Source organism: Rhamphochromis longiceps, linkage group LG17 (genome assembly GCF_057381845.1).
Source record: "Rhamphochromis longiceps isolate RC_006_pf linkage group LG17, R_longiceps_female_GT1.1, whole genome shotgun sequence".
NCBI lineage: Eukaryota > Metazoa > Chordata > Actinopteri > Cichliformes > Cichlidae > Rhamphochromis > Rhamphochromis longiceps.
The window spans coordinates 7,041,132-7,181,691 of NC_140573.1; the positions used below are offsets into that span (position 1 = coordinate 7,041,132).

Here is a 140,560-nt window from a genome sequence, read left to right on the forward strand (position 1 = left end):
TGTCCTAATTACAGTCATAAGCGTACCTCTTCATCATTACATGGGGAGAGTTGCTTTTATGTGGCAAGCAAGTGACTGAGTAATGAGAAAGTCTCATTTTGTTAGCATTTAAGTGCCCCTTGCTTTCTAACCAAGCATAAATGTGCATCTTTATCCCCCCAAAAGCTCCATTTAGATGCGATTTTACAAGCTTGCCTTAAAAGTTGTACCTTTGAGCGGGAGACTGTCATTAAATCCTTAAGATTTTAGTGCAGTGTTTATTTGTGTGTTTAAAAAAATCCATATGCTGAAGGGACTCCAAAGCGTTTTAATTTGCTTGCTCGCGCGACTTGAGATGATCACACAGCAGAGATGTTTTCTTGGGGAAACTGGGACTCTGAACTGCACAAAAATATGCTGCAAGTGCATGTCTGCTGTACTAGTTGGCAGAGCGGAGACTGACTGAAATGACCCGAGGGTGCTTGGACACGAGCTCGGTGCTCTAATTCAGAGAGTTTCCCTGGCAGGGAGCAGCAGACAGCTCAGGAGAAAGCGGCACAGCAGAGGAGATACGGTGACAGTGGAAAAGAGATAAAGACAGCTCCATGTAGGAGTGGTGTGAATGAATGCAGACAAACTGATTAGGTTTGTGGGACATGGAGACAGGCAGGCAGACAAGAAATGAGGAGGAAGTGCCCACCTTCTTCAGCTCTCAGCACTGCTGAACTACATCCCTGCTTCCCCAGTGTGCACATCTCCATTTCCACCTCAAGGTTAAACAGCATACCTTGCTGTACTCTATAGCCTTCTCTTAAAATAGACAAAACTACACTACCATTAGATGTATCTGGATTTATGCACTGATTGCTCTTGAAACAGGCAAAGTAAATCTGACTGGACTAACAACACAGCATTGTACTGTTCATGTTTTTTTTTTAGTGTTTTCAGACAGTCCAGACATGAAAAAGTAAGTGAATTCACTTCATTCAGTTTTATTTATATAGCACCAAATCATAACAACTGTCAGCTCAAGGAGGTTTATTATGTAGGCTAAAAATGTCTCAATATTAGAGGAAAAAACACAACAATCAGGTGGCCCCCGATCAGTAAGCACTTGGCAACAGTAGGAAGGAAAAACCCCATTTTAACAGGAAGAAACCTGTGGCAGAACCAGGCTCAGGGAGGGGCGGCCATCTTTCACCATCAGCTGGGGGTGAGGGGAAGGAGACAGAACAAAAGACACACTGTGGAAGTGAGTGGAAGTTTTAAATTAATAAATATTAATTAAATGCAATAGTGTTATATAAAAAAAAGAAGTGAGTGAAAGAAATGTTTAGTGGATCGTCAATCTTTCAACCATTCTGATGTTGACTGACTTTGGTCTTCTGTATCAGTGTCTTGTATTTATCACCCACCCTTCCTAAGCTTCAGGTCGTGGACTACAGCTTTGGTATTCATCTACAAAAAATCTTGATTAAATTCGGAATTCTTTGTTCCCTCAATGACCGGAAAGCTTTTAGGTCTTGATGTAGAAATGCAGCTCCAAACCATGATGCTCCCTCCACCATGCTTCACAGTTGGGATTAGGATTTGGTATTAATGCGGGCAGCCCTTATCGCTCTCATTTTCCTTTAAAGTGAGAAATTTCAATTTTGTCCCCACGTATAAACAGGTGTTTATTAAGCAATATTTTAGCTAGTTATTTTGCACGGCTTTTGCTGTTATTCCAGTGTTCTCTTATGTGCACGTTGTGCTCTCGGTGTAATATTTGCAGGATTTTCTCCGTAGTGAGAACAGAAAAAGTCCAGAATTTTCTCAATTTGTAGATATGTTGTTGGGATTAAAGCATGTTTCATACAATATATTTTTTTCATGAACAGCAGACTTTGTCTGAAATCAGTTTGTGTTCTTTTATTAATAGACAATCAAGAAAGCATTAACAGAGGTCTACAACTTCAAGGTCTCATTAGTTTACCCACAATGTGTTTGTCTAGGATTATTCTTTATTAATTTGGTGACTTTAACCAAAAGTATTTACTAGTGAAAGGAGCATACACACATAATTCCAGTTACATCTACTTACAGTTGCCCAATAATGCAGAGCAAATTTATTAAGAGTGCATATTTTATATTTTAATGTAAAACAAAATCAGTGGTAAACAATGGTGGGTAAAGGAAAGTGGAAATTATTTTGTAAGCAGAAAAGACAGAAAATAAGTTCAAGGACCAATGAGTTGTGATGTGTTGGACATAAATGTTGACTAGTGCTTAAAGCCTTGATTTCTTCATACCGCTCTCCCACTAACCAACCAAAGCAGCTTCGTGTTACATTGTTTTGTTCGAACTCTGTTGCCTCTCCATCTGGGGCTACTTCCCAGATCCCCTGGCAGAAACCACCATATGTATAGAAAGGCCACATAAATAACTGATAGGACCTTCCAGGCAGTACCGCTGTTCTTCTTCCTACAGCCTGTGGCTTGACCTATGACCAGAAGCTTAAAACATATTGAAAAAAAAAAAAAGCCACAATCTGCTTTTTCCTCCGCAGGAGCTAAGTCACCACTTTACTTTGCAACGATCGATTTCTTAATGTGGGGGTCAAGAACTGAAATAAATTAGAGCCGAGGTTCACCAGGATATCAAGAAAATCTTTCGATGGAGCTATATGTGCTGTACCTCTGGATTTGTGAGTGTAAAGGATGATACATTTACTAACTAGGTGATGTTTCTAGAATGTACACAGATTTTCGTTGTTTTATTGTGAGAAATAATTGCCATCTGCAGAGCTATGCAGAACAAATGAATCGATTTTTATTCATTATTTAGACTTCCAACTGGGTGGAGGCTGGCTTTCATCCACCTCCGTCCATGTTGAGCAGTCTCTCCAACTACTGGGCTAGACAACAATGCCAGTTCAGACAGTGCTACGTGTCATTAAAACAGGGCTCTCCAAACAAGGGCAAAAAGCCTCTGAAGAGCAGCTTTTTTGGAGTGCCGGTGTCCTAAATGTGCACGCGTGAACCGGAGAGAATAGCACAGGATGAAAAAGCATCAGACAATATTAGCCTGCTGTCAGAGAGTGTGAATGCTGAGCCAGGTATTGAGACAACGCAGACACACACTCACAAACACACACAAAATCCCCTACATATAATCTCCCTGGCTTACTGAGTGCAGGGTGGTTTGTGGATGACCTGTTCCATGACCTTCTACAGTAAAAAGAAATGGTCCCAGTGGTAATTGAAAAACACAATTAGCACCATTTAGTTCTAAATATCAAAGCTGGGAATTTTTTCTAAGTGCAGCTTTTGTGTTTTGCACTAATTATACTAACTTCTTGCCTTTTAACTGCAAATCAGTTGTCTTTCTTTGCCTTGACAACAATTCTGATGGCAAAAGAACCAAACGGGACAGGCAAAAAAACAGAAAAACAAAAAAAAACTGCAAATCAGTTTCATTTTATTTTATCTAATCTGTTTTAATACTTGGTTATGGACGTCATTGCTTCGTCTCAGGCTGTGCTTATAGATTCATTTCATTGACATTTATCTAAGTAATACTGAACAGCAAACTCCCTTTAGGCCAGATTATGTCATAGCCCTTGATGACTTTGACTCTACAGACTTCACAGTAGCTTCAGTGACGTTATTTCTGACTTCTGTTATTATTTGGCCTTAGTTGCACCGACAGTCTAGTTAATGTGTTTTATCTTTATTGTAAAAGTGATTTGTATCTTAGTGAAACTACCTGATTAAATGCAATTTAATCAGCTTGGGAGGATTGTGCAATATCGGATTATTACATATGAAAGTGTGTCCTTCACAATTTTATTTGACTGCTTGTTTTTTATATTTCATGCTTGACAAAACATGTATTGTGACGTGTTCAGTGTTTTTTTTAGAGCTCTAATAGACTACAACTGTACGGCACCTCTTATTACAAGCTAAAGTCTCTACAATATAAGAAGGAAAAGCCTAACAATCAAAAGATCTCCTCACTTGGCGACAGTGGGGAGGAAGAACACTCCAGCAGAAGCAGGCTCAGGGAAGAGCCTGACTCCAAGATTACTTACGATCTAACTGGATACCAGGTAATGTCATCCAGAAGCATTTCTGGTTAGATGCCATGTTTCTAGGATTTTTAGGGCCAAACAGTAATCTCACTCATTTCTTTGTACTGACTAGGTTCTGTATTTAAATATCAAGTGTCTCGTGTTCAATGCACTGTAATTGTTCAATGACAAAGTAAGACCTGACATCTTTGCTTCATACATTGTTTTCCAGCACCTCTACTCTATGACCACATACACTTCAGCTCAGCATGACTAGCTCTAATCAGTAAGTCAGGGAGAAATTAGCTTCCTCTCCTCATGGCAACATGCAATGTTAGCCATGCAGGAATGGCTTCATCAGTTTAGAGTCAGGGTAAAATGGCTAAACGGTTAGTTTTATGACCAGACCCTTTAAAATCTAAAAGCACAGGTTTACTTAGAAATGACAATAACGACACTTTCATTACAGTTTCCTAAACGATGTCAGCAATTTGTCCCAAAAACTAGGCCACCGAAATCAAATAGAGCCCGTGCTTTTTAATGGTGTCATACACGTCAGAATACCTGCTAAGACAACACTTCTGCACAGCTTTCTGGCTTCACTTCGTGACTTCACCAAACAGTGATGACACAGCAGGTGTTTAAGCAGCTGCTAAATCACTTTCCTTCAGGACTTCAAAAGACTGCACTGTTCTCCCATTCACCATTAGCAACAAAAAAAAAAGAAAAAGCACTAACCCAAGAACAATGATGAGGCAAGTTAAAAGGAGTAAGTATCCGAGCGCTGATTGAAACTGCACCTCCAAGTGAATCCACCATCTTTCTTCCTGTGAATGCCAGCCAGTTGTTTCCTAATAACTTTTATTTGATAGTGCAGTATTGAAGGGTGGATAGGAGGGAGTGGAGAGAGACTTGGAGAGGACATGCCGCTAAGGAACACAGGTTGTTAATGTATATGGTCACCTTCTCAGGGAGTTTCGCAGTGAGGTAAACTGGCGCCCCACTGACTCCTTTTTTGTGTATGTAGGAAATGTTTTTTTGTGTACTTTGTTTATTGTATGTGAGATCTACAGCAATGACCGCTTCTATAATATTTTCCCAGGGGTAGGGAAGATTTCTTAAAGTTGACGTTTGGACTTATTTACTCTGCTTTGTTTCCTCTGTCAATGAGCATTGTAAATAATTTGTCTTTAATTGGAAATATGTGTTGTGATACTGAGGCATGAAGTGCAGGCAGAGTGCCTTTTCCAGGGAACTCCATCAGTTTATTTTCCACTCATCAAAGTCTGTCCCGAGTGGAGAGCTCCTGAGTGAAAGTGCTAAAGGCTACAGTACAAACTCCATCCTCCCATGCCCAGCTTTACAGCAGCAGTGCAACATCTACAACATACAGTACAGCACTTTGTTAACCAGGCTTGCCAGAAATAGGTGATAACTTAATTAGCACTCCACTATATCGTACACTACCTCATGTTATCAAATGCACTTGATTAATTGACCATAAGTGTGAGCAGAAGTTTGCAGTTTTATCTATTATCAACTGTTGAGCACGGTAGTGGTGTTGATTTTGGCTCATTGGCAATCACAGAACGTGCAAATTTGAGACATTTAAGCAAACTATTTACTCATATAAAGAATTCTAGACTGAAATGTGAGCTAACCTGACATCTAAAGCTCGTCTGAAACTGGGTCATGCAACAGGACAATGATACCAAACACAGCAGCAAATCTACAGCGACACGGTTAGAAAAGAAAAGAATCAAGATGTTGCAATGGCCCCGTCAAAGCCTGGACCTCAGTCTGATATAAAGGCGATGGCAGGAGCTGTGTGTAAACTCATTTCAAACTGGGCCATGTGAGAGACTCATAAAATGATTTACTTTCAAGCTGCTGCTGCTAAATGTTGCTGTACAAGCTATTGAATTATGCTTAGTTTTTCGCAGCACTGCATGCTAGTAGTTTTTTTGTAGCTGTACAAAGAGCTGCATGAAATCTAATAAAACGACACAAGTTTGACTGAATGTGGATCTGTGTGCGACAGATGTGCCGCCATTCTCTTTTTTCTGACGAGAAATATCAATCTCATCTTTTCCCCCTTTCTTTTGAACCTCCAGCGAGCAGTGCAGCAGCAGCAGATGCAGTTTCACTCTATTCACCCATTGAAGAGCATCATAAACACTGAGCAGGAATCAGAATGCCACAAAGTGTAGGTGTAAAATGGACTTTATCACATTCACATTGCAATAAATCTCAATTTGATAACTTTATATGATACATGAGGTGGGGGGGGGGGGGGGGGGGGGTGACATACACATGTTCCTTCAGTACATTATTTGCATTTTAGAGTGTTCTGTATATATACTTGTTTACAACAGCTGCTAAATACTGATTAAAACTCTCCTGGAAAATAAGCTTTTAATGGTGCACTCACTTTTCAGGAAAAAAAAACAACCCCCGTTTAAAAGAAAATACTGTTGAGACTGCATTTGTTCTAATAACTGAATTAACGTACCGTAGAGTGGTTTATTTATTTTGGGGGGTGGGGGGGGGAGGACAATTTGGAATATCAGTCAGTGTTTGTGATCTGAATTCCTTGCAGGTGGGTAAATCCGGCGTCATTACGAGCTGGCAAACGTCTCCTGTGATCCTGGTCATGAGCGGGAACCCTAAACACGAACACGCACCGAGACAAAACGGGCACACGGTAATGTGTCAACTCTGTCAGAGCCGTCGAATTATTTAGCACTTGTGCAGATGAAAGTGTAATGGGCTCACACTGAATGTGCAAATGTAAATATTCTCCTCAAGTGTCAAATGCGCCAAAACGACTGTAAATGAATACGGGCGAAAGTCTTAAGTAGCGCGGCGTAAACTCTAACCCACTACAAGGCAGCTGGATCGGTCATTAGTGAGTGACAAGCTGTGTAGTACTGCTGTGACGAACCTACACGAGCGCACGAGAGAGGTTTTCTTTAGCATTTCCAAGACACAAAACACGATAAAACTTTTAAAAACTAGAAGTCTTTTAAACATAAAAAGTGTGTATTAATATCACCAAGTACTGACTTCCATCCAATATGGACCTAAAGAAAAATAAATCTCCCAAAAGAACCCAAACAAAACACATCCGAGGCATCCAAAAAAAATAAAAATGAGACACCATAAACAGAACATATCAACCCAAATATCTGAGCATCATTTGAAGCATACATCATGTCTTAACAACATAAAACGATGGAGTGTACAGGTTATTAATAGCTATTTGTGACTCCGTATTTACACTTCATAGTGAATCTCTGAAGAACAATAAACATTTCGGCACCTGAAAAGGCGGAAGGGAAAAAAAACAAGACACGGATGCCGCACTGACGTGATTCGATCAGCTGAACAAACCCACAAAAGCACAGATCGGGTCATGTGACTCTTCATCTCAATAAAAATAAGTGGATTTCTTGATCAATCATTTTCACCTATAATTCTCTAATACTATGTTGAAAAATAATGCATTCAATGAAAATGCTCCTGGTGGATAGTCATCCTTTCATCTCACACACACACACTCACTCACTCACTCAGTAAAAAATACATTTTTGAGTGGTTAACCACAGAGGAGCCAACTGATGGGGTGTAACCTCTGTAAAACAGCAGCAGCATCTCCTTTTCCCTCTTTGACGAGGAGACTTCCATCTTGGTTATCTTGGGTAGAAATTTAATTCCGTTTTGTATAAAAATCCGCACAACCCTAACAGACACACACCCAGAGCATTAGCTTAGCCTCAAAAGTGAAAGGTTGTGATAAAACAAGAAGCACTCTGTACTGGTTTTTCTTATTCAGGCAGACAGAGTGGACAGCACTCATTCTCTGTGAGGGTCTCTGCTAATCCTCACACACCAAATTCCCAGCAGTGATGAAAGCCAGGGATTGTCTATTCTTCTGTTTTTCTTTTGGTTATGGTTTCTTTTTTATGCGCTGGTGTCGTCCTCGCCCAGTCCCCAGGAGGCTCAAAAAAAGGGCAGCGAATACAGAAGTTCTACCTCTCGAAAACATGACGAGATCACAAAGAGGATGTTTTCCAGCAAGTCTGAACAGGAGCAGATCTCCCTACTGGGAGGCCGCTTTAAGGTACGCCAGAACAAGATGGTGCAATTCAACACAACAGCCCTGCTTTAACACTGATCTTTAAAAAGCTGTAAATATTGGTGATGCTTTCATAAAGAAAATACTTTCATCATAAAAGGTAAGGCTCTAGAGTAAGAAGTGTTTTCCTACTTGTGTACATGAGGGGGGAAATGTCACCTTTGACCTCAGCATGGAGAAACAGAATCAAATGAACAGTGAAATGAAGTGTCATAAAAGTCAAATTTACAGCAGGACTGTTGTGCCTGGACCAGTGTACCTCATGGACTGACCGCTGAGTGCACTTAGAAATGGGGATCCAAAGGAGATTATTCAATTATGCTCCTGCTGAAAGAAAGTAAACAGAACATTTAAAAGAAAATGCAAACGAGCTGCACTGGAATCCCTCGGTCTGGTAAAAAAAGAAATGAGAATAATCCCTGTTATAGTACTGATATTCTTAAAATTCAAAAATAAATTCACAGATATTTTAAGAAAGGAAAAAAAAAAAAAAACAAACAGAAAAATAATGAGTCCCAAAAATTAATGCACTGGTTGCAGGAAGTGGGCCGGTGTGTCTGATGCACCCCGACTGCTGTCATATTTGCACTGCTTTCCTCTCTTGAAAATCTACCTTTAATAAATAGTAGAAAAATAATATTTTCCTCTTTAAAGTGTTTCTTCTTGCGTTTCTGTGAATATTGAAGCCTTTTCTTCCTACTTTGAAGTTCACAAACATTCATGGAAAAGTCCAGATATCGTGCCACACTGCTGTGTGTCAGACCAGCAGCCACTGCTTTGGATAAAGGCAGCTGCTTTTCAGAGAAAACAAAGAAAAAAAGAATAAAACAAACTCCAGAGCTTCTTCATGGAGAGTAAAGTTGAAATAGAGGCTGTTTTAGAATCTCACTAGATCCAGTTCACTTTTCAAAAATGCAGTATTTTCACTCCCCTTCAGAGATGTCCCACAGTTTCCATAAATGTTCCAACCTGTGTGGAGTTCGGGATTTAGCCCTGTTTTAAAAAGGGGTCCGACATGAGTGCTTGTACTGTAAAAATCCACTGGTCCTGGAGAATAATAACAATCTTTGACCTCCCCCAAGAAGGCTTTTAGCTTCCAGTTGTGTCCCGTCCTCAGTGAAAGCCAAAAAATGGGCTCATGCAGCTTTTCTGTTTGCGTCTGAAGGCTGTTACGTGCTCTTAATCTCGAGTCCTTCAGAAAAATAACAGGAAGTCCCACTTGGTTACATCCACTGGCCCAAGTGCGGCCGCGTACACGTGTCCGCTTTTAAGTGTGGTTAAATGAAAGAGGGCTCAAGACTGAGATGATGGCACAATGAGATCTTGAAGCGTCACTAAGTCTACCTGTGGCGTCTCCCTCCAACTGTGTGTGCTCTCTACTTACACACCACTGTCTTTTTTTATGTTTAATAAAAAACAAAAACAAAACAAAAGAACAGTTCCGGTCCTTTCAGGAGGATCAGCACTCTGCGTCCACGCTGTGCACCGTCACCGCTGCTTGCAGGTGATGCGTATGGGTGTGCAGCGGGTGGTGGTGCGCGTGCGAGTGCCGGTAGGGGTGGAACTTGTGGCTGAGCAATGCCGCCGTCTGCGGGGGAGTGTCCAGGTCCAGGTCGTCATCGTGGTTGCCAACGTCAACGCCGGCCGAAAGCGGGTCGTTGTTTCCAGGCGGATTCTCGCTGTCCTCCTGCGGGCTCATGGTGCTGTAGCCTGGACACAAAAAGAAGTGCAGAGGATGGAGTTATTTCACAAACCTTTCCCTCAAAACTACTGGGCAATTTTAAAATCTTAAGCAAAAAATTCTTAAATATATGTTTCAAAGTTTGAAACTAAATGAAGAAGGCAGCGTGGCAAAGCAAAACTAAACAGTCCCTGCACATGTGGACCTGTCGGTAATGACGCCTGCGCTCCGCTTTAATAGAAATGGGAAGGCACCATAAAATGTAACAACTCAGCTAACTAATGACGCTCTCCGATCGTGAATATTCAGCACAGAAACGTTCCCGTGAGCACACGGCAGCTCATAATGTTTCTGAGTGCAGTACAAGCTATTTGACGGCACTATTTGGTGGCATTTGATGGCACATTAACAAGTAAACATTCCCCAGGGGCTTTTTTTTTTTTACTCCTTATGTTTTCAGCTCAGTTTGAAATAATAACAATTAAAAAAAAAACATACATATTTATGATCTCATTCTTACACATCTCGCACACACGTTTAGCCCGAGGAGGCAGAAAAATGGGCCGACATGGCTCCTGGTGCACAATGCTAACTGAACTTAGTAACAGGGAAGTGCAGTCACTGAGAAACCATATGAGAAGTACATGACAGGCCGAAATGCACCGACTCCAGAGGTCACTTGTTGACTGCTTTAAGCTACCATATACTGTAGCTTTGGGTTTATTCATAAAGGGTCGTCACAGCAGGCAGCTCTTCATGTTTGATTGGGCAGATTGTTTAGACCAGTTGCCCCAAAGATGATTTGCGTCTCCTCCCTGGGATCAAACCGGGGACCTTTTGGTTGTTAGGTCAATGTGTAATGATTCTCACAGATTGTGGACTGCAATTATTTGCATCCTGCCCAGCAAAGCTTCTACTTTGGGCAATTTCTATAAAATAAATTCTCTTTAGTAATTATTTCTGATTTTTCACCTAAATGGAAACGTTAGTGCAGATCCCATTTATAATCTAAGTGGATTTCACCACCCTGAAGCCCATAAAAAAGCATCTAAAAACACAGTGTGTGACTAAAAATGCTTTTTTAGAGTCTATGTGAAAATAAATCCACATTCCTTAGTCCTTTATCTCCATCTTTTTCAGCTTCTGAAAAGACACCAGCCGTGCTGCTCTGTGGAACACCAATCTGTTATTACTGTTTGAGTAAATAACCCTGTAAGCCTGAGAGCCTCTATGATTATATTTATAGAAAAATCACTGTCATTTTGGATGATGAAACATTAAACCTCCAGAGACACGCGAACGCATCTGTGGCACGCGGGCTGCAGGCAGTGGGGTTAGAAGTATGTGTGTTTACGGGTCTGGCCCTGCGTTAAATTTATGTCAGAATAACCATTTTCTATCTGAAAAACATCTGACACTTGAACATCTAAACCATCAGAGAGCGATCAGTTTTGCAGGGCTGCTGGGTTCATATTTTCCAGCAGCAATCCAGCTTAATATTTGCTATACCAAAGCCCAGGTCCAAGCCTACAATTACTGCTGCTCACAACAGTAATGGTAACCTACTGATGCTAAAAAGCCCTTCACTCAAAACAATAAACCAGTCATGTTAGAACTCTACTAATGCAGTTTTAAAAAGTTTTTTTCATAATTTAATGTAAACGTTCATATCTTCTTATCATTACATCATTATCATTACAAATAAAGTGAAATATTTCAAGCTGTCTTTTGTTTAATGATTTTGGATTATAGCTCATGAAAACCAGATATCCTGAAATAACACCTGTTATCATTACTATTATAATTATTATATCTTCTTTAAAACAAATTTCAGCATCAATCCAGTGTGGCATTAAGGTGATGTTTCTCATCTTCCTCTTAACAATAACCAACAACTGGTTCAGGTAAGGGAATGACTTGTATGTAAGTTTATTTATACTGTTCTTTTCCTGATCCTCCAAAGATTAGCTGGCCTAAGACAACAGACAAAGAAGTTCCAGACATGGAAGGTGCCAACTTTGTCACAATTTTTCCCAGTTTTCCCAAAAGCAATAACCCAGTGCTTCAGGTAAATCTACCACCAACTGTGCACTGCTGACCATTTACAGCTGCACCAGGTAGAGGATATCAAATCCTACTTAATGTCATGAGATGAAGGGAGGCCGAGCTAAACTACCATGTTATTATGCCTTGAAGATAGAACTGCAATTTTTCCTCTAACAACTTTAAACAGGTGAAAAACTTGGCAAACCTGTTTGCTTTCTTGGTGAGAATTAGACAAACACATTGATACCACTCTCATATGGATGTTAAGAATAAAGCTCTAATAACCAATTAGCTTAGCGTCAATATAGAGTAAAGCAACTAGCCTTCGTGTCGTCCAAAGTTTATAAAAAATAAAAATAAAAAATCCATTATGGCTGTCCTTTTTTGGTCACTGCTTCTTATAAAGCTAGTTGCAAAAATAAAATCAGATTTGTCTTATGGGGAGTTTGGTGCCAGACTTCTGTATGCAGTGATTAGCTAACTTAAGCTAAGCTACTAGCTGCTAGCTATATAATCAAAAGTTAAATTTTAGATCTTAGCTAGAAAGCAAATTCAAAATTTCAAACTATTACAAAACAATACTTTTTAATAGTTTAATCCTTACTTAAAATGCTCTATTATTATTATTATTAATAGTAATGTTAAGTGAAGTGTCTGACCTGTACCAACATTTTAAAACTCATGCCCTTCCCTCTTTCAGTGACCAGGTAAACATGTACTTTTAAACACTGTTCAAAATCATATTTAGTCGTAATTCATTAGTAATTAAGCTTTTTTGTCTTATAATTTATAGGTAGATTATACATAAATATCAATGTAAACAGCCGACAATTATATACGCGATACCTAATACAGGATGGGGCCACTGCCATTCTGTCTTTTCTTAAAGGTTAAACATTCCTATTCTAGTTCTAAAGGTTTGTTGGGTTACATAGCATTCAAATGTTTGAAGTACAAACAGACTGAAAATTGCCAGGTGTGTGGATTAAACTTGGAGATTATATGGCTATATGCAGCACACGTTCCTTAATGGCTGGTTTGAACTGTTGCCTGGAAGCTTATCCTTAAAGCGGACCACACAGCAAACAGAGTTTGTGCGTCATTCAGCAGATTTAATGGTCTGTTTTTGGTGATCTGTATATAGGCTTGTGTGCAAGTCTGAGTGACTGAATAATGGTGGGAAGGAACCTTTGACTGATGAGAGACAAGCAGCAACTTTGAAGCTAATAATGCTTGTGTATGTGTAAAGTTATATTCGCTAATGGACTAACACCCACTCTTTCCATTATTTCTTACTCATCTTCCTCTCTCTTCCTGTCCTCTTGCCCTTGCTTTTTACTTATTTCATCATTTTTGCATCTCCCCATCTCCCCACTTGTTCTCCATGTTTCATTTTACAAACCCTCCCCATCTTCAGCTGCACAAAATATTAAGACTGCTTGTGGTATTAGCCAGTTTACATCATTGCATTACACTCTAATCTTTACGGCAAGAGTATGATAATCAAATGTTGTATCAAATAAATACATCTAATCCTTGAAAAACTGCACGAAAGAGAGGTGGAAGTAGAGAAAAAGAACCACATTCCACTGTTCCTACAATCAATACTGTATGCAGCACACAGCAGACAAGCTCGTTCTGTTACATTTTAGCCCACTCTCCTCTCTTCATATTCATCCCTCTTCTCTCTGGCATCATCAGTTATGCAACATCTAACCGAGACACTCACTGCCAGGAAGTGGAGTGATGCTACATGTAGGTGGTAAGTGCCCATGTGGGTGAAACTGTCCATCCACATTGAGCGTCAGACTTGCGAGTTCTACAAACGTTAACAGTGAACATGAGCAGCTCTTCCAGAGCTAAAGATAAGAGAAAACACGGTTCAGAACTGTGATATAACAAAAAGAACAAGCCAGGAGATGCTCCAAAGCGCAGGAACTGAGAGCTAACTGCAGATCTGTTATGACACCATGTAGTTAAATGAATCATTTTAAGGTTTTATATTCAATAAAGTACAAACTTGATTTCATGTTGCGTCGCTGCTTTTAGCCCAGGCCACTGTGACAGACTTTTAATGGGCAATATTTATCCAACATCTTCAAACTCTTGAGCTTTTTCCAAGTCAGCAGAGATACTGTGATCCTCTGTGACCCTGGGGGTCTTTCTCCTAGACGATTATGTTCAGCAAACCTCCTGATCGTTCCCTTAAACTCTAACCTCCTCCTTTAAGCACAAAGGAGAAGCAGCTTTAGTGGCAGATTACTCTGAAGCAGAGCTTGCATGCAGTCTGCCCTTCACTTCCTGGACAATTCATGCAAATGAATATTTATATGTTATAGCAATATTCAAAATGTACATCTATAGCAATATAAATATAATCTTTGCTGGAGGCAAACTCATGTGAGTAACACTTTATAAAGTACAGTATGGTCCACTTTTGTAACCAGTGGATGATTCATTTTCCGTAAACAACATTCATTTAGGCTGAGTTGTTATACAAGACTTACACAGAATTAAGGCAACTATTACTTAAATTATCAACACCCACTCATTACAGGCTTCCTCAGCCACCATAATGACTTGACTGGGATCGATTTAGGCTTTTTTGCGCCAACCTTCTTGAAACTGCAACTATCAATAAGAATCAGGAACTCTCGAAATAGTTAAATCAGTGGTTTTGTTTTGACACAGCATTGCTGACATTTCAGGTATGACTGACTCAGTTCCGCTTTCCATCAGCACTGACATACAGCGCTGTCACAGCTGCACACAGCTTCATCGTAAATATCCAGGTTTCTGCGTGCCCAAATGGTTCTCTTACCATGGTCACTCTCTGTCCCGGACCGCCCCCAGTACCTCCGTCTCCGCTCGGGAGTGTGAGTGTGTCTCTCGATCACTGCAGCTATGAATCGAGTATTGCTGACTGAAAATAAAAGAGAGCAAATGGGTCAAGAAGATGTGCACCTGTGCTGTCAAAAAGTAAGGTTCTACATAAATGTACAAAATGTTCATGATACAATACAATGTATGTAGCAAAAAGTATTTGCTCATCTGCTTTCACATGCATGTGAACCTCCCATCCCTAATTCATTGGGTTTAATATGATGATGGCCCACCCTTAACAGCTTCAACTCTTCTGGGAAGGCTTTTTACAAGGTTTAGGAATCTTTCTGAGAATTTTGACTATTCTTCCAGAAGCCCATTTGTGAGGTCAGAAAGACAGACGAGAAGGCCTGGCTCAGAGTCTCCCTTTAAATTCAACCCAAAGGTGTTCTGTTGGGTTAAGATCAGGACTTTGTGCAGGCCAGTCAAGTTCTTCCACACCAAACCCGCTCATCCATGTCTTTATGGACCTTGCTTTGTGCACTGGTGCACAGTCATGTGGGCCATCTCCATATTGGGAGCAGAGTTGGGAGCATGAAATTATCCAAAATGTGTTGGCATGTTGAAGCATTAAGAGTTCTTTTCACTAGATAATAATCCCACACCAGACGAAGAAGAGTGATTTGTCACTCCAGAGAACAAATCCTCTGGCAGTCCTGTGGTGGCGTGCTTTATACCATTTCATCTGACACTTTGCATTATGCTTGGTGATGTGAAGCTTGGATGCAGCTCCATCATGGAAGTCCATTCAATGAAGCTCTCTATGAACTAACCTTGAGCTAATCACATGAAGTTTGGAGGTCTGTAGTACCAGACTTTGCAGAAGGTTGGTGACCTCTGTGCACTATGCACCTTAGCATCTGAGGCTCTGTGATTCCACCATTTTGTGGCTGACTGTGGCTGTTGTTCCCAGCTGCTTCCGCTGTGTTATAATACCACTAACAGCTGACTGTGGAATATTTACTAGTGAGGACTGGATTTATCAAACATGTGGCATCCTATCAGTGGCACACTGGAATTCACTGAACTGCTGAGAGCAACCCATTCTTTCACTAATGTTTGTAGAAGCAGTCTGTGTGCCTAGGTGCTTAATTTTATACACCTGTGGCCATGGAAGTGACTGGAACACCTCTATTAGATGATTTGGATGGATGAGTGAATACTTTTGGCAATATAGCGTAGATCAGTACGACATCAGACAACACTCACTGATTCCTCTGTCCTCGTGACTGTCTTCATCCCTCTCATCTCTTTCATTATCAAGGTTGGACATTCTCACCGACATTTCTGAAGCGACGTGGAGAAAAAGAAGAAGAGTAAGAATGATGAAAACAAACACATGAATGTGTGTGCATGTGGGAACTGTAGATATTCAGTAGGCATTAGGCTGCACCCCCAAAAGCTGCAGCTTAAATTGCCATGTATATGTGGTTTGGTGAAAGCACTGACACCTAAGTACACAAAGCTGAGTAACTCTGAATCTATGAGCCAAATGCTCAGACTAATACCCCGTGATAATGTAGCCACACTCTCCACTATTCCAGGTTGTTTACCAAACTTCCAGACTGAAAGTGACTTGGACTGAGGAGCTTTAATGAGGTTGTAATCTTGTTTGATGTTTTTGTCAATATTTCTGTGTAATTACACAAATCATACAGAAGCAGCAGCTGCTGCTGTGCTGATGCTAATGTCAGCTGTTTAGCTCCAGTGGCACTCGCCAGTTGCTGTAGCGCTTGTTAATCACATTCCTTTAAGGCTGTGTTTTTGTCTGTTCTTTTTTTTTTTTTTTTAAAGAAATGACATCATTTAAACTAAAATAAACATAACAAACATTGTAGTTCTTGTAACTTTTTTTCCAGTGTTACAAATACAGGCCAACCAGATGCACTTTCACAGCTCTGAGATTCTCCACAGCTTCACAAAAGGTGTGTGACAAAACAAATATGGGAATTTATGCATTAGTCCTACCCTGCGCAGCTAGCGGAGACATGTGCTGGTGCGAGCGCCTGTGAATCTGGTGTCTGTATGCATACACAGCCAGCACCAGCACCATGATGCATCCCATAATGCCCCCAGCCACTGGACCCACAGGGGCGCTCTTGATCATGTTCAAGGAGGCTACCTCCTCATCTGCAGAAGAGAGAACAGACAGAAGGTTTTCTTTTAAAGAAGTCACAAAGGATTTCAGATGGCTCAAGTAGAGACAATACAACAAGCCAGTATCAAACAGCTCGGGCTCAGATCCTCACTCCTGCTGAGATGCTGGTACATTTTCTCCCTCGCTTCTATTCTCTCGTCAGTGTGAAGTACCACTGAAAAAGCCTTCAACTGCAGGAAGACGGCCAATTCTCTTTCCAAAGAAAATTACCAGGCAACGGAAAAGTTTCAGGGAAAAATATAAATCTAAATAAAACTGTTGTCTTAAGGACCTGAAAGAAATTATTTAACTTTGACTTCTTGTGCTGTTGCTTTTTTCATCACTATGAAGGTGCCCTACAGAGTATTCAATAAAAAGGCCTCATAATGGTTCATAATGGTGGGCTCAATCTACAACTCTAAAACATTTAATAAATATGTTGATGAAGCCAAGGGTCCAAAGAGGACATATATAATAAATTGGAAAAAAAATCTCAATTTCTTTGGGTAAAGAACTCACCCATAAGCCCCAAGCCATCTGCATAGGGACTTTTGGCACCAACAATGCCGCCGAAACACTCCTTCTGCAGGGCACAGTAAGGCTTGTCGAGGTGAGTCTTCCCATCACTGTCCACCATGCACCACTCGCAGTCCAGCACACCGAAACAGTCACTGAGGATGCAGAACGTAGATATCAAGCAGTTGATACATTATATTACAGTTTGGCAATAACATGGAAATAACAGGGACTGACAATAATGAGGTAATAAAGTAATATACACATTAGGCTACCTGATTCTGCAAGCCCTTGTGAATAAGGGAGCAGCTGAAAGTACAGTCGGTACTTGTCTGACTGCGATTCATAAAAAGCATTAATCAGATTCATGATAAGGCTGAAATTTTTTTGCAATAGTGTAGTGCGAGATAAAAAGAAAAAGTAATACTGACGAAAGATACTTCAGTAGCAATGAAGCAAAACTGTTCAGCAATAGTAGAGTAATCGATATGGTAAAACTCAGTGCTTCAGTTGTAATAAGGTTATTTTGGTGCAATAATGTATTTTTTTTTATATATATAACTATTATTACCTAATAACCTGATAGTAGGTTGATTAGACCGTATTATACAACGCAAAAAAACAAAAGAATCAAACTGGTTACTACCTTCAAAATAAGATTTCTCGAAAGGCAAAATAAACAATTACTATATGACAGCCCTCAAAAGCATTCTTCCGGTTGTTTCCAAGTGAAATAAAAACAAAAGTTACAATTTATTAATTTCATCTGTTATCTGGAAAGTCATTTAATCATGTAAAAACCAGGTGCAATACCCGTTACTACTGCAGTTTTTCCATAATGCTCCAAAACAGATGACGACATAAAGTGTCATTACAAATAATTACACATAAACTGCTCACAATTTAAGGAACACTTAAAAACAAAAACAAAACAAAAAAAAACAAAACACATCAGATCTTACTGGGGGGAAGAAAATTATGCAGCAAGCTGGGCCATTTTGCTAAAATGATACTGCAGCAACTCAAAATGATACTCTGTGGTTCGCCTGACCCTTATGTGCTGGTATTCATGCCTGACAATGTAACCAATTACACCGGTGCAGGGTCTGACAATCTAGGGTTTCATTCTGATACCTAATGGCAGTCAGGGTGTCATTGTCTAGCCTGTAGAGGTCTGTGCGTCCCTCCATGGATATGCCTCCTCAGACCATCACTGACCCACCACCAAACTAGTCATGCTGAACGATGTTACAAGCATCACAACGTTCGCTGCAGTTTTTCTTCTTCACAAGTTGCCAGTGGTGGACCTGCCAATTCATGTTTTCTATGACAAACACCAATCTGGCTCCACAGTGCTGGGCAGTGAGCACAGGGCCTTCCACAGGGTTAAAGGTCTTCCACCTCCCTGTCCAGCTCTCCTGGAGTAACTCCCTGTCCAAGTCAGGAGGTTTCCACCTGTAAAACCATTCCTTCTTTTGGGGGTTGTCTCTTGTTGCCACTCTAGTGAATCTTTTGTCTATTGTATCAACACCAAAACAACTGGAACTTATTAACCCCTCTGCTACTTAAAAGTTTAACTGACTTTACGCTGAACTCTTATTAAAAGTGTTCCTTTAATTTTTTGAGCACTATAAATTGCAACCTAATGTCCACTATTACCATGGTTTTTATTTTCCTTTCAGTTGTTCTGATAGCTCCCCAATTAGACTCCTGCTTGATTGCCTTAGCGATGTTAAGTCATGGATGGCTCTAAACTTTTACAATTTTAATGAACGTAAAACGGAAGCAATTCTGTTTGGCCCGAATCGTTCCTCTGATATCCCTGATGTTGACCTTGCTGCTCTGACCCCTCACCTGAAGAGCTCGATTACCAATCTTGGGTTAAAAATCGACTGCACTTATTTTTGAGGGCCACGTGAATGGGGTGGTGAAATCATCATTTGATCAACTCAGGCGTCTGTCGAAGGTTAAGCCGTTTCTTTCAAGGCGTGATTTGGAGACTGTTATCCACGCTTTTATAACCTCACGCTTGGATTATTGCAACTACCTTTTAATAGGGGTTGGAATGGGCACTCTGACACGCCTGCAACTAGTACAGAATGCTGCAGCACGGTTTTTATCTGGTAGAAGGAAATTTGAGCACACTACTCCGGTCCTGGCCTCCCTGCACTGGCTTCCAATTGAATTTAGGATTCATTTTAAAGTTCTTTTATTGGTTTTTAAATCCTTAAATGGTCTGGCACCTGCATATTTGTCTGATTTTCTGAAGCCCTATGTCCCCACTCGTTCACTCCGGTCAGCTCCGGTCTTCACATTAGGCAATCGACATCAGTGCTGGTTTTTGTCAGGTTTTGTATTGTTTATTGTCATTTATGCTTAGAAATATTTAACCATATATGCTTAGAGGTGTATAATCGATTGTGTAGTGATAGGATGTGTGATCCTTAATAGTCTGCAGAGACGTTGTGTGCATTCCACAGTGCTCTGGCATTAAGACCCACACTCTGGGAGCATGGGAGAGGTCGTACCTTCTCTTATTGTTTTATGGTAGGATAAACGTATCTATATCTGTTTTAGTCTAAGTGCCTTTTGTTTAGATGAACTGCTGGACTTCCAGACCAGCAGGTTTAGGGAAGACACACACACACACACACACACACACACACACACACACACACACACACACACACAGGCAAGGTACTCTTTGTTTGTATGTAGACGTCATATGTTAATGAACCTATGTATATTCATGTAACCTCAATAAAAGAGCAGTGTTATGGGGGAGCGGACGAGAGCGACTGGGGTCAAGCGAAGGAACGGCGTTTGTCCGGTTCTCTCCCGTGCACGAGAAACATGAAGAACTTTGCCTACTCGTGTCTTGTTTTGCTGTGTAGCAAATTGTCCTTAACGTTTCAGCGAATAGGTTTACACTACAAACCTATCAGTTTTTAAATCCAGATTGAAAATGCATTTTTATTCGCTGGCTTTGGATTCAGTGGTTAACTGACTTGTATTTACTTATATTTTATTGTTTTTGCTATGTTTATTATTTTTATCGTATTTATTATTCTTATTGTGTCTCTTATATTTCTATTGTTCAGCACTTTGGTCACCCTTGTGTGTGTTTTTCTATGTTGTCTATGTTTGGTTTATTCATTTTAGTAACATTTGACCACAATTAATAAGCATATTAGTGATATTATAAAAGCATGTCATTTTAAAATGCTCTTTATTTATTCATCAGCTCTCTATCACTGTGCTGTTACACCTGTCAAAGTGTACCAAATGTGCAAAGTTGGTGTACGCACCTGCTGGTGTATCTCTGGCTACAGCGGGTGTTGATACACTGGGGCAGTGTGTCGTGCAGGCTGGGATCAATCACATTCAGACTGACAGGCTCTTGATGCACCTCACAGCTGGGATTCCTAAGAAAAATACACCAAAAAAAAGACACATTTTCTTGGTCAAAACACAAATCAATTACATTAACTAGACAACCCGAATCCTACCATTAAATATGATTAAACTGGGGAAAAAAAGATCATAAAAAAATAAAAATCAAAGCACGAGCACACAAAGAAATGTCTTCACCATGTCAATCAGCTCTAAAGAGACACGTCGATGCTGCCAGACAAATACAGAGGGAAAAAAACTGACAGTGAAAAAAATTTAATTGCACGTCTTCCTGAAATAAAGGAGAAATTGGCATTTTAAACATTGACATGCTGTCAAAGACTGCTGATGGCTGATGAAAGGAGGTGAGTGTAATAAGGGAGAGAAATGTGAGGCACTGTGAATGATGGATTGGATGCAGAATGGCTCAAACAGTAAAGGAAAAGACCTGGAACAGACAGAGTGATGCAGCAGGAAAGCAAGAGATATAAAAGTGAGAAACACCCACAAACATTTGCACGGGAAGCTTTCAAAAAGTTTGAAGCGTCACGCGCGCACGTCTGCAAAACACGTTGAGGGAAATATGACAGGAACTCTTAACTTAGAAATGAAGAAAGCAGGTTGCCTTTAAAACACCACATGCAAGCAGGAAGGCTGGAGAAATGAATTTTACAGTCAAGAACCCTTTTGTCCCATTCCTTTAAATCTAAGATCAAAGCAGTGTGATTTTCATCTGGGCTTTTAAAGACCGTTTTGAAGCACTTCTGGCATAAAGGGAACTGAGGGCTATGTCTTACACCAAGCTGCATCACTATTTGACCAAGAAGAAGAACAAAAGAGGCATCATCTGAAAGTTAAGAACCAATAAAAAAAAAACAAGTTCGGCCTCAAGAGTGACTGAACTTAATCCTGATAAGATGTGGGAGGATTTTCTCAACTACCTTGCAAATAGTGTGGCATAGCTCCCTCTAGAATGACTAATGCGCTCTCTGGTGGGTATCTCACTGCTCTGCAGTCACTGGGTAGTTCAGTATGCAAGCCAAGCATGTTTTCCTAATACGGTCATATAAAGGCATCTTGTGTAAACCATTGACTGTTTTCTATGACATTATTTTCAGATTCTGTAAGCGCTGAGGTCAGCTGTAATTTCTTTCTGCTGTCATTTGTAGCTCATCTTCGGTGATTATAACTTGGGACAGTATTATCGCAGATGTATGATATACCTGCAGTAATGCAAACTCGCCGGCTGCTTCATTACGTAGATCCATTGAACTGCAGTATAACACAACTATCTAATCTGCCAGTCATGTGACAGCAATTCAGTGGATTTAGCCATGTAGTCATGGTCACGATGATGGTCAAACTGAGCATCAGGATGGAGAAGAAAGGTGGTTTAAATGACTTTGAATGCAACATGGTTGTTGGTCCCAGACAGGCTAATCTACCATCTCTCTGTTTACAGAGATGATCCGAAATAAAGAGAATATCCAGCGAGTGGCAGTTCTCTGGGAGAAAAAGTCTTGTTGAGGTCAGAGGAGAATGGCCAGAAGACTTCTTCAAGCTTGTAGGAATGGAACAGTTTACTCAAATAAGGACTTGTTACAACCGAGGTATGCAGAAGAGCATCTCTGAGTTGGGCTACAGCAGCAAAAGACCACACTGAGTGCAGCTCCTGTCAGCTAGGAACAGGAAGCTGGGGATGCAATTCACACATGATCACCAAGATTGGGCAACAGAAGGTTGGAAAAATCTTTGGTGGTCTGAGGAGTCTCCATTTCTGCTGCGACATTTATGCTTGATCCATCCTCCACACCCTATCTGAATATTGTTGCTGACCAAATCGCTTTATGACTACAGTCTAAGGATCTTGGAAAACTTGGAAACTACGATAACCTGGATGACTGAGAAGCTTCACAGACATGACTACAGTGTACCAGTCGTCTAATGGCTACTTCTAGCAGGTCAACACAACATGTCACAAAGCTCAAATCATGTTGAACATGACAGTGAGTTTATTGTACACAAATGGCTTCCCAGTCACAAGATTTCAATCTTTCCAAACCCTTTCAGATATGGCCGCACGAGGGATTCACGATTCTGCATCAACCATGTGATACCATCATGTCCAAATGGACCAAAATGTCTGAAAAATATTTCCAGATTTCCAGAATATTTCCAGAACCTTGTTGTGTAGTGGCATGAGCAGTTCTGAAGGCAGAAGGGGTAAAGTGTATGTGCTTTAGACAATGTACCCACCTGTTCTCAGCATTGGTGAGGTTGCCTGTACACTCATTGACCTCCAGAGGGCACTCACAGGGACACTCGCACTCATTCTGCTCCATTCTGAACAGCAAACAGTTAAACAGCAGATCAGTGAGAAACTTGTATTCACAGTTTGATTCAGACTTAATGTTTGCTTAATCTTTAAGCAAATTCCTTGACTGAAAAAGTCACTGTGTGACTCCTGAACCTGTGCAAGCTGCAGCATCACTGCTGCATCAAACTATCAAACTCTGGGTGTTGGATTCGTGCAAAATCAGACCCATTCTTATTTTTCAACAGGAGCATTACTTTATGTTAACAAAGCATTAATGTGTCAGAGAGCTAAACGGTAAAGAGAATTCGGTACTGACCTGTGGCAGTTGAGACACAGCCGGTCTACCGTGCTGCAGGCACAGAACGCCAAGGAGTCGCACGTCTCGTTCACAATGCCGGCAAAGGCGTTGGTGCCGGGGATTCTGGTAAGGCGGTATTTAGAACAATGGCTACCATGGACCAGGTTGGTGAGGTCCCCCTAAAGGAGAAAGAGTTGGAGAGGTCACTCTAACCTCTACATCGCTACACAAATCCATGGAAAATCAATATGCTTTTTAATCTTCTTTAAAAAAAAAAAAAAAAAGGTGAGAGAAACTTCAAAACTGCACACACTAAACAGAAACTTTGAAACAGAAAGAGCTGCAGAAGTTTCTAACACCAGCCTCAAAGTGCTTTTTACCCATGTAAGGATGGGCAAGATGAAGACAGAGACTGTTTCATTTCCAACCACACACAGACTCAACAGTCACAAATAGCAAACAGAAGTTTGCAACAGCACGTATGACCACGAGATGGCAGTGTTACACTACAAGATTTTTCCATATTGCTATGCGGGGCCCAGAGGAGTGTGTCTGTTTTTGCTACTACAGTATGAATGCTATGAAAGTACACATTCATACCTCTAGTTATGCTACATTTTTATGCGACTCACCACAATGCTGGTGTTGAATTTGTAGAAGCGCTGGACTGTGCGGTCACTGAAGCTGTTGCAGAGGTTTTTCTTGACAAAGTTGGGGTGGTTTAGGATGTCATTGGCCACCAGTGGCTCCTACCAAAGGAAAGAAAATAGATTTCATTAGAATTATGACAATATCATACTCCTAAAGGTTTCTATCCATTCCTATTTCCATGTTAACTTGTGTTTGTGCATTTACCTTGTGTGTGATGTGCTGTTGCTCTGCTGGGGCATGACCTTTGGGGTCAATGAGAGTCGGGTGAGCAACCAGGTACCCTCTGTCCTCCATTATGAAGCACCTAAAATAAAAATGAATAAAACTGGCAGTCAGGATCAACTTAATGAATTCATCAATTTAGTCGGTACTTCGTCAGAACATTGCCATTACTGAGGTTTTCATTCAGAACATTTAATTGCTATTTCTATATTGTATTCCTAGTCTATATAACACAGCTCTGTTCTTCTCCCCACTGTCCCTTGTGTGTTTTTCCAAATCATGCCCTCTTGGTTCCAGGGGCTGATCCTGTTTTTTATGACCCATAAACACCAACAGAGTGAGCATGACAGAAGAAGCAAGAGAAAGTGGAGAAAGACAGAACGAAGAAGTGAGGGTTGGTGGGGGAGGCAGGTGTGGAAGAAGATAGATGAAGAAAAGAACAGACATAAAAGCTGGGGAAAGTATGTAGAACAGAGGCAGGAGCAACACTACAACTCCAGCAGGAATGTTGTGATAATCAGCTTATGTCTTCCTCTGGCTTTCTTTATTCTTCACGCACAGCCGGCGAGTTTAATTCTTGCTCAGCCGAACAGAAATTTAGCTCCCTCACACAGAAACTGACACTGAAAAGAGAAAGGAAAAACTTGCATAGAGAAGAGAAAAGAAGGGAGCCGCACAATCCATCCTCTTTTTACCTGATCTTATTGCCTTTGTCCTGGTTGCAGATGGGCACCAGGTCCAGGAGGACCTTGTAGAAGTAGCGAAGGGTGAAGTCTATACCCATCACTGCAACAGCGTAGCCAGGTGCCATTTGAGAGCTACGAATAGACAAAAATACACAGAGAAAAAAGGCATTTAGTGGGGTTTGAAATTCTGTGGAAAGGGAAAACAAAATCTGGAAAAAGTCCGTCTTCAGGATACTTGGCTTCCTACTAAGGATCCCTACTTTTCTATAGACCTTTTAAACACACAAAACAAGAAAAAAACATAACGCACTGCTTGATCTCCTGAAATCAGTGTTTACTGTAGACTGTATATTATGCTTACTGAGGCGAGAGTACAACAGCACTAATCCGGCCTTATCTCGCACACACTGACGAGGAATGTTTGTGTATGCTAAACACTTGCACGGACTGTGGTAAACAGCTCTTTTACTGCTGCAAGCGGCACTGTGGCTATCGCGGTGATTTGCATTTGAAGCTCACTGAACTCGAAACAAATACTTTGAGTTCAACCACCGCTGCAGCCCTTTGAAGTCTCTAAGCCTAGGCCTGATTCTACAAAATATTCTGCAGTCAGTTCTGTGATAACTGGCCAAAGGAAATGGTGGAACACTCGATATATTATTTGGCTTTTCCTTTTTTTGTACCACCGGAAGTTGGTTGCACTATGCTGACTTGGCTGAGGGCACTCTGAAAGAAAAGACACTTGAAGACAATTGTGACTAAGCCCAGACCATTTGGTTACAGGATGTCATCTCGCTTGGAAAACAACCCTATAGCACAGAATGGTCAATGGGCTCCTTAAGTTTCCCTCAGATTACTTCCTGCCTTCAGAGATAGTGCAGTCTGGCTAAGCTGACTTCTGGGCCGAGAGCCTAGCTGCCCACAATGATTGTTCTGACTCATACCAACAGTGAGTCTGCTCTCCAATATCTAATAAAAAGAGCTGGCAATTTTTACTTGACTTTTGCTCTGGTGCAGTAAAATATAACACATTCTGCGTTTAACCCCCCACCCACCCACACCCCTGAAAAAAAACAAACAAACAAACAAAAAAACCCCAAACATAACCAGTGCTCCCACCTGGAGGCATGGATGGTGTGGCTGATTGTGACAACGTATCCGGCCCCGCCCACATCCAGGTACGGCCCCGTGAAGGTGATGAGGCCAGGGTTAGCCACAGCATGCTGGTACCTACGCAAAACAGCACACAGTCATTGGGATACAACATGAAGTGATTCTTTTGCAGTTCCCAACGATAACTCAACTCAACTGTGGCCATTGAAGGAAATGCTACAGGAAACACTGTTCTTATGGGTTCTAAGGGGAAAAGTCATCAACACAAGATCTGCTGCAGTGATTGTGAGATTCAAATAGCTTCAGAATCCCTAAACTTACATCATCTGGGAGCTGGGAGAGACATTTGCAGTCTCTTTGGTCTCTCAGTCAGATGCAAGCAAGTACATTTTGTTTTAGGCCTGTTTTTCACTAATGGAGAACCAATTAACATCACTGTTGACAGGAAATGCACCTTTCTAATAGCAAAACCTAATCTTTCAATGTCCAAACTAACTGAATAAAAAACAAAAAAGGTTAAGACACGAAAAGACAATACTCAAGACTTCAAAAAGAAAATCCAAACAAAAAAAACAAAAAACAAGGACATCAACACAGGGAATGTCCATCTTTTATGTACAGTCTGATACATAAATGGCCTGATTTGGGGAAAAGAAAACACTTGACCTTTTTTTTCATAGATCTTACTTTAATGTTTCAATAATGAAAAAAAACCCTAAAATTCTACATTTTGTAAACGTACTAGGCTTATTAATATTGGAAAACATTATCTGACACACACACACACACACACACACACACACACACACTTCTATCTCATACTTCCTTTCTGCTCCCTAAAAACACATGCACACACATGCCTTCAGCTCTTTTCTCCTCCTCTTCACACCCTCCAAAGTAACCCTCACCATTGTCTGCGGGTTGGGTCGAAGGCTTTGTCCATCAGAGATCCTGGGTAAATCCGGAGCACCCCACTGGGCGTTGCTATGTAACGGCGCACAATGTAGCAGTTGAGGCTACTCATTTCCATTAGTGTCATCCACTCATCCGTAACATGACTAGTTGCCATAACCTCGTTCCTGACAGAGGACTATAGAGAGGAAAGTATAAAGGAAGAGAGAGATGGACAGTGAGGGGCAGGCAAGGAGAGGAGGAAAAAGTGCTGGACTGGTGAAAATTTCATTTGGGTTCGTCTTGAATGCAAAGTGAATAAAAACTCTTGGCAATTTGGATTTCAGTCAGCCCATAAGGAAAACAGAACTACAGCTAATTTTAAAGGCACCCTCCTATGATGTGCCTAAACCTGAAAATATTCATCCCATCTCTGCTCAGGAGTGTTAGAATAGTGGTCACAAGGCCAGAACAAAGCTTAGAAAACCACCATTTAGTGATTAATGCAACTTGATTAGGCCTGAAGCCCTGAAAAATCACATCCCACTTTCAGACAAGCTTCTAAGTTTGAAAGGGGTGATGAGGTCACTGGAGGGGGTCTTTAAGACTAGCCTGGGAATCAGCGTTGGGACTGGGGCCTGGGAGTTCAAACTCAAACTCCCCCCAGGACAGGAATGCACACAGAATGCCAAAATCCATGCGGGAGTTTTGTCCCCTGTTTTAAAGATGCAGCACATCGATTTACATGTTTTAGTTATAGTCCCAGTGTAAGAAGCCTGACAATATGTTTAAGAGTGTGCGTACTGGCAGGTATGGCACTTTGTGAATGCGTGTCACTCGACTGCAAGGCTGGCTGTTTGTAACAGTAAATGACCGACTGAGAACCTTCACAGACACAGCGGTAAATGACATTCAGTCCGTCCTTCAGTATGAACTGTCTGTGTGTTCTCAGGCTTTTTGTCCTCAGGTACCTTGAGGCCTGGGTTGGCTATGAGCCTGGTGTTATCACTCAGGTAGGCAGTGTAGTGCTCCACCATACGCTTTGTTTCTGGCTGACTGAGATGCTCATAGGGTGAAGAAAAACTACCAGCTGCCAACATCACAGTTGGGGACTCTGAGAAAGAAACAGAAAGAGGGACAATCAGAGATGATAATCAGTGTTTTTACTTGAATTATCACATTAGTCCAGCTCTGTGCTCTTCCTACCAACGGTGGCAAGCTGTTTAAAGTGCAGACAGGAGCTGGGCTGACCCAACAGGTCCAAACGATGATAGAGCAGCTTGGAGCTGGGAGCTGTGTTCAGGTTTTTCAGCTGCTTCACTGGAATCTCGGGCTGAATGTACACAATGCACAGGATGAACGACGTGTCCTGAACCTAGAGAACAAGCCAAGGAGAGAAGGGAGCTTAACTTTAAATTAAAAAAAAAACAGATTAAGGCAACAGTATTCCAAATAATTCTTTTAAAATCATATTTTCAAACTTCCCTAAGCTTTCTCTGGCTTTCAGTCCTAAGCTTCTTCATCCCGCCCAAGAATTAAATTGTCATTGTTCCCAAATATGAAGTTTAAAGCAATGCAGTTTTAATAAGTACTAAATAAATAGGAGTAAATAGGAAATGTGTCTGCTACTACTGTCAGCCTTTAATCAAAATTAATACTAACTGGAAGTGCTTATTTTTGTTAAACTGTGCAACAAGTGCTCGCTAATGTGTTGGTAAGAGTGGGCAAAAAAATGAATGCCTGATTGCACTTAAGATGATCCATTCACTGTTGTTTTTCATGGGGCTGAAAGGAAAATCCGGAGTATTTGATGCTCCAAGCTCCAAACAATGCCACAGACTGCAGAGAGAAGGATGTACTCACTGCACTTTCTCGAATCGGACATAATATCCGACGCTCGTCTTTTGCGGCCTCGTGAGCTGACCAAAGGGAATATGGTGTCACATCTTTAATAGACTGAAGTCTAGCAGTGGTTGAGATTCTGACAGCACCCATATATACCAGCTCTGTTTTCTGTGTTTCCCATCAGTTGCCACTGCCAGAGATTTATGGGCAGCACACAAACAAATGCGCCCGCTTTAGCAACCGGCTCTAAAGGAATCCCACACAAGGCTAAGCCTGCTCTCATGATCCCCTCCCCTCCCTCCCAAATAAATGATGCAGCACACTCAAATGTACAGTAGACAGTTTTCAGAACCACCCAGGAGATTTATGATTCAAATTAGAGCAAACATGAATAATGATACAATCCAAAAAGGGGCCCTCGTGGACATATTATTTGCACAGCAAAAAACAGATTGTTTGGAGGGAAGAGACAAAAATAAATATATTAAAAAAATATTTTCTGTTTTCCTTTTTTCTGCCTCTGGAAAGCTCGTTTAGAAAAAAATGGAGACTGCTGCCAAACTCATGGCAAAGGTGACGTGTTGGAGCTCTAATGCCTGAAGAAAAATAAATAAATGTCAAAACCTTTTTAAAAAGCCTAAAGTGAAATGTCTAAAATTAAGTGTGATATTTCTGCTCCTGCCAAAAAAATAATAATAAACAAATTGACATGTCAAAAAGCAAAAAGACTCGCGTGAGGCATGATATTATTGCTGTGCAGTTCCCCATCTGTTCTTTTAACATGACACTTAAGGGCCTTGTGGGAAACGTGGATCCGAGGGGACAAACGAATTTCCCAGAGGAACCCACCCGAGGGATTAATAAAGTTCTATCTAATCTAATCTAATCTAAATAGTTTCTGAGAGCTCTTGGTTTCATTCAGACGAGCTCGTTTAAGGTGGGGCCGGTGGAGGTTTGGTGAAGACATATAGGCTGGGAGCATAATTTCTATGCTGCTTTAACACAATGAGAATGATAAAGAGCTTTGGACCGCAACGGGAGAGATGGGGAGAAAGTAAATGAAATCTTCAGTGCACCAACCATAATAATGGCTCATTGGCCCAGAGCACTGACTGACTGTGTAAGCTTCCCTTTTGGGAGGCACAATCATTTTGCCTACACTCACTCTGTCCTACTGCCATTGCTCTGAAAGTACTATCCTCTTGTTCAATGTTGCATTTACATATTTCTTTCCCCTCTGGCAAGGTTCGAATATACACAGAGAGTAAAATGAAAGGGTCTGAAAAATAACAAGACTTCTTCTATATTTGGATGAAATAGCATTTAAACATAAACACGTCTTTTTTTGGGTGTGTGGTTGCAGATGTAAAAGAGTGAGCTGAAGTTTATTGTGGAAACTAAATGTCACCAGTGACCAGGGGGCATTTGTTTAGCGTTTTTTTACCTTATCCTTTGGGGAACCTACCAGTTTCCAGGCATAGCTGACATTGTACGCATCCTTGCTGTTATCCCTGAGACGGTTGGTGTGCCAGGACAGAGAGGAGTTAAGGGGCACTTCAATGATCTGACTGCCCAAAGGGAGACTGCAAAAACAAAAAGCCACATAGTATAGTGCATATCTATCCACCCATGGCTTTGTTTTGTTTTTAAATTCATGCAATTGTCCTTTCTTACCTGAGGATGTTCTGCCGGACGGCAGGGAACCCTGGGATGTTCTCATAATGGATAATATCTGTGTGCAGAGGAGGCTCTGTCATCAGGTAGGGCCGTGTCAGAGAGGGGTGCATGAGGGTGTAGCCTGAGAAATTAAACAACCAGTTTGCAGTTACATTACACAAAAGCACAGACCAACACAGTAAAGCAGGATCTGAATATATAATTAGAAATAAATACTGCAGCGTTAGTAACGATACTGTTATTACTCAGCGTTAAGTCATACTTTTTGCCAAATTAATGTGCAAATCATAGCCTAGATTTTCTTTCCATTTCACAAAACAATGGATGCTTAGACTTTACAGCAGGGATCAAACCAGGGTTGATTCTAAAGATGCGGCCTTCCTGGAAGTAGCTATGTTAATTTCCTTGACTAATAATTTTTATCACAGATGTCGTCAACAACCAATTTTCTCCTGATGAAAACAAGACGACAGCTAAATAAAAACTCATGCACGAGCACAAAAACGATGACGCAATGGACTGACACGGTCTTCAAGGAATAAAATCTAGATGAAAATGTTCTGGAGCGACGAGATCCAATCAGAATTAATTAAGCTGTGTAAAGAGGCAGGACAGGTTTGGATGCGATCCAATCAGAAGTTATCTCTTTCTGCAGCAAGGTCAGACGCACATAATTTAATCAGATGCTGACAAACGGACTGGGTGAAGGGGACACTCCCATGCTCCCAGTTTCTCATGAAAATGTGACAAAATGTGAACGCTTGAGAGAAAGAGAAAAGTCCACATATGGACACATTTTGCATTTGATGTCAAGGAAAATAAGATGCTTTGCAAACCGTGTGGTACAACTTTCACAGGTAAAAACACGTCAAACCTCAACTAGAATTAAAAGAATTTTGATGTCTAAATTATGACTAAACTAAATGACATTTTAGTCAAAAGTTTGCTGTCAACATTAACACTGGTATTTAGCTGTCAATGCATGAGGGAAACATGATTTATAAAAGGCTATTAAATGCCAGGAAGACTGAAGTCCTCGCCTGTGCCCCTGATATTTATAAACCAGTAAAAATGCTACAGTTTGGGATTCCAGGTGAATCTGGAAACTTGTTTCCATTTATAAAGTAAATACACTCTGAATAAATAAATTATGATATCAAGTAAACTATAGTAAGGCCACCTCCTCCGAGGCTTAATAGAGGAACAATCCAAGACTTTAAAGTTAGGAAAGGATCATTTCTGCTGGTTAGGAGAAGGAGACGTCTTTAGTTACTTGTCACACTTTAAAACTTGAAGCACAGCCTTTACCAACATCTTAAATTTCCCTTGTGCAAAATTACAGCATCTAGCCTTGAAAATTGCCCTAGTGGCAAACAGTACTTTGTGGTACTGTGATAAACGGCTCTTAAGAAGCAGTAATCATTCTGGGAGAGACAATAAGCCGTTTTATATGTGCTGGTGCGAAAGGCCTAAAAAAACAAAATCTTGGAGTTTTGTGTTTGTGAGTATTGTATATTTACTGAAAGAGAGTGCAGTGCGTAATTTTAAGATTCACAATTGTGCACTGCGACAACTACAGTGCATACAGTATATACGCACTTCTATTAAATCCATTTTAGAAGCAGACTTGTATACTGGTAAACACATTCTCCCATATGAGAACGTGTAGCAATATTTTAAATGTACTAATCTGTTTTCAGCTCTGTACTCCTGGAGCTTTTTGTCAGCTGCATGTTTACTTTAAACGTATTTACCTAAACTCTAATTGGCAGCAGATGATTTGAATGCCAGCTAATAACTTTAATGGGACTCATTTGTCAGCGTTTACAGAGTTGGAGCACTAATAACCACGGCACAGTAATAACTTGTAATTTGATGGCATATTTATTACAATAACAGACATTTTAGATGAGGGGGGCAAAAAAGAGACTCACTGAAAAGCACTCAATTCCCAGAACTGCCAAAAAGCTAATTATTGCTAGCTAATTAATAGTAATAGTAAGAAATATGCTGAACATGTTCACATGCTTTCCCTCAGCTCTCTCGAATTATTACTCTGCCTACGACTCACTCTTTTTAAGCTCCTGAAGCAAAAAAACAAACAAAAAAACCACACAAAAAACAACACTTAAGCTATTTTTATTTCTAATAAAAGTGCCTCCACACCCACTTCTATAGGTTAAGAGTTTAGGTTAAATTCAGTTGTACTTGGGCATATTCATGTTATTTATTTATTGCCACCAACATATTTAAAACATATTAAAAACAAATTTTTCTAAAGCCTGATTTTTATTCTTCATGTTTTCAGCTTGTCAGGAAGACAAACTCTTCATCAAATATTCCTTGGTGTAAGTAAAAGGTATCACTTCTAATGCCATTTTGCCATCTAGCAAAACGGTGACTGTTAAATGTCATTTCTGTCCAGGCCCACAGAGCACAACCTAGCCATTTCACAGCACCAGTAATTGAGTCAGAACCCCCTCAGCCGAGGCCAAGACAAACCAAGACCGGACATGAGCGCTATTTGTAATGTGGCGTGGCAATCCACTGAGGCATGGTTCGACAAAGTGAAATGCCAAAGGAATGCCAGTGCTACCTACCAAGACGCCAGCTAGCCTAATAAAGCGTAATGCCTGTGGAGGAAGCTGAGACACAAAATGAAGTGTAATTCCATTTAGAAGCAAATAAACAACAAAGTGTGCTTATTTAAAAAACTGACTAGTTTCCTGATTGATATTTGCTGTGCAGGCGAGGCCAAGCAAAAGTGGCAATGTGACACTTGGATTTGCTCCGCTGCGTTTAGCACCACCTGGGAAAACTGTTATTACTGCACACGAAGAGAAAACGAGTCGAGAAGAGATTTGAGGCGGACCACAACAAAAAAGTCTGGCTGTAGGTAATCCTGCCGATTCTTCTGCGATCATGAAAAGACACGTGTGTGTGTGTGTGTGTGTGTGTGTGTGTGTGTGTGTGTGTGTGTGTGTGTGTGTGTGTGAGAGAGTGAGTGAGTGAGTGAGTGAGTGAGTGAGTGAGAGAGTGACAGAAAGAGACTGGTTTCTGATGAAAAGGTTTGCACTAAGCTGATTACCACCTCTGTGTGACTCACCTTTGTTGTCAATAAGGAAGGTGTATGACGCGAGCGAGTCTTGATAGTATGTAACATCCTCCAAGATGTACGCCAAGTTCACATCCACCCCAACCACTCCCAGGAGCTGGTTACCAAAATAACACGGCCGGCTCACAGTCATAATAAACCCTGTGGAAAGTACAGGCAACTATGTAAGGTTCACTTCAGGTTTAAGCTTGCCACACTAAGCGCTTTTATGAATGGGTGTAAATAGGTGAATGAGGCGTGTTGTATAAAGCACCTATAAAGTCCTCCAGGAGAGCAGAAAAGCTCTGTATAAGAACCAGTCCACTTATCATTTATATAGTGTGTCAAATCACAGCTGCCTCAAGGCGCTTTATATTGTACTTTATATAGTAAATAACATTAAATAATACAGAGCGTACAATAATACAAGATGATCAACGTCTGTAGAGTTTAGCTAGCTGCTCGGCACTGTATTGGCACACGGCACTGAATTGGATAACAACTTAAACTTAGTTATAGCACTTACAGAAAGACATCTACTGCATTTGCATTTTTACCCACTGCTTTTTAATCCATTATTGCACATTTAAATATGCCATATGACAGAACAAAATCTAGAGTGTGATTAAAGTGGTGGCTGGACTGTTTTACATTTTGAGAAGTTGAGGCTAATAAAAGATTAAATGTGGTGTTGATGCCGTCAAAAAGGTCTCAACTGACCTAAATGTGAGGATTTCAAAGCTAATCAGGAATTAGAGTAACTCAACATGATATTACTTCCTCGTGATAAGTATGGTATCACAATGCAGGGATTTTGTAATAATCCGCACAATGCATTTATCTTTTAATTATATTTACTCACTGCACTGTCATATTAATTTTGTTGCAATAGTGTGTGCCCATATAATGACGTGTTCCTTTTTTTGCCTTATTTACTTATTTACCACTACCATGAGGGTTGACAAAGCAATGGCTGCCAGTTGTGGTTCAGCATCAGTTCAGTATGAAGTTTCCTTTGGTGCAGTTCGGGCCACACTACTCACCATCTCCCATCGGGTCGGTGTAGGGTAGGCTGAAGCGAGCCAGGTCAATCATGCGATTGGGCAGATTGATGTAAAAACGCCCCACTGTCGTTTCCAGGTTGCTCAGTTGGTTCAGCACCATCATGCTGCCCTTCACCACCGGCATTACTGAAGCTCCTGCTGACCCAGATGAGCGGTCTCGGTCAGATGTTCGGTCAATGCCGTACTTCAATGAGTTCTGCTCGGCGAGGTCCCTCAGGAAGGCCAGCTCCTTCAGGCCTGTAATTCCCTCTGCAAGAGGAGGGAGCGGTGTAGAATATGAGCGTAAAAAAAAAAAAAGAGTAGACTCGATGACGGAATTTGTTTGATTTAATCAAGCAGGGATATTAGGAACAAATCCATAGCAGATGGTTTGGCTACAGGACTGTTGGACAGGGTAATTGTGCAAATCAAAAGAGCAGGGAGTGGTTGAAGCGGAGCTAAAAAAAGAGTAAATAGTTCTTCACTAAAGAGTGCATGACTCAAATTCCTATTATAAAAAGGCAACCCACTCTTCTTCATGTCCCTACGAGCAACAAGACAATTCCTTGAAGGAGTAGGAGAAGAAGTCACATCCTTTCCACCAAACGGTCAGTTAATTCAAAACAATTTCAAGTTCAATTTTTAGTGCAATGAATCTTCTGGTCATCAGCAATGAGCTTGCGTCATCTGGATCATAACTAACACTGCCATCAAAATTTCAAACTGATTTGCCATCACCAGCGAGCCCCAACTTGTGATCCTGCATCGTGATCTCTATAAGCTTTTACCTGTACAGTCCCATGCATCTGCCAAGCCAGAGCGTTCTCACTCCCGAGGCGTAACATGTCGACGTTTTGTCACGTCCCGCGGCGTTCCTGAGGAACGCGAAAGGAGACCTTCGGCGTTCTTATGGTACGCGGCGGGTTATGGCTGGAATCCAGTGCAATGACGCTCCCGCGGTAATAGACGTTCCAGCCCTGTATTCCAGCCCTAAACCTAACCTTATCCCTAGCCCTGACCATAACCTTATTCCTGACCTTAACCAGGACTTTAATGATGTTAAATAGCGTGTTTCTAAGCGATTTGAAGAAAAAGAGCGAACATGTGTAGGTTCAGTCCAGACGGTTCTCATATTTCCTCTTTTTCCGAGGTCGTCATTTAGGAACGTGGTGGGTAGCCGAAAACGTAATATGGTGACGATTTGTCACCTAGCGTAAAATGTTACGCTTTGGGAGTGAGAACGGGTTGGCCAAGCCCAGCTGTCATCTGTCAAGCTCAGAGATTGTGACATAAATGAATCCCTCATCGCTTTAAAGAAAATATACAATTGAGACCTTAATGCACACTTCAGACCATCTTTCCAAGCCTCATAAGGTCATTTAGACGAGGACGAATAACTGTGGCTGGCCCTGACAGCTGTGACATGGAACATTTGGCATCTGACAACCTATTGGGAAGGATAGAGCAAGTATCCAATCGCTGAATGGATTACAGCAGAATTCCTTTTTAATGCCAGGGCTCTGCTCCTGTGATCATTACACTGGGCCTGACAAGGGAGCCAATGCAGCCACGGGTGGCAGTTTCAACCAGAGTGGATTTTTTATCCACTTGTATCTGTTCACTTTAACCTGTGAGGGAAAAATGTTTGCAATCCATCATTCTTTTCACCTCCTTTGTTTGGTGTGACTGCTATGACCTGACATTAACAAGCTTTTTCATTCAATCTGACACAGGCCTGCACGAGAAAAAAAAATGAAATGGTAGATGTGCACCATATACCAACTTGCAAAATCAATGCTCCTTTATGTTTCTACCACTACCAAGAGTACCTTTAAACAGCCTAATATTAGAAGAAATTGAGTTTACTGCAAGATAATTCTGTGAAATCAACACTAATGTGCAACAGTAATGTCCCCCTCAGTTCCCATTTCTTTATAGCTTGGTTTCTTGTAATAATCCTTTGAAAGTTATCTTGACCAATAGTTCCAGTAGGTTTCCAGGCCAGATTCCCTTGTTTTGTTTTTTTTAAATGCCAAAGATACCACATTTTGACAAGCATAAAATAATACTTTTGAAGAGCAAAGTGACTCCTGACTACAACTCAAGAACTGTCATATCATATGGAAAGCATCTGAATGGGAATGGCTTCATTTTTTTAGTATGACAATGATCCATAACAGCAATAAAAGCATACTGGGATAGAAAAAAAAAGAAAAAAAGAATGGAACCAGTAATAGTAATATCAGTAATCAGTCATGGGTTGGCCTCTCCAGACTCCAAAGAGCAATAAATGTCCTTCAAAAAGCCTGGAGAACTTCTCCTGAAGAGTACTTCTCAGGAATAGAACAATAATAAATGATTATATGATGTATTTTCATGTATGTTTGCACGTGTCAATGAACTGGTTTTCACAGCAAAACAAACAAATGAGGGGTGACTCAAGACTTGCATGGTACTGTACTGTGAACTCACTTGTGGGTCTAAAATCAGGTAATGGCTAAAAATATCTCATATATCAGTGTATTAGTTGGTTAGTAAAGAAGAAAAAGAAGTGTATTCTCTGTTTTGCATGACTAAGGTTTACTTCCCCCCCCGATCAGAAAATATGGCGAGCGGTTTATTTTTAAATAGTGCAACTGTTAGATAGCATCAACATGTCCAGTGGAGATTCGAAACCATATTCTAGCTGACAAGACAGTGTTTTGGTCAGAGTATCAGACATTGTTTTGGTAACAGAGGTGGACAACAGAGACAAACACAGGAGACTGCTGATCTCCTTGAACAATCAGCACTTCACATTTGGCAGGGGATGCAGGAAATCAGACTCCCACAGCAGGCCTTTCAGCTGTGTGCAGCAGCATCAGCAACAATACAAATGTTTTTTCTGAATATGCAATGCTAATAAACTCAGAGGAGGATAGATTTCTGCATCCTTTTCATCATCTCCCTTTAAAGAGCCAAGGTCCTCTGTCAGTCACACAGAGAGTGAGCAGCACGCTCTTTGAAGTCTCACTCTCTCTGCTCTTAGATGTACCTCATTTCCATTTCTCGATGCAAAAATAATTTGTATTAATGGTGGACTAAAGCAAGCGCAGCAGACACGGGTGTACGTGTGATGCAGAGGGAGACGGGAATTAGGAGGCAGATGGAAGGACAAGGACAAATTTAGAGGAAAAGGAAGCGTACTTACTGCACAGGCAGGCACAAACACAGAAAACAAAAAGCCTTTGAGGTTTTAAAAGCACCTCTCTAACCTTCAGTCCCAGCAGAGCCAAAAGGAATGAAGCACCAGATCAAGAAGTGTAGAGAAAAAAAATACACGTCCAGAGGTACGGTAAATAGAAAAACTGAATTTCATTAACTGTGTCGAATAGTTCCTTATAACAGAAAACCTGACTAAATTAAATGTAAACATTCAGGTGAAAAATAATAAAGTTTTCACCCACCATTCATGAGAGCGTACGTGAGGATCATGACAGAGTTGTTGAGGTGCCGGTTCTCCTGCCGGACCACACTGAGCGTGGCTCTCTTCACCAGCTCCGATGATTCTCGAGACGTGACGCCAGATGACAGGTAAATGATCACCATGTCTGTGGCTGATACACAAACGCACGTTTGCTACTATCAAACTCAGTGATGAAAACATGCTAAATCTACATTAGTGTCTTCTTATCTGAGACTTACTGCTCTGTTTGTTGTGACTGGTGGTGTTTCGAAGCAGCTGGAAGGCCTTCTCGAAGCCAGCTGCATGCTGCGTGGCTCCATCAGACGCCTTGACGTTCGACACAAAGGTGCTCATCTTCCTTTTCGTCTCGCTGGTGGCTGGAGACAGCAGACTTTTGTAACACTGGTCTAGAGAGCAGGAGCGAACGGTCTCTGCCACCGAAAGTACGGAGATCTGGGAAGGAGCAAAAGGGCCATCAAACCAAGAATGATAAGAGATGTAAATACAGATGCCTGATAATGAAGAAAAGCGTCCCCTTTCACAAACCTTGTCATGCTCATCTATGGCATTCAGGATAACAAGCGCTGAGTCCTTGGCGATCTGAAGCTGGGTGTCAGTTATGGAGGCTCCGTGGTCGATCATAACCACAATGTGTTTAGACTGTGGACGCACTGCAGAAACGTACACAGGCCTGCGCAGGTACACACACAGATACACAAACGGGATATGGACAGATATATGTTTTAAATTATAAACATACTCTGTTGCCTAGCAGTTTCATAGTTTTAGAGGAAGTCTGGCACCTTCTTCACTCTATGCTGTCATTACAGAGTTGGTAACACTTTATAATACAGTCTGCAACTGTGACATAACTCCCCTGTAATTAAATGAAATTTCAATGAATTTTATTCAAAATTACAATTTAATGATATTCACCTACAAATAGTTAAAGGTAGATACACAGAAATAATAATACTGTAAGTAAATTTAGGCAGTACATAATTAATTGTAAGTAATGTGTAAGTAATTTTACATAGTGCATAACCTCTGGGTGCTTTACAGGAAAAGATACTGCAAGTAATTTTAAGTACTACGTTACTTTTGGGTAATTTTGCAGAAATGCAATAAGACATCCATCATACACATCACAGAATGAATAGTTTATGAAGATGTTAAAAAAATTAATGCCATAATACAGCCTGCAAGCCAAAATGCACATTGTATTAACATGTGAAATGGGATAATATTTATTTTCCTTCAAAATTAGGATGAAATTGCACAGTACTTGTATCATTTCTGTGTCCTTGCCTGTAAAATACCTAAACTTAGGCAACATTCTATATTACTCATGTACTATATGAAATTACTTATACATTACATACAAATTATGAAAACTAATTATAGTATAATTATTTTTTGTTTCTTGCACACACCTGATTCGTTACCCTCTTACTCTAGTGTACATATTTTTAAGTATTTGTAAGTAAATATAATTAATTTGCAATTTAAAATAAAATGCATCGAAAGTCTATTTAAATATAGGTGACTCACACTGTTAGTTGTGGACCATATTATTCAATTTTCAATTTTGTTATTTATATAGCACCAAATCACAACAACAGTTGCCTCAAAGCACTCTATATTGTAAGGGAAAGACCCTTCGATAATACAAAGCAAACAGAGAAAAGCCCAACAATCATGACCCCCTATGAGCAAGCCCTTTGGCAACAGTGGGAAAGAAAAACTCCCTTTTAACAGGAAGAAACCTCCAGCTGAACCAGGCTCAGGGAGGGGCGGCAATCCTCTGCGAGCGGTTGGAGATGAGGGGATTACACAGTGTTACCCAACCTGCAGCTATATAAAAAAGAATCATCCAAAAGTAAGGATGTTTGGTTAATAATGCTTGATTGTGGTTGGGGTTTGAAGAAATATGACAATATTTTGAAATCCAGCAATATGACCTGTCATCAACCTTCTCAAAACAAAAACACTTCATGTTTTTAAACTCAGTGAATAAGGACTAAGAGTCTAAGTCTCAACAAAACAAAACAGGATTTATTGTTTACATCTTACTTCCCCCCCTCTCCACACACCAACTGAATTTGTTTTGGAAAAGTGAGGCTACAGTTGTCTGACGACCTGCAGCATTTGCTATGGAAAATTGCACCTCTAAAGAACAACTACCACCGTGTGTGGCTGTTGTCGAGTAATGACATGTTTCTTTCAGAAGCAACTCAAGCAACATAGCGTGAAAGCATTGGTTTGGTCTTAAAATACTGCTTACTGCAGCTAAGTTTCCTAAAAAGTTGGGATACTGTGTCAAGTAAAGAAAAGAAAAGAAAAAGAAAGAAAAAAAGAACTAAATGTTTAATTAAAAATAGTACAAACACAGTATATCAAATGTTGAAGATTCGGCTGCATACCGCTCATTGATTTGGTGAGACTTGTCATTTGAGGTATCACTGTATGTGTTATGCTTGTATTATAAGCAGGTGGAGCTGCAGAACGGTGCAGACTGTAGGGGGTCAGTGGCTCTTTGTGTGTGGTCTGCTGGACAAAGCGACACTAACACGAGTGATGTACTCACAAAGCCTCATTCATACTTGAAGCAAGCCAAGCAACGTCATTTCTCCCATGGCTGCACGCCAAACTCACTGACTTGAACAGCAATGGGAGAAATAAACAACAACAACTCAAAAGGAATATTAAAAAGAAAACAGAGGCCAATGCGAAATGCACAAGGGAGCATGAGAGAGATGGCTTTCAGCAATGGGGTGGGGTGGGGGGCGGGGAGAAGGAGAAAAAAAACCCATAACATTGGAGGTGTGAAATTCCAGTAGGCTTTAGTGGTAAAGAGCCACATTCCTACCAATGGCATGTGTGGTCGGGGTGTATGAGGGCAGGATGCCATCAACATGCCCTCTAGGCCACCCCACAGCAACTGGCAGAGGAGGAGGGACGGAAGGCGGGGAGGGGGGTGGAAGAGGGTGAGGAAGATGAAGGCAGGAATGAGCTGCCGAAGCATCACACTTGAACAATCTTTTCCATTATTATGTGTGACATTTGCTGACAAAGTGCAAGTTGTACCTATAATCTTATTTATTTACATTGAAAACAGCTGAAGTACAACAACACGTGTTATAAGCGACAGTGGCTGTTCTATACCTGCTGCGGTGCTCGTAGTTTCCTTTACAGTGGAACTTGTGGGCGGGGAAGACTGTGAAAATGCCCTCCTCCGAGCTGAAGTACTGCCACTTTATACCCGGGTTGGACTTCAGGTTGTCTGCCAACACTGCAATAGGGAGAGAGCGAGTGAGAACAAGGAAAAAGAAAAATACATTACTAAAGCTGAATGGGGCAAATGGGAAAATATGTAGTCAGAAAGTTCAGCATACTTGGAAGCTTTTCTTGTTTGGATTTGGCGTGCAAGTTGTGAGAAACACTACATATTTCAGGAGTGAGACTGCAAGTGAGTGACAAAGCATCTACATGAGAGATCAGCCCTAAAGAAATATGCTACATGATATGTTCATGCATCATTGCAGTGATGTTTTACATTTCAATAACACCTCAACGCCTGATGGCGATGATCATAAAGTGTTGCTGGTCATATTGTCCTGTCCATAGTTCATAAGACTGTATAGCTCTTCCAGGCACTGCATTAAAAACTGAGCATTAAAAATACATCTGACCTGATTTGACTTATAGTATCTCGCATGTTTAACACAATGAGACAGACATGTGCAGCTGCTACAACACAGGACAACATATCTAACAATGCCAGCGCTGTACAGGAGGGAGAGTAGACAGGAAATACTCTCCAGAGAACAACCCTGGATAATCTAAACCGCTGTTGCACGCCACTACCTCTCTCTCTCTCTCTCTCTCTCTCTCTCTATTACAGGCCTCATTAGGTATATACATAACAGACAGAGAAATTCATAACAGATCAATAGGCAGGCTTGCTTACATCTTAACATATGACAAGGACAAATACATCTGTTTAGGCCTGGCTATACCATACACAACTGTGCCAGCATAAATTAATGAAGAACAATTTCAAATTGTTAAACTACTGGTTAAATTTCTTGTATTTGAACTCTGGCTTTTGTCTGAAATTAGAACTCTACTTATGTGATACAGTCTGCTAAACATAACCAAGAATCCTGGGACCGGTCACGTCAGATGGCTCCGCCCCTCCCTGAGCCTGGTTCTGCCGGAGGTTTCTTCCTGTTAAAAGGGAGTTTTTCCTTGTCACTGTCGCCAAAGTGCTTGCTCATAGGGGGTCATATGATTGTCGGGTTTTTCTCTGTATGTATTATTGTAGGGTGTACATTACAATATAAAGCACCTTGAGGCGACTGTTGTTGTGATTTGGCGCTGTATAAATAAAACTGATTTGAATTGAATAGAAAAACAGCTAAATTTGCCCCCTTTAGTCACGATTATACTCAATTATACTTACAGGGACAGCTGGAGTCATAATGTTCAAGGAGTCAATCCTGTTATGCTTCTTTTATACTTCTTGGGCACATGTGTACTCGATTCATTGTAATGTAAATTCTCAAAGGACGAGCCCGCGTTGTCAGGCAGACATGTGGACGCCTACAATTCCAATCGCACTCACTGTCGAACAGCAAACATTTATGCCACCCTGACCCAAGCGGAGCCTCACAGGCCTGTAAAGCATAGCTAAGGCTTCAGAGGCACTACTGACCTATTCACCAGCCTACTGTGATAACACTGTGTGAACTGTGATTATATTTTTAATCAGAAGAAATTAATACAAAATACTTTTTTTTTTTAAGAACATGCTAAAATTGGCTATTTGCATCATTACTAACCCACAATAATTATAAGGTTTTGGGGGGTGGGGGTGGGGGAAGTAAAAAGATACACATACTATTTTATATTTTATATATTTTATGTGAGCATATAAATAATATTAGCTGTTATTATACGTTAGCGGATATATTGTTAGCAAAATATTTTACTTCCTTAATGTCCTCACCAACCCTGAGAACTCCAGTATTGGACAGACTCTAGAAATAACAGCCAAATACAACCTCTGCAGAGGCCTGAAGCCTATTTGCTTAAAACTAACAGAGTGATTTTTTTTAAACTGGGTCACAAAGTCAACAGTATCTTCACAGAGACCCCATCACAAAGCCAACAACTTCCTTTCCACTGACTGCAACACAAAACGGCCTTTCACAATGAGGCGTGGGGTGGGGGGTGGGATGAAGCTAGTGAGACACAAATAGAAACTTTGGGTCCTTCGCAAGGCAAAAAACAGAGACAGAGAAGAAATAGACCGTAACCATCAAAGTAGGCTTCATTAAAATAATACAATGCAGCTGTTAAAACAGCCTTTGATTGATTAAAATACAGGAATGCAGACCAGCCGTGGTGAATCCAATCAGCCTCAGTGTGCCAAAGGAACTAACAATACTATTATAAATGAACAGTCCTCCTAGTGTACATCTACATTTGGCAGCAGACTGAAGGAAGTAAGTAACACAAATGGCCATTTTGAACAACTACTTTGGTTTTATTAGCCACGCAAGACTACAATCCTTTTTTTCTTTGTAAAGACTTTAGTCTTACTGGAGTGTTTACTTTTTTAGCAAGAAATAAAAAAAAAATGATTGTGGTTTTGTTAGCAGCTCTACTTTCTCACCAGCCATTTTGCCATTTCGCTGACTAATTCTTGTTATTTGTAAGATTTTTTTCCATTACCTCAAATTGGATTTAAAATTACTTGTTAATTATAGCTACAGTCTTTCCCAGACATGCTAACTACCAGCCATTGCATGTCAGCTGGGTTTCTATGATCCCCAAAATGTGGTTCTTGGCTTGTGATCACATTAAATTAATCACCTGCTAAAGAGAACCTGTTTTGACCTTCTCCAACCTTCCAGATACATTACAAACCACAGTTGTTTTCCCTCCTCTAAGGGTGGGACGGAAAAAAAACCCCAAGCCAAATGTTCAACTAACGCTTAAACAAGTTACAGAAAACAGATAAATCAGAGAGCTGCTGTGAAACTGTCCAAGGGTCAAACATTATAAACTTCAACGCCAGGCTACATTTACTTTGCGAGGAACGTCTTTTTGGAGACATAGCAGGTTTGCCAATCATACAGTGGGGCAAAAAAGTATTTAGTCAGCCACCGATTGTGCAAGTTCCCCCACCTAAAATGATGACAGAGGTCAGTAATTTGCACCAGAGGTACACTTCAACTGTGAGAGACAGAATGTGAAAAAAAATCCATGAATTCACATGGTAGGATTTGTAAAGAATTTATTCTTAAATCAGGGTGGAAAATAAGTATTTGGTCAATAACAAAAATACAACTCAATACTTTGTAACATAACCTTTGTTGGCAATAACAGAGGTCAAACGTTTACTATAGGTCTTTACCAGGTTTGCACACACAGTAGCTGGTATTTTGGCCCATTCCTCCATGCAGATCTTCTCGAGAGCAGTGATGTTTTGGGGCTGTCGCCGAGCAACACGGACTTTCAACTCCCGCCACAGATTTTCTATGGGGTTGAGGTCTGGAGACTGGCTAGGCCACTCCAGGACTTTCAAATGCTTCTTACGGAGCCACTCCTTTGTTGCCCAGGCAGTGTGTTTTGGATCATTGTCATGTTGGAAGACCCAGCCTCGTTTCATCTTCAAAGTTCTCACTGATGGAAGGAGGTTTTGGCTCAAAATCTCACGATACATGGCCCCATTCATTCTGTCCTTAACACGGATCAGTCGTCCTGTCCCCTTGGCAGAAAAACAGCCCCATAGCATGATGTTTCCACCCCCATGCTTCACAGTAGGTATGGTGTTCTTGGGATGCAACTCAGTATTCTTCTTCCTCCAAACACGACGAGTTGAGTTTATACCAAAAAGTTCTACTTTGGTTTCATCTGACCACATGACATTCTCCCAATCCTCTGCTGTATCATCCATGTGCTCTCTGGCAAACTTCAGACGGGCCTGGACATGCACTGGCTTCAGCAGCGGAACACGTCTGGCACTGCGGGATTTGATTCCCTGCCGTTGTAGTGTGTTACTGATGGTGACCTTTGTTACTTTGGTCCCAGCTCTCTGCAGGTCATTCACCAGGTCCCCCCGTGTGGTTCTGGGATCTTTGCTCACCGTTCTCATGATCATTTTGACCCCACGGGATGAGATCTTGCGTGGAGCCCCAGATCGAGGGAGATTATCAGTGGTCTTGTATGTCTTCCATTTTCTGATGATTGCTCCCACAGTTGATTTTTTCACACCAAGCTGCTTGCCTATTGTAGATTCACTCTTCCCAGTCTGGTGCAGGTCTACAATACTTTTCCTGGTGTCCTTCGAAAGCTCTTTGGTCTTGGCCATGGCGGCGTTTGGAGTCTGACTGTTTGAGGCTGTGGACAGGTGTCTTTTATACAGATGATGAGTTCAAACAGGTGCCATTCATACAGGTAACGAGTGGGGGACAGAAAAGCTTCTTACAGAAGACGTTACAGGTCTGTGAGAGCCAGAGATTTTCCTTGTTTGAGGTGACCAAATACTTATTTTCCACCCTAATTTACGAATAAATTCTTTACAAATCCTACCATGTGAATTCATGGATTTTTTTTTCACATTCTGTCTCTCACAGTTGAAGTGTACCTCTGGTGCAAATTACTGACCTCTGTCATCATTTTAAGTGGGGGAACTTGCACAATCGGTGGCTGACTAAATACTTTTTTGCCCCACTGTACATCATCCCTGCCCAGCCACTCCATCCGTCTCTCCGGGCTTCACATAAACAGGAACCACTCAGTTGTGTTGACAGTGGAAGAAGGGTTCTGTATACATCTGTCAGGCTACAGTACTCCATTCTGCCACAAATGTTTAGATCTTCCTATTGAGACAAGCTAAGAAACTGGAACTAAATGAAAGCCATTTCCTCCAATCTTACTACTCTTGACTATCAGCAAATGACCTCACTTACTATGATCCAGATATTACACTTCCAGTGGCACTCTCCAAAGTGTATCCTCATTCTAGCCCCACTTTAATATATTTCTTTTTGAGGAGATTGTAGGAGAACTTTTTAAAATGCTTTCACAGCAGCATTTATTTCCTGTGAATTTCTGTTTTCTTTACTTACTTTTCTACCAAATAACTTTTGTATGTAAGAATGCAAATGTTTGCCTATAGCACACATTAAATGGTCTGTAGCCTGCCAGTTTGAGTCAATGAGGTCTGAGTGCAAAATCAGCTCCAGCTAATCCAGAAGTCAAGTGATTTCACAACTAGTGACTGCTCCTGCTCAGCTTCCTGTGCTTTTCTCAGGCAGCACACTCCCCTTAACCACACAGACACTTTCTCATTATTGTATATACTAGAACGCAAACCATGCAAACTATGGAAAATGTTTAGATTTCTCCTGTTTAGTAAATATTATATGTACTATGTGTTTTGTGTGAGAATTAAAGTATTTCCTAAAGGTGGGAACAATGACATACAACTGCTGCAAGCAGAGGTGGGTAGTAACGAGTTACATTTACTTACGTTTTAGAAGAACATATTGTTTTACCTTCATTGCACCATACTTTTTACTTTTACTTGAGTACATTTGTGAAGAACAAACACTACTTTTACTAAGTTATATTTGACAATATTTGACTTACTACTTTTTAAAAATAATTAATTTCACACATTGGATAATACTACTAATAATGGATCATGCCGCCTGGAGGCTACCTGTAACTCTTTCACCAATCAGACGTAGCCATGCAGTCTCATGACCAGATATAAAAGGCAGGCCGAGCAGCCCAAGCCTTTCAAACTAGTGGACACAGACTGAAGAAACACATCAAGAAATGGCAGAGGCAACTGTCTGCACCAAAACTGAAGAGGATAAACACCCTTGGCCACATATACAAAGCATGTTTCGCTTTAAAGGAGTACAAAAGAACAGCTATATAATGCGATGTCTTCTGTGTGAGCCAAAACAAACAGACATTTCAGCGTACAAAAACTCAACATCTAACCTGAGGAAACATGTCGCGGTAAGTTTGGTCTAAATGTCTTTTTAGCTATGCTTAAGTGGTTAACACATGAATTAAATGGCTAAATTTAATGACCTAATAATTTCATTCTGGTGTGTTGCGGTGAGGACACTGGTCCCCGAGGACTGGAGCTTTGCACCCATGGGTTATAGGATCACAGTCTTAGGCCTTGTCCACATTAAAAATTAAATTTTAAAAATTGTGCATATCCAGAATCACTCCCTTTCTCTCCTAGAAAAACATTAGAATAGTAATTAAGCTGGTTTAATATTTTTCTTTTCTCCACAAGTGACTTTTGTCTTGACTCTTTCTTCAAAGAACTACAGTTATTAAGGTGTAGAAGTTTATAAAGATTATAAAGGTTCTAAACATTTTTTGAAGCAGAATCTATTGACTTGCACTGCTTAGCCTTGCATATGTTCTTATTTTTAACTTAAACTGGAATTATTTTTGTGTGTGTGTGTGTGTGTGTGTGTGTGTGTGTGTGTGTGTGTGTGTGTGTGTGTGTGTGTGGAAACTCACTTAATGTAGGCACGACTTTGGTTTCTCTTCCCTTTCTGTCGTGTTTGGATCAAATCTGACTGATTTACAACTTAAAACACACAAATATTGTGTTTTACATCTGATTGCCTCATGATACCTTCCACACTATGCACTTGAACATATAAAAGTGATGATCACCTCTTTGAATTTTGAGTGTTTTAATGAACATCTGTTAGGACTTCTATTAGCACACGTAGTGTTCCCGTTCAAAAGTGACCAACATAGAAAATGAATGGGAATCCACCCACTGAACTGAATTTGGTGGTGAAAAATGGTTTTTATGCTAGTTGAACTCTCCAGTTTCATTCATCCCCCACCCCTTACTGTAGCACTCCCAGACAAAATTGAGTGGTCTGTTTTAACAGCTCTTAAATTAGCATAACAAACATTTTTCACCACCAAATTCAGTTCAGTGGGTCGTTAGTGGGCCATTCAGTAGGTCGTTCAGTGTGTCTTTCATTTGGTCATTCAGTGGGCCGTTCAGTCAATGGCGGTGGGGAGGTGAACACGACAGGAGGGTTAAAAATATGGGAACATTGTTTTTTAAAAAGTGTATAGAAATTGCTTAGTCACATGTAGTTTCATGGTCTATTTTTTCTGCCAACAGAGGGTTCACGCCACCAAAATGAAGATGTATACAGAATTAATGGACCACCACAGAAAACGAAAGTCGTCCTCTTCCACCGAGCCACCTATGAAGAATGCAAAACTTACAGATTCTTTCACTGGCTCTAGGCGGGTAACACAAGCAACGTTTGACAAGCTTCTGCTTACGTTTGTATGTGAAGCCAACCAACCATTTTCTATAGTTGAGACATCGTCCTTCAAGACTATGATGGAAACCTTGCAAACTCAGTGTACAGTAATGACAAGGAAAACATTGTGCTCAAAAATACAAGAAGCTGCGAAGAACATGAAAAGCATAATCATCAAAAAACTGAGCACTGTGAACTATGTTGCTACCGCAACAGACTGCTGGTCTGCCAGACAGCATAGCTACTTGGGAGTGACTTGTCACTGGATAGATGACATCTCTTTTGAAAGGCATTCTGCTGCACTAGCTTGTAGACCTCTTAAAGGTTTGCATACATTTGATGTTCTTGCTGCAGCATTAGAAGAAATCCATTCAGAGTATCACATCAGAGAAAAAGTGACCAGGACGACAGTGGTTCAAATTTCTTGAAGGCCTTTCAATTATATGGTGAGGAGAAAGAGGAAGAAACAACCAAATGGCAGGAGGATGGTGGGTCTATCCTTGATGATGCAGAAGACAGTGAGTTAGAGGTGGAGTGTCAAGATGTCTTTGCTGTTTTGAATGACAACACAGGTCTGGAGTACCAGCTTCCAAGGCACCAAAAGTGTGCGTGTCATCTACTCAATCTTATATCAACAGTTGATGCCACTGCTGCAGAAGCTACCAATAATACATACAAGAGGCTGTCTCAGAAGAAGCTGAGGAGGCTGGAGTCATCTTGCAAAATGTGTAGACCTCTTGTTGATGCGCTGCGGGACGGGATCCAGAAACGTTTTGGAGAAATAATGAAAGACCCTGAGATGACTGCAGCTGCAATACTTCTACCAAGATTCAGAACATCCTGGTCCACAGAGGGAAGCATCTTAAAAGCTGGTATATTTATCCATTAAATTGTGAGCCACTAGATATTGACTTATAATGACTTTCCTTGTTACTGTAACTTGGGATTATAGTGTTAGTTAGAAACAAACATCTCCGGTGTGATAAAAATCTTTCACCAGTAGCTCGGCAGTCTATACAGCACAGTAATGCACAGACCTAACCATACATCTTTCCACAGGTCTGAACTTTATCAGAAATCAACTAGACACAGAGCTGGATGAGGCCAGCACAAACAGCAGCCTATCTGACGAAGATGTCTTCTTTGGATCCATGGGGTCAGGAAAGCCAGAAGCAGGGGAGCTGGAGAGGTACCTTTCATGTCCATTCACTGGAGTGGATCTATTGCAGAGCTTTCCTCACATCAAGAAGCTGTCAATCAAAGTCAATACAGCTCTTCCTGCATCTGCAGCCTGTGAGAGACTTTTTAGTCAGGCAGGACTCCTGTTCACTGCCAAACAGTCACAGCTTCACAGCAAGAACCTTGAGAGCCAACTGCTGCTGAAGCTTAACCATCATTTCACTGAGTGAAGAAACTATTTATGGGAAAGTGAGCCCTCTTGTATGTACGTCACATCGTGGAAGTTTGTATTTGTCTTTTATAATTGGTTTTAATCTGATTTTAGTGTAGTTTTTATTTGCATCATTTTATTCTGTTTGTATTGCATGTTTTTAGTGTTGTTATATGACATTGTGTTAATCCACTGTGTATATTGAGGTATTTTAGTATACAAAGAACATTTTATAGTTTTGTTAGAATTGCGTTTATCTATTCCTGGTGAATTTTACTGCAGATGTTTGTTTTGTTTCTTGTTTTTAGAATTATTGTTTTATTCCTGCTGTCCACATTGGGGAATAAACTTTTCCTGATTATACCTGTCGCATCTCTGTGCTCTGTGTTTCTGATTCGCTTGCTCCCTCTTTGTATTTAAAAGAACCACCCCTAGTCTGACATTCTTTAGCTTTAGTGTCTACACACATATGTTGAAGTTGCCTCGTTCTAATGTTTTCTGTAGGTACTGGTTAAAAAAGCTTTGTTGTTAAAAACTAATCTGGAAATTAGAATTGTTGTGCCTTATTTTGTTAATGGTTTTACATATATTCTATTTGAAAATACTAAAAATTTGTGCATTTCTTTAAACAAACTAAAAAAAACCAGACATTACAACCAGTTACTCAGTACTTGAGTAGTCTTTTCCGATCCAATCAGCTTTAGATGGCGACTTTTCACTTTTACTTGAGTATCATACTACATGCCATAATTAGTTTAGCTAAAGTCATATGAATGCTGTGTAAGTAGAAGAAAACTGTTATTTGCCAGCTTGTCAAAGATGGCAGATTGCCTCTGGCATGCTAAATATGAGTCAGTATATACAGTGGCACTTAAGTTTAAAGAGAGTTAAAGGTGCTGAAAGAATATCGGTATGTACAAGTGTGCATATACTTCAGATTGATGGATGAATTGTTGTCACATAGCATCTTTAACCTAGACAGTGGCTATAACTTCTTAAAAGACAGCCTACAAAAACACAATTCAGACAAAGGGCCGAAAATGGATTACTCCAACTTGTTGGTACTGATATCTCCAAATCCATCCACCATCTTTCCCTTCAATTCAACAGAAAATGGAAGGTAGGAGGAGAGAGAATGGACAAAATACAATAAACTCTCCAATCAGCCCTCACTCCTCCTTCCTCTAACTTCATTTATCATTCTCTCCCTCTCAATTATCCCTTGCTCTCACCCACACGGGCCCTCCCTCCCCTCTGTGGCTGCTTGTTTAGACTGGGCCGAGACAAATGGAAGGGAATGAATACACTGAGAGTGTGGGGGTCAATGAGGGCTGAATGTGGTGGTGGTGGGGGGGAGGGGTAACATGAACTTGTCGTGACTGACTTGTAAGGAAAATAAAACCCTGACGATGGTGACGTGTTATGAATGGCAGTCATTATGAATGGTTTACAGAAAAAGTACCAGGGTGGGATATTTGGGGAGGGAAAAAGCAATTGGGTGAAGGCAGCAATGAGATGACGGAGATGGGTTATATCCATGGTTTGACTCAGATATGTGGCTAAGTTAGTTAAGAAGTCCTCAGAAAATTTTTGGGATTTTGCAGCAAACATTAGATTAGAAAATATCAATTTGTAGAGCCAAATCTAGGAAGCTTTGAGTAGTAATAATTATTACTCCCAATTCCGCACGATACTGGCTCCACAGAGTTGTTGCTAACACAGTCGCCTAACAAATAAAAGATCTCTGCTTCAGTTAGGGGAGGAGACCCAAAGCCTTTTGGGGTTGTGTCAGGAAGGACTAGCTACTAGGGCAACCCGTGACTAAGGGGCATTATGTGGACATAATAAATGAATGCATTTTTAATTGTTTTTTTTTTTTAAATTGGAAGTTAAATTGATCATTACAACTGGTCAACACAACGTTGGATGGCAATATTTTTAAAATACTTGTAAAAATGTCTCTCACTGATCAGTGAGATTTACCTCTAAGGCCAGCAAAAAATGAAAGTGCAGCTCACTGAATAGCTGGAAGTGATTTTAACAAGTGACTGAGTAAAACTGTAAAGTTAATAGACATCAGGAAACAGGTTCAATATTCTGGAGTCTGTGCATATACTTCTTTTCTGGAAATAGAGAGCGCATGCTAGGGAGCAGAACTGGGGAAAACAAAGCAGCAGGAGGAAAGTTGCCTTTGCCTGCCTTTAGTCAATTTTGTCCATTTTATTCTTAATCAAATACAGAAAGACATGCAGTGCAGACACATATGGGAGTTTTATGTGGTAGTATTCTGCAATGTGCTTATGCAATTTGGAACAAGGCAGGGAGAATGCCATAAAACTACTTTCCATCACTTCTAATAGCTACAAGGGGAGTTTCGAGGTTGCGTACAGCATGTGTGCAATTGCATACAATTGCACCCGATTTATGTGAGCTGATGAAAACAAAACTGAGAAGCCTTTTTTCAACAGGATGATAACACATAAAGTGCGAGTACAACTGCAGATGAGAGATCAAAGTCGAACAGAGTACTTTGGACACAGACAGCTTATTATTTTAATCTGACATCAATTATATATTTTTTAAAAACACTGCAGAGGCAAAGAACACACATTCTTAATTTAAAAACTGGGTGCCATGGCAACTGCTGGCAAATGATTGCCTGCTTCAAATAAAGTCAAAAAATGGCTTTTAAAAGTTTGAATGCTTTAAAAGTTGTGTGTGTCTGTGTGTAATTTGTAGAGATGGCACGATACCACTTTTTTATGTCCGATACCGATACCGATATCATAAATTTGGATATCTGCCGATACCGATATGAATCCGATATAGTGTTTTTTAATCAACAAAACTGTTTTTTTAATATCTTGCTGCATTTTGTATAAGTTCATACTCAAGTTTAAAACAACAACAACTACACTAAAGCTATTCTGTTATACCTATATGCAAAAAAAAAAAATTTCATAGTTCAGCAATACTGATCAATCTAATAAACTTAAACCTGCACCATCCTCCCTATTCTGGTATTTTAAAGAGTACTTAGCGTAAATATTAAGCAACCTAACTAATAGGGTTCCAACTCCCAGCAACAACAAAAATAAATAAATAAAAAATAGGGAACCACCCCTCACGCTCCACCTCATGATGCTTAATCGACGTAATCAACCTTAATTTGATGCAGTGTGAAAAAAAAATGCACAGAAATCAATTATTTTTCAAGAAATATTAAATAGATTCAACATCTTTCTTCAACAAAATTGCAGACTGCACAGATGGTACCTTCCCAACGGAAAAAGTACTATAGCTTACTAGGGTATATATATTAGACTTAATAGTTACTATATACAGTAATTGACTTCTATTCATTTTACATCAAATTAAAACTTTGGGTGTAAGATTCGGATAATTATTTATTAAAAGCTAGACATTTTAAATGAGAATAAGAAAGAAAAGTATGTCTTTGTGCCCCCCTTTCCTTGTTAATGCCCTATCAGCCCCCCTGGCTAAACTTTGCTAGATCCGCCCCTGCACAGTTACCAGCCGTCAGCTACGTAGAAAAAGATCCTCGAGTAGAAAGTAATAATAAATAAATTCTAACAACAGCTTATCAAGCTTAAACGTGCTGCTGTTGTTCAGCCGCTGGTTTCCTCTTTCTGGTGCAAAGTGGGCCAAAAACAAACCAGAGACACGGACTCGCGACAGAAAAGCCGATCAGCTGATCATTAAGCAGTTTCATGATTGAAGTAGCAGCCAGAAGAGGCAGTCGCTCCATATATCGTTTGGTAAGCTTAACGCAGGAATGCTTTACAAACATTCAGAGATGGACTTACACACTTGCTTTACTTCTCTCGGGGATAACTTTGTCGGAGATGAAATGCCGGGTTGCCATCGAAGCTCCACATGCTATCCAGACCACCAACAGGTCCCGCATGCCACAGCCGCTCTATCACGTGATGCATACGGCTCCGACGTGCTAACGTTCTGAGGTGAGTTACGGCGTGTTGCAAGTTTTGTGAGGTGCTTTCGTGATATTTAATGGATCGGATTACATTTTTTATTTTTCTCCAATATCCGATCCAGTAATTTAGGTCAGTATCGGACCGATACCGATACGTAATATCGGATCGGTCCATCTCTAGTAATTTGTTAAAGCAGGCCAGCTCATGGACTACCAAATGATAGTTCCCTCATTGGATCTGTATGTACCGTGTGTGTGTGTGTGTGTGTGTGTGTGTGTGTGTGTGTGTGTGTGTGTGTGTGTGTGTGTGTGTCAACAGACCTGAGTTGAGGTCCCGTCCGGGGTTGAAAGCTCGGTTGTTGACGGTGGGGGAAAGTCTGTCACAGCAGATGGTCTTGGAGACATTGATATTGAAGTTTCCATCAAACCTAAATGCACACAAACAGGCAACATTTGAGAATTTATAGAGCGTGTGTCCAACTCATTTGTTGTTGGAGCTGCTCTGGCTTTTCTCTCAGCACAGATTTACAACTGCTCCACCACTTTACTTCCTATAAAACGAAAACCTGCAGATGTGCACACAGAGCTCATCAGACTTTAGAGAATTGCTTGTCGGCCTGCTAAATATTGATATTTACCAAGATCTACATAAATTGCACAATTAATAAAAGATATATGGCATGTGGAGACATAAGATCAATGAACATGAAACGTCAGCTGAAACTAATAGATTATGCTTTCTTATATTTGAGCTACACTACATCACTAACTGAATCATTTGTTGCTCAGACCTCTAAAGCTGAAGTTTCAGCTAGTGAACAATACTTTTCATGGAAAACTGCTTGATTCCCGCTTTTTCCTCTAACAAAGCTAATGCCCAGTTCCCTGAATACATATGAATGTGATTCTAAGAAGGGCCGTCGGCCTAATTGGATGATTCAAAGCATCTGTTAAAGCGCCCCAACGTCTGCTGTTTGTCTCCATGTCAGACGTTTCATTTTTCCCCTCATTCCCCCCCCCAGTGTCATTTTGAACAAAACACTACAGTGACCACAGTGAAAATGCAGCTTTTCTGTGGTTGTGGAATACACACTTACCAGCCACTTTGTTAGTTACACCTGTTCAACTGCTTGTTACTGCAAACATCTAATTAGCCAATCACACAGCAGCAACTCAACATGTTTAGGCAAGTAGACATGGTCAAGGCGACTTAATGAAGTCCAAATCAACCATCAGAATGGAGAAGAAAGGTGATTTAAGTAACTACAAAAAAAGACATGGTTGTTGGTGCCAGACCCACTGTCCTGGGTATTTTAGAAACTGCTGATCCACTGGGATTTTCCCCACACTGCCACCCTACGGTTTACAGAGAATAATCTGAATAAGAGAAAAAAATCCAGAGTGTGCCAGTTTGCTGAGCGAAAATGCCATGGTGACATCAGAGTAGAATGGTCAGACTACTTTGAGCTGATAGGAAGCCAAAAGCAAGCTACAACTTAAGCTGCACGCTGAACCTTGAAGCAGATGAGCTACGGCTGCAGAAGACCACACAGATTGCTACTCCTGTCAGCTGTTACGAACTTGTATGTCCGTGTGTTTGTTTGTGCAGGTGCTGTGTTTTTGTCTATGTTAATTTAGCTGTGCCAGGGCCCTGTTCCGATTGGTGCGTGGACTTACTGCCCCGGCGTGATTGGATCCAGCTGGAGGACCCGCCCAATAAAAGGAGGCTGGAGTGCTACAGCGGGAGAGGTCCTCGCGTCTCTCCTCATCACCCAGCAGTAGTCCTGTGGTAGCCGCTGGCTGCAGTATACGTGCGAGAATTGTGGAAGTGGAGTGGGTAGGGGTGAGCTGCCGTTTATTTTGATCACCCGTTTTCTCCTGTTTTTGAGTTGGTTAAGGAGGTCAGACTCTGTCTTTATTTTGACTTTATTTTGGTGAGGTCAGGGGTGCGGGATTTGTGTAGGTTTGTTTTGTTTATTGTTTTGGCCTTGGCTCACCCTGAAGTGTTGACACTCCCGTTTTGGTTCTCTTTATTCACCTTGTAAATAAATCACTTCACATCTAACGGATTTGTTGCGTGTGACTGCTTGGGTCTTGGGGAGGGAAGCGAGTGCCTCGCTCATGTTATGGCCTGGCCCTAGACGGGTCGTAACATGAATTGGGGGCTCGTCCTCTGCCTTTTTCTGTGGGTTTTTGCGTGTGTTTGGTCTGTTGGCGGTTTTCTTGGGTGTGGGGGTGGTAGGTGTGTGGAATTATGGAGTTTTCTTTGGATGATTTTGTTACTTCGCCTTCGTGGGATAGAATTGTGAAGTGCAGGAAAGCGGATTTGCTTATCATTGCTAGTTGTTATGACGTTCAAGTGTCCTATGGTGCCCGCAAAGCGGTGGTTAGGGACGCTTTGTGTGCAGAGTTGGTGGAGCGAGGCGTTCTTCCTGCCCCGCAGGCAGCTGTAGAGCAGCCTGATGGCGGGGGTGTGAAGGTGGCTCCGGAGGCTGAGCCGGGGTCGGATGCCAAAGGGCCTGTTAACGTGCTACCAGCCGAGGCGGACTCTGATGCGGCTGAGGCGGGCTCTGACACAGCCGAGGCGGACCCTGATGCTGCTGGGGCGAAGCCTGAAGCAGCTGAGTCTGGTACGGCCGGGGAACCCCTGGCGGGGCGGTCTACGGAAGATCTCCGTTTGACCCTCCGTATTAGGGAGGTGGAAGCCCGTGCTAAAGAGCTTGAGGTACAAGCAATGCACCTCCGTGTCAGAGCTTTGGAGCTGGAGCGAAAGCCCTCCACATCTGCCTCTAGTCATCCTAGTACGTCCACCGCGGTCCCGACAGGTTTTGACATCACCAAACACGTTAAACTGGTTCCCCCGTTTCGTGAGGCCGAAGTGGATTCCTATTTTAACGCTTTTGAGCGTATAGCGGCCGCGTTAAGTTGGCCGAAGGAATTTTGGCCGCTGCTGTTACAATGCAAATTGGTTGGCAAAGCCCAGGAGGTGTGTACCAGTTTATCAATTGAAGATAGCCTGGATTATGACGTCATGAAGAAGACTGTGTTGCAGGCATATGAGCTCGTCCCAGAAGCCTACCGTCAAAAATTTAGGAAGTGTGAAAAAACCGCCAATCAGACATTTGTGGAGTTTGCCCGTGAGAAAAGTCGCCTGTTTGAACGATGGTTGCAGGCCAGTAAAGCACAGGATTTCGAGGGGCTGAAAGAGCTTCTTTTGTTAGAGGAATTCAAAAAATGTTTGCCGGACCAAGTAGTTATTTATCTGAATGAGCAAAAGGTGCCCTCACTTGCTAAAGCGGCAGTGATGGCTGATGAGTTTACTCTCACCCACAAAACTATATTTTCAGCCGCTGTCTCACAGAATATTAGGGTGGGACAGGAAAGGAAGATAAAGTCACCAAAGATAGGACTGAAAGATAGACGGGAGGATGGTGTTAATCGCGACTGTTTTTATTGTCGCGGACCCGGACATCTAATCGCTGCCTGTCCTGCGCTCCGGAGGAAAGAGCAGCGCAAAGGCTCTAGAAATCCAGCGGGCGTAGGTCTCATCAAAGTTGTCCCTTTGCCTAAATCGCATTCCACTCTCACCCGTGATTTGCACCATGTGGATGCAGAAATAGAGCCACGTTTTAAACCGTTCATCACGAAAGGCTTTGTTTCTGTGACGGGAGAAGAGGGGGACAAAGTGCCTGTTACTATTCTTCGGGACACAGGTGCGCATCAGTCGTTTATGTTGGATAGTGTACTACCATTGTCAGATAAAACTGCTTGTGATTCGGATGTGTTGGTTTGGGGAATTAAGATGAGCGTTCTTCGGGCGCCGTTACACAAAGTCCATTTACATTCGCCCGTGAAAACGGGGCATGTCAAAGTTGCGGTGAGCTCCCAGTTGCCGATTAAAGGGGTTTCGTTTATTTTAGGAAATGACTTGGCTGGTGGGACAGTTTTCCCACCGCCTGAAGTGGTGGAAACGCCTATTTCTTCTGTCACTGAGGTTGCCGCCCCTTTGTTAAATGTGTTTCCTGTTTGTGCAATCACTCGTGCGCAGTCACGCAAATTTGATGACGTTATGGATGTTGCTGACACGTTTATGGCGATGCCAGACGAGAGAATATCTCCCAGCCGTGAGAGTGACAGAACAAAAAGCGATGTGATGAAACTTATGCCAGAGCTGGATGAGAAATTGAATAGGGATGCATTGATAACCGCTCAGCAGAATGACTCATCACTGGCTCCCTGTTTTCTATCTGCAGCTAAGAGTGCAGGAAGTGAATCACCCACTTCTTATTTTTTGCGAGATGGAGTTCTTATGAGGAGGTGGTCCTCTGACCGGTGTGGTTTGCCTGGTGCTACGCAGGTGGTGGTGCCGAAGCCACATCGAGGGCAGGTGCTTAGCCTAGCGCATGATGCCAGCATGGCTGGACATCTTGGGGTGAATAAAACATATCATCGGGTGTTGCGCAACTTCTTTTGGCCAGGGTTGAAAGCTGATGTGGTGGCATATTGCCGTACCTGTACCACATGTCAGATGGCGGGGAAACCTAACAGACCCATTCCACCTGCTCCGTTACATCCTATTCCAGTAATAGGTGAGCCGTTTGAAAAAGTAATATTGGATTGTGTGGGTCCCCTGCCAAAAACCAAATCCGGACACCAATACATACTTACAATAATGTGTTCAGCAACAAGGTACCCAGAGGCAATTCCACTACGCACGCTGAAAGCAAAACCGGTGCTAAAAGCACTACTTAAATTTTTCTCTACTTTCGGACTTCCAAAGGTTGTTCAAACAGACCAAGGAACGAATTTCACCTCAAAAATATTTGCACAGGTTGTGAAGGAGTTGCACATAAATCATGTAAAATCCAGTCCATACCACCCGGAAAGTCAAGGTGCTCTGGAAAGATTCCATCAAACCCTCAAAGCTATGCTGCGCAAGTTCTGCGCGGGGTCGGATAGAGAATGGGATGAGGGTCTGCCGTTATTGTTGTTTGCAGTCAGAGAAGTCACTCAGGAATCCTTGGGATTCAGTCCGATGGATCTGGTGTTTGGACACGTGGTCCGCGGTCCCCTCCGCCTTCTGAAGGAGAGGTGGTTGTCAGAAACTTCTGAAACTCAGCATAATGTTCTGGATTATGTTAGCGGACTTCGGGAAAAGCTTCACCTTGCATGTCAGTTAGCTCGAGAGAATCTGTCACATACGCAAGCTAAAATGAAAACTCGCTATGATAAAAAGCTGTTTGCAGAAGTTTTCAGCCGGGAGAGAAAGTGTTGGTGTTGTTGCCTGTGGTAGGGTCCAGCTTATCAGCTCAGTTCGCTGGCCCATATGTGGTGGAACAAAAACCCAGTGACAACAACTATGTGATCCAGACCCCAGACCGCCGGAGAAAGTCTAGGGTTTGTCATATTAATCTGTTAAAATCGTTTCACTCGAGGAGTCCTTCGGGTGCGCCGTCTCCAGTGTGCGCCGCTAGTACGGTTTCTCCCTATGAACCCTCTGATGACGGGCTACTCCAGAAAAGTGAAGCGCTGGGTAGCGGCCGGTTGAAAAATTCGGAGATCTTAAATGATTTAGACACATATTTAGTCCACCTGTCTGAACCCGCTCGAGCTGACATCACTGATCTGATAGAAAAGAACTTATCACTTTTTTCTGATCACCCTCGTCAAACTGCGGTCCTGTGCCACGATATTGATGTGGAAGGACGTAAACCGATTAAGCAACATGCTTACCGAGTGAACCCAGTGAAAAGGGCGATAATGCAGAAGGAAGTTGACTATCTCTTAGAACACGGTTTAGCCTTTCCGAGCGCCAGCGCATGGAGTTCGCCGTGTGTGCTAGTACCAAAATCCGACAACACTCCTCGGTTTTGTAATGATTACAGGAAAGTTAACGCTGTTACCAAACCTGATTCATTTCCTCTTCCTAGAATGGAGGATTGTATTGATAGAGTGGGATCGGCATCGTTTGTAACCAAACTTGATTTGTTAAAAGGTTACTGGCAAGTACCTTTAACTCCCCGAGCCTCTGAAATATCTGCTTTTGTTACACCGGACCATTTTCTCCAGTATACGGTTATGCCGTTTGGGTTGCGTAATGCACCCGCTACATTCCAGCGCCTTATGGCCAAAGTACTGGCGGGCGTGAATAACTGCGATGCCTACCTGGACGATGTTGTCATTTACTCATCCACCTGGTCTGACCACTTACAAACACTCTCTCTTGTTTTCAGCCGTTTTCAGGAGGCCTCGCTTACGTTGAACCTAGCCAAATGTGAATTTGGCAGAGCCACCGTCACATATCTGGGAAAACAGGTGGGTCAGGGACAGATACTGCCGGTGACCGCGAAAATACAGGCGATCGTTGAGTTTCCAGTCCCACAAACGAGAAGGGCGCTGCGCCGATTTCTAGGAATGTGTGGTTATTATAGAGGGTTTTGTAAGAACTTTGCCACTGTCGTCGTTCCTCTCACCGATTTGATCAGTCCGAAGAAGCCTTTTGTGTGGACGCCTGTTTGTCAGACTGCTTTCGAGTCTGCGAAAGCATTACTGTGCAGTTCCCCTGTTCTTACGGCCCCGAATTTCATGTCCCCTTTCAAGCTCGAGGTTGACGCTAGTGCGGTTGGTGCAGGAGCTGTCCTTATGCAGGAAGACCATTGCGGCGTGGATCGCCCAATTTGTTACTTCTCAAAAAAATTCAACAAACATCAGATGAACTACAGTACCATTGAAAAGGAAGCCCTTGCCTTGTTGTTAGCCCTACAACATTTCGAGGTGTATATCGGATCCAGCTCTATCCCTGTTCAAGTGTTCACTGACCATAACCCATTGGTTTTTCTCTCCCAGATGCAGAACTCAAATCAGAGACTTATGCGTTGGTCCCTTCTCTTGCAAGACTTCAACCTGCAGATTAGGCATAAGAAAGGGACGGAAAATGTCATCGCGGATGCCCTGTCGAGAGCAATTTTGTAGTCTAGGATTAAACACTAGAAGGATTGTTTAATTCTTATGGAAGGGGGTGTTACGAACTTGTATGTCCGTGTGTTTGTTTGTGCAGGTGCTGTGTTTTTGTCTATGTTAATTTAGCTGTGCCAGGGCCCTGTTCCGATTGGTGCGTGGACTTACTGCCCCGGCGTGATTGGATCCAGCTGGAGGACCCGCCCAATAAAAGGAGGCTGGAGTGCTACAGCGGGAGAGGTCCTCGCGTCTCTCCTCATCACCCAGCAGTAGTCCTGTGGTAGCCGCTGGCTGCAGTATACGTGCGAGAATTGTGGAAGTGGAGTGGGTAGGGGTGAGCTGCCGTTTATTTTGATCACCCGTTTTCTCCTGTTTTTGAGTTGGTTAAGGAGGTCAGACTCTGTCTTTATTTTGACTTTATTTTGGTGAGGTCAGGGGTGCGGGATTTGTGTAGGTTTGTTTTGTTTATTGTTTTGGCCTTGGCTCACCCTGAAGTGTTGACACTCCCGTTTTGGTTCTCTTTATTCACCTTGTAAATAAATCACTTCACATCTAACGGATTTGTTGCGTGTGACTGCTTGGGTCTTGGGGAGGGAAGCGAGTGCCTCGCTCATGTTATGGCCTGGCCCTAGACGGGTCGTAACACAGCTAAGAACAGGAAACTGACGCTGCAGCTTGCATAAGCTCACAAAAATTGGACACAAAAGTGTGAAAACATTGCCTGTTCGGATGAGTCTCGCTTTCTACTGTGACATTCAGATGGCAGGGTCAGAATTTGACATAAACCACACAAAAACACGAATCTATGCTGCCAGGCTAATGATAGTGGTCGTGTAATTGTGTGGGGGATATTTTCTTGGCACACTTTGAAGCACTGAGCACCAACTGAGCATCATTTAAACACCACATTCTACCTACATATTGTTCCTGACCGTCAAACCCCTTATGAGCACAGTGTACCCATCATCTGATGGTTACTGCACTTAAACATGCCAAGTCAACATCTCAGTCTGGTTTCTTGAACACATGAGCACCGTTGGGATGTGGCATAAAGGGAGATTCACAATATGGATGTGCAGCCAAGAACTCCGCAGCAACTGTGTGATTCTATCGACTCAATATGGATCAAAATCCATGAGGAATGTTTCCAGCATCGTGTGGCATCTGTGTGAAGAAGAAAGGAAGGCAGTTCTGAAAGCAAAAAATGTGTGAATTGGGGGGGGGTGGGGGGGGGGGGGTGTCTAACAGTACTAGCCAGGGGTATCTAATAAAATGTCTATGGGAGCACAGTTGGTAAATTTATGTGCATGTACAATGATAAGGTTGGAGCAAAGTAGAGTTTTTACAGCCTGACAGGGTACAACGTTGACTGCTCAAGCAACATGTTTGTTTAAGTCAAATACTACCTAAGATGAAGTAACACTATGCAGAAATTGAGAAATGAACAGGAATCACTTCTTTTCTTTTTTTTGGCAGAGTTAGTTATCGCTATGCATCAGTGCAGTTTAACAAAAACACAAATATGACACAAATGTGAAAATTCAAATGTAAATAGGCTTTAAACATATATATACACAATTACAATGGGTGCACGCTAACAAAACAGTAACGACAGTCGAGCCAATTAATACCAGTGTCTGACATTCCGAGTTCAGCTTAAGGTTATGCTCAACATGTGAAGAGATTAAAGTGGAAAAGAATGGTGGGTGGGCTCAGAGAAGAAATGCTGACAATAACCGCCTCCATCATTTACATCAACAAAGCAAACTTCCAAACAAACAGAACCGCAGAAATGTTTGGTCACCGTATTGTTCTCAAGCCCTTGTGACACTTTGTGATACATGTCAACATTTAATGAGGCCGCAGATTTGAACTTTCTCCGCCCAAACCAGACCAAGTAGCCGATAAAGAAGGATGCATTGTGTGTAAAAGGGCTATGAAAATAACAATTTATCTTATTTCTTAGGTGTTTTCAACCTCTGCTGCCACGCTGACGGCGTATGCGGCCAAACGGAAGAAGACAGTCTATATTCTTAGCAGCATGCACAGCGTGGTTCAGACTGATAACACCACCAAAAGGAAGCCAAACACTGTCACCCTTTACAACAAAACAAAGTGTGGCGTGGATGTGATGGACCAGATGGTTCGGGAGTACACTGTCCGCAAAGGAACACGGCGCTGGCCAGTCGCCGTGTTTTATAACATGATTGACATGGCAGCACTGAATGCACATGTGCTGTATCAAGCATGCACCGGGACGAAGGAAAGACGGGTGGACTTCCTGGTGGCGCTTGCAACAGAGTTGGCTCACTCTCATGTAGCTGCGAAGAAGGCAAGAAAAGATCAGTTGCTTCGGGCAGAACCCTCCACACCTAGCCCTGGAAAAAGAGCCACGTGTCAGGTCAAACACAAATGCAAGAAAAATCAGGCCACTGTGCGATGTGTTCACTGCAAAAGATACACATGTGGTAAATGCAGACTACAGGTACCATGGCAGTGCCAGGATTGTGAGTGATTGCTGACAATGTTGAATTATTTGTAAATATGTGTACAAATGGTTGGTTTTTTGTACTGTTTTTATCAATAAATGTCAGCAACAAAGGACATACACCCATGTGTGTTGATTTCTCCCCAAGATGGCAAACTGAAACACTCCACTCCCCCACCCCCACTCCCCTCCCTCCAGAATTCCTACTTAACAGCCTAATATACATATGAATGACTAGCCAATTTAGCTTCCACTTCCACCATTTGACTGCTCTCCGGGTTTTATAGGTAGGAATCCCTAAAATGATGGCTCGCGGGGGTTTAAGTGTTAACCAGGAAATGTAAGCAGATATGTGGGCCAGACCATCTTCAGTATTTATAGTGTCTGCTCCTTATCTTTTTTGAGGGCCTTAAAAAAAAGAAAGCGCTCTAGATGGTGGTGGTGAAAACGGAGCAAGGCTTCGGGGTCTGACTGATCTAACACAGTGGAAAAATGAGTGGGAAAAGGGGAAATTTTGGCAAAATTGTGATAAGAGTGCACTAGTGTTCCCAAAATGCAGATTCTTGACTGTTAGCAATCAGGGATAAGACTGATGTCATCAGTCCAAAAAAGGATAAGCAGCATTCTTTTATCTCAAATCACAATGAGCTTTTAAAAAGCCAATTAAAAATAAAAACTCTTGGAATTCATCATTTCCTACACAGCTGCTTGTTTTTTCTTCCTCATTAGGCCTAGCTCTTTAACAAGTCCCCACTGGAACCTGGTGTGATGCGGCTCTACGACGGCACTGTCCTTGAGCGCACAAAAGCCCAAAAGTATTAAAGATGTCAAAAAATGAAACGTCGCACATGACCTATCAGTTCTTTCTCACCTGTTTCAGCGCCCAGCGACAGCCTAAAATGAGCTACATGTACTGTTCACTCTAAATGCTGGTTTCTGCCATACCCACAAAACGGGGGGTGGGGGGTATGCAGAGTAGCAGGCTGTTCTGCACCGCACCAAGCTTTGGTGCTTTGATCCATGCCTCCAAGTGGACCTTGCCAACCCCCCCACCCTCATCTGGGTTAGCAACATACAACCACACGTGTGCACACTTTTTGGCTCCCTCTGCTTGCAGACCTGGCACTGGCCGTTGCTGATTGACGGGTCCTGTGATGTACAGGCTGCATTTGAACTCCGCTCATTTAGAGTCCCACAAGGCCAAAGTCATTACTATTCTCCTTCAACGCACTCTGCATAGAAGGGGTGGGCAGAGACGCTCGGCGAAATGTGTGCCAGATAAAAAATACATTTGCAGCTGCTTTGAATTCCACATCAAAAAACATGCGAAAAAGAGAGAGGGAGAGCTGGGAGGAGAGCTCCGAGTCTGATCAGACATCTTAATGAGGGCAGAGAAATCCGTTTTCCAAAAAGGTCGGACACGCACACACATTTTTTATATTTCATATATATTTTAATATGCATGTATACATATACACACACAAAAACCGACAGTGATAATCTATCAAACTATCACCCAATATTGTTACAAGGCCTCTGCACAATCCTTTACATTATTCTTACATTTAATAAGCTTATTAACAAATGCAGAGGTGTGTTCTACAGTTACAAAATCATCAGTAACAATCACCTTTTTTCTTACTGGGGCCGAGTTTGTACCAAAACCAACCCTCCCATTTCCCTCCTTCACAGACTAAAATGGGCAGACTCTTCTAAATAAGGCAGCACCTGCCGTTTTCCAGCCATTTTTAAAATCTATTATATTAAGTTGCCCCCTGCTGCAAGAGCCACGTATATCCGCAAAGCAGGCAGTCCCAAGCCATTCAAAACGCCCAGTGAGAATAATTACCTTGAAGGGGCTTGCTGTTGCGCGAGCCCCAACGTCAAGAGTAATACCACTCCTAATGTGTTTGCAGTCCCTCGGCGGTAGCAGCGGTAAAGCTGGCAACAAGCTAGCAGGAGAATTGAGAGCGCTTGAAGACACGTTCGTGTATCTGGCTCTCAATGGCAGCTCTACCGAAACGGATTCAAATGAAATATCAATAGACAGAATTGATTTTGGAGGAAAGTGTGGTGTATAGAAACTACTCTACAACAGGGGACACAGCCTGAAGTGAATTTTTGATGCTATGCATTTGCATTGCATAGACTGCACTAAAGCAAGATGTGTCTCTGGTGTCCCCCGTGTATGAAAATGAGTGTGGACAAGTATTACCAACACCTCAAAACACACGTGCCTTTACCAAGAACTTCAAAAATAAAAAAATCCCTAAAGCAATGACAAGAAAAACATGAATCTTTTACTACAAAAACTTTGATTTACTGTAGGGTACTACACTGAACTGTATTAGTCTATACAGCTGTATATGATCAATTCATAATTCGGTACAAAAAACTATGAATGTGGGAGAAATGTTGCTTGCAATAATGCCAAAATAGCAGGTTGCTACTAAGTGTAGGCTTATAAAAAGCAGAGATCACTTTTTCAGTCCAGGGAAATTCTGTGTCCAAATGTGGCCTGTTCAGTAAGTAATAGGGTATGACTCGATGAATCCGTTGCCAGTTTGTAATGATTGTCATGCTCCTCTGCTACGCTGCTCACAAGAGCAACTGCTGAGAAATGTAAGCGCAGGGTTATTGTCAATCAGAGCTACATCAGAATTCACATGTTTACAGTTTGCAGCCACCAAGTGAGTCACATCACATACAGGAAGAACCAAAGAGTGGCAGGGGTAAAAAAATAAATAAAATAAAGTTTCATTTTGCTCATGAATAAGTTAAATACACTCACCAGCTTACAAGCTTATTTTCCAGCGTGTACTGCGGAACAAGTCAGGACAACTGCCAGACTTAGATGTACTAATATTTATCATGTATACAGGGGTGTGTCCCACAGAATACATACGATCAAAATAGGGATGGGCCGAATAACTGGGATACTGGGGTGTTGATTTAGACACACAGAGTTGGATAACTGAATTTGTTGTCAAAGACTTTTCCTTACACTTCACAAGTGCTTCTAGTAAAATCCTCAAAGCCCAAACGCTCTATTCAACATTTAACGGGAGTGTTTTTTAGGCTGACTGCATAGCTGTGCACCTACACGCATAGTAACTGTTTTTTGTTTGTTTGGTGAAGAGAAAAAAATCTAACCACCACGCCTCTAGTTATTTATATGCAGTGATAACAAGGGAAACAGGGTTGTGTCTTTTAGTCATATTAGTTGCCAATTTTCAGTCAACTTGCACGCTAATTGGCTTCAAGGTGGACATGGAAAGCTTTACTAGGCTGTTTGATTTGCTATTGTAAATGAGCTGCTGGCTACAGCTTGGCGCACTACTCCAAAAATGATGTCACATGTGGTCTTTAATAAGCACCAACGTTTAGGAGATTTCACTGCACTACTTTTCAAGTGCTCGGGAATAGCAACACTGACTAAAAACACATTCATATTAGGGATCTAATGGAAAAAGTACTTTAATGATGAAAATATGCACACACACAACACACACAAATTGGGGGGTTCTATTCTAGTTCTTGGATTATTCTTTTGGTTGGGAGACTTGACGAGAAATGTGAGATCTTGGAGAAAAAGAAGAAAATGATTGCATCTAAGTAGTTTGTCCATAACACCTTTTAATGGTTTAAATCAGGTTTGTCAAACATGGGGTCCAGGGGACAGAAATCAGCCAGGCAAAGACTCAAATATGGGCCACTGGACATCTTTGGAAAATGTGAAGGAGTACATAGATTTTAAATTTTAACTGTAGTTTCATGGGTTTTACAGTTTTTATTATCAATAAAGACACAAAACACACACACACACGCGTCAGGTTTTCATATCTTATGGGGACATCTAATTGACATGCTTTCCCTAGCCACTTACCCTAACCATCAAAAATGTATGCCTAACCTTAACCCTTAGCATAAGCCTAACCATAACCAATTGTAACCCTGACACTAAAAATACATTTTGAGTCTCAAAAATGTCTTCAAACTCGTGGGGACCGGGATTTTGGTCCCCACAAATATAGTAAACCCCCCACAAAGATATGAAACCCCCCCATTAACGGGGTGGGGTGGTGGAGATAGAAGAAAGTTATGACAGCGGCCCAGCATTTACACCTGTTAGGGTCACTTAAACAACCCCCTCCTCCTAACCTGCCTGGTGTTTAGCCCTCTCCTTCTCTAACGTGCAAAGAGATATTATGATCTCAGTGAAACCACGAGACTACAAGATAAGCTTGATGTCATGTCCCAGTAGCTGATCACCGGCGCAATGTATCCTCTTGAACTGAACTGTAAATCTGCCGACAGCTCGGATAGTGAGAATTCTCCTTCAGAAAGAGGAGCTCGGTATTAACACCATGCTACCATTGATCCGTATGTTTAATTTATGAGTGCAGGTATTAGAAATTCTGCAGGATCCCCACCCAGCCCCACATGATACGACTACACAGTGTAAAGCTATCCTGCGGAGTGGCCTTAAGAAAGACTTTTGGCATCGTTTTCAGCAATTCTGCAACACAAGAAAAATAAATAATAAATAAATATTAAATAGTAGTGATTCTGCCCTCCAATTTAGACACAATCAGTTGCATATGCCAGTAGAATTAAATATTAAGTCATCATTAATGAAAATGGAGCACCCTCAGCGTTGAAGGTAACAATAGCCTTCATAAAACAGCACCATGAGGGTTACGGAGAAAACTGTCTCCTCTAGAAATTAAATTTGTTACAATCTTTGTTTCCATCAAGTGTCATCATCACCTCAGAGTTTTACTTCTCCGAATACTTTGGTGTATACCAAAAAGTGCCAGCTTTGTGTTGTTATACTACAGGCGCTGCTTAAGCTCTGCTCACTGATGTTTGACACACTGCTGTGATGTGGGCATGCCTGAAGGCAGCAGCAGTCTTTAGGGACACACTGCCAATTTTTTATTTATTTATTTTTCATTGTTTTACCTCATAAAAGTACGTTTGAGGATCACATCCGTGGCATTTTCTTTGAACGGCTCACTTGCAGCTCATCTTTTCAAGGACTACTGGTGAAATGACACCATTAAGTGCCATGCATGAGATGCTCCCGTGCACACTTCTCACTTTTACATCTGCATAGCAGTGAAACTGTTGAAATGAGCACCTGGAGATTGGATGTTAAAAATACAAACATACAGGGGCTCATGCGCACCATTCCAAACAAGCAACATACATTTGCTATTTTCAGGCCGGGCTCGTCGCTGAGACCCAGCGGTGATTAAAGCATACCACTGGCTGCTAAGCGCTGCCCTTGGTGGCCTCCCTCCGCAAAACGATAGCCTGCCAGCCTGATGACTAGCAGACACCCTGTGAACCACCTGATCCCCCACTACTAAACTGGCTGACCTGACTGGAACCCCGAGAAGCAGCTGATGCCCAAGACTAGTGAAGGACACACTGAACTGGACCAATTCTGGGCTAACTCCTCTCCGCACATATTCCACAATGTATTTTTGGCAGCAATACGTGTTTTTTGTGTGTTTTGTTTTGTTTGTTCTTTTACATTCAAGATAAGTTTGAGAGTTTGGGAAGTACATTTATCTGTGGCAACGTAACGCAAACAGGACGGTCAGGAATAACAGGAAACTCCTAGCCTGGATTTCTCAACATAAAGGAATCACACGAAGGGTACCTTTAAGGACTAAAAACGGCTTCACTCTGCTCATCCAAGAGGCTTCATCAGTTCTAAAAACAAAAGCTGGAGAGCTCCAGGTATTTAACCCCTATTCGGTATCGTTCCCTTTGGAGGTGGTCGTTGACCCACTTGTAGGTCATGTGTGTCATCACATGAGCCAAGGTGTGAAAAAAGGTGTGGGTCATTATCATGTTATCACCTCAGGTCACCCTAGGCAAGTTGTGACAGGGGTTTGACGTGCCTGGGAAAGGATATAAAACTGCACTGTAGGCGGCTGAAATACCCAGGTTTAGAGGAAGTAGATGTTTTTGTCAAGAAACGGTTACACCAAAAACTTTGAAGTGAAACTGCACAGTGTTGCTTTTTCCTCCCAGTTTGCGCTTGTATCAGATACGACATGTTATGCTGCATAAAAAGAGCCAGTCTAGGCCGTGGCCATTTCCAGCGTTGAGCTATTTGCCTGCAGGCTTTTGCCGTAACGCTCAATATATCAGGAAATGCACAACATTGTATCGCAGAGACTTCAGTGAGAAGATTGTTAGATCCACGAGCGAGCACCCAGTTAGGTTAGATAAGCATAAAGTCTGTAAACAGACATAAGCAGCTATCTGCTACTGGTATGACTGAAGCCTATTAAAGTACACATACGCTGTTTGTTGAGCAAGTACACAAAGGGAATTGTAGACGAGCCGCAGTTTCGCTGGAGGTCATAAGCCAAGACGCTTTTCCTCGCAACCAAGCAGAGAAACCAGATTTCCCCAAACCTCTTAATTCTTTCTAGAAGTTTTTAAAGAAAACTTTCATCAGCGAATAATTATTTTCCCCGCATTCAACAAACAGAGCACCCGCTATCTTTTAGAAGATAAGGCATAAGCCGTTTTAGATATTTTATTAAACTGCGAGCGCTCAAATATATGAAAGCAAAACAGCTCTCTGCTTCCCCCCCCCCTCCCCCGAGGAAGAGGCTTTGAAGTTAGGGATCCATCAGATTCGGCTTCAGTTTGGTATGTCCACAACCAACACCACAACCCCCCCTTGCGAACTCCCGCTGCATCATTCTATTATTCTCGTCCAGGTCTTGCATAATAATTTTTCCTCAGCATTTTTTCTTTCCTGTGTCCACAGTTTTAGAGCTGCATTTTAAGCACGCATAATGGGCTGATAATGCAGCACATTTGCGTGAACGACGGTTACATGTAAGTACAACATGTTACACACATGTTTTATCCTGAATTCAGCTACAGGTGGCAAATGGCCCTGAGCCAGGTACAACCCGCCTCCCCTCCCTCTGCATCACAGGTGGACAGACAGGTGACCTTGCAGTCTGTGGAGTCTGCGGTGCAAAGACTTCAGAGAGCAGTAACCTGTAGCGTCGGCTGATAAAGGGGAGGGAGGCGGACAAAAATGGAGAAAGGAGGGCGGACGGGAAGAGACAGCTGCTGCTCTGTAGATTAGAACTGAAAGCGGCACTTTCTCCCTTTTTCTCCGAGCTCGGCTTTGAACAGTGTTTTCCCCCTGCTCGAGCCGATGATTGGCCAAAAATCTGATTCTACTGTACGCTGGGCCAATTTGAACCCGTCTCAGTATAGGACTTAACTCTGACAGATTTAATCCAAAGCTCAGCTTTAAATATATATGTAGGCATTTTCCCCAAAAAACTTCTCTTATTTGTGCTATATATATTATATTAACCCAGTAGAGCCCGACTGGATTTTTTTGGTCATTACTGCTGTTATCATCAAAGCGATTTAAAAAAAAAAAAAAAAAAAAAAACAAGCAAAAATTGAAATTGCCATTCAACCTCCACGTTTTTTTTTCTATAGATAACTCCATGCCGTCCTTGGCTCCAGGTCCCATAAAACTTGTAGTTGGGGTGCAGTGCAGAAGAGGTAAAACCAACCTTTTAATTTGTTCCATCTTATGGTTAGAGTTTTAAAAAGCTCCCATGTAATCAGAGCATGACGCTAGCTCAAGGCAGCAAATGATGCGATTTAAATACGGCTATAACTAATCCAAGGATGATCAAAACAAGGGAGAAATGGGGATTTGTGTGTAGCTGGCCCATAAAACAATGCATAGAGAGCTTGAGTGCAGGTGCTAACAGTGGGAGGTGAGTTTACAGGCACAGAGTGAACCCTCCTGCAGAGACTTTGGTGTGCGTGTTACGAGAGACACACAAAGGAAACGAGGAAAAGTGGTAAAGTGATTGTAAAGAGAAAGCTACTCACTCCATCATTGATGCTGGTATGGCGCAGCAGTCCTGTATGGCAGTAAGCGGAGAGGTGAGGTGGGCGGTGTACGAGGCTTCCACCACCTGCTTGTTCCTGTTCACCACATCCAGGTATCTGTTAAACTTCTCCCGAATCTTCTTGGCCAGCTGCACAAAGGAAAAATGAAAACTGTGTCAATAAGACAAAAACTAATGGTGACACATAAATAACCCCCGCCCCATTCCCACATGCCTAATCCAACAGACAACTTTGCATTTAAAACTACCAGCTACTTGGTCTGCGTGATTCCAAGTGGCAGTGCAAGGAGAGGCGAATTCATATTAACAGCACGTTTGTGTGGCTCAAGTTTCCCACTTGGATCTAAATCAGGGGCCAAATATGGCGCCAAAGACGGGAATGTAGTTCAGGAGTATGGTGGGATCCCATTTGCTAAAAATTCAGTCACACATTTCCTCCCCCTGGGATTACAACCCACAGATGTGAGACAATGACATAAGTTTTGATAGCACTCTTTTTGCTGATAGTTGAAAGAATTCCTTATTTAAAAAGAGCTGCTCCACAAGGTAGAACCACATGTTTGATTAGGGAGACTTTTTACACCAGGCGCCCTTCCTGATCCCCAAAGGGGATCTTTGGCTTGTGTAAACCACTACATTTTTGTTGATAGTACGAAACATGATTAATGGTGCTAGTTCTCGGATCGCACACATTTGTTTCTTATAACCACTTCACTTTGCAACAACAGAGTGAAAATTGATTGGTCAGAAAAGCTATTCATCAGCCTGATAACAACAATTCACCATTGCAGCAAATGTGTGGTTTCATACTGCAATGCAAAAGTGTACTTCAAACAGTTTGTACACCTGTGAACGTTTACCTGAAATTGTTCACATTCTCAAGTGAAACAGTCAAACAGAACTTTGCAGTCAATAACACAGATTGCGGAGCTTTTACAAAGACACAAATACAAGCATACACGCAATGCCTTTTAATATTTTAAATAGTTTATCCGTGTTTAACAGTTTGTGGGAGGTCCAAACAGTTTACTTCCATGTGTGTTTACTTCCATGACTGATTGACTATTTCCTTTTCCCCCTGCAGTGGCATATGCAAGTAAATGCTGCTAATCAAAAGGAGCCATGAGTTTTTGTGGCTTCTTTCTCACTGAATCTTGTTATCTTTTCTCTCTCTTTGTCTTTTTGCTGCTTTGTCCTTAAAGAAGTTTGTTTGACAATCACCTCAGCTTTCCTCTCAGCCTTCTTTTAATATAAATGGATAACGTCTATGTTTGGCGCTCCTACAATTTATATATATAAAAATAAAAGAAACATCAGAAAAAGGACTGTTCTAAGGCACAAGAAAAGTACTACAAACAATGTCACCCATGTCCTCAGCTTGACACAGCTCATTTGCTTCATTCAGCCCTATTTTTACGAAACTCCAAATATGTCGGTTGGGGGTGTGGCTGTACGCTGTTGTATAAACGTGTAAACAGGGTATGACACCTCCAAGAATCCTGACATAAAGTGAGCCCCTAAATACACATGCGCGCAGACGTACACAACTTAATATTCATAAAAGGAAGCTGAGTGATATCAAAGCAGCACAGATCTGGACCTGCTTAAACCATAGCAGAATGATGGGGATTTAAGAACTCAAACGCACTCCACTTCCACTAATCACATCTTGCATAATTTAAGAAAATCCACCTAAAAACACAACAGGTGTGCAACTAGAGTGAAACGTAGGAGCTTGTGGCAGCTGCATGCAAGTATTTGTGGTAAAGAACAACTGCAACATGCATGCATTTTATTGCAACACATTTTACGTAGCACGTTTTTTTTCTCTCTCTCATCTCCTTATGCTGACAACTTTGCACAATCAAAATCAAATGTTTTACCATATTAAATGTTTTTGAAATATGCATATAAAGATCCCCACAAATTTCCAGTCAGTTGGAATTCTGTTTTAGGGTATAATTTACTTTTAAACCAATGCACAGAAACTGAGAAGCAGAGGAGAAACATGGGGTTTCCAGACAAAGGCAGCAACAACAGCTAATTCAGCTGTGTTTACTGGAGCCCTTCATGCTGCCCCCCTGAACAAGCATACATTATACTTTTTCTTTGAAGGACTAGGCTCTGGTTGAGCACACAAATCACAGTGCTCTTTCAAAACAGGGATCCAGCTCTTTGGGGAAACTAATAACCAGCTCTGTAGCAGCCTCCTGGGGGACATTAATAACCAGCACACCAGCAGCTCTTCACCAGTCACTCCTATTCTTGCTTTTGTTTGCCCCCAAAAAAAAAAAAAACCTTGAAAAGATGGGGAATTGTTTGGAACTTCCATCTAACTAATGTGAGGCAAGACATGTATGTAATCTGTTATAAATTGCCCTGTTAACAAGCCTTTTTCTTTTCCTCACTCCCCCTTCAGATCGTCCATAAACCTTTTTCCCTATTCTGATTGGCTGAATTTGAATGATTGTACATTTATAAACAGTAACTGCGGCTTTTAGTCCCAGGCCAAGGTGAACTGATAGTCTTATGATGCTGGTGGTCATAATTTGGCATAGGATAATTTGGAATCATGTTATTAAAGAGGAACTATTGTGCTTTGTTATTGTTTTTACAGCATTTCTAGTGCACTGGTAGGTGTGGATGTTGAACCTGGTGAAACTTTCCAAAAAATAATGTCAGAGTATGTGCAAGCAATTTCTGTGAGCCAAAAGCTCAGGTTTAAGACCAATCTAATTCCTCATTTTCAGTTTCTTGGGTCCATATGATGCTGAAGGAAGGGGATATCCTGAATGTGTCATCTAAGACACAGAGCCTTGGCTAAGAGAGCACAAACCTGACATTCAAACCTTTCGTTAATCAGGAGCAGCCAATCAGAAGAAAGCTGTCTTGTGGCTCAGTCACAGTAAAGTAAAAGTAGGATGGCAATCCCCTTGTGACTAGGAGAGAAAAATTAAATTCGGTGATCAATTGCAAATAGCTGTAACAACCAACTAGTCACCCAAAGGTTTACCAGGCAACAACCTCAACCTCTCAGTGAGCACTTTTGTTCACAAACAGTTTGGCTGGCGGTTGGCAACCCGTCTCCAAACATTTGTGTTTGGTTAAGGTTTACAAATAATTGCCGTCTACTCAAATTTACAAGAAGAGAGAGATTTCCAACACTCTGCAGTAGGTCTGCACAAATTCAATTGCAACACTTCTCTCTACAATAGGTGACTCGACTCAATGGGTCCTCAACTCCTTGTGGTTATATTTTTCTATACTATTGTTTTATATATGTTACAGTAAGGTTGTTAAGCACTCATATTGCAGTCACTGTCTTGTAGCAACTATGTCAGTATTTGGCAACAGATTTACGCTTTTCCCTATTTGTCACAGTAAACCACCCTATTATCACAAAGCACTTCACCCCATTAAGTTGCAAACGTATAGCAGACTGACTTCCAAAGTCACTTCTGAGAGCAGTTGCAGGGCTGGTCAGAGTCTTCACATGCAACAAGTTGATTGTATACGCCATAATATTTCTGATTGTACCGAAGTCTCCAACCACTGTTTGCTCCAAGTGTTACGGAAGCATTAAAGGACGGCAGAGAGGGATCTACTTAATCGAATTCTTTCATCAATGGCTTGCTGCACAAAGGCCGAGCATGGGATAAACAAGGATCATTTTTAACAGTTTTGGAGAATGCCATGCAAAGTTATAAATAAAAATAATTTTACAATTACTTTCAAATCTTTTGGCTTGTCAAAAGATTTCCTTCAAAATATGAGCTTTTTAAATCTTAAAAGCTTAACATTTTAAATTATGGTGATATACTGGTGCAAAATTGATATCAAAAAGAAAAAAGTCTAACTGTCCAAAACCTTGTAGATCGAACTAATCCACAAGTGGCATCTAATTATTTTAGAGAAAATAAAGATAAAATAAAGTAACAAAATCTTCAGATAATGTATAGTTTTCTATTATATGTAAATTTTAAGAATGAAAAACAAATCAGTAAATACTTTCCAAAGTCACTTTGAGTCACCTCAGCCTTGTTAAAAACAGAAAAAGGCTTATTCCCCACAGTACGTGGATCCCTTTGTTCCCGTAATTACAGCTGCCTGAAAAATGGCTGAGATTGAATCCAGGAAAAGGGAAATACACCACGACCCACTGACCGCTTGTATGCCTAATCAGCTGGCCGCTATTCCAAGGGTTTTAGGAGGGGCCTGAGGCACAGCCCGCAATTATTGACCTTCCACCGCAAGGAACACGAACACCAGCGTGACCACTCATACAGGGGCAAGAATTTAAATGCACACATGGACACACTCACAGTGAAAATCAGTTGAAGTGAACTTTGCAAGAAAAGGAAAAATAGGCCAGTGTTCCGCTAAGAAGTGTTTCCATAGCTGGAGGAGGGAAAGTCACACAGAAACCAAAGCTCGAGTTTTAACAGAGCGACTTAAAAGAAACCAGAACCTTCTAGCTGTGCAAGTTCAAGCTCATGTTACAGTCTGCCCGGTGCAGCCAAAACCAACCTGTGCTCTGCAGATTAACCACTCTCCCCAAAACATACAACTCCTCTCTCCCATCTCTGACCCATCCAACCAGCATATGGAGGGTTTGCAGCACCCAGTGGGGCTGGTTGCGCCACAAAAGCAGACTGAGTGGAACGGATGTTCGTTGAAGTCTCGTGTTGGACCTAATGAGGTTTGCCAGTCAGCCTTCAACCACAGTCGCTGGCAGCGGCATTTGTGGCAAACCAAAACTTACTTCGGAATGTTGGGGTAAAGGACTTGGTAAAAGCGGGATGCAGGTCTATTCTGCAAACCTCAGCCATTATATAGAAAGTTAACAGTGCATGGGTCGCCTCTGCTTGGATAAACGAACCTCTCATAAAGGACTTGTTGCTTATAATGAGGGTGAGAAGTTTTCCAAGGCTATTAGAGTGCTGACTCGTTCCTTCTGGACATAATGATGTAGGTATTCAGCATGACTGGAGAAAGTACATTTTAATGTGTGGTTAACAGGTCGATTGTAAAAACGTTAAAGTCGCAGCACGTTTCAGAGATGAAGTACAAAACATTTGACGGCTCAAATCTGTTAACGTGGCGGCGTGGGTGTGGTTCAGTTTTATGCTAATGTTCCGCTCAGCTTCACTCATACATTTCCATAACACTAAAACCAGCCACACACAACATGTGCAATAATATGTACTAATATGCACTGCAATAGCCCTGCCATAATCTGGACTTTAGCATAGACTGAGATGCCGTGTGACAGATCACCTGTCTTAGAGAAGTACACAATGTTAGGGTTGTTAGAACCTGACCGATCTTGTCTGGGATAAATTACATTGAAAAAGGTCATGGATGGGTTTTGCTGCTGATTCATCAGACTAAAAAGAAGCTTTGAGGCTTCTGCCAGATTAGGTTAGGCATAGTGAGACAGTGAAACAGAAACTGAAAGGGAAGATTTACATTTTAAAAAAAATCTTATTGACATTTAAGGCATTCTCCAAAACAATCATCTTTTAGTAAGCTGGGCACAACTAAAGATATTGAAGATGTGCATTACAGTCATAGTAAACTTGCCCTGATGACTTTTAAAGAACAATCACCAACACAGTTAGCGTGAAATTAACCAATAGGGTTGCACATTAGGAACGGGTTCACAACAGTATTGCAGACTATAACTATGTACTATAAATACCATCTGATGTCAAGCTAAAGTTGTTTACATTTATCCTTATATGCCAACAGAAACCCAATCTAACTTTTCTTCTCAGTGTAGGACTATAGTGGCAAGCCAATAAAATGTTAGCAGTTCGCACCTGAAATGAGGGAATAATCCAAACCTAATTTCTCGACTTGAACAGAACCATTTTTAGCTGTCCTTTTACTTTCATTTCTTAAATGTCACATCGCGAAAAGGGCTCTGCCTGGGCTGAGTGACAGCTCCAATGCGTTCCCGAAGCCAGAGTGGCTCACTGAACGGCAATAACATTGGAAAATGTAGTGTGCACACACACTACCCATTTGAGTTCAGATATGCAGATTTAAGGTCATGAATATAGGATAAAGTACTGATCACATACTTTAAGGGATCTGGTACAATTTCATTTTTCTCATTTTCAGAAAATCCAACAGACTTTTGAGCCTTTACTTACTTAAGCCAACAGCTACAATCTGAATCATGATCACAAAAAAACTGATTAAAGAAATTGAGGAAAACAGAAAAGGCTATGAGACACCCCACCTCAAACTTCTGCTGGTCCCCTTTTGACTGCCAAAAAGCCCTGACCTGTCGAGGCATGGACTCCACTACACGTCTGAAGGTGTACTGTGGTATCTAGCAACAGCTCCTCCCTTGTGTTGTCCTCGGGTCAAAAATGACCCGTAGGTGTATGGCAAACAAGTGTATGGGAATCCCGAGGATATTACAAGGGTTAAGACCTGCAAGTTATAGGGCGGGACCTCCCTGGATCTGAATTGTCTACCCAGCACATCCAACAGATGCTCGCCAGGTGTTCCCCAGGTAAGCAAGACACACATCACAGCCATCCACATTATGTTTAAAAGAAAAAGTGACCCATTATTGCAGGCCACCTGATGCTCATATGCACGTTGTTGGCACTTTATGCAGTGGACAAGGATCAGCATGGGCTGATGGGCAGCTCACGACCCTGTCGCTGGTACACTACTGTTCCTTTCTCGGATCTCTTTTGATAGTGGTTCAGGGGGTTGGGAAGCTCATCTGTAACCGGAAGGTCGCCGGTTCGATCCCCGGGTTCTCTGTCCTGGTTGTTGTGTCCTTGGGCAAGACACTTTACCCTACCGCCTACTGGTGATGGCCAGAGGGGCCGATGGCACAATATGGCAGCCTCGCTTCTGTCAGTCTGCCCCAGGGCAGCTGTGGCTACAACCGTAGCTGCCTCCACCAGTGTGTGAATGTGAGAGTGAATGAATAGTGGTATTGTAAAGCACTTTGGGTGCCTTGAAAAGTGCTAATAAATGCAATCCATTATTATTACTGAGCACTGTTGACCAGGAACACCCCACAAAAGATGCAGGTTTGGAGATGCTTGGACACAGTTGTGTAGCCATCACAATTCAGTCGCTGTCAAACTCGCTCAAATTCTTACGCATGCCCATTTTTCCTGCTTTGAGGACTAAATTTGCACTTGCTCCCCAATATGTCCCCCCCACGACCACGTGCCATGATGCAGAGATAATAAGTGTTATTCACTGTGTATTTTGTAGTTTGTATTGTGTGTGCTGTACTTATTAGTATACCACAATGTTTCGGCCCTGACCTCACCACTCACTGCTGTGACGTCATCAAGGGAGGGAAAAGCAAATATGAATGAGATTTTTTTTCCTTAGGGAATCTCACGAATGAGCCCTACAGCATAAACAGCTTCCCTCAGTGAAATTTACAAGCACAGACAATAAGCTAAATATAATATAATATGAACTCGATGGTAGTGGTTAATCTGCTACCTCATCAATGCGTTCTTATTCTATAGTATAACATATTTATAGACATTTTTTTAATTTTAGAGCCAGCATTAGACAATGTTACATTTTATAGCAAATTTCAGACAACATAATTTTTATACCACGTTTTATATTAACAACTTTTTGTGTGTGATGGGCATTTTTTCTGTTTTTCTTTTTTTGTTGTTTAAAGAAACACATAAAATAAGCACATAAATAAGCAAACAAACAGAGAATAAACATGTATTCATATAAAACAAACAAGGGACCTCTTTGTTTTACTCAGGTTGCCCTGCTGTATATTAAAAAGTAAGAATGAGAGCTCTCTGGAGGAGAAAAATCGCTTTGGGGTTGTGTGAGGAAGGGCATCCAGCATACATAAAAATCTGCCAAATCAAACACGCAGTACAACCCACTGCTGTGACCCACTGTGAATAAGACCAAAATCAACTTTTTAGGGCAACTAGAAAAATGTGTCATTTCTTTTGTTAAGAAAAAAAAACAAACATTTAGCCTCCTTTTTAGGCAGCATCTGCCACATCTGGCATAGGATAAAACATTAATGGTTGCCAGCATTTTTAATTATTGACAACCACTCTGACAGCATGTGTTCAACATGGAGAACACACTCACAGGAAAGACTGAAAGAAAGCCAGACAGGAAGAGGGAGAACCTGTGTCATCAGAAAGGGACAGACATCTGTGTGCCTGTCTAAATAATACATTTCCAGAGGAGAAACTCGAAGCTGTTAGAGGGGACCCCTTTGCAGCTCCTTGCCTTCTGTCTTTCTTCTCGCTCTCTTCCTCTGTAGATACCATCCTAATTGAGCCCTAGCTTGGCTCGGGGACACGGACACACACAGCTATGCCAGAGCTGTCATCTGGATTAGCTGGGGCCCGACTCAAAAGGGTTTCAGTGAGAATTTTTGCCCACTCTCTTAGCCAGACACAGACATACAGCAGCTACAAATGAGCCCACATTGAGGACCTTTTGTTCTGCGATCGCTTCTTGTTATAGCACACCACACGCAACGCAAGTTGGAAAGCTAAGATTTATTGTTTTTTGTTGGACTTTCTGGAAACACAGAGGTTGGAATTGTTCAACTGAAATTAGCGAGACATGTGTTAAAGATCATAATCGCGACTATCCTTAGCAAGAGGCACTCAAAGATGAGAGACTGCCGTTGGCTTGCAAGCTGTTCAGAAAGGCGGCTTTTCTATGGAGACGAAGGACGAAGAGCGCTTTAAAGCCAGTTTTAGCTGCCTGTGGAATCGTAAATACCTGCAAGGTGAGATAGTATATATTTCGCAAACACATGCATGAGATGACACACTGGAGCACAGACAGAAATAGTCGCGGGAGAAATGCAAACAAACATCAACCTGTCTGTTCTTGCTGGTGGCTGTTTACCAGTCTGGTGTTTACTGTCACTCTTCCAAGATCCCTCGTGCAGTAGTAAAATACGCACACACACACAAAATCAAATCGTGCCTGATGTGACATAGGATGCCAGGGATTCTGTGCATACTGTTTTTTTTAATTCACGACCAAAAAAAGCTCTTGGATTGGGGGATGGTGGGTTCTTTTTTTTTTTTTTTTTTAAACAAATCATTCATGTTCTTTTTTTATTATTCTGTCTGACTGAAAGCTATGTGCTCACATTGTGAGCAGAGGGAGATGGGAAGACAGAGGGGGGGGGGGGGGGGGGGGGGGGGAATGAGAGAGGGAGCACAGACAAGTGGAAAAACAGGCAGAGAACTTCAAAGCCAATGAGACAGCAGCCACAGAATTTTAATACACCCCCTTTTTCCTCTGATGGCTGGTGCATGTGTTCAGCGCTGCTGGGCTCAACTCTGCACATGACAGGCACCGTCCATGGCGCGCACAGGCACGCCACGCATGGCCAGGAAGGCACGCACGCACACACGACAGAGGAAGCTTTTGTTACTCACCTGCTGAACTTCTGTCTCTCCGTTTGATGTCTTCTCGGTGTAAACGAACGAGCTGAAAATCCTCTGTAAAGAGAGGGAACCAAGCAGAGAGAGTGACGTTAGATCACGAGGAACGCTGATCGAGATCCAATAACTCAAATCCATCACTTTAAAGGAAACCTTTTTCATTAACAAACTGTAAAACTCAGTCAAACCAGGACCTGTTCCTGCGTACATGGCATTAAAGCTAATTAAGTTCTCTAGCTCTAATAAAGCCATCACCGCGGCTGGGTGAAGAACTACAGGGAGTGCAGAATTATTAGGCAAGTTGTATTTTTGAGGAATAATTTTATTATTGAACAACAACCATGTTCTCAATGAACCCAAAAAACTCATTAATATCAAAGCTGAATGTTTTTGGAAGTAGTTTTTAGTTTGTTTTTAGTTTTAGCTATTTTAGGGGGATATCTGTGTGTGCAGGTGACTATTACTATGCATAATTATTAGGCAACTTAACAAAAAACAAATATATACCCATTTCAATTATTTATTTTTACCAGTGACACCAATATAACATCTCCACATTCACAAATATACATTTCTGACATTCAAAAACAAAACAAAAACAAATCAGTGACCAATATAGCCACCTTTCTTTGCAAGGACACTCAAAAGCCTGCCATCCATGGATCCTGTCAGTGTTTTGATCTGTTCACCATCAACATTGCGTGCAGCAGCAACCACAGCCTCCCAGACACTGTTCAGAGAGGTGTACTGTTTTCCCTCCTTGTAAATCTCACATTTGATGATGGACCACAGGTTCTCAATGGGGTTCAGATCAGGTGAACAAGGTGGCCATGTCATTAGTTTTTCTTCTTTTATACCCTTTCTTGCCAGCCACGCTGTGGAGTACTTGGACGCGTGTGATGGAGCATTGTCCTGCATGAAAATCATGTTTTTCTTGAAGGATGCAGACTTCTTCCTGTACCACTGCTTGAAGAAGGTGTCTTCCAGAAACTGGCAGTAGGACTGGGAGTTGAGCTTGACTCCATCCTCAACCCGAAAAGGCCCCACAAGCTCATCTTTGATGATACCAGCCCAAACCAGTACTCCACCTCCACCTTGCTGGCGTCTGAGTCAGACTGGAGCTATCTGCCCTTTACCAATCCAGCCACGGGCCCATCCATCTGGCCCATCAAGACTCACTCTCATTTCATCAGTCCATAAAACCTTAGAAAAACCAGTCTTGAGATATTTCTTGGCCCAGTCTTGACGTTTCAGCTTGTGTGTCTTGTTCAGTGGTGGTCGTCTTTCAGCCTTTCTTACCTTGGCCATGTCTCTGAGTATTGCACACCTTGTGCTTTTGGGCACTCCAGTGATGTTGCAGCTCTGAAATATGGCCAAACTGGTGGCAAGTGGCATCTTGGCAGCTGCACGCTTGACTTTTCTCAGTTCATGGGCAGTTATTTGGCGCCTTGGTTTTTCCACACGCTTCTTGCGACCCTGTTGACTATTTTGAATGAAACACTTGATTGTTCGATGATCACGCTTCAGAAGCTTTGCAATTTTGAGACTGCTGCATCCCTCTGCAAGATATCTCACTATTTTTGACTTTTCTGAGCCTGTCAAGTCCTTCTTTTGACCCATTTTGCCAAAGGAAAGGAAGTTGCCTAATAATTATGCACACCTGATATAGGGTGTTGATGTTATTAGACCACACCCCTTCTCATTACAGAGATGCACATCACCTAATATGCTTAATTGGTAGTAGGCTTTCAAGCCTATACAGCTTGGAGTAAGACAACATGCATGAAGAGGATGATGTGGACAAAATACTCATTTGCCTAATAATTCTGCACTCCCTGTAAATGTGTCCGCTGCAGCCAGAACTGGAAAAAGTCTCAAAAGAATTTGAGGCCAATTCTTCAATCGGAACCTCATTCCCTTTATTTTTTATAATACTTTAAATTACAGTGAGGTGAATGTTAGTCTGCATTTTCTTGCCGCCTGTATTTAGTGCTCCTTGATTGGCTGTTTGTGTTTAAAACTGAAATCAAGAAAGTACACTCTAGAGCAGAATATGCTAGCACAATTACAAAACAAAAAAAGCCACGTGAGAAGATTTTTCTAAGACCAGATATTTGGATTTGTCAAACAGTGTCAGCTAAGAATAGTTACATTCCATCCAGCGTTTAGTTGCAGGGCTCAGGCAGCCTGTTGCATATTTTGGCTCCTTGGCTCGTGTGAATATAGTGAAAGCATCATTAATGTTACTTCTCTGAGTTTTGAAACACCTACAAGTTGGATGAAGAAGAAGTTATATGGGGGGGTTCCCGTTGTTGCATGATGATGCTGTGAGACTACACTGAATTAATAGCATCCAGCTATCTTCATCAATCAAGAGATGAGGAGGAAAGAGAAAAAAAAAAGACAAGGTAAACACCGGCTGTAGTGCTGTTGCATTACTCTGTTGAGACGAGTGCGTCTGGATCCATTTTATTAGCGGCCAAGAGAGAATGATAAACCTGACTACCTGCCAAAACATAGTCCTGTCAACTGCATCAGTTTCTCAGTTGGGAGGGGAAACGCCTGCCCGAGTCTAGAAGTCAGCCGTAGCATAAAAATGAAGGTTTTTATGAGCTCGAATTGCAAGATGATGTTAAATTTCCCTCCCTTCGCCTTCTAGGCTGAAACATTTTTAACAGTTCCTGATTTATATTGTTGAGCAGAGAGGATGTGAGTGGTGCATTAAGGCATGGAGAAAATGAGTCCGGCTGTGACCTCAGCACTCAGAGAGCCCCAGAAAAACATTATATGAGCCGCCTAAATACGGACCTGCTCTGACACACAGAAACATGCAGACATTTATTCAGATGGTCTCTCGAGTCTTGTATATTTGCTCTCTCTCTCTTTTTCTCCTACTTATTTACACATACACACTTGTTAAACACAGGCACCGGTGCCATGTGTCAGCTACAAACACAGTACAACTAATGTTTGTGTTGAGGCAGCAGGCGGGCAGGTGTTTCACGGTAAGCTGCCCCACCGTACACAAAGCCTTAAATTGTCTGGTTTCTACACTCCAACCATTTCCTGATGCCTGTCCACACCTTTTGTCAGACACATTCCAGAGGACACCAATTACCCAGATTGCAACTTAAATAAACTAAACCTGGATTTGTGTTACTATGGACTTATGCCATAGTTAGACATGTCTCTGTTTCAGGGTATATCTGGTGACAAAGTGAGCTCAGTTGTCAAGCAGTTTACGCTTTAAGACATTTTATTATTGGAGATATTGTGCCTCAGCATCAGAGGAACCTTTCCTTTAACACCTGGAACATACAGTACAACAAGAAAAGTATTGGGCCACCTACACACAACACCCGCATTAGCTTTTTCTAAAATTCACCCACCCTTTTGTACCTATAACAGCATTTGTTCTTCTGCTAAGGCTTTCCATAAGATTTTAGAGAGCGTGTCTATGGAAAAAATTTTGGCATTGTGACATTGAATACTCCCATTCTCCATTCTAGTTCATCCAAAAGGTGTTTGACGGGGTTGAGGTCGGGGCTTTGTGGGGGTCAGTTAAGTTCTTCCACACCAAACTCATCCAACCGTGCCTTCATGGACCATGTTTTATGCACTGGGGCAAAATCATGCTGAGACAGAACTGTTCCCACAACATTGGAAGCAGAAAATCATCCAAAAATGTCTTGGGAGGCACAAAGATTTCTTTTCACTGCAACTACAAGGCCCAGGCCAAAGTCCAGAAAGAAAATGATTACGCGGTACGGCCAAACACTTTTGCCTATATAATCTATGCATGCTTTCCTCCCTTTCTTCCCATTGTAATTGGAACTGTGCTGGAAGTTTCAAGTTAGAAACACAAAGGATGATTACAGGATGGGGGGAGGGCTCCAATGCTTATGTACTAATAAAGGGTGTTGGACAGAAGAAGACCAAGAGACTTGTTTTGGGATGGGGGGATTAAAGTAATAGAAAGCAGAAAATCAGCAAATATTTGCCACTCTAACTAGGAAATAATGTAATCTAATAAAAAGGACAAATATTGTCAGCCAGTGATAGAGACACACAAACAGATACAACTGTTCGCTGAAACCTCTGCACAATGCTCTCTTCTGATTCATAATGAGTCTTTTCAGCTTATACTGGTAGATTAAGTATGAAATGACATTTCTGACAATTCAATTATTTCCAATATGGCTTATAAACACTGGCTGGAATAAACACACAATTTTGAGTTTTGAGTGTGTAAATGGGAGTCAGTGGTCCTCGTTACTAGTGATTGCTTTTGTGCATATTCATTTCATTTTACAGAGCAAGTCACTAACACACAAAACACTTTAATTGTGTTATTACAAACACACGAGCACATTTCACTACTGAGTTATTTGCAAAGTGCAACACCAAGCCCAGACAGTCTACAGTTCCACGCCCTTCTTGGGTGGGTGGGGGACGAAGGTCCAATACATGGAACTGTCAAATAAACACGACCAAAGTACACTCAAACAGAGCTTCCGCCACTTAGCAGCAATCACTTTTAAAACTTAAAGACTGCAATAACAAAAGAGAAGGAGAAAGGGGGAGGAATAGGCACTGTGAAGGGGAACTACGTGTTTTTCCATTTAGCAAGCAATCTTGAGAAATTGCGAACAAATCCTGAAGAGAGCAGAGCGGTTGTTGCTGATTAGCCACAGGTTAGCCGGCTTTCCCCCCAGTGCCTAGAGTGTTTGTTGTTAGAGCTGCTTTGCGGTTTTCACAGCTATGGAGCAGCTGGAGAGGAATGCTCAGCTCTGAAACCTGAGACGCCTGAGGCTGCTCGGGCCACCACGGTCCTGTGGCCTCCTGTGACCCACAATCACACATGCACAAAACTGGAGTACCAGGGGACACTCAGACTTCCCTACACACCTTGTAGCTTACTCTGTTGGGTAAACCTCAGCATCATGAAAGAAGACAAATTACAAATACCAGAAAATGACACAAATGTTCATTTTAGATGTCTGATGCACAAGGGGAAGGTTAAACAAGACCTTTTTCAAACAAAGAGCATTCTAGTGGAAACTTTGGAACTGTGTTAATGTTTAACCGTGTGTGTGTTTTTTATTTTAATACTTTCATTCTATTGAGTTTTATTTATAGAGTGTTAAACCACAAAAACAGATCCCTGTGTTTTAAATTGTAAGGTGAAGACACTATCATAATAGAGAGAAAAGACCAATGAAAAGATGACCCCTATGAGCAGGCACTTGGCAACAGTGGGAAGGAAAAACTCCCATTTAACAGGAAGAAACCTCTGACAGAACCAGGCTCAGGGAGGACCACCTTTTCCAAACATCCTCGTTTTATTTTGAATGCTTACACTCTTTTTTTAAATTTGCTTCAAAATTATTAGCTCCCCTGATGCCAATTTTCAGTTGGGTATCTTTTTTGCTTGATAAGTTGTTTTAAGTTTCATTCACATATCCTGACAAATTCTATCTCTATGCTTCCTTTCACCTTGAGGAGATTGATAGTTCTACACACACTAAGGCTTTCCCACAGCATAATGCTCCCACCCTTGTGTTTCACTGTTTTTTGGGCTGTACACTCCTCCATTCTTTCGCTATATCATCTCTTAGGTCAAAGAGCTCTAATTTTGTCACATTGGACCAAAGGATGTGCTTCCATTAAGTATAATCTCTCACCAGGCTGTCTTTAACATTCCTCAGTCTAACTTAAAGGAGCATCTTTTGTAGGAGTGGAGCTTTTCTTGGTCTGCAACCTCACGGTCCCTTCCTGCATAGGGGTCTAATGATTTTCATCATTGAGACTACAATTCCTGACATGGCAAGTCATTCAGTAGTGTCTTGGCAGTTGTCCTGAGGTCTTTAGACACATCTCTCACTACTTCTACTTTCTTCCTCTGTCAGGCTTGTTCCGCGCTGTGTGGCTCTCTTTGATACTTCTTGATATTTCTCACTCCAGTTTGTGACACTTGGATATGCTGTGATAACTTTGTATATCAATCTCATGTTTTGTGAGCAAGCCTTAACTGATTTATCTTGCTTTGCTGAAGTTTGTCTGTGTGTAAATAACATACGCCTCAGTTTCAGCTTCATTTCACAAGCTGTGAGCACTACAAAATTAAAGCACATCATTGCACAGCAATGGTCTGTGCTATAGCTCAATAACAGTCAGTTTTGCAGGGGGCTAATATACTTCTCCTGGTCCTTTTTGGCGTTTTGTTTTCACAAAATAATTCTAATTCAAAACACTTTTTTGAATTATCCCTTGGTTAAAGTTCACACAACAGTAAATGTTTTCCCTTGCCACTAACATACCAAATTGTCTTACGTTTAAAATTTGTGATAAAAGAGTTTTTTTAAATAACATTTGCCTTTAGTGACAAAATGTCATCCATACATAACATTTAGATTTTATTGCACTGCTGCAAGGTCCAAAACGCATGTCTCTAACGACACATCAAAAAGGCTAACCCTGGCTCTACATGGGAAGCATTGCATTCAGATGACTTGTGCATTGATTGCAGAGCTCCAGCCTTCGACTCATTAGGCCAGATTTTAAAGCCATTCACCATGGGGTTAATCCTAGACACAGATGAGTGGTTCCCAGGAATGCCCAAACCTTAGTGGAAGCTCAAACTGTAAGCTTCCACTAACTAAATATAGGGACTTGGTAGCTTTTCAGAGCTATGGTACATTTACTGTGGATAATTCATGTAGGCTGAGACATACAGGGAAATACTGCCCTCACTTATGAGAATATCTGACTCCTTTAAACTTTTTCACTGCTTTATTTATTTTCTCAGTTGCAGGAAGAGAAAATGATTAACACGTCACAGCCTTTTGCAGTTCTAAAGCAGACTCCCTTAGGTTTCTCCTTAACTTTTGCATCCTCTTTGCACCCATCTCATATCAACACTGGAACCATATGTATCCATTTAATTAGCTCTACCACTTCATCTCCTCAGTCAGGCCCTCTTGGGGATGTCAAACTACCATAAGAGGCTCTTCTTACTTAAAGTGAGTCTTCTGTTCCCAGGGATGTAGGGAAGAAAATCCAGACAGAAGACTGATGACACCAACCACATGATGGAGACTTAGAGAGTCATTCGTGTAGGTTTTTTTTTTTTCAAAAAGGAAAAACTAGTAGTAAAGAAAAAGACTGCGGAGAATAAAAATTACAGAAAGGCAAAAAATAAGGAAGATAAGAAGCAGAAGTCGTCAGATTGGGAATGAACATATTAGCAATTCATCGATCTTCAAAGAGTGGGGCTGGAATTGCACAAGCAAGCCTGTATACAAAGATGCGCGTGCGCGCACACACACACACACACACTCTCTCTCTCTCTCTAATCCTGTCTTCAGGGCTGTCTTTAGTGGTCCGTGGTTCATCGGTGAACACACTACAGGGCAAACTGGGAGCCTCACTGAGACACAAATTCATATTCACCATGTGCCAGCTGAATCAAATAGGTATGACTGCTATAAAAAAATAGAAACTGCAGAGTGCCTTTGTACATGTGTGTTGCTCAATCTACTGTAAGAAATCTCCATGAAGGTGAAGGTCACATTCATCCACAGACAATTTAAATCCAGCCTGTGTAGATGTGTTGGAGCTGTAGGGCCAGAGAGACTGGTTTCCATATAGCTGACAGATAAAGGCTTAATATTAAAGCCCAAGGGACAGTAACGGCTTCTTCCTCCATGCTGCTGGTACACAGCTTCTCTCCTTTTTTTACCCTCTCCCTTGCTTCCTCCCTGCTTCCCAGCCAACTCCCAGCTCATGGCACTACAGAGGGCTGGGGGCCGAGGATGCAGCATTAGAGTTCCTCCTCTGATGTGTGTGCACGTGTGTTTGTTTTCCCCCAGACCCTTGCCATGTGTTTATCCCCATCCTCGCCTCCCATATTCTTTTTTTTTTCTGAATGCTACAAAGTCAGGAAACAGGCAACTGGAGGAGGAAAGGCAAGGAAGAGAGAGCAGGAGCCCAATTTTTGTATTTTCCCAAGGCAGCCAAAAAGGGCTGAAATAATTATACCTGCAGTTTGCAGCTCCACAACACACAGGTCAGAAGAAGAGAAGTAGAAAGCCTAAGGACGTATGCATTTCCTTTGGGGGTAAACCTGGTGCACTAACAGCAATGTTTTACAAAATATGACGAAGCTCCTTTTAATTCTAACTATCTGCAGCTCAGTGAGAAGCCAAATATTAAAAGCACTTCTCTAGTCAGAGCCAAATGCCGCATATTAACGAAATAAAAGCACTTTTATTTTTATTCAAATCAGTAAAATAAATGTGATTAGATGGGAATTAAAAATAAAATTACACCAAAAATGATCGAACCATGCTGCAAGGAATTCACACCATTTACACAATCACCATCTCACCACACCGGTCTGTTAATTCACAGCCAGATCAGACCAATCCAAGTCCTATAAGTAGCTCCTGACTGATAATGTCACAGCTATGGCTATCCAATCTTCTCAGGTTAAACTTTTACAAGCTGTTTACAAGGCTTGGGGTTTTTTTTTTTGTTTTTTGTTTAAAAGTATGTTAAGCCTGTCAAAGATCCAGTCTTACTTTTTTGATTCATTTCTATGCATCAATGTAAAAAAAAAAAAAAAAAAAAAAAAAAATGCCTTCAACCATGAAAGAGGAGGAGAAGAGGGAGGGAGTACAGTAAGAAAAGGCATGTCAAAGATGGATCTCTAAATGCCAGTATAATGGCCATAGAGAAACCAAACCCTCACTAATTAAGTGCGTCTCCATTTCAACCCAGTGGAGCAGGTCGGTTAATTAAATGACCGTCCGTCAGTGTCTGCCAACTGCTTGTTGCTGCATTGGGGTGGGGTTAGGGCCAAATTAATTTGTGTGAATCTAACTAACAGACAACCTGAGGCGATAGCCCCAAAGCCCAAGCCCACACACTGTGTTAGTGTGGGGAGTGCAAGCGTGCACTTTAGCTGCTTTTCAAAGGCTTCTTTGCAGTTCAGCATTTTCGGATTGACTGGGGTAGCATTTTCAATTTTCTCAACATGTAGTTATGTCCTCTGAATGTTTATGTTAGAAAAGTGTGTGTGTGTGCTGGGAGGACTGCATACACCTAGATTTTATATCTCCATAAAACAGCTTTTTTTAAGGAAAGCTTTCATTCCCAGGATGCACTTGGAACAGTCCTGATGTCCATTCTAAATTCTTCACATTTATTCAGCCCGGCAGCTCTCCAGGCCCAAGCACTGAAGGTTTATCTCAAGACCAAAGCTTCAGAAGTTAAGTTATCCTTATTAGCCCACTGTTCCTGTTCTACAAAAACTAAAACGAAACAAAACTATGACGAAGAGCAAAGGAGAGTGCAGAAACAAAGTTAATGTGGCTTTACCTGCAGAAATCCATAAATCTGGATTGCAGTAGAGATTAACTGTGATCTAGTTCTGTACTGATGAAAGTTCTTTGGAAATGGCCAAATTTTTAACTTTTAATTTATTTATTTATTTATTTATTTGGGGGGGGGGGGGGGGGGGGGGGGGAATTATTGTTGATATTTTGGTAAATTATATGTAGGATTTCTGAGAAACTGAGAAAAATGCCACTTTTTTGCATTAGTGAAAACTGAAACCAAAAAGTAAAACCAGAGGTATATAAAAAAACAAATTTGTCTAAAATAAAATAAAAAAATAAATAAAAACATTATGCACTCACAAAATAAGAAATAAGATCATTTTCTCATTTTCAGTGTTTATTTAGACTTGGAGTGTCTACATGACAATTTTAATGCTAAGCATCTGACATGTGAGTCACCCGCTTTTGCCCCGTTATTGATAACATTCAAAGAAAAACTGAAACTGACACTCAACTCATAAAAAAGGCAAAACTAAACATTTTCCATCTATAAAATCTAAGACGAAATGAGCAAATCCACAAAAATGAAAATAAAAACTACTTGGGAAACAAAAGTGTAATAAATCTGCTCTGATCTATTCCAAGAAAGGAAACAAAGGAGACATATTTTCAGCTTGAATCTTTACATATAATTCACCTGACATATGCTGGGGTGTGTGAGGGGAGCCGGTGCCTGTACTGATAAATTCTGACTGGACTTTCTCCAGTGTGTCCTCCAGTCTAATGCACTGGGAGGGTGAAGCCTGTCAGCTATAGGGTGCTGTGGTGCATTGAAAAAACAAACCCCCCTTTTTTTTAATCCAAACAGCATGAGGCCTGAGAGAAAGAGAGCGAGAGTCACCACCGTATAAACCCTAACACTACCCACCACCCCTGGGCCTCCCCAAGAAGCTCTCAGTCTCAGACTGGGAAGTTTGCGCTCTCTCCCTCTCTCCACCAGACAGGATATAATGCTTTCCACATGTGAGAGAAAACAAGGGAGGGAACGGAGGGCGGAGGAGTAGAGGAGGGGGAACAAGAAAAGCTAGGAAAAAGTGGGGCTGGGTCAGACTAGAGCAGTAAAGAGAGGAGAAAGATAGAAGGGAAAGAAATGCAGATTGAAATAAGCTTCGAAAGCTAGAGGACATTTAAATAAAACTAAGGTCGCAAAAAAAAAAAAAAGCTGTCAGATATTAACATTTGATCAACTTTGTTTCCTTTAACTTTGGCAGATAATAATGAAGTGGCAGTAATGAGTAACAGAAGACTGGCATGAGGACTTGTTTGTGGAACGAAATAGTTTTGCCCTCATTTAAAAACAATAGCTAAGCTGCATTTCAGTTTCATTATTTTATCCTCTCTTTCATCAACTTAATGTTGTGCTTCCCCACAAAATCTAGAGGTTGCTATTTCAACAGAACAAACTGGGAGAGTTAAATAAACAGAAAACAACTGCGGTGCAGCCATGTGGTGGACATTGTCTTTGCTATTTCACAAAATGCTTGTAAGTACAGTAGACAAAACATGGCACGGTAAAAGGTGGAAATGTGGCCTAGCACTAGTCCACACTCAAGAACACTGACATAACCTAGCTACATTCAATTCAATGTGACTCATTTTTATTTATACAGCGCCAAATCACAACAGCAGTCGCCTCAAGACTCTTTATCTTGTAAGGTGAGACCCTACAATAATAGAGAGAAAACCCCAACAATCATATGACCCCCTTTGAGCAAGCGCTTTGGCAACAGTGGGAAGGAAAAATTCCCTTTTAACAGGAAGAAACCTCCAGCAGATCCAGGCTCAGGGAGGGGCAGCCATCTGCCCCGACCGGTTGAGGGTGAGGGAAAGAAGGCAGGACAAAGACAATTATAATCTACATTATCTTAAAGGCAAGATCGGCTGTATCCATGTTTGTGGTATTCCAGGATCATTAATGTTGGTGGACACTGGCAGGTTTTTTTCCCCCCTACAAATTTTCCAACATTATGACAATATCACAATAACCAGTCACATATAACAATGTGATTGGTCACTTTCAGCTTTGAATATCTGGGACCAACATTAATTATGATTGCCCAGAAACAACACCAACACAGGGATATTGGAAACACCTATCTTAGGTCTGGCAAACAGTGTTAAAAAATTAGGACTCAGTTGTCAAGTGTATTGTGCACTAACCGCTGGCAGAAATGAGAAGGTCTCAGATACAAAAATAAATAATAATAATACTTTTTTTTTAAAAAAAAGAAAGAAACAGTTTAAGAAACTGATGCAACTACATCCTAGCACACATCACTCAAAGGTTGCAGTTTTGTCCCATTATCCGGCTTCTTCCTCGTAGCACAAACTGTGGGGTGTGCCTGTCAAAGTACATGTGGTATGAGGCTTTGGTCACAAGTCATTACCTTATGGTTTTCACCACACGAGGTCTTTGAAGTCAAGGCAATCGAGTCATTAAAACAAGGCCTCAGGCCACAGCAACCACACACTAACAGCTGACTAATTGGATATACTGAAACCTTGTGAAAAACTAATTCTTAATAAGGACGTTGCTAACTGTTAATAAAAGATTACATAGTTTTAAGGATGGTGCAAAATGTACAATCTTAGAGATTGTACATTTTGCACCCCCCACACAAACTATATTTTATTTTATATAAATATAATACGTGTCTGCAGTGGCATCGGGCCTGCAGCGGGTTATGGGAATAACATCTTGCTGCTAAAATGGAGCCAATGTGAAAATGTTCCAAAGGCTGATCAGAGCTGCATACCTGAGCACCCCCATTAAGCTGATAAAATCTATGGACTAAAAGAGGGCGAAGACAAAACCACACACACACTGTGGTCAAATTAGTTTGAACAAAGGAACACGTGATAATGAGAAAATACTGTTTTTAGAAGTGCTTTGATTTTTTTTCTTTATATCAAGACATTCAGAAATGACTTTTGTTTTTTGTTAAAACACCACTGCAGGGCTGCACAGTGCTTGTTTGTTTGTTTGAATGAACAGGCACCACGTTAAGAAGTATACTTCATGACAAAAACACTTGTCAGTTACTGTATTAATCAGGTTATTAAAGGGTTATCTGATCAATACCTTCAAATAATAGTAACGGTAGGGCTGCTCAATTAATCGAATTTTAATCACGATTACGATCTGGGCTTTCAACGATCATTAAAAATGACTGAGCCGATTATTAGCCCCTCCCTCATTTATCCGCGACACCTTAAAGGCCGGTCCGTGAAAATATTGTCGGGCATAAACCAGTCCGTGGCGCAAAAAAGGTTGGAGACCGCTGATTAAGAGGACCCGAGGGAAGCTCGGAAAGCTAAGCAGAAGTTATTTGGAGAGTGACTGCCGTTGGTTGAAAAGAGAGTTTAAAAAAAAAAAAAAACTTCAGTGGTGTTGCACACTATTTTATATTATTTTTTTAAAGTCATTGTTAACCCTTTAAAGTCGGTCAGAGCTGCATGCTCCGTTTTGCGTAACTATTGTTAAATCCCTGTAGAACCTGAACCGTGTAAGCTAGCGCAATAATTTGTTTTGCATATGAAACCGGAGGAGTTGTACTTACATCTTATGCCATCAGCTTGTCCTCGGTCACAGTTTCCTTCCACATAAAGCTTTGGAAAAATTGCAAAAATTGCATAAAAAGCGCTTGCAGGAACAAAAACATAATATTCCAGAAACACGCTTTGCCGTTCCTATCAGCTGTTCGTAACACTTCCCACAGTGAAATGATGCACATGCTGTTTTCTTTGCAAATTTGCATCATAGGATTGTTTTTTGTTTTTCCTGCAGTATATAAAAATTGCTGTATCTCCAAAATAAAACTATGAAGACACTCAAAATAAATTTCCTGTTGTTGTAAACTATTTTTTGCAACTTTATTGTATTTAAAGTTTTGAGGGATAAACCTCTTAAATTTCTCCAAGTAGAAATATATGTAAACAAAACAAAAGCGATTTTCAATTTTTTTTGTAGTTTATTGCACTTTTTTGCAATTAATGTACTTACTATGGACTTAATGCATACATATTATTAAAATATGGGCTATAACAGTTGTATTGATGTATAGCAACTTGAAATGCTCCCACAAATGGCACTACAGCATGTAAAAATATAATATAAGCTCTGGTGGACTTGGTTCTATGGTAGGTCTTAAAGGGTTAAATAAATATCGTCAAATAATCGTGATCTCAATTTCAGTGAAAATAATCGTGATTATCATTTTTGCCATAATCGAGCAGCCCTAAGTAACGGAGCTGAAAAGTGAGGGAAAGGGCGAGTCCTTTCCTGTTAAGCATCAGCCACACTTACATTGTACTACATGTCAAGTATTTTTTTTTTTTTTTTTTTTTTTAAGAAGTTCATCATAAGTCAAAAATAAGGTCTTGTAGATTATCCCTTTCAGAAACTACAGCTCCCAGCGAAATGACAAATGACCCACCTGGAGCCAAGAGGCGGCACAGAAACCAAGCAGCGTCTCCAAAACACTTCACCTGTGGACCGGGCTTCAACCACCTCAGCTTGCCAGTCTGGCACCACAAGTCCCAGTCACACCCTAGTGGTAACCCTGGCAGGGCGAAAACTTCATACTGACTCTTGAGCTGAACTTGGAGATCTCAAAAGAGTGTGTGAAAATGCTGAGATTGACAAAATGTAAGCCGCTGACCCGCATGGCTCAAAGGCCTCATCACGCAGCACTAATAAAATTTAAAACTTGGGTTTCCCACTAAGAACCATCCCCCCCATCCACCTCCCTTACAAAAAAGTGAAGGGACAATCAGATGGGGCGCCTGCGCTGTCTGCACAAACTATCTTGGATCATCTTCACATTCCTATGCTGTTCACTCATCTGCAGGCGCTTTCACTTGCAGTTTTTCAGGCATTGATGAATGCATTATTAAGGCACAAACGAGCCACAAACGTCGACTGAAATTGTCAACATCATTTGAACCAGTGCTAACTGACTCCCTAGTCACTGTACAATATAAAAAATAAAAAATAAAAAAAAAACATGAATAAACTATAGAGAGGAAATCAAATTATGCAACAGCCCTCACTTATGAGAGTGATACAGAGATTCATACGAATAAAGATACATTTCTAGATCATCATGCGTACCGTAGGCAGGTAAATGTGAGTGGGTAGGAGAGATGGTAAAGAGATAAAGAATAATAAGGGACGACTCCTTCTCCTGGGGTGGTCTCCTTCTCAGGTTTCTGAGCCTGATGTGAGATCATGTCTGGACACTGTTAGAGGGTCATGGGGCTTTGTTCTAAATCATGTACTCTAAAGGCAGTTACATGGACTGATTAACCAAAGCGAGGATCGCTCTAAAGGGAAGGTTAAACAACACGACACTGGATTTGACTTTGCAAAGCAAAACTAGCACAGCTCACTGCTGCTGACTAGGGCTGCCACGATTTGTCGACTAGTCACGATTACGTCGACTATCAAAATCGTCGACGACTGATTTAATAGTCGACGCGTCGTTTGAAGCTTTGTAAGATCACAAAAGACGCAGGAATAAGTGGCAGGATTTAAGAGTGTAATAACGGACTGAAACAGAAGATGGCAGCATTGCATGTACAAGGATGTCAGCTACCGTTAAACCCCGAAGAAGAAGAAGAAGAAGAAGAAGAAGCAGAAGCAGCTGTGTCCCAGAATTCATAGCGCGGCCCAGCGCAGTTTCCAACAATGGCGGCAGCTAGTTAGTTTTAATGTTACTCTTATTATTCTTTCTGGGTCACAAAATAAACGTTTAACATATTTTCAGGCGAGAATGTAGCTGTGTAAACCTCAAATATCTGCTCAGTTTATCAGGACACCACATATTTTCAAAAGCGCTCCGACGTTTTCGGAGACATCTGTTACCCACTAGCTCGTTAGCGAGCCGGGGGCTAGGCTCACTAGCGCCGTGAGAACACCGGACTCTCCGCAAATCGTTTTCAAACCCACCGCCGTCTTTCGCTACTCAGGTTAAATATATATGAGTCACTTAGATAACTTAAAATGTTATTGTTTGGCTTTTTTTTTTAGTATTTTATTTGTTCCTGAGTAAATCAGTTTGTCTGAGATTAAAGTTATAGTTTTTACACAGCTGAATAAACGTCAAGCAGACAGCTGATTATCAGAAGTGTGAGATGCTCCAGAATATATTCCAGTGTCCTGTTATATTTTAGATAGCAAGGAGTTTATTAATCTTCACCGAAACAATCTGCAAATTTCATTAAAATTCAATAAACTATCATCTTGTCTTTATTTTTAGTTAGCACAGACCTTAAACACTTAAAGCTGTAAGCTAATGATAGTTATATAAGAGCAGATGCTGCTGGTGCAATAAGCTGTAGTTTTACGTCCAATGGATGATGATCTGATTAGTCGACTAATCGCAAAAATAATCGGTGACTAGTCGACTATCAAAATAATCGTTTGTGGCAGCCCTACTGCTGACACTTGCTGGCATGACTGAAAGTACTGATTAACCCCAACCCGTTTGACAAAAAGCAAACAAGATGTCAAATGCACAACTTTTTGCAAAAGGTATTCATGAAATTGTAGATGCAAAGCTTGATATTGTGTTAATATGGATTTTCCTGGTAACAGCAGTGTTTTAAAGTGGATCTATGTCATACCTGATGTTAAAAGAGAATACACCAAATCGCAACGACAATTGCATCAGGGTGCTTTATATTCTATGGCAAAATTCCTACAATATTAGAAACCCGAGAAATCACACAAACCACTATGAGCAAGGGAGGAAAAAAGAAATCCCTTTAAACAGGACGAAACAGTAGCATAACTAAGGGAGGTTTCAGGGTCACCTGATCTAGCCCTAACTAGAAGTTTGTTTGTTTTTAAAAAAAGTAAACATAATGTTACAATATGACTGTACTGTAAATTTAAACATATCACGACTCACCCAATTTGCAATGCGGGCCCCAGCTGTGCATGCAGGGAGCTGAGCCTGAACAGTAAAAATGTGTCATTTCAAATATAGATCCAGAAAGCCGCCACTAGCTACCACTTTCCGCACATTTTGAACTACAAAATGTTTTCAATCTTTGCCTACATAAAGCTTCATAACATGTAAGAGGTCTCTGTTCTGTCAATGCATTGATCTTAAATTGAATGTCGTCTGTGTTAAGCAGACTTGGACAAAATAAATCACCACACACACCTTCCTAAAGATTCAGTGCATGTTAAACTAAATGTACAAAACACATTTTCCTGATAAAGCAACAGGTATCAACCATAACATACAAATGACAACGCGGCGAATGGATTTTTCATAAATGCACTGTTATTAAGACTGGAGGTCATTACAGCCTGAATAATGAGTGCTGCAGTGTAACACAACATTCGTCTTTATGGCATGAGATGATTAACTGGATGCAGGATTTGTGTTGGCTACTTTTGCGTGCCAAGGGAGGTAACCTGGGAGCTGTGGTGAGGAAGAAAAACAGCGAACCCATGCTTGGCCAAATTACAGAAATATATAAGGACATTTATGCACAGTCATATAGACGTACACATGAGGATGGAACAAATAACACAGCTTGAGACATCACACGTTGAGAAGTTTGTTCATTCTTGTTTGACACCTGAACGGTTTAAATTGGCAAACGCTCTGTGTCTGTACACGAGCGGATTATATAAAAAGGAGGACAGTTTTTGAGTTGTGACCCTCATTTGCGGCAGGAAACCTCACTGCCAAAGTACACACATAAAATGCACAAACACACAGATTTCCTCTTTTACCTGTTCAATTTGTAGGAAAACTATCTCACAGGATAGCGACCCTGCCTGACAGAAAACGGTGAAGATTAGTCTAGGCCAGGGGTTGGCAACCTGCGGCTCTTTAGTCGTTATAGTGCGGCTCCGTGTGGTTTGGGAAAATAAATTTGTCTGTTTTTTTAAGTAATTAGCTGAAGTGTATTTTATTTATGTTAATTCTTTTTTTTAACTTGTACTTCTAAATTGGAAGATTATTGTGATATTGAAACACAAACATAAAATGATATTCTATTATTTTTTGATCGTTCAAAATAAGCGTCGCACTTGCGGAAGCCGGTATACCCGCCAAAACGCCGTGCCTTTATCGAGACTTTCAACCCCAGGTAGGCCAATTATGGATCTTCGGATCCACATTATGTCGGCAGCTGTTCTCCACCGTGAACTATGTTAAAAACAAACACCGCTCACGCCTCACAGATGACAGCTTACAGTCCTGCATAAAGATGAAAGTGACTTCGTACAGCCCCGATTTCCAGACGCTGTGCGCAGAGGTTCAGGAGCAGAAGTCCCATTGTAAACATATCACGGCAGACCCGACGATGTTTGCATGAACAGGCTTTTCAGCATCTCTTTATTGACCACTTTTCACACACGGTTGCTGTACAGCCGGCTGTAGCTTTTCAGCTCACAGCCGCACAGACGTTAAAGCGGCGAGGCGTGATTGCGGGTGCCACTCAGGTGCGTCCGCCTCCACTGCAGCGCCTCTTCTTTAAGAGTTCAAAATGTGTTAATTACATAAATAAAATTTTATTTATGTCATGATAGAGAAATATAGAGAAAATTTAATTTTCTCTATAGCAGTTCATGAATTTCATAAGCAACACACCTTAGTTGTTCACACAAAGCATAAAGGTAAAAAAAACAATATATACAGTGTTATCTTCATTTTAGATGTCAAAAAGTATTTGCGGCTCCCAGTGTTTTCTTTTGCGTGGAAATTGCTTCCAAATGGCTCTTTGGGTGCTAAAGGTTGCTGACCCCTGGTCTAGGCAGAGGAGGAAGAGAGACATAGAGAAAGAAAAAAATGGAAAGGAAGAGAGGATTAAAGTAGGAAGAGGAAGAAATGAACAGTGATCAAGCAGATGACGACACAAAAGTGACCCATGATAAAAGCAGGGAGAGCTGGTGTTTGAGGTTGAGAGTCTGAAGAGATCAAAGGCCGAGAAGGAAAAAGACAGAGGCAGAAAAAGAAATGCAAACAAAGAGAGATTAGACATGTGCACCTGTTGGTTTTGGCACGCGTGGAGTGCAGTCGATAGGCCCAGAAACTCTTATGTAGACCTTTGGTTAGGGAAAGAAATACGACTTACAGCGAGCCCAGTGATTATCTTGGACCTAACATAGACCTTGGACTTAAGATGTGATCAAGTGGTTGGCACATTGGCTTCAAATCAAACCCAAACATGCTGCAAATACTTGTATGTCATATGTTTTCACATCCATTACTCATGAGTAATTAGCAATGTTACTCACCCTTGTTTCTTCAAGTTTGTCTGCTTTTAACCAAAGTTATGTTTGTAGAGTCACTGTGTCGAAATGATTCTACCTTCATAATCACGCCTTTGAGATGCAAGCTCCTTAACTGAACACTTGCACCAACCTTAGCTAAATCAAGGCAGGTGGAAGAAAGGCTTCAAATGCAACATGAGGAGCTGCTGACGGCAGAATTAAAACAGACAAGGGGAACAAATGAGAGCCAAACCGTTTTGTTTTTCTAAAACACAATAAAATATATTTATTAGTGAAAACAAATAGTAGTAGTCAGACTTTAACAATCCTCTCTCAAACATGTCTGACTCTTCTGATTAGAGTGTATGCAGCTCCCATTTATGTCACGTAGCTCAATCTAAAGGTAGCTTAGCTAGATGGCAGGCTAACTAATAAAATAAATAAAAGAAACTGATGACGGTCCATTCCACTTATTCATCTGTGGTGAATAAATGCATTATTTGGCATTTGAGCATACATTTATTTAACTAGCACAAGTGGAATTATGCTTACAAGCTAACTAGTGCTACATGGTTACGTTAAAATGTGCTGAGTAATATTAAAGTACATTCAGGTTTATGTTTAAGTTCTGAAAGAACTTTTTCCTTTATGAAATTTCCATTACAAACGCCGCCTCTATAAGTCTGTACACACTGGTGGGAATAACAGCCATAAATTACAGTAGAAAAAACACTATTATATGAGTCATTTCATCTACAATCATAATTATTTCACAATCTCTTATTTGCCTGAAAACCTGGATGGATGGATGGTTTGAAAGACTGCTTAAGGGCAGTAGGTCTCAAAAATGGTAGGTGGTGAAAATCTTTGAAATGAAAAATATGCATCTGTTTAACTAAACTGTTTTCTCGGTTGGAAATTTGGATTAGATTACCTACTGATATTTTTGTTTTTGTTGTACTTGTCATGTTGTTTCAATCCAACATGCAAGCTGAATAAAAATAGAACATTCTTAATTTTTTGTCTACAAAAATACTCAACATATTTTATTCAGAAATTGTCGGTACTAGTTTTTGCCAGGTCAGGTTTTTTTGTTTTTTTAGTGTGGGCTCAAATGTGGGACTTTACAGGGCCGATTATCTAGGTAATAAGATTTGAGATGCAGCTTCATGAGAAGAAAGGGCAGTGATATGTACTATTTATTTTTCTCCCTATAGCACTTCTTACCAGCAGCCAACTATGTGTTTTGTTTTGAATAGACACACATATGAGATTCTCTTTAGCTCAGAATTGAAACAACTAAATTCCCGGAGGATAGGCAGAATGAGTGAGCACAGATGTCGGAAAGGGCTAATACAAAAAAAAAAAAAAAAAAAAAAAAAAAAGGAAAACAAAGCAAGCCATCTCCCTTATTAGCCATAAATGAATGAATGAATGAATCATCTGGAACTGGCTGAATAAAGAGAAAATTTAGCCTCTGGCAGATTCTCCTGTCTTTTGTCAAGTCTGTGAAGCAAAGTGTTCTCACCCCAGCAAGTACAGGCCTATTTCCTGTATGGTAATTTAAAGAAACATGACTGCCAAGGTGTTTATTTGTATTTTTTAAATACCTGCAGATACAGATTACTCACATTAAATTGAGGAAAAGGAATTAAACCAATGCATCAATGTCAGTTTCAACATCATAGGACCTACAAGCCTGCAGCAACTTAAAGTACTATTAAGTAAGGGTCCAACCTAGTTCACCTGAAATTTGTGCAAATACAGAATTTGAGTTAAAAACCAATATGAACTCTCCTATATGCAAAGGATATAGATATATAGTAAATCCAAGGCGCGCGCGCGCGCACACACACACACACACACACACACACACACACACACACACACACACAGTTTCATCAACATGTCAACTGTTGGGGGGGTGTCAGGGTTTTTTTTGTTTTGGTTTTTTCCCTGAGCTGTCTAAACATCGAAAACCTCTCCTATTCAGATTCATGAGTCGATCGCTGGTGTGTGCAGAAGCTTGAGCATGAGTGCTTTCAAAAGGGAGAGAGAGGGAGAGAGTTCCCCAAGGACATTCACAAGTTTCTAGTATGTAAATGGAAAATGGCTTTGCTGCTGTAAAAGCCAGGAGGGGGAGAGACGTGCTTCTTTGATGATGTATGCAGGAGACATATGACGACTCCTCTCGAAGAAGATTCACCCATTTGGCATTCCTGCTGCGGCGGTCAACGTGCTCGGTTTGGCACCTCATTAAACACCGAAATAATATTCACATTCTAAGAATGGGTAGGTAGATTATATGAGTCCATGATTTTACACTTACTATAAAAGTCGGTCTCATTTTTTATTTTAAGTCAAAATTAGATCCACTGAGTAAGTTAATCATTTTATTTGTTCCTTCATTATCTCATACTTTACAATATACGGTCACATCACTAAAACTAACCCAGTGCAGAGAAGTGTAAATCAGCACGCCACTACAAATGTGGGCACAAACGCACGCAGACGCAGACTACACCACCAGTGAACACAGATACCTGTTCCCACAGAGCTCAGTATCAGCCTAACAGTGCTTTCACACATAGACCAGGTAACGCAGACAGACTAACGTTTCCGGGAAAGGTAAGAGGTGTTGGCTGCACTCCTGTGACTGAGCAGGATTAAAAACTCCTACTTGCTTCAGATCAAGGACAAAACACCATCAAAGACTTTCTTTATTTTGCATTTGTGTGTGTGGTTAGTGTTGCATTTGTGTGTGTGGTTAGTGTTACAATTATTCTTCAATTTTGCTAAACTCGAGCTTTGCAACGGACTATTTCCATCTTTTATATACAGCCTATGTTTTGACTCTAAAACAGGAAGTTCCATGTGGGAAAATGGCTAAAGGAACTCGCATTTGGCAGAGAGCCGTGAAAATGCAAGCCAAAGACAGACGCCTGTATGCAAATTAGTCATGACGCTCTCAATTCAGCTTCACTGAAATCATCAATGGGAGCACGCGGGCACATTTGCATAGACTTGCAAGCATTCGAAAGCAGCAAAACCTGTGAAAAATCTCACGTTTTTGATTGGGGTAGCACGGGCTATTTGTAAATCTGAAAGGGATGAACCTCAGACACATTCTGCCAGAGCAAATGAAACATGAGCTCTCAGCTTTGTCCAATTCCCAGGCTACACAGCCTGAGCACATTTTCTGAAAACATGCATTATTATATCACAATTGTTTAAAAAAAAAACTAAGTCCATAACAAGTGAAGAAAAGCTGCACATTGTCACCCTGTTCGCTTGCCAGCAAGATACCAGCAGAAAACCTGGCCAGCTGACGTACTGATGCCTGGGCTGGAGTATTTGAGAATAATTGGCATGACACCAGCCAACCAAGCCTAAAACAAACCTGGTCTACTGAAAAGTAAAGATCTGGGAAACAGAAGTGTGGAAGTCAAGAGAGGATGAGGAGGAGTGGATGAGACCGGATAAAATGAGACTGTAGTGTTCTTGTAGAAAGCGTTATAACTGGGCTTCTGCCAGAAAAAAACAAAAACTTTAAAAAGAAAGAAATAAAGGAGACAGACCAGCTTGCTTGGCTATTGACTCAACATTAAGACCTCTCAGCTAGAATGCCAGGACTGATTTCAAAAACACGCCGTCTGTCTGTTGGATGAGAGATGTTTTCTTTGTGAACCACAGATTTTCTAAATTCAGGAAGTAACGGGGGACACGATCTATACTGAAAAGCCGTAAAATCATTTAAAGGGATTCTCCACAGGTTACGTCACAGAAAGGATCATGACATTAAGGACTGGCTTGCGGGTTTTGGGTGAGTACATATAAGTGACGGTATAGTCAGAAGAGATTCAGGCTGTAAATTGTACAGAAAAACATGTCAGAAACCTAAAAACAGTCTATTCATACTACACCAATACACATCAACAGTAACAGGTTTGTTGAGCCTGACCACAAGTTGACACACTCAGAAAGCAGGACATGCCAACTGTTTGTTACAACCAAGTCAAACAGGAGGAGATCACATAGAGAACCTGGACAGACGCACTTAAGACAGTGTAAACAAGCATAGGATAACTGGTAAGTTTCTTAAACTCAACGCCTACAAGTGAAATGTGCTGCAAGAACATCTTAAGATGGTCCCCGTGCAACAAGAGCAATATGACTTTATGAGTCAGACCTCATGTGAGACATTATTGGTCATCAAATCCCGACTTGACTAAAAAAACCATTATATTGTACTGGCGCAATCTATGCGAAGTGTACACAGTACGCCTGGATTTTTCATTGTTTATCCAGGGAACAAATATCATTTTGCAGTCTTTATTTCAGAGAGCTGCACTGTTTGGCGATCTTGAGTAAAGCTGGCCATCTCCGTGTCAAACACTGAGGCCTGTTTGGCCTAATGCTCATGTTCCATTACTTTTGAGTCAGCCTAAACCAAATAAACCACTCGTTTAGTAGACACATATCTGAGCTCAGAGACACTGATAGCTAAACACAGTTGTGCATGTAGCTTTTTATGAGTCTCCATGTTTATAAGACTTGTGTATGTGTGTGTATAGGCAGACATAAAGATATGGATAGCACCAGAGCGCGACAGTAGGGATTCACACGCATTTGGAACAGTTAAAGTGGTGTTTCGGAGTCTACCAGCATTTCATCTCATGCTCAAAGCTGTGACACTCCTCCTTGCCTCCTAATTAGCGAGCTGTAGCACATTTTCCCCCTTTGCCATTTTCTGTGCAAGTAAAACAACAACGCATTTCTTTTCATCTTCCAACCAGCCTTGTCTTACAGAGACAGACGGAGGCAGAGAGTCCAGAGTTCAACTCATTAGTCCAGGTCACTTCCTGATTCATCTTCAAAGCCAGCAAGCCAGCAGCGTACAAAAGGCAAAGGACATGGTTTCACATGCCACCACCCACAGACACAATTACACCATGAATCAAGAGAAGATGGAGATGTTCGAGAAGATAGGCAAAGAAGAAAGTAGAAACAGTGAAAGCATTTTTAATCCACTGAAACCTGAAGGCATAAAGATCATACTTTTCTTTTTTTTCCTGAGGTATTCCAGCAATGCTGAAACCAGTGCCACAAAAACCCAAATGTCAAAGTATCTCTAGCATTTACAGCATTATAACCATGGACTTTACTGTCTTTTAGCTCATTATTTTTGCTTTAAAGACCAATTGTTTTCATGTTTAAAGGTCAGTCATTGAAACAAAAGGGTGTTGAGACCAAAACAGAGCCAGAGGCCCAACGTTGCTAACATTGCTCTGTGTTTGATGTATGGGGATGGATTGCAGACAGACTCCAATGACAAATATTTGTGTTCTATGATCGTACTACATATTACTAGATATGTACCACATTTTAGTTCACGTTGAGGCATTGTAGTGCAATGGCTTAAGTGGACAAAACTGTGTGGTTACTACCTGGACATCTTTAAATGGAGCTGGAGGCTTGTTGCCTCCAATTGCCCAAAAATGTAATCACTGCTGCTTTTCACAAAATAAAATCAAAGGTTTACTCGGCTACAGTACACCTTCTTCATATTGTGTTTTAGTCAAATTTAAGGTTGCTTACCTGTGAATTCACACATGCACACACTATACACGCTACCACAGCTTTACATCGGTGCACTGATGGGCCTTGGGCCTGTAAATTTACACAAGGTTTCCATGTTTTACTGTCTCGCAGTATGTGAATAAAGAAGTTAGACCACCTCCATGACCCTGCGACCCTAGAGTTTGGGAGGCGTCTTACAAATCCTCAGAAACTGAGAGAAGACTGCTGCCACTGTGCTTTTGTGTGTTTGTGAGTGTGTGTGAGACTCCACAATATGAAAGCCTGCCATTTCTTGGCTGCAACCGATTCACACGATCTTTTCTACTCTAGTTTTCATTCCAACCCCCAGCACCTACTTTAGCATTTTCTGTCTATGCTCTGAACTGCACGCTGCCTTAAAGAGGAAGCCCCAAAGCCTGCTGTTACTTATGCGCAGTCAGATCTCCACCCCCCCCTCCCAAAGAAAATGCACTTACCATATACAAAAAACCCCAACAAAAACAAAAAACTGCAACTAGGCATAAAAACATGGGTGAAAATTTGAGACACCCTCGGAATAAGCGCTCCTTAACAAAAGTAAAAGTTGGGCGATTATATATGCGACTCAGAGCACCGAGAAAGAGGCGTAAGCAGAGAAAGAGAAACGAGGGAAAAAAGGCATGCAAAACAGTCTGATCTGCTTCTCCACAGTTGGAGCTCCAACTCTCCTCATCAAGAATGTAAAGCCTCTTCTGCAGGAGTGTGCGCATGCATCCGTGAGAGTGTGTGTGTGTGTGTGTGTGTGCGCATTTTGAGGGGGATGGGGACCATGTTGTCTGGGGGGCAGGGGGAGTGGGAGCTGGTCCCCGTATTCTCTTTGCCCTCCCAAATGGGCATTTTGTTCACTGCCCCCCTTTGCCTTCACCACAACCCCCGCCCCTTTCCTTTCCCCTCTCTCTCTCTTATTCAGGCGGAGTTCATTTTGAGTCTCGCCCATTGTGGCCAATGAAGGGACTGACTTGCTAAAGGGTGGCCTGGGGTCCCCTGGCTCACACTGCCAGGTCATCTCCTGTTGGAGCTAACTAAGTAACACTGGCTGGAATCTAGAAAAAGAAAACACAAAGCTTGGATCACCAATAAAGATCCTCTCTCTCTTTCACACATGCACACACATTCATTGTGGCTTATGTGTGTGTGAGAGAATTAGTGTGTAGAAAAGAGAGGGCAGAGGGAGGGTGACGGCGAATGGGACATGAAGAGTGAGAGGGGTAACAGAGAAAGAGAGAATCATTAAGAAAAAGTGAGAATGAGCCGATTAAGCACAGCCTGTTAATTAGTTCTTATCACTAATAAGCAGAGGGCCGAGTTAGCTACTTTTGCTAAAAACCTGGAGCGCTGCGCAACGACAGGATTTAGCTCAACACACAGGAGATAACTGCGTGGATAATTTCAGTTGTCAGGAAAGTTGATGATGAAACTATACAAATATTATATACATTTGGACCAAAAGTTACTCCTGGATTATTGTGGTCTCAATATCTTATGTATATCTCAGTGTTTTGTCACACGTACTGTGGTTAAATCAGAATAAAAGGTTACACAATATTGTTACTATTTTCACTCAGTTTGGGAAAGCTCAGCTTTTTTAAGTGTTGCTTTAAAAAAAATATAAGCCCAGTCGATGCGTTTCCTACAGTAGATGTCAGTCTGCAATCCCTCCTAACAGAAAAAAGCGCTGACTGGCACAGAAGCCAAGCACTATAGACAGGATCAGCTCCAACAATTGAATCTTAGCCAACCAAAAGAAATACAGATTGAGTGCGTTCTCTGCTTAGAGATCCTTCTTTCTAACATGGGCCCAAAGGCGTTGCAAACTTGTGTACGCTAGAAAGCTTCGCTGACGAAAATAGTAGTTTTATCTTGCACAACACATGAGTTTCTGGTCTACCGCTGCCTCGACTGAGTGGTACATTTGTGTTATTGTGTGCCTCAGATGTTTAGTGGGTTAGCTAGGATCCAAACTTACATTTGAAAAACACAAAAGTATGTAGCTTTAGACCTACAAGGTAAAAATTGCGAGTGCGATGGATTTGAAAAGAATTCTTTGTTTGTTTGTAGTTTGCACAAATCAACAAAGTGTGTTAACTGTTGCCACGTGTCATTGTAGCACTAAGTTCACGTATACCCTAGGGTTGTCATGACACTAGAATTGCAAAATCCGTGCTAATACCCAGTAAAGCAGTCCATACCATCTGATACCACGGGATAGAGTTTGAACCCATCCTCCAACAACAGAAGGAACGGCAAAGAAGTTGTTTCTTGAAAAAGCCAAGTTGTTCATTTTTAACAAATTTTCCCAAATTATAAGATAGATTTAACAAAATACGCACTTAAGATCAAGTTTAAAGGTTTTATTCATTTCTATAATTTTTTTTGATAAATTCACTTTAGATCATGAAGGTCAAATGTAGGTCAAATGATAGAACTTATTAATAAACAGAGTACAACAAACAAGACCATACCTAACATCACTGTGAAAGATTGAACTGGTCACTCCCTGCACTTTAAAACAGACCTCACAGCAAAAGAAGAAACAGATTTTAAGAAATTATTGTAAACGTAGAAAAGTTAAAGTTCATCATCTTGTCCACATCTGCCGGCAGCCTCTCTCTCATCCACTGGTCACACTGCTCTGCCTCAGTCTGCAGCTCTTTAGGTGTGAAAACCCCATCTGATTTGGCTGCTCTGCTCCGGACAAGTTTTCAAAACTCAGGACCATCTTCTCGGTTCAGCAACGTTCCTTCGCTGCTCTGCACAGCCAGTAACATGTCCAGTTGTCCCCATGTCCATAATCTGCTCCGTCACAGCTCAATATTCCACCTGTTATTCATGTTTTATCCATCTACACTGAGCTCAGCTGCTATATTAATGGTAACAGATGGCTATTGTGTCCAATGTGACTATTGGGCAATTGCTAATAGATAAATAGTGAAACTAGTTGACATTCATATTTCAGGGCTATACTTCTTTATTTAAGAACATTTAGTTCATTGTTCTGTGAATAATGCCAGATGCTAGCTCTACCTGCAAGTGGCCCACTTAGCTTTATATCAGGTTAAACCGATAAGGACAGTATGTTTACAGCTTCCTAATCTAACTGCTTAACTTCAAAGCACTGCGACAGCAGCCAAGGAAACATTCCATCGAGATTCTTAACAGGAGCTTGGCATTTTAGGAGCAGGTCAGGAGGAAAAAGGAAAAAAAAAAAAAAAAAAAAAAAAAAAAAAAAAGAGTGTGCAACCAAAACAGTTACAAAAATGTACAGGCTTAAGAGGCTGTGGGGGGAAAAAACAAAACAAAACAAAAAAAACACAGCAAAACCAATTTCAGTCAAAGCCAAACTGAGAGGCCCTCCTTTAACTAAGAAATGTGGAAAATGGATCAAAAAGCGGTGAGTTAAATGATCTGGCCACGACAGTACAGACAGATTTAAACCACAACAGCTGGTGCAGAAGGAGAAGAACATCAGTTTCATGCTTTGTCCTGACCGCTGTCCAACGGGAGCCAAGAGGCAGTGCAGCAGGCTGTACTTAAACTGGCTGAAAATGTAAAGGGATCTGACCGAAATGATGGAAAGCTGTATCATGTAAACGCTCTGGAAAAAAATATATTTCTTTCCATAAAGCTCTTCCAACAGCCTTGCAGTCCAAAACGACTCAAACACAAAACAATCTACAATTTGTATTTACAAGTCAAATTTTACAACCTGACATGGATAACTTAGAAAATGTCACTTAAAACATGTGGAAAATTTCTCTTTTATCTGCTGAAGGAAGAAAGTTTTCTATGCTCAACTTTTTGATACGCCAAGTACTCTGGTAGCCCATCATTGTCTGGTATGCAACTTACGCAAGTGTGATGTGGAAATGTGATGTACTAAAGCCTCTAGTGCATACACACTGAGAACAGACAGAAGATAAACTTTTGAAACCAAGAAATGTGCAAATCAGACTGTGGACACCTTTTTTTCTTTTGAGAAAAAAAAAAAAGTGTGAATGGGAGTTTGTATGAATCTCAAGTTTCATCAGTGATCTTTCAGCCTGGTGCTGTTATGAAGACATTTTCTTAAAACTACCACACAGTCAAATTAGCACTGATCCAAAACCACAGGCTTTCATATTTGAGCACCATGCATATCTGCACAAATGTAACAACAGTCCACCCAACAATAGCTAGACAATAGGCATTAATTTAAAAGTCTGAACTAATAAAGTAAAGTCAACATTCCCACCTCTGGAGCCACGTCAAAAAATAAAAATAAAAGAAGATGGCCTCCTTGGTCATAATCATATTAAACAGTAGACTCTAATAAGACCAATAGATGCCCTACCCAAGCTAAGAAACAATAAGAAAAAAAAAAAGAGAGACAAAATTATTAAAAATGACCTCCTTAAATCCAGACAGTTTCTATCTGACAGTAATACCCAACTCCTAGTTTGATCCAAGAATTCTAGGGACCTCGCAGCGTTTGGTGTGTGCTCGGTTTAGAAGCCAGACACACTGTTCTCAAAGGCAGTTTGGTTATAAAGGGTGCCTGAACCCCTCAGTGGCTGGAATTAGGCCCAAACACACAAGCAGCCATTGATTTAATAAAAACTCTTTACTCTATTCTCTCCTGCATTGTAACAGAAGTAACAATCGACAGAGCTGGGCTGCTTCCCAGGATTTTGGACAGCCCAAGAATTTTGAAGACCAATGTGAAAGTCATCCCAAGTTTAAAACACTACAGACGTTGCTGTGGGACCTTGCAGCTGTTGGCAGAGAGCCCTGTTTTTTTCCAGCAAAATGAACAAAGGAAAACAAATTCTCAGTTTCGACTGAACAGTGCAACTTTCAAATTATAGAAGAAAAAAAAAACTCTTGCCAATAAATGTAGACAGCGTATAGCCTCGAATGTGCACGATGCTCATTTGCAATTCAGCAAGGATAAAAACAATAAAGAACAAAAAAAGAAAACATTAAAGCTGCACACACTGCAAAACATTGCAGCTTGAAGTTATGAAGTATTCATGCATCTTCAGCAACTTGGGAGCAAGAATCTAACAACTATGTTTTAAAAGCAGGTAGTTTTAAAGCAACAGAAACTTTTCTGTGCAATAAAAGCTTGGGGGAAAAAAAGACACTGTTAAAATGGAAAAAGAACAGACAGTCCAGCACAGCCTCAGGGGGCTCATATACCAATGAGATGCATCACAATTTATGGTCAGAATGAAAAAAGAAGAAAAACTTCTGGCCTTGCTATTCAATTCAAGGTCGACTAATTCACAGCACTCCTGGTTCTATTAACCAAACACATAAAAAGAGATCGGAGGGAAAGGCAAACAGTGCATACCATTAATGGGATGAGGTTAGAATCCAATCAAGGTTAAACAAAGTAACCACATGTCACATTAACAGAGATCGTTAAAAACCAGACAGGAAGACTTTTAACCCATTCCCCCATAAATTCTATGGTTGAGCCGCAAACACCCAAGAATTTTACTTTGCTTTTAACATTTGATCTTGTGCTTGTTATTTCAATGTGGATACTTTCTTTCTGTAAAGTGTGGGAAAGCTTAAAGTTGTGGTCTTTAGATAATAAGGATATAGAACAATCTGAAGATTAGGCTGCGACAGTCCATCAATTCTTCTGAGCACTTTTCCAGTTCCACGGCCACAGGGGGACTGCAACTTATCCCAGTTGTCATGGGGCAAAAGGCAAAGCCCATCACTAGGCTAACACAAAATGACAACCATTCAAATTTACTCTGCTTCCACTACTAGGGTAGCAACAAGGCAAGACTCAATCCAAATTAGTATTCACTGTCTAGGAACCAAGAATGTACGTACCAACTCACGAGCCAGTCTACATACAAGGTTAGAGCTGAGCCAACGAAAGATTTTCCTAGTAAAATTAATTCGTTTATACATTGGTTCACCTCTGCTGGCACAAAATAAAATATTAATTACAGAATATCGGTTTAAATATGTGAACTGCATTTTAATTAAGTGAGACAACTGGGTTAGTTCACATTTGCTGTGACGACTTTACGATCTAACCCTGCTCGGACTCACTCATTTAAATGCCAGATAGAAAGAACAACAAGAATGCTCAAGAGTTCATCAGAATAAAATTTTACTGCAACATCATGCAGAGCTTCTGTTTGAATACTTGCATAATAAACATAGTAAAGATGGAGGAATGAATGAGACTGTTTCCATCAGTGAAACAGTCTCATATTTTGTCATTTGCAGAAGTACACTTACTGAAAGAGAAAACTTGGTCGCATTACATAACCTCTGTGCCCCGAAGAAAGGGAACTAAAAACAGCCCCATTATAGCTGGAACAAGGCAAGAGCAGAGACGTGCTGAAAAGACACTGAAAAGCTCATATTCCCATTAGATGAGGACTATTGAAAATAAAAAGTTCTATAAGACACCTCTTCTTTCATATAATCTGGGTTATAATCAGCTGAAAATGCTCTCAGACTACCAGGTTCCAATCTGAGCAGACAGGCTGCACAGTGGCTCACAAATAAATCGTAATCATGTTGTTAATTGAATGATCTGCTTCAACATGCACACTTAGAGAAGGCTCAAAGTCAAAAGAGAGAGAGTGTGGATGGGGAATAGTAACAGTCCCAGATGAAGCGGTGGGCCTGTGAGGCTCATAGTAACCTTGACTGAGCACAGAGCCATGCAGGCAACGCAGTAAGAGGCAAGAAGGCTTTGAAGCTGTACTGCAGAGAGCCTAGCAGGAATTCTGATGTCCTGCTGTATATCCTCAAACCTTCCTCCTCCCCCACCCTGTCTCTGCAACTGATTCAATATAAAGTGAGGGAACGGGAACACAGGCCAATAAAAGAGAAAGAAGAGAAATGGGAGCAAGAAGATTAGAATAAAGGTAGATGGAGACCGAGAGAGACAGAGGAGTGCATGTTAAATCAAATCAAGCCAAGTCTAGGTTAAAGAAACCAACAAAGTGTCAATCTCAGCTCTGTTACCATTGGACTGATCCCAAACCAGAAAATAGCAGAGTGAAGACATTGTCAGAGCTACCCCAACACAAACCTTCACTACGCTATCAATATTCAATTAGGGGGCCAGGGATAAATGGACGAGCCAGCCTCAGGGGTTCAGCCTCAAACCATACTGTTGTATGAGGATTGAGGCCCTTGAAACTAACACAGTGAAACTTTCTTTATAAATAAGCAGCCAATAGTGCATACATGCTTCTCAACGTTAAAAGCAATCAGGCTATGTACGTTTAACATCTCTCTTTACTGCATGTTTACAAGTGATCAAGCCTGTTGCTCCACTTACTGGTCAGTTTCTTCCCCTCTGCTGTTGGACACATGAACAATAACCGTATGACTGTTCCCACCACTAACACATGACCCTACGCTGTGTTCACTGCATCACCCCATGTTTGGCACTGATCACCACCTGCACTCATGTATATATCATGTATATATCTATCTACTTAGCACTTTTAATTCTTATTCTTATATTTTTTTATGACAGTATGTTTGCACTGAAGCACCGCAGCAATTTCCTAATGTTGTAAACCTGCTCAACATTTGGCAATAAACCCCTTTCTGATTCTGATTCTGAAAAGTAGCTGCAGTCGTGTGTTTTGTAAGAAAAGAGATTGAATTTCCTATCGAGATCCAAAACTAAACTTGCCATCTTCAGCCTTCTGCTTAAGCCTGCAGGAAATCGAACATGAAAAGCTCTATGGGTATCTAAGACCTTCTCCTTTCACAATAAGCAGTCGTAATGTAGAAATCTTCATCATAAATTATTCAGGAAGATATGAAACGTCTCAAAAGGGAAAACTGTCATCAAGTTTCTGATTGATACGTCGCAAACCTGCAAAGTCTGACCCTACCTACAGTAGGGTTTCACCACTAAATCAAATACATATATATTTATATTTATATTAAGAGCAGACCTGTCAGCGTAAAAGCATCAGCTGTAAGCCCTCAAGTCCCCTGATGACTAAGTCAATGACAGAGTGAACAAGGCTAACCCAGTGACTCAGAAACACCGATGAGAGGCGAGCCTCAAATTACACATCTGCCAGAGAATGAGGGGTGGGGTGCAGAGGGGTACAATTACATTTTAAATGGGCATGCTGGGATGCTCACTTGATGGCAAAATCCTCAGATCTCATCTGAAAAGGCAGCGCGTGAACTCGGCACATAGCTCAGTGGACAAAGAAACCTGAAGAACTCCTTTAAGAGATAATGAGGGCCAGCTGTGACTCAAGAAATTAAAGACTTTTAATGAAAATCAGTGATTCTGTTTGGATACAAACATATGTGGAAAAGATTGTTTTTCTTTTAAAGAGAGAAAGGGACAAAAAAAAATTAGCTGAACTGGCACATCTCTGAATTTCAATCAGGCACGATATGAGCACCACAGCCGATGTCCTTTCGTGGCCTGAAACAGACCCTTGCAGTTGTGTTTTCACTGGAAAACCACTCTGGCAAATCTGTGAAATGTGCCACTTCAATTGAAGTAAGTAAAAAAACAAAAAAAAGCTTCACGCCAAGTCAGATTTTCAGAGCTCTGCAATATCTTCATAGCTCAAAACCGTTTTCCCCTGACACGGGGGAAGGATGCCGACTGCTGAACACTTCATTTTGTACGCTGCTGTATGAATGCGAAATTAGTCACGAGAATCTAAGTGAGGCCGACAATAAGCTGAGATCATTTCGTATTAATTACATCTTTGTCACTGATGGAGGCGTTTTACTCTCGTTTGAGGGGAAAACAGCTATTAATTCAAAGTATTCACACCAACAGGAGCTGAAAACAAGAATTGCACAGGGAGAGGGAAAAAAGTCAGAGAAAGGGAGAGCGATAATGATGGAAAGAACCAGAAACGGGGCGGCGAGAGCACAAACTGGAGCTCAGGGAGGGGATGAGCGGTGACAACAGCAGATCCGGTGGGATCAGAGGAAGCCCTCAAAGCCGACTCCCAAAGCTGGGATGAAGGCGGCTCAGTGTGGAAGCAGAGAAGATGAAACACCATTTGGGGCCGAGGCCCCCCCGCTGCTGCGCCTCTGTGTTCGGGGCCTGCGAGCTCCTCTGCCTCTGAAGTGCTAAACACCTCCTTCACACCCCTGGCACTGCACCCTCCTGCCATTTGGTGATTTAATGCAGCACTGCACGGATGGATGATTATCATATAGTGCATTTACTCGTCTACTGGGGCTGTAACAATGCAGTCATTCTCACTGATGACTCTGGCTTCTTTTTAGAGTCGAAGCATTTTTTGTTTGGTCACTACAATACTAAGAATGAGTCCCCAAAAATGCTCACTTCAGTATCACACAAGATGAACACAAATCTGCTTGCAAGATGGAGTGATTGAGTTTGGAATTTTTGAATGAAATGACTTCCACTCTCCAAAGAAAGATCTGTCTCTCATGTCCACCGACTCGCTGTTGAATGGGTTCATTTCGGCTGGTATCTCATGAGATCAAAACTCCAAAACATCTGCATCTTTATTTTGACTGTGACGCTTGCTTGGCGGACAACAAACACTGATCACGACCAAACTAATCCCTTATCTTGAAAGCAGTCGGCGGGGTGTCTTTAGAAGGCAATGAAGCACACAGCTAGAAGCACAAAATTGTGACAATTGCAGATTTCCTCCTTTTGGACCTGAATATTTTTGGTGTTTTGGGGCTTTTAAATAGACAGAAGGACTAAGAAGATGTGACCACAGAAATTTCAATTTTGTGGAGTTTTATTAATTAAATTATTAGACAAATCTACAAAAACAAATTCTAAAATTGCTAAAAACATTGCTCATGAAGAAAACATGTATCAGTGGCAGCTTTAGGTGCAATCATTTGTGCTAGAACTGATGCTGAGAGAGTGTGTTTCTATCCACGTGAAATCCAGGCTGTTTGCGTTTAATCATAAACCATCACCAGCTCTTTCTGGGGGAAATATGATTTTCTGGATGAGCCCATATGCTGCAGCAGATTGACTTGCGGGAGATTATTTATCAACCAGGTAAAAGATAAACTCGAGTATGTGCACAATGACATGTGCTCAGGAGCACACAGCGGGACAGAGGGCACTCATTTTTAAGAAATTATGACGTGCATTATGAAGGACACTTTGTCCCGCTTTTTGTTGGCATTTTCAGGTAGCGCGCACAAAAAACAAACACACACACAGAGAGTGTAGTAATAACTGAAGGTATTGGAATTTAAATAAATTTCATTATTACTGGGACTACTTAAGAGCTTAAAAAAAGAATAAAAGGGTAAAACGCCAGCCTTTCAGAACCTCAAACCTCCGGCGTGTTCATGTCCCAGATAAACGCGTCCCAACTTCAAAGAGCCTGTTGTTACACTGCAACATAGAAGCTTATTGTTTCGCAACACTTTTAACATCTCTGTCGACAAACTATCTTTTCTGCGGTTATGAGAGTATTGTTGTTATTATTTTAGTTTTGCGCTGTGCAGGCCTGTTTTAGAGCTCCTGTTTGCGCCAGAAAAAAACCCATTAAAACCCGCTCCAACTCGCTCGACGTGACACGAGCGGAGGTTATCTGCTTTGCACCCAAACACATTCAGCGGTTCTTCAAACAACTTGGTGTCTTTTATTTGTTTTATTTAATTACCTGCATAGTGAAGACTCCCAGCTCCTGAGAGGACAGCTTTTTCATTTGTTCGGCCAAGACTTGCGCTTCTTCCAGGATGGAAAACTCCGTCTCGGCTCCGCAATATCCACTAGAAAGAGCCAAGCAGATTAACACGAAGCTCCGCGAAAAAGCCATGAAGCCTCCGCGCGAACCAATGTGTTTATCCCGAAAAGCAGCGCGCGCGTTCAGTCTCAAAAACAGAGGTTTCTCCGCTGACCGCCTCGCCATGATGGTTGAGGGGGTTTACAAACTGGAGAAGCACGGAGTCAGAACGGGTGGTTTTGAGGGGGGGAACTTCAAGGGAAACTACTTTTACAACTTTGCAGCGTAGAGTACGTGTGCCCTTTCTCTCCGGTACAAGTCTCCAGAATTCCCAGCGACACAAATCATTGCACCTCCTTGAAATCCCTCCAGAGAAGAAAGCAAATCCATGCGGGGCAGGAAATATGTTTATTCTTTCTTTTCTTCCCCCTTACGTTGTCGGTGTTCCCTCTTCGATCAGTGGCTCCAACTCCTGGAAGTCTGGCAAAGTGTGTGTGAGCCGGAGAGTCACCACAAAGGGGGTGAAAGTAGTAGGCGTGGAAACACCGAGGAGTCCTGCCGGCGCCTGGATCTGACGATCAATGGATCAGGCTTTCGCGATGCCTTCAGTAGCTCCGTGAAAAAGATCACCGCCGATATGAAATAACCCTGTTTTATAGATAAATACGATGGGAAGAGTTTTTATTTCTCAGTCCCAATTCTTCAACGTGTGACAAAACAGGTTTATATTCATATATGAGTGGTGCATATAAATTACTGCTCAAAAACAGAGAAATCTCTTTAATTCGAGGTTCATCGAAAGCACCATCACGCCTTCAAAGATTTCTTACCAGTCACCAAAAAGGGAAGCGCCTCTGGGGAGTTTCACAATGATTTATTATTTTTAACTCTGTATTTTATTTATAGACTTGAAAAAATAATTAATCTTTTAATGGTTTAATTTCAGCTAAAAGCTAATTTTATCGAAATAACCCAAATCACTGATTTAGGTTGAAAGGCCCTGCAGTGCAGTGTGAGACAGCGACCTTGTATCCATAGGGATGAAGCAGTTTGGATAACGTGCGTTTCTCTCTCTCTCTCTCTCTCTCTCTCTCTCTCTCTCTCTCTCTCTCTCGTGTGTGTGTGTGTGTGTGTGTGTGTGTGTGTGTGTGTGTGTGTGTGTGTGTGTGTGTTATTGAGAGTTTAAACTGTCAAAATCTGCAATGCAGGTTTGAGTTAATAAGATACTGTCTGACCAATAATCCCTCAAATTGTAGGTATTATGTATTTACTTTTATCTTCAGTCTAATATCCACCACAATAGTTTTTTTAAAAGGTTAATATTCTTATTATCTTGCATTTAAAACACGATAATCGGGATGAATTAATAAAACTCATGGACTGTTTGTCTTGCTCAGATTTGCTCCTTTGTGAAACAGGGTCTTGTGATAATTTTGAAACAAAGGTACCATTAATGCAATATATATACTATCATAGGGAGGCTGAGACCTGCTTCCAAATGAGTGTTAACCTCTTGAGCAAGCAAACATAGTAAATTGGTTCCATATAATGGATTGTGCTTTTACATCTCTGTGAATGAACTGGGTACTATAACCCCGGGAGCCTCCACTCCTACAAGAATCCAGTTCCTGTTTTCAGCACAGCTTCAACTGTACTTGGAGCTGAGTTGAATTGAGAAAAAGCAGAAGCCTGGTGTATTTGGGCAATTCATATTTTGATTGATGACTGCAAAATAAAGTGTGACAGATAGATCATTCGTTAAAGAATGTTGTGGTCGGGTCTGATAATTTGAGGCTTTTGAAGTATAACAGCGCTCCGACTCGTTCAACAGCTGACCTCTAATCATTGCTCTCTCCCTCTTTCTCTGTCTGTCTGCCTGCCGCTCAGCTTCCTTGGACTGCAGAGCCTATTTGATTTGCAGCTGCACAACTGGCCTTTTCCCAGCCATCTCATGGCTGCTTGTAACTTTTCAGAGATTTTCTGGTTAACCAGCATTGCACTCAGGCACAAAATGCCTGCTACATGTCTTTTTGATGAAAAACAACTTCGGCTTACATTGGCTTAATCTCATTTATGGGCTTATTCCAAAGGTCAGTTTATATATTTTCCCATGTAAATTTGAATTCAGGGGTGTTAGTGATATTTTAAAAAAAATGGCCTCAGTGTGACATTTCACTTAAGCATGCCTTTCTGTGAGGTGTTTGCATGTTCTCCCTGTGCCTGTATGGTTTCTCTATGCCCCTCTCTGTCTTGGCTCATGCAACATGTCCAGGGTGTACTCTGCCTCTCACCCTATAAGAGCTGGGATAGGCTCAAGCCTCACTGCAACCCTAAATTGGATAAGCGGTTAAGAAAATGCATGCTTTTTACATCAGTTTAAGTGTAATGTCGCTCTGGTAACACTGGCTTGGCAGCCTCTTACTGAACAGGCCTGCTGTAAGACAATAAAGTCCAGGAATCACTTCAAAGTGATCACTAGCCCTGTAATATTAGCAATTGCTGTGTGTCATTTTCAGTTAGACAACTGACTGAGGTTTTGGGTGGGTGAGATGTTCATTGGTGTTTGATGGGATTATTTGATGAAGGAAGATTGCGTGTGTAGATACAACATGTTCATTTTTATATTTCCTCCAGGAACAATTAGGCACTTTCTGTCAAATCAGTCCATAATTTTTAGACTGGGTGCAGAGTAAGCTCGGACAGCATAAAAACATTACATCCAGCTCTCGTGGTCACGTAATAAGGTCCTCAGTGGCAGTGTACCACTTTATAACTCATTCACAAAAAGATTTTTAAAAAATCATCTCTTCTGCCTTTTTTCCTATACAGACTCCATTTTTCATTACTGTGTGTTATGACCTAACAAGAAAAAGGGGTTACAAGAATAAGCAATGACATCAGTTCTGTTACCCAAGAGTATTGAATAGAGGTGTGCAGATTGCTATGGGACTGATACTAGCACAATAGGATCGTTACTTTGTTTCTATCTTCTAAGTTTAGTATACAAGGACACTTTTACATTCCAGCACTCCAAAAAACCCAGTTTCAAAATATATTAGAAGCTGAAAGGCTTGTTTTGCTGTATTAAATAAATATTTTAAAAAGAGAAAATCATAGTGATTTAGTAGTCCTTAAAGTGTGTTCAGAATTTGCAAATTAACTGCTCTTCCCAATGTAAGCTTGCTTTTATAGGTTAAAAGTATCGATATTGGTGTGGCCAATACTGGTCCTGTTTTCATCACTGGCGAGAGTTTAGTTCTTTCTTTAGTGTTTTTTTTTAGATGCGTCACTTTCTAGACAGCTGGCATCTTTAGGTGTGTGCATGCATTTTAGGTTTCAGTCACTCACTCAAACGTGTTTAGTCATGGTTTTGATCACAGTGTAGAATAGACGCGCTGCCAGATGATTTCACAGGGAAGCCAAAATAACTTCAGCGCCTGTCCGCATCTGTCAAGCTAAGAAGTATTTTTAGTTTGGGCTTATTTGAAGAAGCAAAATCAAGACACATTCTTACACCAAATGAAGCGAATGAAAAAGTAAAATTATTTAGGGGGTTAAAGGCAAAATGTTGACACTGTGGTTACTGATGATGCTTCTGTTTGATGACTTAAGTCAAATGGGTTGCACTGCTTATCAGATGCAAGTGTGATTGATTCATTGGCTGAACACACAGCTTTGCAGGCTGTAGTCTGCGTTAGAAAGGTCCTCGACTCCGGACTCGGTTGCCGTGCTCCTGAATAGGTCGTCTGTCTGTATCTTTGGCTGAGGACTCCGTCAGATGTTTGTGTGGCTGTCGGATGCTTTTGGATACTTACAAACACAAGGAAGTTTGTTGAGAGGTTGTAGTGTGTGCATCGCATACATTATCACTTCCCCAGAAAATCCCAGTGTTCCAGGCTCTGTGTTTTTTCACCTTCATCAGGCAAGAGTTTTAGTTGTTCTTTGCTAGGGAGAAAATATTTAAAGATCCTTGCACAAATACTGGAAAGAATGTCAAAATTAACATAATTTGAAGCAGAACTCAGTGGCTCAGGGTAAAATAAAAAAAATGCCCAAACTATTTAAAATTATTTGGTCAGTGTCACAGGCTGGGTCTCTGACCCAGCGCTCTGAGTTCATGTTTGTATTTGTCTCATTTTGTTATGTGATTCGTTTTGTGTCATTTCCTCTCTGTCTTTAGTTTGGGCAGCTTTTGTTTATTGTTCCTCTGGTTTTCTATGTTTTGGGTTCTTGTATTTATTCATTATGTATTAGGTCTGTTAGTTTGTGCTGTCATGTCTAGTTTTAGTGTTTCCTGTTTTATTCTGACAGTGTCATGTGTTCTTTGTTTATTGTATTTAGCTTTCCTCTCCTGGTCCTGTCATTAGGTTTATGTTAGTCAGCTGTTCCCCTCATGTGTCTCTACTTCCCCTGATCACCTCTTGTATGTATTTAAGCCCTTTGTTTTCTGCATGCCATTGTCGGTTCGTCTGTTTACCTCACCTCAGTCATAGGTCTAGTTTTCGTCTGTTATTTCCACGTTAGTCATCGTCTTAGCCTGTTTATTTCCACCTCAGTCATAGTTATAGTTTAGGTTTTGGTCTCAGTACCGTTTAGTATTTTGTTTCTTAGTGTCTTGTCAGTTTACTTTGGTTTCCTGGTTTACTCCTGCAATCATCCAAATAAAGGATCGCTTTCTGTTTAAACCTGCAACACCTCGTCCACATCTGCTTTTGGGTCCTGTTTCAAAAACACACCGGCGCACCCTGCCGTGACAGTCAGTTCTGTGCTTCTTCTTCTTCTTCTTCTTCTTCTTCTTTTTTAAAGCCACCAGCAGGGCTAACCTCATCAAAGCTCTAGCGGTGGTGAGAGAAGTGTTTGAATACCATGTGTGTGCATGTGTGTGCGTGCGTGTGCGCGCATGTTTTCATGTATGTACATAAGTGCACTGCTGTGGCAGGCGCATTTACTGCAGTGATGTAGAAATGAAGTTTGTTTGACAACTTGACTTTTATTTTTTCTAAAAAAAAAAGGAAGTGATGTCAGGTGTCTGAGCCAGCAGTTATTCAGTTGTACTGATCAGTCCTGTCACAGATTGTACACATTGTCTAGGAAGAATGCTGCAGTTTGTAGTTTGGTAGTGTGGTAATGCACTAGCTGTGTGCAGAGGTCACTCAAACAGCAATATTTTATATTATCAAACAATTTTGGTCTGCTGCACAGGATTCAGTAGCAGACAAGTTTAGCAAACATTCATAGGAGGAAAGAGCAATATGACCACATTTTAGTAGTTAATCTTTAATACAACATAGACAGTGAACATCTCGTCACCTGCCAGATAACAAAGTTCCATCTTGAAGCCTTAAGTGGACCATTTTGGCCATCATCATTTTGGTGCTTTGAAGCTGGCCATGATCAGTGAAAGGTGGATCTGACTGATGCTACGTCCACACTAGCCCGGATAAATTTGAAAACGGCGTTTTCATCTGAAAACGCTCTGCGTCCACACTATTGTTTTCAGTCGTTTTTACAGAGTTGTACGCAGTGGCGGTCCTAACCTGTTTGGCGCCCTGGGCGAACACACCCTCTGGCACCCACCACCACACACTCTCACACACACACACACACACACACACACACACACACACACACACACACACACACACACACACATATGAAGAGAGAGAGAGAGGCATAGTATGCAAACGGCTACCAAACAGCCATCATAATTTGTCATACAATGAGAACAGAACAAATCAACAATTGACAATGACTAATTAATATTAAAATCTGTAACATAATGTATTGTTTGGAGTTTAGTCTGTTACTGTTGCTATTTTTACCATTTCTTCTTGGAGCAACTGTAACCCACATAATTTCTTTAGGCATTAATAAAGTATTCTGATTCTGATTGTTTCAGGATGACCTGCCATTATCCAACGACACGTCTGCTTACCTGCATCTTCTCCTCCTCTTCTTTTCTATTTTTTCTAAACTGAGCACCTGATGGATTTGAACTTTTCTTGTCCATCTTCCAGTGGTTTTAATTTTGCACTCCAGTATGAACACCCATCCCCCACATCGAGGATCACCACAACATAACCTAGCACACCTACACCTTAGTTCACAGATTCACTTTGTCTAAGGTTTATTTCTGGGATTTCACACAACCCAGGATTCAGATCATGAATACATAATGGGCTTGGATTTACAACATTATGAATGAAATGTGCTCTATTTGGAAGCAGCAGGGCCCCTCCCCTTTCGACGGGCTGTGTGTGAGACTTTAAATCATCAAACTGTAAAATATAAATTTTAAATTGTTATTGATCCCTTTATCCCTGGTCCTAAAGTGCATATTTATTTTCTTACTCTTCTTATATATATTGTTTGTTTACTTGCACTGCTGTAACTGGAGCCTCGTCGTCTCGTCTCTCTATATTCTGTACTGTAGCGGAGTTGACAATAAAGTTTTACTTTGACTTCAGCAGCGAGCAGGCGCACCGAGGGCTCTCGCGCTCACTTTTCGCGTACAGAATTTCGAAAAACATCGGTGCAAATTATAAGTCTGTATCATAATGTCTGGTGTTTTCGTGTTTGTTGGTTTGTTTTTATTTTGCGAGTTGGTTATTGGATGCTGCTCCAGCCAGCCAGAGAATCCCCCGCCGCCCCACCCTCTCCTCCCTCCTCCCAAGCAGCAGGCGCGCCCTTACTCCCAGCAAATGGGCGATAGAAAACCAATCAGTGCCTATGCCATTCCCAATATGCGCTGGCATGACGTCGGGGCAGCATGAATACGAGCTATTTTTATTTATTTATTTATTTTTGCCGAGGCCCGTGATGCCGCCCCCCACCACGATGCCGCCCCGGGCAACACCGCTACTGGTTGTGCGTCCACATTGAAGCGGCCGAAAACGCTTACGTTCCAGTACTGCGCATGCGTGAAATGCAAGCGGATTCCACCGTTTGCTCTTTGAAACATCCCGGCAAAATGTTGAGGGAAAGCACCGAGTTTTTAAAATGGACTGATAATGAGGTGGAGTTGTTGCTGCCACTAACACAAAAGTACGAAGTTGCAAAAGCGAGTGAGAAAGAAAAGCTATCTGGAGCATGTACAGACTGATATTAATCTTTAATAGGGCTGTAAAATTTGAGAGCAAAGAAAACCACTGCTGTATAATGCCCTCCGCTACCTTAGTTTAATTGGTCACATGACTGCATCACATGACTAAAATGTGTCATGTTTTCAAGGCTCCGGTTCGATGTCCACAATGTGACACAAAAACTGTGTTTTCAAATCTATCCGCTTTGGAGAGCGTTTTCAAAACGCTGCGTTTTCCTTGACCGAAAACACCGTCTCAGCGTGGACGGGAGGCCAAAACGGAGAGAAAACGATGTGTTTTCAAACAAAAAAAAAATGTATAAGTGTGGACATGGCCTGACTCTGACTCAGGCATCCTTTCCTTTAATGTTGGTTTAATGGCCAACATGAACAATAATGATGTTGCCAATGAGATAGCATGAACTCATTAAAAAAGCATGTACTGAGGTCACAGTGTAGGTCAAGTGAGAAGTATGCTCATTTTCCTGCGAGACAATCAAACTTCTTTTTGAATCCAGAGGAGGCACCAATGCTCTCCTTGGCTTCAGTTCAATACAGACTAAATATCAAAAGGGCCACAAATGCAGTGTCTACTGTGGAGCAGTTGCATTGGATTGCACGAGCTGTAGTTACAGGTGTGGAATGAATCGTCAATGCATTGTCAAAAGAAGAAGCCTAAGGGGATGGATCACTCTGAATCTATTTAATCTGGGTTTTGTCAAGCCTATTCCAAGCCCTTTCACCAACCACAACATTTTTCAATTAAAGCAAGGAAAGAAAGTTTGTATGTAACTGTAGGCAAGGCAAGGCAAGTTTATTTGTATAGCACAATTCAACAACAAGGTGATTCAAAGTGCTTTACAGAGACATTAGAAACAAGAACAAATAAAAAGCATGATTTAAAATAGATTAAAACAAGCAAACAAACAAACTAACTAATTAACAAACAAACAAACAAACAAACAAACAACAGTATATAAAATCAAAACAGATAAAATCAGAACAGTAGATAAAATCAGTAGTTAAATGTAAGTTTTGAAATTTAAGCTTAAAATGTGGATTTGGTGCTTTATTCAAATGCAGCTGAGAACAGGTGAGTCTTCAACCTGGATTTAAATAAACTGAGTGTTTCAGCTGATCTGAGGCTTTCTGGGAGTTTGTTCCAGATATAAGGAGCATAAAAGCTGAATGCAGCTTCTCCGTGTCTGGTTCTGACTCTGGGAACTGATAAAAGACCGGATCCAGATGACCTGAGGGATCTGGATGGTTCATACTGGGTCAGGAGGTCACTGATGTATTTTGGTCCTAAACCATTCAGAGCTTTATAGGCCAGCATCAGAACTTTAAAGTCTATCCTCTGACGGACAGGCAGCCAGTGTAAGGACCTCAGAGCTGGACTGATGTGGTCCACTTTTTTGGTCTTAGTGAGGACTCGAGCAGCAGAGTTCTGAATGAGCTGTAGTTGTCTGACTGATTTTTTAGGTAGACCTGTAAAGATGCTGTTACAGTAATCAAGCCTACTAAAGATGAATGCATGGACTAGCTTTTCCAGGTCCTGTTGAGACATCAGATCTTTTATCCTTGATATATTCTTGAGGTGATAGTAAGCTGACTTTGTTATTGTCTTAATGTGTTTTTCTAAGTTTAGGTCTGCATCCATCACTACACCCAAATTTCTCGCCTGGTTTGTGGTTTTTAGATGTATAGATTGAAGTTCTCTGGTGACCTGTAATCGTTTTTCTTTGGCGCCAAAGACTATTACCTCAGTTTTGTTTTTGTTTAGCTGGAGAAAATTGTGGCACAACCAGTCATTGATTTCCTCAATGCATTTACCAAGAGCCTGTACAGGGCCTCGGTCTCCTGGTGACATTGTGATATATATTTGTGTGTCATCTGCATAGCTGTGGTAGTTTATTTTGTTGTTGTTTATAATCTGTGCCAGTGGGAGCATGTAGATGTTAAACAGAGGGGGTCCCAAGATGGAACCTTGTCTGCTCAGATGTGAAGTTACCTATTGATACAAAGTATTTCCTGTTTTCTACGTATGTTTTGAACCAGTTTAGTACAGTTCCTGAAAGACCTGTCCAGTTCTCCAGTCGTTTGAGTAATATGTTGTGGTCAACTGTATCAAATGCTGCACTGAGATCCAGTAAAACTAGGACTGACATTTTTCCACTGTCTGTATTCAGACATATGGCATTAAACACTTTGGTCAGAGCGGTTTCAGTGCTGTGGTTCTGTCTAAAACCTGACTGGAAGGCATCGTAGCAATTATTCTGTTTTAAGAAGTAACTGAGCTGTTGAGAAACTGCTTTTTCAATGATCTTACTTAAAAACGGGAGATTTGAGATCGGCCTGTAGTTGTTCATTTGTGTCTTGTCAAGATTGTCCTTTTTCAGTATAGGTTTGATTACAGCAGTTTTTAGTGATTCTGGAAACACACCTGATAATAAGGAAAAGTTGACGATCTGTAACAGGTCTGACTCTAAAGTCTTTGAGACCTTTTTGAAAAAACTTGTTGGCAGGACATCTAAACAGCAGGAGGAGGAGTTCAGTTGACCTAAGATCTCCTCCAGGTCTTTGCTGTTAATAGGTTGAAACTGTTTCATGGTGTTTAAACAGTTTTTCGGTGGACACAGTACATATCCTGGATCTGCTGTTGATGTACCAATTGCTTGTCTAATTTTTTGGATTTTTTCAGTGAAGAATTTGGCAAAGTCATTGCAGGCCATGGTCGAATGAAGTTCAGCTGCCACTGACACAGGAGGGTTTGTTAGCCTGTCAACTGTAGAAAATAAGACCCGAGCATTATGGCTGTTTTTAGTGATGATGTCAGAGAAGTAGGACCTCCTTGCACTCCTCAGTTGTAAATTATAATTGTGAAGTTTCTCTTTATAAATGTCATAATGAACCTGGAGGTTTGTTTTTCTCCATCTGCGCTCAGCTTTCCTACACTCTCTTTTTTCATTTTTCACCAGTGTGGAGTTTCTCCATGGAGACTTTTTCCTTCCAGAGATAACCTTCACCTTAATGGGAGCAATAGTGTCCATTACATTTAACATGTTAGCATTGAAGCTATTGACGAGCTCATTGACTGACCCTCTGGGCAGGTCAGGTGTTAATGGGAAGACCTGGTTAAAAATTGCACTACTGTGTTCAGTTATACACCGTTTTGTGATCACTGTTGTTGATATATTTGTGTGGGCTGAGATTTTACTTTCAAAGAAAACACAGTAATGATCAGACAGGCCCACATCAGACACAGTAACCTTTGAAATGCTCAGGCCTTTGGAGATCAGTAGGTCAAGAGTGTGTAGCTGTGTCCATTTTGATGGGATGGGACACTTAACAAATATTTGTTTTCACTCAATTCTGGTCGCTGGGGTTTGGATCTTTTGTGTCTCTGATGGTCAGTGTTTGATTTTTCAACAGGTAAAATTAAATATATGTTACAGATAGTTTTCTGCCTTTAAATATGGCAGCATTTTGGAGCTATTACAACAAATTGCAACCACAACTCCAGCTTGACATACTTACATTGTTTTTCTTTTTCTTTTTTAAACATTTATCTCTTGGATTGTTTTCAGACTGCAGCTCAGCCAAAAGTGGCCCAGTCTGTCCGTGAAACTGCTAATCCCGACTGGCTGTCTGACTGGCATGTCTCTTTGGAGAGAGCAATGCTGGTTTACTCACAGACAAATATTTCATTACACAAAAAAGCAGTTAGGGGGTCTTCATTAACAGAGACAGAAGGATTTGTTTTACAGGATTACCCCATTTGCATTTTTTTAATTACAGCACAGGCCCACAGAACCACCTGGTTTGGGATGATAAAGGAGGCGAAGAGGAGAAACTGAGGCTGATTAGACCAGGATTCAGGATTTGTGAATATATTAAATTACATTTGGGGTGACATCCAGCAAAGTCCTAATCACAACAGGAAGACTGTAGGGTTCCACATCTGGCTTCAAAGACTTTGACTGAAATTTCTGTTGGCATATAAACAGAAGGAAACATGGTTATTACCCGTGGAAGGGTTAAACCAAAACCATCTTTGAAGCCTTCTTCTGTGAGCTTACACAGCTACATATATACAGAATGGTGTTCTGGTAGAGTAGGTGCCTCGGTGCGTGGGAACTAGAAAATACAACAAATGGATTTTGTCATGCTGTGTAAATAAAGCCAAAGCCAGATTCAGTTAATGGAGCATACACTGCAATCACTAAGTACGGGTGTTGGTAACACAAAGATATTTACAGTGAAAGACTGAAAACAATAAAAGCTTCATATAACACTGGAGTCGTGGTCCACCAGTACAGGACGACAGCTGGACATATAAACAGATCCTTCCTCAAGCGATACTCAGGCTTCCATAAGGTTATAAGGAAATCTGCTCATGTATGATGCAGAATGATTGTAGTTCATTCTTTAAGTGTAGGATGTGGATACAAGTAGAAAGGACTTGTTTGCTGGGTGACAGATGAAAGGGGAAAAGCTTTGATAGCATGGCAAAGAGTTAAGGTTGCTCCTTTTTCCCACTGAAAAACAACACCGAGCGCCTCACCCTTCGAAGGAGACTGATTTCAGCTGCTTGGGTCTGTGACGTGACACTAACTAGAGCTCGTGACCATAGTTGAGAGTAGGAATGTTGATAACTTTTATCCTTTCTATCTAACATTGTAATCCTGGCCGGAGTATTCTCTTTCAGGATGGGACTGACCCCAAATACAGGACGCAGGGTGTTGCTGGATGATTTGATGAGTATTAAAAAAATGATCTGAATAAAATGCTCTTTAAAGTCACCAGATCTGAACCCATTTGAAAACACAGCTCAACCAGAGATACATATCAGATGCTGGGCTGACATGTCAGTTGGTGCAAGGGCAAAGCAAAAGGATCAGCAGGCAAGAAGATTACACATCGATGCTGGTCTCCTGTAATCTGTGAGTTTCCTGGCAAATCACAGACAACTCTAGAAATCCACAAACTGCATTTTGTACTTTGTTTTTTTTGTATAATCTACTTTAGCGTTCCTGTTTTTGAAGATTTTTACTTTAAAAGAGGCAAATATGTCTCTTCTGCTTGCAGTACATCTGCTTAGTAAAGCCAACCCGCTTCTATCTGTGGGTTAAGTGGTGTTAATCTTTTCATCTTATTCTCCATAGGAAAGCTAATATGTATTTCCTAATATACTCCAATATTTTTGCCAGTGTTGCAGTTTTTGTTCATCTGAAGGCGGAGTCCCATTAAACTAACCACATGACTGAAACGCAGAAGACATTAGGTCATTAGGTAATAAATTGAATAAAATGAATTTGCATCGTGATTTTTCGTTTTTGCTCCGGATGGAGCAGCAGGAGACGCCTCCACAAAGATCTCTTTGATGAAGAAAGTCTAATTTAATTTTGACAGTAATTTGGCTGTAATAACAATCAGTCACTGCTGTAAGATATTAAAAAAAAATGTAATCATGAAATATGTAAATTAACACTGATGCAGCATCAACCTTAGTTTACTAGTCATGGTAAGGTGACTTATGGGAGGTATGAGGCTGCATGTCAGTGGTTGTGTTACATTGCATGAGTGTCCTTACCGCAGCACTCTTCCCAGCTGGCCCTGGGTCGCCTCAAACCACTTGGAGGGAATGTTTTGGGTACAGCTGCTCCTCATACTCCTCTTTGCCTCAGACAACAGCATCATCGTGTTAAGGAAAAAAGACATCATCATTTATCTGATGTTTAGGTCTCATCAGAAAGATGAAGGGAGCAGCAATGTTTCAGGGTTGGTGCTAACTTCCAGTTCAACTTATGACACACTGTGGCTCATATTTAGGCTCATAATTTAACTGTGGAAACAGTCAGTAATTAGCACAACAGGACCATTGTAAGACAAAATGTGACACTTGATACCACTTTCTCAAGAACTCTAAGCACCAATTACATTTGATAACATGGAAGTGCAGAGGAGAGATCCTCCACGACTAACCTGATTTTCTGTCTCGATGACCATGGCGCCGAGGTGATTACTCAATTGTAAAAACAGAAGGAATTTTAGACATAAATAACCTCTGAGTTCCAGCTGACATGAACTCATTGGCAGCTTCTGAGCTTGAGCCTCGGAGTCTCTGGGCAGCCATCCATCAGCAGACAGGAAACGCTCCAGGGACAAACTAGCTGGACCCAGTTCTTTTTTAATGCATGACAGACCCCTGCACTTCGCGAGGCCACGAAAGGAGGCCGGAGCAGAGAGAAACGAGTCAAACAAGCAGAAAGGATCACATTGTTCTGGGGGGTCTCAGAAAGACATTATGTTTGTCTGACCTCGAAACCTGGGTGTATTATAACCATCGACCTTTATGATAGAAATGCTGATCCCCCCCTCCCCTCACCTTTAAGATATCTATTTAGAAAAACCCTCTGACAAGACAACAAGAACCACAGAACAAAAAAAGAAAAGAAAAAAAGAGAAATCGCTACTGTTGGATCATTTTCATATTGAACTGAGAATATAAACAGCAAGTGAAACATGATTAAAAGCTCATATGAACAATGCCTGGCACACCTTTTTTTTTTCCTCAAAAAAAAGACCCAATGTAAATGTCTAGCTCAGGAAATCTTTATTTGATTGTAGTTTATAGCTCTTGACAGATGGATTCAAACAAGTTTTGGTTTGCACAATCTAGGGTCATAACTTTGATTAAACTGCAATAAAACTGCAGTTTAAAGTGATCAACAATCAATATTTCTAAACATTCCAAAATTTAAAAACAAAAGTGGAACTACTGAAGACCTGAATGAAGGTTGTGGGTTTGAATCCACTGGCTTCCAGGGGCTTTTTTTGTGTGAAGGTGAGCATGACTGGTTGCCTGTCCCTCCGAGTTAGACTGGTGGACCGCCTCTCGCCCCATGAAAGCTGGGATGGGCTCCAGCCACCATGTGATCCTCAGTTGGATAAGTGGAAGCAAACTGACAGATGGCCAAGTCTGCTTTTACCTTCAGCCTTACATCTTTGATCGACTGCACCAGAGCTGGCCAGAGGTGGTTAGATGGTTAGATTTGCACAAAGATATGAAAAGTTGTTGCCATAGTACTTGTTTTTAGGTACCACAAATACTATTGATAAAGGAAATACTGGACAATAACTACAATATTAGGTATGTGCGGGTGAAAACAGCCTGCTGTGACTTGTGAAAATAAAAAGTAAATGTAGATATTCTTTGTGCTTGAGTCAGAGAAGCAGGGAAAAGTTGGAAGACAACAAAAACACCCATTTAAATGGGACATTTAGAGGTGAGCAAGTTTTCACTTCATACCAACAATATCATGACGAAATCCCAAGATAGCAATAATATTACCATTATTGTAATATGTTACTTACTGTTGCAAAGCTGTATATTAGTTGGGTGGGGGGTTAGTTGTATATTACTGCAGTTGCTTTGATAAAAGGTGTATTTGATTAAAAGCTAAATTACTGGAGAAATCAAGTGCTTGTGACTGCTTTGCAAGAAAATTCATGGCAGTTTAATCCGTTCAAATATTGCTATCTGAATCAATAAGTCGGACCAACTATTTCACAGAGCAACAAATAAAAATCCAGATAGTACAAATTTATAAAACACTAGTATGTGAAAATAACATCATCAAAGCAGATCACATAAACAGAAATTAAAATGGAAGGTCTCGTAGCGCTTTATCCGTGAAAGGATGAAGATGTAGCCTGTGCCTAAAAAACTGCCTGACAGTCGATGGAAAACCAGCAAGACCACAAAACTTCATCTGACAAACACGAAAAAGGAAAACAGCCCGACTGGGAGATGGATCTGATTATGAATGGAATTTAAGATCCAGCGGCTATGAAGTGATGGCACGTCAAATTATAGGGAACAAGCCCCAAACATCAATCCAGAGAGACATGAAGAGGCCAACTCCACTACCATCAGATAAGACTAAACCAATCATTTCACACAGGGAAACTGAAGCGTTGGCTGCTAACCCTATCGGGTTTTAATTAGCTGCAGTGGTGCCCGTCACTGAACACGTCAATGTGATCTCGGCCGGACAGCAGCAGCGTCCACGGAAGAAAAGTGAGGGATGGAGCAGAAAGAGGAATGATTAGGATGTGAGTCTGCACCCACTCCTCCTCGGCTGACATCAATTTTTATGAATACATTTATTACATTTCTCTGTGTGTATGTATGTGTGTGCGTGTTTGAGGATGGGGGCGCTGGGTGGGTGGGGTGGGGCTTTAAAGCAGGCGCCATGCTGTTACCATGGCAACATGAGTCTTTGAAGTTTTTGCCCCCCCTCTTTTTTTCTTTTTTTTTTTCTTTTTTTTTTACAGCTGGATATAACAACCAGATCTGCTCTGTTCTCCTCTCAGCTTCTATCCCCTCGCTCACCCCTCTCCCACAGTCACTCCTATTGCAGCATCAAAATTTTTTCTCTTTGAAGACTTAAGCCGATTCCAAGTCAAACCCAATGCTATTTCTGGCTCTATTCAAGACTGAGGCTGTGGCTTTGTGCAGTGCAGTTTTTGACATGTGAGTGCGCGAAAGATGGCAAAAAAAGGAAAAGGAAAAAAAAGAAAAGAAAGACAAACATGACTCGGTGTGCTGGTGTAAGAGAGAAAATCCTGAAGAGAGAGACGTATGAATGTGTGCAGAACAACAAACAAAAACAAATAGTTTAATTACAAAGCTGCCAGCTGGTCGGGACCGATAATGAGACATGTTGTTTCACTGAATGTATGACTGTGAGTGTGCGTGCTGCATGCGAGTACAGACACAGACCTTTAAAAAAAAAGATATCAAAAGAAAAGGAGGGGAGAGAGAGAGCAGGGAATGGAAAGAAGACGGTGGGAGCAGAGGGAGAGGAGAAGAGATGAAAGGAGGACAGGAAGAGGCGAGAGACAGGAAGAGGAAGACAGGAGGAGGCAGTAAAAACATGGCATGTTGCCTCATCATTATTTCAGATCTGTGTCGTACATAGGTAAGGATAAAATATTAATTATAACTTTTACTTTCTACTTATACCAAACTCCATGCATGCAAGTCAGTATTCACTCCTGGATCAGTTTTATGCTAAAAACAGCTTTTTGTGGGTTTTGAGGCTTGAGTGGCCAGTGAGAAAAAAAGCCCATATGGCTTTGATTTAACAGACTTTGTTCCATTTTTTTTTTCAAAACATGCTCTTATGTAGATTATTACACAAGAATTTTTGTTAAATATAAACGCTGACATCAGTGGATATCAGTGCAGAGTTATACAGTGTATAACAAGCTTATTAGACCACCTGTTACAAGAACAGGAAAACAAATATTTTTGAAATATGTCAAAAGCTTGTTTAAAATTACAAAAATATGTTGTGAGGGAATACATAATAATACATTTAGCACAAGCAAAAAGTATTTTAAGGACATAAAATTTGGGCAAACAGCTGGGGTGCAGGGTATCTCCCGCAAAAAAGCAAGTCCCAAATAAATTCAGCAAATAAACTGCAGTCTTGTTTTCATACCTATACTTGAGCTGGCACACTCGACCTGTCTGTTAGAAATTAATATTCAAATTAACATTTGAAATAACATCAAATGCCATTGATAATAAAATATCATTCAACCAATGAAATTAATTTATCTGTTAATGAATGCATGTAAATAGCTAATTTGGCATATTCATGGAAAAATAATAATTTGTGTTATTATTTAGTTTTAGTGTTTTTTTAAAATAGCAAATTAATAACAGAAATCTATCTATCTATCTATCTATCTATCTATCTATCTATCTATCTATCTATCTATCTATCTATCTATCTATCTATCTATCTACTAGTAGATTAACTATTAAAGAAACATGATTTCTAAAAAAAAATGATTTAAACATGAATGGATGGGGATTGGGTAGAAGTCTTTAAATTTGTTAGGCTCTGTGGTCTTCATATATTTATTTAAACATTCAAAAATTAATTAAAATTAATTTAAAAAAAAATACATGTAAAATTTCCTTGTAATTTTGTTACACAAGTACATATACAAGATTAAGTCTGCTCAAATCACATTTACTTGTTTTTTCTTTTGTACATTCAGTTCATAGCAAGCACATTGTAAGTAAAAATGAATTACTTGAATTAATCAGCCTTTGATTTTATATATATTAGTTGCATTTTACTCAAAATAATTTCTTTATTTTTTGAGGGGACAGGAATCTTTTTTAAATGACATTGTATGAAACAAAAACATGGAAACAATTGCTGTTTTCACTGCTGCCTGCATCTACATGATAAATTTACAGATTGGTGGCCAGCTTACAAAATGCATTAACGATGTTAATGATAAATATATATTTCACTGTGATGCAGTGGTTAGAACTGTCACACCACAGCAAGAAAATCCTGGGTTTGAATCTAGTGGCCGCCTGTGGTCCCTCTGTGTGAAGCGTGCATGTTCTCCCTGTGTCTGCACAGCCTCTCACTGGATTCAAACACTTGTATGTTCGATTAACTGGTGATTCAGGATGAAACCTGCCTCTTATCCTATGCTAGATTTTAATTTTGACCTTTTAATGTTAAGTTTATCATAGCTTTTTTCAGGCTTCATGAACTGTAGGTCTAAGTAAACTGCATATATTTACTTACAGAATTACACTATGACTTTATGGTCACTGCCAAATATGATCATATCCAGTTTAAAAGACAAATCCCCCCCAAAATTGTTTAGCATTTTGACCAAAATGCCAAACTAGAGGCTTTAAACTTCCATCATTTATATACAGTATGCGGTACAGCCATCCCATCACTTACATAACTCGGGTTGCGGGGGAGCCTATTCCCCTATTCATCGCTAACAGGCCCCTACTGTGCAGACACAATTTCCCAAAATGTCAAACTGTTTCTTTTAGAATCAAGAAAAAAAGAGGACAGACATCCATTCAAGCCTTTATCTCCAGGAAAAGGGAGACCTATCATAATCACACATCTGATCTCCACGGTGATCCTGCACATTCGGCTCAAGGTCCCTTTCAAGTCCATGTACCCAAAACGCACTCGTTGCTTTTAATCCAAACCAAGGCTTTTCCACAAAAGCGGTTTTGTTGGGACTGCAGTAATGCGTTTGTCACTGATGCAAGAACAGATAAAAAAAGGAGCGTTTTCCAGAACACTGAGCTGTACAGTTGTATCACACCCAGACATGCTAACCATACAAACATGCATATTTTTTGTTGCCACACATTTTCACCTGACATAAAAACACCTGCTGCCCACTGTTTGTCTTTTGAAATGAAGGCTAATGTTGCAGCCCAGACAATGGTGTTGCAAATAACACATTTACAGTCTCTGACTGAAGTTTTGCTACACAGCTAGAAATCTGAGGAACAGCTAAAACTGCTTTGAGTATTATGGTGAGTGTTCCCTTTTATGGCACTTGCATTGCTCCACCATGATTACATGCTGCTGAAGCATTAACTATCCCCACAGAGAGTGGGTTGATTTCTGTGCAATCAGACTTTAAGAAAAATACTGGGTGGTCTATCCCATGGTCAAATGATTCATTGCACATGTCAGGGGTATCACACATAAGAATCGGAATCAGCCTGGCAAAGACTCTAATCCGGCTCACTGGTTGGCTTTGGAAAATAGGAAGGAAGACATGAATTTTGGACATTTAACTGTATTTTCAAAACAGGTTTTACAGTTTTTCTTACTGATAAAGACCTCCTCTATAGCCATCTTTACTACACCAAAGTAATTAAAGTAATAGATACACAATTAACGACAGAACTGTTCATGGCTATTAATTGTATACTATAGAAATTTCTGTTTTGTTTAGTTTTTTTACAAAGTAGTATATTTTCTGTGAATATAATCAAAACTTTGTGTTGTGTAGGATTTCCTTATCATGTTGACAAACTGAAATGTACTGCAGAAATTGTGCTCCTTTATCGCCGAGATAACATGCGTAGTTAAACTTCTTTGTGCCGACAAAAATTGGAAATTTCACTGGTCCAGCCCACTAGAGATCAAAGTGCGCGGTGTCTGGACCTACGATGTCAAACGGGTTTTACATCCCTGGTATGTGTCAATTTAGTCCAGATATAAATGAACATTAAAAAGTGGTTTTCAGATGGTCCCTGTGATAGATGGCTCACCCATGCAGGGCTTAACCTGCTTTTTTTCTTTGAATGACAGCGGGATGAGTCGATGAGGAAACAATGGTGGAATGGGTTTTCAGATGCTGTTCATTGTATTATAAATCATTCATTTTTTTATTCTAACATTATGGCTAACTGAGGGACTATTTAATCAGTAAAACGTCATATAATAGAAGAAAGAAATCTCATCACATCTCTCAAAGTCTATGCTGACATCTTCAAATTGTCTAACCAAAATGTCAGAGGTCCTATAGTGAAAACTCATGACTATGATACAAAATGGCAGCAGATCAGTACCTTTTGAAGTGCTGGAAATAGAGTTTGTTTAAAATTTGTACTTTTTACAGTAAACCCTTTCATGCATGAATTATGACAACCTCAATCAAGATTTTCTCGTACTCATACTCAAGTATTCGTACTCATCTTTAGGCATGAAAAAAAGATTTCTGAACTTCATTTTTTTAAACATGTGCTTTTCAAAGAGTTTGTTACAACAGATATTTTAACTTATGAATTTGACACACAAATAAATAATATACGCAGTGTAAAAACTATAAAATAACAAAAATATATATATATTTAAATATGACAATATAATAGTCTCTGACTATATAAACTATCACACACTGATGTTATAGTTTAACATCAGTCACTGCCACCCACTGGCTGTCCAGTGGGTGGCAGTACAACAACTGATTAATTATTTTGTTCATGCAACATGAGAACACAACATTCTGTTCCCTCAATAAGAGCACAGTCAAAATAACATCTGACACATTCACAATCACAGAGACACGAAGCCCCAGAAGAAGACAGAAAAAGTGTGATTTAGACAAAAAACGCTGTCATTTCTTCCTGTAGACATACAGCACCTGTGGACAGTATTGTTTTTGGATCATCTGTTTTACACATTTTACATATATGTATAAAATACGTTTTATATATAGAATTTTATGCCCAACAAAATGCATTTTTTCTTTTCCTATTAGGGTGATTTAAAACAAGTTGGAAAATCTCTTTACCAAATTAACCTCTATGCCTTTGCCTTATGTAAATATGTAAATATGTAAATATTTAAATATGTAAATGTTATTTTGTTTTTTTTTCCAGTCTGCAAAAGCAGAAAAGGTGCAGCATTAAGTTGAATATGTAGCTTGTGCTCTACAGATAGTTTTTTTTTTAAAAAAAAAAGCTCTTATTTTGCTTCTCATCAGCATATTAATAGTCGTGTATGTTTATGCATGTTTGGAAAGAAATGAATCGTTTCACAGTGACTCAGAATCTGCAGGATCCAGGGGCCCGACCAGCCTCCCCCTGCTGCCTCAGGCCAGGAGGGGCCCCAGCGTGGAGTGGGATCTTAGACTTCAGGGCTGAGTGGAACCAGACAGGGTTTTGTCAGAAAGGAGTTGAAGTGGAGATGGGAGGGGTGGGCGGGGTGAATAGGCAAAGAGTGGCAGGCCTTGCCCTTGGAGCCCCACAACTGATACACACAGATGGAAAGCATTAGCCCTCCATTCGAGCACAAAGATGGATGGATTATTAGATAGAAAGTCTGAGTGGAGTTGGAGAGGAGAGAAGGAGAAGAAGGAGGAAAAGGGGTGTGAGTGTAGGCCAAGAGACTGAGAGGAGATGAGACGTGCATTCACATGTAAAAATGTCGAAGAACTCTGACATGTAAACAGTACATGATAATTTAAAAAACCCAACACATATGAGGAGGAAGGAGGAAGACCATATAGAGACCGGATCTTAGTAGAAACGGTTTGTGCTGATTCAGTTTAGACATGCTTTGATCAAGTCAACATATACATATACATATACATTTGTCCAGGATATTTATTCAGTAATCAAAGTCCACATATGTAACACAGGTGATGGAGTGCTTTTCCACTGATACTGAATTTTTATAGGTGAGGCGTCTTTCGCCACCAAAGTGGATCAGTTTTATTCCAGCCTTTCTTGCAGTGTCACCTACAATCTGGAATCTGTATCACCGTTTTCCAACTTTTTATTAAAGCTACGACCAGCTACGAGATATTCAAGACTGAGACGCCACAAATAATTTTTTTAAATGAACATAACTTTCTAAAATATCTCTTAGTTATAAATTCTTTGTTGATTGAAGTCTTTACCATCACTTTCATCACTGAGGACTTACAGCCATGTGGCTTAAAAAAGATCTTTCACAGAAACATGCATGCATAAATCTGTCTTTGTGTGCATTTGTATACATTATAAGTGAGTCACTCGCTAAAGGCTGTGACCTTAATCCCAGAGCTATTTATGCACTCTGTCTCTGCACATAAACATAGGCGTTCTCTTTACTTTTACATGCTGTGTGTGTGAAGATACCCATCTCTTAACCTCTAACAGATGTTTCTTCACTAAATCTAAGCGTAGCATTTAATACACACCTAGTTTAATTATCCACTTGGTCTACCTTAGTCATTTAAGTCTCATTATTTATTCATTTTATTTTTGGTTTGACCAAACAATCATACTTACTCAAAACATTTTAAGTGTAAACTAAAGGTGTAGAGATGATTATCATGTCATTACTAGAACAAATAAGTGAAAAAACAGCATGAAATGATTTTTGCTACAAAAAATAAATAAATAAATAAAAAAAACCTGGGAAAGCTAATTGCATGCTCTCAAAGTCCTGTGCCGTAAGTCCTGCCTCAATCATTGTCTTGATTAGCAAGGAGGGACATAGCAAGATTGTGTGATTAAAACTAAATAACATTACATTTGGACTGTGAACAATCAATGATATAAGTGCACACGATGGGGAGGACCCAAGCCCTAAAATGCTGAGGCAGGCGAGGTAATAAAATTTAAAGTTTAAACAGGAATCCAGAAACCAAGCATGAGGAACAACACACAGGGAGCACAAACAAAAAACCAGCTTGGAGCAGGGCAAAGGTGACGAGACAACAAAGATTGAATAAAAAGGAGGGGTAAAAACCAGAAGTGAAACTAAAACAAGGCACAGGAGGAAAAAGTAAAGCGGGACTAGTACGCCAAGACTAGTACTAAACCGGACAGGGGAACATGGATTGACAAATCTACTTATGCACAGAGGAACTCAAGACAGGGAATAACGAGGAGAGCAGAAACACCAGAAGCATCATCAGAAGAGGAACCAACATTTAAAAAAGGAAAGCACACTTTAAAGCAGAAAACAGTATCTGGAGACTGGCTGATTCATTTAAGTGCCCAGTCACCCAGACTGCATCAATGACCAGACTATTATGTTTATAACTCAAGATACAGTTAGTTGTTTCTTGAGATTATATGATAGATGAAAGGGTGTTGTACCTACAGATATACTTCATCCTACAGATTGATTAGTGTGTAATTATATTATATAACAAAATATTAATTATATATTCTCATAAACTTAGAGTTTAACCAATAAAATTACATAGCGGGAGGTTTCTGTAAGCTCCCACATTGCTCCCATCTTTGTCCCAACTGACAAAGATGGACTTCTCCATTCTGCCTAATCACACTTTATGTATGTGGCTAAAGATCAAACACAGACATAGCACGCCAAAGGCGGAGGATATAAAAAGTCTTTGGCATTCATGTGCAGCAGAGGCAAATTTTAATTAATGCCTGCACCTTCAATCTCAAGATACAGTCCTGATCAAAAGTTTAAAATGTTTTGTCTCACTCCCATTTCTTCTTGTGGCATGTTGAAGCTCTACTTGGAACCTTGTTAAGATCCAACAATGCAAAATATGATTTTTTTTTTTTTTTTTTTACCATTTTTCAAGTGGTCTTAAACTTTTGATCGGGACTGTATATGAGTATCTGTATCACAATAAGGACTGTTTATTTTTAAAATGACTGAATCATTTTAACCTGAACAGTGAGTGCTTCAGATGATGTTACTAACAGCAAGGTAGATAGCTTCATGGACATACAATTGCAGTGGTGGTTAAATGAGTAGTTTGAACACACCTATCCCTTTACTCTCTCATCTTGACCCTCCCAGTGCGATGAGATGATGCTAGATTCCATCCTGGAAAACCAAAAGAAAAATAAAAGGCCCTCTTGACTCACTGTTTACATGCTGTCTCCATAGGAATCTTATGGTAAAGCAGATACACCTTGATCTCTCTGCTGCAATGCTGTTAAGCCAGACATTACCTCAAGAGCCATTCACTGCACTTTGCCTGTATCCCTTGCTTCCCTACCCCTTCTATTCATCTTGCTTTTCTTCTAAGACTAATACACACCTCTGCTCTTCTTTATCTTCAAAGCCCATTGCAGCCCATTTCATTCTGAAATAAAGGGGCTAAATGAGGCTTCTTTAGCAGAAAACACCCTCAGGGCTCACCTTTCTTTGGTAACGAAGGGAGTGGTCATCCTTAGTTATGCAGGAAGCTGCTTCTCTGGCTTTGAACCAAAGAGATTCAAGCATCAGGGCGAGTCGCACGCATCAGCTAGACTTGTTTGTGTTTATTTAGACATGTTCTTGTCTGCATAGCTGTGGCAGATAATAGCTATAAGTACTGTTTTTTTTAACTGAATTTTGAGGTTGCACTTCTACTCTGCTACATGTCAGATAAAAATATTATACTCTTTATATTGTCTTTTAGATCTATCGCCATACTGGATTTACTTGTCGCTTTTAAGATTCTGATTACATTAAACTATGGGAAAAAAAGATGTTGAAATAAAATAAAATAAAAGTTTAAAACTATTTCCCTAAACCATTCAAAATATTTTCCATCCATCGTCTTCACTTCAACAGAAACCATAGTTCCTAGAAAAGCCACTTGAGGCTGGCTCCAATCTCACTTCCCAGAGATTCCAAAGGAACCTCCAGAGCTGAAAACTTAAGCCAGTACAGAAGGGCCAAAAATGGCAGTTTCCCTACAGTCGGTGCCATTACAGCAGTTTCGCACCAAATAGGTGTCAGTCCCAGTTCATACAATACATTAGAGCCCTGCAGTGGGACCAGACGGTTAAAATAAGACAGCATGTCCCGAGATTGTCAGCTGGGTGGAGAGTATAACTGATCTTACTAATTATGTGCTATTACTATGTGTTAATATGCAAGAGGTCCGCCCCCTAGTGTCAGATCTCTCATATGACTCTGCGGCTCAGTTCATCTTATAGCAGTGTTTTTGCCAAAGCACGCTGCTGTTTGCAATTAAAATGCTTCTTACGTTCACCAAACAGCAGCTTCTTTCTAGAAAAGCTAATGAAGATGTGGAATATTTAGCACCTAAATATCCAGATGTTTTCCTCAAGAATCACAAAGAAGCTTAAAAAATAGTAAATAATAGACTGAATTCAACAGATGGCCAGAAATCTGGCTGCAGATTTCTCATATTTTGATATTGTTTTGCCTTCCCACAAATGGCCAAAATAAAGTTCATTCAGACACAATATTAAACAGCTTTTTAGAATTTAAGGAAAGAAAAGACGGTGAAAAGATTCAAATTGAAGGTTGACTGATTAGGGTTTTTTTTTCCTAATCAGCTTGTGAGATAAAATTCAACACTCCATAAGAAGATTACATTTGAGTATTAGGTAGGAAAAGTCTGCCCAATAGAACATTATTTTCATTTTGATATTTTATGTTTCTGAACCATGATTCTAAATCACCCATGAATGTTAGCAAGAACGGTCACATGTCCACATGGTACTCTGCCCTACGGCAAATGTTGATTGAACTTCCTGACAATTAGCTGCAAACTTCCCCAAAAAACTAATGGATGGAAAATAACCATTGCTTGCACCTATAATATAGTCACCCAGAAG

General features: G+C 41.0%; 1 protein-coding gene across 1 annotated transcript; it reads right to left on the reverse strand.

Annotated features, from left to right (window-relative positions):
* Nucleotides 1–6,549: 6,549 nt before the first annotated feature.
* Nucleotides 6,550–116,059, reverse strand: cachd1 (cache domain containing 1). The gene is made up of 27 exons (XM_085386207.1): nt 115,494–116,059; nt 80,602–80,664; nt 71,142–71,290; nt 54,116–54,222; nt 41,272–41,398; nt 38,653–38,797; nt 38,346–38,559; nt 38,108–38,257; nt 34,662–34,931; nt 33,631–33,780; nt 30,522–30,645; nt 30,313–30,430; nt 28,209–28,377; nt 27,974–28,116; nt 27,020–27,201; nt 26,118–26,228; nt 25,008–25,130; nt 24,295–24,394; nt 24,072–24,188; nt 23,458–23,618; nt 23,081–23,167; nt 20,740–20,856; nt 17,435–17,586; nt 16,747–16,908; nt 15,988–16,065; nt 14,717–14,818; nt 6,550–9,878 (listed from the first exon to the last, which is right to left on the reverse strand). Exons 1-27 carry the CDS (start codon nt 115,740–115,742, stop codon nt 9,628–9,630), a joined length of 3,921 nt encoding a protein of 1,306 aa, XP_085242333.1. The 5' UTR covers nt 115,743–116,059; the 3' UTR covers nt 6,550–9,627.
* Nucleotides 116,060–140,560: the final 24,501 nt, after the last annotated feature.

Excerpts from the sequence above, each read along its gene's own strand:
- cachd1 (XM_085386207.1), bottom strand. The coding sequence starts at position 115,742 with ATGGCGAGGCGGTCAGCGGAGAAACCTCTGTTTTTGAGACTGAACGCG. Across the intron at positions 23,619-24,071 it reads AATTCAACACCAGCATTGTG|GGGGACCTCACCAACCTGGT; the intron begins GTGAGTCGCATA and ends TTTCTCCTTTAG. Across the intron at positions 16,066-16,746 it reads GTCTCCGCTAGCTGCGCAGG|AAATGTCGGTGAGAATGTCC; the intron begins GTAGGACTAATG and ends ACGTCGCTTCAG.